Genomic DNA, 144179 nt, shown 5'->3' on the forward strand with positions numbered 1-144179 from the left:
AGCGAGAGCGAGAGAGCGAGAGACCGAGCGAGAGCGAGAGAGCGAGAGACCGAGCGAGAGCGAGAGAGCGAGAGAGCGAGCGAGAGCGAGAGAGCGAGAGACCGAGCGAGAGCGAGAGAGCGAGAGAGCGAGCGAGAGCGAGAGAGCGAGAGAGCGAGAGAGCGAGAGAGCGAGCGAGAGCGAGAGAGCGAGCGAGAGCGAGAGAGCGAGAGACCGAGCGAGAGCGAGAGAGCGAGAGAGCGAGCGAGAGCGAGAGAGCGAGAGACCGAGCGAGAGCGAGAGAGCGAGAGCGAGAGAGCGAGAGCGAGAGAGCGAGAGCGAGAGCGAGAAAGTGCGTGTGAGAGAGAAAGACAGAGACAGAGATAGAGAGAGTTTATCACAGATACATCCCGTCACATCAATGTGTGTGTGTGTGTGGGGTCGGGTCAGTGTGTGTGTGTGTGTGTGTGTGTGTGTGGGGTCGGGTCAGTGTGTGTGTGTGTGTGTGTGTGGGGTCGGGTCAGTGTGTGTGTGTGTGTGTGTGTGTGTGGGGTCGGGTCAGTGTGTGTGTGTGTGTGTGTGTGTGGTCGGGTCAGTGTGTGTGTGTGTGTGTGTGTGTGGTCGGGTCAGTGTGTGTGTGTGTGTGTGTGTGTGTGTGTGTGGGGTCGGGTCAGTGTGTGTGTGTGTGTGTGTGTGGGGTCGGGTCAGTGTGTGTGTGTGTGTGTGTGTGGGGTCGGGTCAGTGTGTGTGTGTGTGTGTGTGTGTGTGTGTGTGAGGTCGGGTCAGTGTGTGTGTGTGTGTGTGTGTGTGTGTGTGTGTGAGGTCGGGTCAGTGTGTGTGTGTGTGTGTGTGTGTGTGTGTGTGTGTGGGGTCGGGTCAGTGTGTGTGTGTGTGTGTGTGGGGTCGGGTCAGTGTGTGTGTGTGTGTGTGTGTGTGTGTGTGTGGGGTCGGGTCAGTGTGTGTGTGTGTGTGTGTGTGGGGTCGGGTCAGTGTGTGTGTGTGTGTGTGTGTGTGTGTGGGGTCGGGTCAGTGTGTGTGTGTGTGTGTGTGTGGGGTCGGGTCAGTGTGTGTGTGATCACTGCCTCTGTCGTGTCCTGTCTGTAGTACAGAGCTGTGCTGCGAGTACCATGTCTCAGGCTGATGTCTTGTACCTGCTTGACTTTGTACTTCTTCTGAAATCTGAAGGAGACGAGTGATTTGGTGTTGATGTCCTCTGCGTTGGTGTCCGAGGTGACCTGAGAGCTGGGGTTGGCGTTCTGTAACCTGAGGAAGGAGAGGATATTCTGGACCTCGCTGGAGTACGAACTGTCAGCCATTGTTTTATTCCTTGCCGCTAACCGACAGGCAGCCATCCACTTGGCGTACTGATCCTCCTGGCAACAGGCAAGAGAAACTGGGCATCAGCTACTCTGCTTCAAAATAAACTACAAAGTCAGATCCCAATTTCTCCCCACCCTCAAACCGCACCCCCACCCCCCGCCACCCCCTAGCCCTCCTGTCCACTGGTAACTCACTCAGGAGTAGAACATTAACCCTGCAATACCTCCCCCCAGATCACAGGGCATATCCGCCTGGCTATTTGACTGCCGAAGCCATCGCTGCGTAAGCCGAGTTGGTTTCCCGACAGCCACAGGCTTACCAGCAGGAGCCGGTGATCAGGAACATGGCCCCCTGCTGCTTTATAGAGTCGCCGCAGCAGAGAAGGAGGCCATTCAGCCCGGGCGTCCGTGCTTTACCCCCCACCTTCAGCCCAGGGTACCACCGTCAATCGCAGCTCCGACTGCCACTGGGACAGACACTGCTGTTTCGCCTGTCTCAGCATCACACCAGGGGGAGGAGGGAGGCCCTGTGCTGTTCCCCGTCCTGCCCCCACCGCGCCCCCCACAACCCCATTTCCCCACCCCACCCCCATTTTCTCCCATCTCTCTCTCTCTCTCTCTGTGCTGTGCACAGCTCAGTGTGGACCTGCTGTTCCATCGACGGCCAGGAGAGGGATGCACTGAGACGGGGCTCTTGGTGGGGGGGGGGGCTCCTCTCTGCCCCCTGGTGGCGTTCGCAAGCAATTGTCAAAACCCCAACCCACACGCCTGGATGTCACAGAGTCAGAGCTTGGTGACAGCACAGACCGAGGCCAGTCAGCCCATCGAGTTGACACCAGCTCTCCCAATGAACAATCCCACCTGGTGCCGCTCCCCCGTAACTCTGCACGTTCTCCCCCTTTCGGATAACAATCTAATTCCCCTGCGAGTGGCTCGATCGAGGCTGGTTCCAGCGCACTCAGGCTGAGCGTTCCAGATTCTAACCACTCGCTGCCTGAATAGAAATGTTCCCCGTGTCGCTTTTGCTTCTTTTGCTAATGACTTTAAATCCGTCCCCTCCGCTTCTCGATCCCTTCGGGAGCGGGAGCAGTTTCTCTCCCTATCTGCTCCGTCCAGGCCCCTCGTGATTTCGAATATTACTAATCAAATCTCCTCCCAGCCTTCTCTTCTCCGAGGAAAACAGTCCCGGCTTCTCCGATCTATCTCCGTAACCGAGGTTCCTCATCCCTGGAGCCATTCTCGTGAATCTTCACTGCACTCCCTCCAACGCCTTCACATCCTTCCTAAAAAGTGCGGCGCCCAGACCCGGACACAATACTCCAGCTGAGGCTGAACTAGTGACTGATACAAGTTCTCCGACACGTGGGTAGATCCTCAGTTCAGGCTGCTATTCCCTTGTTGTGTCAGGGCCTTGAGAGGATTTATTCTTGTTTTCAAACCCTTCCTTGCCCTCCTCCCTATCTCTGTAACCTCCTCCAGACCCTACAACTCTCCCTATCTCTGTTACCTCCTCCAGCCCCTACAACCCTCCCTATCTCTGTAAACTCCTCCAGCCCCTACACCCCTCCCTATCTCTGTAACCTCCTCCAGCCCCTACAACCCTCCCTATCTCTGTAACCTCCTCCAGCCCCTACACCACTCCCAATCTCTGTAACCTCCTCCAGCCCCTACAACCCTCCCTATCTCTGTAACCTCCTCCAATCCCTACAATCCTTCCCTATCTCTGTAACCTCCTCCAGCCCCTACAACCCCTCCCTATCTCTGTAACCTCCTCCAGCCCCTACAACCCTCCCTATCTCTGTAACCTCCTCCAGTCCCTACAATCCTTCCCTATCTCTGTAACCTCCTCCTGCCCCAACAACCCTTCCCTATCTCTGTAGCCTCCTCCAGCCCCTACAACCCCTCCTATCTCTGTAACCTCCTCCAGCCCCTACAACCCCTCCCTATCTCTGTAACCTCCTCTAGCCCCTACAACCCTCCCTATCTCTGTAACCTCCTCCAGTCCCTACACCCCCTCCCTATCTCTGTAACCTCCTCCAGTCCCGACAACCCTCCCTATCTCTGTAACCTCCTCCAGCCCCTACAACCCCTCCTATCTCTGTAACCTCCTCCAGCCCCTACAACCCTCCCTATCTCTGTAACCTCCTCCAGCCCCTACAACCCTCCCTATCTCTGTAACCTCCTCCAGCCCCTACAACCCTCCCTATCTCTGTAACCTCCTCCAGCCCCTACAACCCTCCCTATCCCTGTAACCTCCTCCAGACCCTACAACCCTCCCTATCTCTGTAACCTCCTCCAGCCCCTACAACCCTCCGAGATCTCTGCGCTCCTCCAATTCCGGCCTCTTGAGCATCCCCCGATTCCCATCGCTCCACCATTGGCGGCCGTGCCTTCAGCTGCCTGGGGCACTGAGCTCTGGAATTCCCTCCCTAAACCTCTCCACCTCCCTTTCTCTCCTCTTTTAAGACGCTCCTTAAAACCCATCACTTTGTCCAAGCTTTTGGTCCTCTGTCCCTAATATCTCCGTATGAGGCTCGGGGTCAGATTCTGTCTGATTGACCTTCCTGTGAAGCACCTCGGGGATGTTTCACTGGGTTAAAGGCGCTAGATAAATGCAGAGCTACTGGCTCTCAGTCTCACTATACACTCTCTGTCTCAGCCACTGTACGGACCAGATAAAATTCCCCCTCCCACTCCCAACCTTTCCCACCCCTCTCCCCTGTTTGATCCCAGCCTGTGCGACATTCCCACTCACGTTCTCACAGCGCAGGACGACCTCGTTCATCCCCTCCGGAGCTGGGATCAGGAGCTTGATGCAGAACTTCTGAGCAGCAATGTTGACGTCGGGAGCAACCTCACAGCCTGTGGAGAAAAGGCAGGGTTAACACTCGGTGCAAGGGGGAGCGGGTCGAGATGGAGCAACACGACCTCCCTCCCGCGAACAGCGAACGACACACTGACCGGCGGAGTAACTGCAGGAGGGAGGTTAGATTATTGATAATCCAGAGGGAACGATTAATAATCCCTCAGCACAACCTTCACCAAATCCGGTATTTCAACCACCTGGTCTCAGTATCAGTGACCGTGAACCTGTCGCGTTGACCATCTGGTCCACTCACGCCCCTTAGGGCCCTTGCTCACTCTGGCCTACACGTGACTCCAAACCATTAGCTCTGGAATGACCGCAGCGAGTCCCTCAGACACAAGGTGGCCCCATCACCGCCCTCTCAAGGGGCTAGTGCTGGACAGGGGGTCGACAGGGGGCCGACAGGGGTCAGCTTCACCAGTCGCTGCCGACTCGCCCAACAACAGGAGAAAAGTGAGACCAGGTAAAGCTCGGAAGCTGGTACTGAGTTCGAGGGAGGAGGCGGGGGGCTGGGGTGGGGTGGGGGGGAGAGAGGCGGGGGGAGGCGGGGCCGGGGGGAGGTGGGGGAGGGGATCTGCCTCCTCTTCCTCCGCCAACTCTCGCTGGAGCCACCTCCCTTTTGCCTGAGGCCCTCCCTCCATTTCACCATCTCCCCTGGAGTCGAGGCCGACAATTCCGGCTTGGGCCGGGAGATATTCCTGTTCCTCGGAGGCTGGGATTCCCTCCCTCAGCCTCTCCGGACTCTCTCCCTCCTCCTTTAAAGAGGCTCCTTAAAACCAGCCCCTGTGACTGAGCTGATACCCACCCCTCCCTAAATATCCCCGGATGTGGCCCGGGAATGTCCTGTCCCTCAGCAATTCCCAATTTCCAATTCCCCCTTGGCGACTGACCCACCCACTGCCCCCTGCCCCCCGGCGCTGTGCCCCCTCCCTCCCCCCACTCTACCACCCGCTCCAGGGCAGACAGTCTAACCCCCGTCCACCCTCCCCCACCCCCACCGTGTGAAGTTTGCCGAATTCCTCACCCTTCAGGTTCATCTGCTGGATGGGCTCCCCGAACGCCTCCTGGTTCTTGTAACAGGAGATGGTCATTTCCTTGAAAATGAACCAATATTGTTTGTAGGCTTTCAGCGTCAGCTTCTTGGGCCTGCAGGAAGGGGGGGGAAAGAATTAGATCGACCGCAACAGAGTCCTTGGGGGCTCCATCTCAAAACCCCCACCCCCCAACACCCCAACCCCCTGCACCCCGATCCCAATCCAGACCCTGCCCCATTCAGCCAGCTGACCGGGAGCTTCAGTCCATCCAGTCTGATCGATGGGAGGGGGCCGGGAGTGGGCCGGTTGGGGGGGGGGTGTGGGAGACACAGAATCAAAACGCTTGCAGCTCAAGAGGGGAGGCCGCTCGGCCCGTCGACATCATGTAGGCGGTGGCGTAGTGGTATCGTCACTGGGCTACATTCCAGAGACCCAGGGTTCGAATCCCACCACAGCCAATATTGGAATGTGTTATTCAATTTAAAAACAATTCTGGAATTAAAAGTCTAATGACGACCATGAAACCATTGCCGACTGTCGTAAAAACCCCATCTGGGTCACTAATGCCCCTTTAGGGAGGGAAATCTGCCCTCCTTACCCGGTCTGGCCTACATGTGACTCCAGACCCCACAGCCACATGTGGTTGACTCTTAAATGCCCTCTGAACAAGGACAATTAGGGATGGGCAATAAATACCGGCCTAGCCACACCCTGTGAATGAATTATAAAAAACTCCCCCTGTGCCTCTCCCCCACCTTCTCCCCGTAACCCTGCACATCCTTCCTTTCCAGATAATAATCCAAGTCCTGCCTCGATTGAACCTGCCTCCACCCACACTCTCGAGCAGCACGTTCCAGACCCGAACTAATGATCCCCCCCGTGTCTCCATCGCTTCTTTTACCCATCGCCTCCAATCTGTGCCCTCTGGTTCTCGATCCTTCCGCCAGTGGGAACAGTTTCTCCCTGTCCACTCTGTCCCGATCCCTCATGATTTTCAACACCTCGATCAAGTCTCCTCTCGGCCATCTCTTCTCCAAGGAGAAAGGTCCCAACTCCTCCAACCTACCGACCTTCGTAACTGGAGTTCCTCACTGCTGGAGCCATTCTCACTAATCTTTTCCGCCCTCTCTAAATCTCTTCACATCCCTCCCACAGAACTGGACACAGGACTTCAGTTGAGGTCAAACTGGTGTTTTATGCAAGTTCAAGATAACCTCCTCGCTCTTGTACTCTGTGCTTCCATTAATAAGGATGGTGTAAGCTATATTGGTGTAAGCTAAGACCGAGATAGATAGGTTCTTGATTGGTAAGGGGATCAAAGGTTACGGGGAGAAGGCGGGAGAATGGGGTTGAGTAACTTATCAGCCACGATTGAATGGCAGAGCAGACTCGATGGGCCGAATGGCCTAATTTCTGCTCCTATCGTCTTATTAACCACACTCTCAACCTATCCTGCCAGATTCAGTGACTTATGCACATCTACCCCCAGGTCCCTCTGTTCCTGCACCCCCTTTAGAATTATACCTTTTATTTTATACTGTCTCTTGGCGTTTTTCCGGCCAAAGTGAATCACTTCACACGTCTCTTTCACCTGCCGCCTGTCCACCAACCTGCAGAAACTACACAGAAGGGGGAGTTGAGAGGACTCTGTGTGGTTCCTCATATCCCAGGCAGCAGGGATCCTGAGGAATGCGTTCCTGCTGGTTGGGTAGGAGCAGGCTTTCTGCATTGGGATTACGCAGGAGCGGAGAGTTTGGGGTCAGAATGTTCTGTCCGTCACGTGTGTGGGAGAGGCGTGAGGGAGCAGGTGGAGGGGGGTGAGGAGAGCGGGTGGGGAAAGGCAGATTGTTACACGCATACAACTTCATCCATTTATCTAGCGCCCTTTACCCAGTGAAACCTCCCCCAGGCTCTTCACAGGAAGGTCAATCAGACAGAATCTGACCCCGAGCCACATACGGGGATATTAGGGACAGGTGACCAAAAGCTCGGACACAGAGGTCGGTTTTAAGGAGCGTCTTAAAAGGAGGAGAGAGAGAGAGAGGGAGAGAGGGAGAGGTTTAGGGTGGGAATTCCAGAGCTTAGGGTCCCAGGCAGCTGAAGGCACGGCCACCAATGGTGGAGCGATGGGAATCGGGGGATGGTCAAGAGGCCGGAATTGGAGGAGCCCAGAGATCTCGGAGGGTTGTAGGGGCTGGAGGAGGTTACAGAGATAGGGAGGGTTGTAGGGGCTGGAGGAGGTTACAGAGATAGGGAGGGTTGGAGGGGCTGGAGGAGGTTACAGAGATAGGGAGGGTTGTAGGGGCTGGAGGAGGTTACAGAGATAGGGAGGGGTGTAGGGGCTGGAGGAGGTTACAGAGATAGGGAGAGTTGTAGGGGCTGGAGGAGGTTACAGAGATAGGGAGGGTTGTAGGGGCTGGAGGAGGTTACAGAGATAGGGAGGGGTGTAGGGGCTGGAGGAGGTTACAGAGATAGGGAGGGTTGTAAGGGCTGGAGGAGGTTACAGAGATAGGGAGGGTTGTAGGGGCTGGAGGAGGTTACAGAGATAGGGAGGGTTGTAGGGGCTGGAGGAGGTTACAGAGATAGGGAGGGTTGTAGGGGCTGGAGGAGGTTACAGAGATAGGGAGGGTTGGAGGGGCTGGAGGAGGTTACAGAGATAGGGAGGGTTGGAGGGGGGAGCACGGGGAGGGAGGAGAGTGCTGTTTCTTACCTGAAGAGCTTGAGGTTGTCTCTGAGCTCTGGAATCGAGGTTATGCTGTCCTAGAAAAGAGGCGGAGTGAGAGTTAATGTTTGTCTGCGGTGTTGGACAACACCTTCCCTCATCAATCCCAAATACTAGGGGGGGTGGGGGGGAGGAATCCAAATTCCTTCTTCTCCCCTGCTCTCCCAAACATTCTGCCTTAGGGATGGATTTCAGTTGGTACGTGACATGTTCTGTGTAGCCTGGTCAGCAGGATATTCAACCTGGATAGGCATCACAGTCAAGCCCAACACTCGAATTCTCCACCAGCTGTCAGGAGAAGTTACTCTGGCTGAAACTCATGGTTAAAGTCACACACAACAAAAACAACCTGCATTTATCTAGCGCCTTTCACACAGTAAAATGTCCCTAAGGCACTTCACAGGAACGTCAGTCAGTCAGTCAGAATTTGACCCCGAGCCACAAATTAGGGACAGGTGCTGAAAAGCTCGGGTCAAAGGGATAAAAGCAAAATACTGCGTTTGCTGGAAATCGGAAACTAAAACAAAAATTGCTGTAAAAACTCAGCGGGTCTGACAGACTTGAACACAAGGATGTGAATTTTAAAATCGAGGTGTTTCCGGACCGGGAGCCAGTGTGGGTCAGTGCGAGCACAGGGGGTGATGGGTGAAGGGGACTCGGTGCGAGTTCGGACACGGGGGCAGCAGAGTTTTGGATGAGCTGAGGTTTACGGAGGGTGGAATGTGGGGAGAGCAGCCGGGAGAGCGTTGGGATAGTCGAGTGGTGGGGGTGGCGAAGGCGTGGGTGAGGGTTTCGGTAGCCGATGAGCTGAGACGGGGTGAAGTCAGGTGAGGCTATGGAGGTAACAGACACAGACACAGCTACACAATGACATATTCATGCACATAAAAGAGACAGAAAGCTGGATCAGACACACACCCACCAGGACAGGGGGAGATGGAGACAGTCACTCCTTACCAATACATCATTTGGGTTTGATCCCTCCAGTTTAACCTCCAGTGTAGACAGCGCTGCTTCTACCTCATCCAGCTCCGAGTCCTTGTGAACTTCCTCCGTTTCCCCCGACTGTGAACGTTTGTTTATGTGATACTGGAATTGAAAAACAAGAAACCTTTAACTGCATTTCCTGACAGAGACACATCAGGAATAAATGATGATGGGGGCAGTGTGGGGGGAGCTTTACTCTGTATCTAACCCCGTGTTGTACCTGCCCTGGGAGTGTTTGATGGGGACGGTGTAGAGGGAGCTTTACTCTGTATCTAACCCCGTGCTGTACCTGTCCTGGGAGTGTTTGATGGGGACAGTGTAGAGGGAGCTTTACTCTGTATCTAACCCCGTGCTGTACCTGTCCTGGGAGTGTTTGATGGGGACGGTGTAGAGGGAGCTTTACTCTGTATCTACCCTGTGCTGTACCTGTCCTGGGAGTGTTTGATGGGGACAGTGTGGGGGGAGCTTTACTCTGTATCTAACCCCGTGCTGTACCTGCCCTGGGAGTGTTTGATGGGGACGGTGTAAAGGGAGCTTTACTCTATCTAACCCCGTGCTGTACCTGTCCTGGGAGTGTTTGATGGGGACGGTGTAGAGGGAGCTTTACTCTGTATCTAACCCCGTGCTGTACCTGTCCTGGGAGTGTTTGATGGGGACAGTGTAGAGGGAGCTTTACTCTGTATCTAACCCCGTGCTGTACCTGTCCTGGGAGTGTTTGATGGGGACGGTGTAGAGGGAGCTTTACTCTGTATCTAACCCCGTGCTGTACCTGTCCTGGGAGTGTTTGATGGGGACGGTGTAGAGGGAGCTTTACTCTGTATCTAACCCCGTGCTGAATAGTTAGTACCTGCAGAGCTGCGAACATCATCATCTCCTCTTCTGTACTCTCGATCTCCTCGAGGAGGACAGCCCATCGAGCCTGTTCATACAGCTGGTTTATCCGTACCACATCGTACTGAGGGGGAGGAGACAGCAGCCGGTCAAGGGTCATACGTGATGAATATAACATTGGTCAATCTGGAGGGTCCTCTATTGAACAGGAACACAGTACGAACGTGGCCAGGGGACTGACCTTGCCAACTCCGAGCGGTGACGCTCTCTCATGTCACTTGCCTTTTGGTCAGTTACAGACAAGCCACTGATATTCTTAAAGAAACTCGCTATTCATTGCAGAGCCGGGAGTGAGGGAGAGATGGGAGAGGGGGCGAACGAGAGGGAGAGATGGGAGAGGGGGCGAGCAAGAGGGAGAGATGGGAGAAGGGGCGAGCGAGAGGGAGAGATGGGAGAGGGGGCGAACGAGAGGGAGAGATGGGAGAGGGGGCGAGCAAGAGGGAGAGATGGGAGAAGGGGCGAGCGAGAGGGAGAGATGGGAGAAGGGGCGAACGAGAGGGAGAGATGGGAGAAGGGGTGAGCGAGAGGGAGAGATGGGAGAAGGGGCGAACGAGAGGGAGAGATGGGAGAGGGGGCGACCGAGAGGGAGAGATGGGAGAGGGGGCGAACGAGAGGGAGAGATGGGAGAAGGGGCGAGCGAGAGGGAGAGATGGGAGAGGGGGCGAACGAGAGGGAGAGATGGGAGAAGGGGCGAGCGAGAGGGAGAGATGGGAGAGGGGGCGAACGAGAGGGAGAGATGGGAGAAGGGGCGAGCGAGAGGGAGAGATGGGAGAGGGGGCGAACGAGAGGGAGAGATGGGAGAAGGGGCGAGCGAGAGGGAGAGATGGGAGAAGGGGCGAGCGAGAGGGAGAGATGGGAGAAGGGGCGAGCGAGAGAGAGAGAGAGGCTCTCGCAAAGAGAAGACGGTTGTCAGGGTTACAGAAATATCTGATGTGGTCAGAGTGGCATTTACTTAAGGATTGATGTGGGGGTGGGGGTGGGGAGGATGTGGGGTCCTGGGGAGTGAGGCAGGGAGCAGGGGGTGGGGAGGATGTGGGGTCCTGGGGAGTGAGGCAGGGAGCAGGGGGTGGGGAGGATGTGGGGTCCTGGGGAGTGAGGCAGGGAGCGAGGGCTGTCGGAGGGAGTTTGGGGTAGGGGGTCAGGTTGAATGGGCCAGGGAGGGAGGGCTGGGGTGGAGGGAGGCCAGGGGAGTGAGGCAGGGCATCCTACAGCAGTTTGCTGTTGCTGTTACAGTGTCGCTTGCTGCCTGGAAATGGAGGTAACATCGATCCTCACTCACTCCTTACCTTGGGATCCAGGTCAAAGAAGCTGAAATACTTGAAACGAATCAATAACTTGTCATTCTCTTTAATATCCTGTGACATCAGCGAGCGAGAGGAGTCTAGCCACCTGTTACCATCAAACCGGAGAGTGAGGCTGGGACTCAGGAACATCACAAACAATCACACACTTAAACTGTTAACCGGAGCGAGAGGGAGAGAGGGAGAGGGAGTAAGGCAACTGGCCGGAGAGATACAATAATGTAGAGGGAGCGAGAGAGGGAGAACGAGCGAGAGGGAGCGAGAGAGGGAGAACGAGCGAGAGGGAGCGAGAGAGGGAGAACGAGCGAGAGGGAGCGAGAGAGGGAGAACGAGCGAGAGGGAGCGAGAGAGGGAGAACGAGCGAGAGGGAGCGAGAGAGGGAGAACGAGCGAGAGGGAGCGAGAGAGGGAGAACGAGCGAGAGGGAGCGAGAGAGGGAGAACGAGCGAGAGGGAGCGAGAGAGGGAGAACGAGCGAGAGGGAGCGAGAGAGGGAGAACGAGCGAGAGGGAGCGAGAGAGGGAGAACGAGCGAGAGGGAGCGAGAGAGGGAGAACGAGCGAGAGGGAGCGAGAGAGGGAGAACGAGCGAGAGGGAGCGAGAGAGGGAGAACGAGCGAGAGGGAGCGAGAGAGGGAGAACGAGCGAGAGGGAGCGAGAGAGGGAGAACGAGCGAGAGGGAGGGAGAGCGAGAGGGAGCGAGAGGGAGAGCGAGAGGGCGAGAGGGCGAGAGGGCGAGAGAGGGAGAGGGAGGGAGAGGGAGGGAGAGGGAGGGAGAGGGAGGGAGAGGGAGGGAGAGGGAGGGAGAGGGAGGGAGAGGGAGGGAGAGGGAGGGAGAGGGAGGGAGAGGGAGGGAGAGGGAGGGAGAGGGAGGGAGAGGGAGGGAGAGGGAGGGAGAGGGAGGGAGAGGGAGGGAGAGGGAGGGAGAGGGAGGGAGAAAGAGAGACTCCCTCTCTCACTGAGGGAGAGCGGGAGGGAGAGCGGGAGGGAGAGCGGGAGGGAGAGCGGGAGGGAGAGCGGGAGGGAGAGCGGGAGGGAGAGCGGGAGGGAGAGCGGGAGGGAGGGGGGGGGGAGAGGGGGAGGGCAGCAAGAGCAAGAAGGAGAGAGACTGTGAGAGGGATAGGGGAAGGCAGCGAGAGTGAGAGGGATAGGGAGGACGTCAAGGGGGAGGGAGAGGGAAGGCAGGGAGGCAGAGGGCAGTGAGGGGGGAGAGGGAAGGTGGTGAGAGCAATGATAGAGAGTGTGATGGACTGAAGGTTCAGACTGACAATAGAAAAAGCCACAGCAACATGTTATCAACTCTACATGGCTGGATCTGAGCATACCCCATTTTTACACTCAACACTTCTCCGTCACAAAGATAATCTCCGGGGATTATCAACACTTCGTCAATATTCACCTTCATTACAAACCAAACATTCCTCATCGCAGGTTAACACCGACTCCTGCCCATCCCTCCTCTCTCCTGGAGGAAGCAGCCCGGCCTTAATTTGCAAATAAATCTCATGACTGACTGGTGGTGATCCAGAAGGGGATGTGGAGGGAATGGTCCCTTTTCTCCCTCGCCCCCCCCACCCACACACCGCCTCTTGTTTCTCAGAGCCTGTGGTGAATTTTCCCAAGGCAGAATGCTGCAGCCCTTTACAGCGCCGCATGGCTCACCTGCTGTGGACCTGAGCCTTGTCGATCAGCGTGCTTGGCCGGGGCATCTTCGCAATGAGTTCTGGGGACATACTGGGCTGAGTGATGGCCAGGATCCGATAGCCAGCCTCTCCCTCGGGGGTATCCCGCATGTAATGGGCTCCAATCAGCTGGTTATAACTCTGATCTGGACAGAGGAACGAAGAGGAATATTGCATCAGCTCCCACATCACAAAGGATCGCGCCTTAAAACAGACAGGTCACCTGCATAAACCTTTCACTCCTGTGACAGCGACGGAGGGCACGATGAGTGAGGGAGGAGGGCAGAGAGGGCACATTGCAGAGGTGAGGGAGGGCAGGAGGAAGGAGGGGTGGGGGGTTGGGGTGGGGGGGGGGGTGGTGGGGGAGGAGGATGGAAAGTCCAAGGGAGGGGAGCAGTGTGAGGGAGGGAAGGGAGAGCAAGGGTGAGGGAGGGAAGGAAGTGCGAAGGTTGAGGGAGAAAGAGAGGTCGGGGGAAAGGCAGTGTGGTGTTACATTGCGAATGCCGGTGGGTTATTGGCCTCTGGTTGGGATGGGAAAGGGGAGTAAGGGAGCACACATGCACGTGCACACTCACACGCATGCACGCACGCTCACTCACGCACACACGCTCATTCACGTGCACATGTGCGCTCACGTGTGTGTGTGTGTGTGTTTGCTTGTGTACAGAGTGCCAGAATCCACCCTGTCAAATCCCCTCCAGATCTGATATCTTTCAATAAGATCGTCTCTCATTCTTCCAAACTCCAATGGATACAGGGCCCAACCTGCTCAACCTTCCCTTGTAAGATAACCCTATCATCCCAGGTGTCAGTCCAGTGAACCTCCTAATGCAATTACATCCTTTCTTAAATAAGGAGCCCAAAACTGTACACAGTCCTCCAGAGGTGATCTCACCACCTGTACAGCTGCAGCAAGACTTCCCTTCTTTTATGTCCCATTCTTCTTAGAATAAAGGAAAACCTTCCATTTGCCTTCCTGATCACTTGCTGTGCCTGCATTGTAACTCTTCCTGATTGATGTACCAGGACACCCAGATCCCTCTGTACCCCAGAGCTCTGCAATCTCTCTCTGCCTTTAAATAATTTGCTGCTTTTCTATTCTTCCTGCCAAAGTGGACCAGTTCACATTTTCCCCACATTATACTCCACCTGCCAAATTTTTGCCCACTCGCTTCACCTGTCTCTGTCCCTTTGCAGACCCCTTATTTGCTCTTCACAACTTACTTTCCCACCGATCTTCGTGTCATCGGAAAATTTAGCAACCATACGTTTGGTCCTTTCATCAGAGTCACTGGTTTAGATTGTAAACAGTTGAGGCCCCAACACTGATCTCTGCGGCACTCCACTAGTTACAGTTTGGCAACCCAAAAAGACCCATTTATGCCTACTCTCTGCTTCCTGTTAGCTAACCAGTCCTCCGTCCATGCTAATAAGTTACCACCGACACCATGAGCTCTCATTTTGTGTGGAATATCCCTCCAGTCACATAGACTGCCACATTTAACAACCTTCTGGTGAGCTGCTCGGACCTGTGAACGATCAGAGATTATAAAATGTGCAGCGAGTTTGTTAATCAGGTCTTCCAAGGTGAAAGTGACAGACTAAGACTGTCATACCTGCCAGAGTCTGCAGGTGGCAATGCTGAGTAGAGTCGGCTGCCCAAGCAGGACACTGCCACCTGCAGGTCAGCAGAGACACTGCCCGAGTTAAACTGCACCTGAGAATTTGGGTAACATTTTCTGCCAATGAGGTGGGGGTGTAGCGAGATTTAGGGAAACCCAAAATCATGCATGTTCATCCAATTATAGACTAATGCAGCAAAGGAGGAGGCCATTCAGCCCATCGTGCCTGCACTGGCCCTTTGAAAGATTTATCCACTCCCCCCTCCCCCCGCTCTCTCTCCCCCACAGTCCTGCAAATTTCCCCTTTTCGAGTATTTATCCAATTGCCCCCCTTTTGAAAGTTCCTATTGAATCTGCTTCCACCGCCCTTTCAGGCAGCGCCTTCCAGATCACAACAACTCGCTGTGTCAAAAAAACATTCCCCTCATCTCCCCCTCTGGCTCTTTTCCCGATTCTCTTCAATCTGTGTCCCCTCTGGTTACCGACCCTCCTGCCACTGGGAACAGTTTCTCCTTATTCACTCCCGGTGTTGGAGTTGGGTGGGGGTGGGGTTGTGGTTTCTCATTGACCAGAAACTGAACTGGACCAGCCACATAAACACTGTGGCTACAAGAGCAGGTCAGAGGCTGGGAATCCTGCAGTGAGTAACTCACCTCCTGACTCCCCAAAGCCTGTCCACCATCTACAAGGCACAAGTCAGGAGTGTGATGGAATACTCCCCACTTGCCTGGATGAGTGCAGCTCCCACAACACTCAAGAAACTCAACACCATCCAGGACAAAGCAGCCCCGCTTGATTGGCACCCCATCCACAAACATTCACTTTCTCCACCACCGACGCACAGTAGCAGCAGTGTGTGTACCATCTACAAGATGCACTGCAGGAATTCACCAAGGCTCCTTCGACAGCACCTTCCAAACCCACAACCTCTACCATCTAGAAGGACAAGGGCAGCAGATAGATGGGAACACCAGCACCTGGAAGTTCCCCTCCAAGCCCACTCACCATCCTGACTTGGAAACATATCGGCCGTTCCTTCACTGTCACTGGGTCAAAATCCTGGAACTCCCTCCCTAACAGCACGGTGGGTGTACCTACACCACAGGGACTGCAGCGGCTCAAGAAGGCAGCTCACCACCACCTTCTCAAGGGGCAATTAGGGATGGGCACTAAATGCTGGGCCCAGCCAGTGAAGCCCACATCCTGTGAAAGAATTAAAAACAAATCCTTCCTGATTTTGAACGCCTTGATTAAATTTTCCCCCCTAACCTTCTCTGCTCTGAGGAGGACAGTCCCGGTTAGTTTGTGTCTCGGGGATATTGCTTTGAAACGTTACAACTGAAGGTTGGAAAATTTAAGATCATTACTCTGTAGCCCTCGAGGTATCGCGAGACTTTCCAAATCCACCACCTCCTCCTCCGGCTCATTGTCCTTCTCCTTCTTCTTCCTCTTCTGGTTAGGATCGTCCAGCTGTTTCAGAAGTGACAGCTCCTCGGGATGTCGGATATCTGATAAAACAATTCAAAATAAAAATAAGGGTGAGTGGAGCGGTCGAAGGGCCCTCGAGTCCACAGCTCCGGCCTGGACTGGAACCTGCCCACACTGCTGCCTCTGACAGCCAACTGTGCTAACGCTGCTCGATGCATCGCCTGGGACCGTCGCTTCATGTCTTGCAGCTGCCTCAACACTTGTCAGACTTTGCAAACAGGTCAAACCAGCTGCTCCACAAGTACCGGAGAGCAGAGGCTAAAAATAATCCGCCCACAGTAACTGGTGTCGATTTGTGGCTAATGGGGCTTTAGGGGTGAGCTGAGGCTCCAGAGTCAGATGGTCAAGACTTGGGTCCATAATCACTCCCAGAGGGTCAGTGCCGAGGGAGCACCGCACTGTCGGAGGGTCAGTGCTGAGGGAGTGCCGCACTGTCGGAGGGTCAGTGCTGAGGGAGTGCCGCACTGTCGGAGGGTCGGTGCTGAGGGAGCGCCGCACTGTCAGAGGGTCGGTGCTGAGGGAGCGCCGCACTGTCAGAGGGTCGGTACTGAGGGAGCGCCGCACTGTCGGAGGGTCAGTACTGAGGGAGTGCCGCACTGTCGGAGGGTCAGTGCCGAGGGAGCGCCCGCACTGTCAGAGGGTCAGTGCTGAGGGAGCCGCACTGTCGGAGGTGCCGTCTTTCAGGATGAGACATTAAACCGAGGCCCCGTCTGCCCTCTCGGGTGGGTGTAAAAGATCCCACGGCCACTATTGGAAGAAGAGCAGGGGGGAGTTCTCCCCGGTGTCCTGGGGCCAATATTTATCCCTCAACCAACATCACTAAAAACAGATGATCTGGGTCATTATCACATTGCTGTTTGTGGGATCTTGCTGTGCCTAAATTGGCTGCTGAGTTTCCTTTCCAGAGGAACGCTGGCAAAAAATAAAAGAACTCATGAAAGCTGCTGGATGAATGTAAATCATTTCCCCAGCTTTACTCCGAAAATAAACATATCCTCTTATGGTCCTGGCGTTGGTCTGGCACGTTCCAAACAACTTCCTTATCTCAGCAACTGCTCAGTGTTGCAAGCTCGAGGGCTCAGTAAACACTCACTGGAGGCTACGTTCTTGCCTTTTCCCCCAGCCTCGAGTGAACTGGCCCTCCAGCCAGACACCCTCTGGGTAAGGGAAGGGTTAGGGGAGGAGAGCAAGAAGAGGGGGGTAAGAGGCGGAGGAGGAGGTGAAGTGGAATCGAGGGAAAGGAGGGGGGGGGGAATAGGGCAGGAAGAGGAGGAGAAGAGGAGAAGAAAGCTGGGCAAGGGGAAGAAACGACGCAGACCGCGAAGCAGAGGGGGAAGAGGACCTACTGAGTATTTTGCAGATGCCAATGATGGACCTGAAGACAGGGCTGGAGAAACTCGCTTTCAGCTTCACTGTCTTCAGGTTGGGTAGCTGGAGTCGTATCGATTTGTGTTGAGGGGTGAAGATGAGCTTGGCGTCGGCCTGGATGCCGCACTTGTCCAGTGTCCAGTTGGTTTTCAGGACCCAGCGTCTTTTCTGTTCCCACCATAGCCCGTGGTCCGACCAGTTCTTCTTAATCTCTGACAGGACGAGAGAGAGAGAAAAACAAATCAAGGTCCTCATTCGATTGGACACTCCTTAAATAAACGGAGCGGTCAAAACCCAACAACTCAATCCCTCGGTCAGCCAGACGGACGGCCTCAACTGGACAGTCGCCATGGGGATCAGCCTGGACTCAAACTCTGCCACGAAACTGTGCTGCCCATGTCCTAACTAGCACTGAGTCACAGCCTGTACTCACTGACCCTGACCCTGTCCAAAACACCTTTACTTAAAAATTCTCATTTTCAAATCCCTCCATGGTCCCCTTTTCCCCCTCCCTATCTCCAGGATTTTCTCCAGCCCCTACAACCCTCCCTATCTCTGTAACCTTCTCCAGCCCCTACAACCCTCCCTATCTCTGTAACCTCCTCCAGCCCCTACAACCCTCCCTATCTCTGTAACCTCCTCCAGCCCCTACAACCCTCCCTATCTCTGTAACCTCCTCCAGCCCTACAGCCCTCCAAGATCTCTGTAACCTCCTCCAGCACCTACAACCCTCCCTATCTCTGTAACTTCCTCCAGCACCTACAACCCTCCCTATCTCTGTAACCTCCTCCAGCACCTACAACCCTCCCTATCTCTGTAACCCCCTCCAGCCCCTACAACCCTCCCTATCTCTGTAACCTCCTCCAACCCCTACAACCCTCCGAGATCTCTGCGCTCCTCCAATCCCGGCCTCTTGAGCATCCCCCGATTCCTATCGCTCCACCATTGGCGGCCGTGCCTTCAGCTGCCTGGGGCCCTGAGCTCTGGAATTCCCTCCCCAAACCTCTCCGCCTCCGTCTCTCTCTATCCTCCTTTAAGACACTCCTTAAAACTGACCTCTGATCAATCTTGGTCACCTGTCCCCAATATCCATTGACTGCCTTGCGATACATAGCTACGTGGTTTTGAGCTGACTGATCTTAGACAAGACGGGTGTAAGATTCACTAAATCAAATTTCAAAGCCTTTGCGCTAGGAAAGTAAAATAAAATCAGGCAATAGAACCAAATCTCAACTGAGTCACACAGTTCTGGGTTCAAATCCAACCTCTTCAACAAAGAAATCAAGTCAGACACTCCACTGCAGTGCTGAGGGAACGCCGCACTGTCGGAGGGTCAGTGCTGAGGGAGCGCCGCACCGTCGGAGGGTCAGTACTGAGGGAGCGCCGCACCGTCGGAGGGTCAGTACTGAGGGAGCGCCGCACCGTCGGAGGGTCAGTGCTGAGGGAGCGCCTCACCGTCAGAAGGTCAGTGCTGAGGGAGCGCCGCACTGTCAGAGGGTCAGCGCTGAGGGAGCGCCACACTGTCGGAGGGTCAGTGCTGAGGGAGTGCCGCACTGTCGGAGGTGCCGTCTTTCAGGATGAGACATTAAACCGAGGCTCTGACTGCCCTTTCGGGTGGGGGTAAAAGATCCCACGGCCACTATTGGAAGAAGAGCAGGGGGGAGTTCTCCCCGGTGTCCTGGGGCCAATATTTATCCCTCAACCAACATCACCAAAAAAAATAAATAAATCTGGGTCATTATCACATTGCTGTTTGTGGGATCTTGCTGTGTGCAAATTGGCCACTGCTTTGCTTACTTTACAAAAGTGACCGCACTTCAGAGAGAACTTCAGTGACTGTGAAAGGCTTTGGGATGTTCGGTGGTCATGAAAGGTGCTACATAAATGCAAGTCTTTCCTTTTCCCAGTGGCTCCGGTTGGGAGTGTATTGTGGGGCGATGACTGGACATGTGGTGACCCCCAAGGCCCAACAGCTTCCTGTCGTTCGCGCCCGCGCCTCAGCGCACGGCGAACGGTCAGTTACCCAGGGGCCCGTGTGGACACTCACTACAGCTCCATCGGGAGTGGACCGATGTGTGGTTCTGGAGGCTGCTCACACAGCGAGTCCACGTCACCCCTTTATCTCGGTTTAAACATGGAAAAGGTTGGGAGGCTGGGTGTGGGTGGGGGGGTGGGGGGGGAAATGCCATCAATAGTAATGAAACTGGCTGCAAAAAGTGCGATAAGTTAGCAATATCTTTTACTCTGTTTGGAGAGCAGGAATGGAGCTGGGAGAATTCCAGTCAACCAGCTGCTGCCTGATATCCCATCGTCCAAAACCCACAATAATCTCCAGGCCCAGCCACACAGCAAGAGGAACAGCGCGACTGTTTAAAGAGGTTATCACACCCGTCAGCAACCAACCCCCCAGGAGTCTTGCAGCGCCCCTCGGAAACCCAAAACTAATCTTGCTCCTATGCCCTCCAGCCTCAACTCTAACAAGCTCCCACACCCTTCTGAGATCTCCACGTTTTCCAACTCCAGCCTCTCGCTCAACCCCAATTTCCATTCTCCACCATTTGGGGGTGTTGAGGGGTCGGGGGGGGTGGTGGGGGGGCAAGTGCCTTCAACCACCTGGAGCCTAAGCTCCAGAATTCCCTCCATACACCTCTCCGTCTCTCCCTCTCTCCCTCCTCCTTAAAACCGACCTCTCTGACCGAGCTTGTGGTCCCCCTGTCCCTAAATATCTCCGCATGTGGCTCGGGGGGTCAGGTTCGGTCTGATTGACCTTCCTGTCAAGCGCCTCGGGGGACCGTTTTACCGGGCTAAAGGCGCTAGATAAATGCAGGTTGTTTGGTTGACATTGGTGATAAAGTGGTGATGGGGAGAATGGCTCGGTATCAGGTGTCCACTCCTGCCGATGGGGGTTGGAAAGGGTGGCGGAACGGGGTTGGGGGAAAGAGGGGTAAGGTTGATCCCCGGTGTATTGCTGATCTGTGGGTGTATGTGTACGTGCTCGGGATGTTTATATATAAAGGTGTGCGTGTCACGCAGGTCGGTGCGCTATTGTAGGCTGGGGCTAACATAGGCCGAGACAGTTCCTGTTTAAAGTAACTGTTTGCGATGTTTCAAACCCACGACGCTGAATATCATCCCACAGCAGGCTTCCGTATGCAGTCTGTTCATTGCTGCTGTTTCACTTCCTCTTCACCCCCCACTAACTACACAAACTTCTGCCTTAGGCTCAAGCAGCCCAGGGGGAGGCCGTTCATCCCATCGTGCCTGTGCTGGCCCTTTGAAAGATCTACCCAATCAGTGCCCACTCCCCCCTCCCCCTCTCTCTCTCTCCCCCACAGTCCTGCAAATTTCTCCTTTTCGAGTATTTATCCGATTCCCCCCTTTTGAAAGTTCCTATTGAATCTACTTCCACCGCCCTTTCAGGCAGCGCCTTCCAGATCACAACAACTCGCTGTGTCAAAAAAAAAACATTCTCCTCATCTCCCCCTCTGGCTCTTTTCCCGATTCTCTTCAATCTGTGTCCCTCTGGTTACCGACCCTCCTGCCACTGGGAACAGTTTCTCCTTATTCACTCGATCCAAACCCTTCCTGATTTTGAACGCTTCGATTCAATCTCCCCCTTAACCTTCTCTGCTCTAAGGAGATGGTTTAGAAGGTTTCACAGTTAATTCTGATGAGCCTCAGTTCAGATGGTAAGGTTTAAAACCTCAGTCAGAAAGAAACAAGAGAGTAATTTTCAGTTCCCCCCAGGGCGTTTCATTACCTCGGGACGTCCCAGAGAGTTTCACAGACAGTGAAGGACTTTTCTTTTTGAAGTGTGGTCACTGTTGTAATGTGGGAAACTCAGCAGCCAATTTATGCACAGCAAGATCCCACAAACAGCAATGTGATAATGACCCAGATCATCTGTTTTTAGTGATGTTGGTTGGGGGATAAATATTGGCCCCAGGACACCGGGGAGAACTCCCCCCTGCTCTTCTTCCAATAGTGGCCGTAGGATCTTTTACCCCCACCCGAGAGGGCAGACGGGGCCTCAGTTTAATGTCTAACCCTGAAAGACGGCACCTCCGACAGTGCGGCGCTCCCTCAGCACTGACCCTCCGACAGTGCGGCACTCCCTCAGTACTGACCCTCCGACAGTGCGGCGCTCCCTCAGCACTGACCCTCCGACAGTGCGGCGCTCCCTCAGCACTGACCCTCCGACAGTGCGGCGCTCCCTCAGCACTGACCCTCCGACAGTGCGGCGCTCCCTCAGCACTGACCCTCCGGCAGCACGGCGCTCCCTCAGCACTGACCCTCCGACAGTGCGGCGCTCCCTCGGCACTGACCCTCCGACAGTGCGGCTCTCCCTCAGCGCTGACCCTCCGACAGTGCGGTGCTCCCTCAGCACTGACCCTCCGACAGTGCGGCGCTCCCTCAGCACTGACCCCCCGACCGCGTGGCGCTTCCTCGGTACTGACCCTGAAAGTGTTGGCCTGGATTTTGTGGCTGAAGTCTCTGGGATGGGAGCTTGAATCTGGGACTGTCAGGCTCAAGGAGGCACTCGGCCAGGGTTCACTCCCAGGGAGGTTTGGCTGCATGGACTATTTCTCCTCAAAACTGCCTGTAGAGCGGGCGCAATGACAGAGGCTCATTCCCTGCATCACAGGTCACCCACGGTGTGCTGGAGGTGGGTAGGGTGACGTACAACACAACATACCCACTAACCATAGGCAAAACACCAGCCTGGTACAATCTGGGAAACCCACCTCCTATTCATCTCCTCCCAGGGATTTTCCTGGGGCCAGGTTCTCCTAGCGTGTTTCAAACCCTGAACATCAGAGTCAAATGGGGGCCAGAAGGCCACAGTGTTTGGGAGGGGGGGGTGGGTGGGGAAAGAGCAGTCTCCCGGCTCTGGTTAACCCCAATCCGGCGGACAGGCTTTCAAAGGTGCAGGGCCAAGAGGAGGATCACGAGTGGTGTATCGAGCTTGTTAAAGGCCGATATGGTCAGAGGCTGACTGCAATTTTTTTTTACTCATTTGTTGACGGTGTGTGGGCGGCGCTGGCTTGGCCAGCATTTATTCCCCGTCCCTAATTGCCCCTTGATGTTGATAGGGGGTTACCATTGAGCAGAAACTGAACTGGACCAACCATGTAAATACTGTGGCTACAAGAGCAGGTCAGAGGCTGGAATCCTGCAGAGAGTAACTCACCTCCTGACTCCCCAAAGCCTGTCCACCATCTACAAGCAGTGAGGTGCCCTTACAGGTGAGGGTGAGGGAGAGAGAGAGAAAGAAAAAGAGGGAGAGAGAGAGAGAGAAAAGGAGAGAGAGAGAAAAGGAGAGAGAGAGAAAAGGAGAGAGAGAAAAACGGAGAGAGAGAGAAAAACGGAGAGAGAGAGAAAAACGGAGAGAGAGAGAAAAGAGTGAGAGAAAAGAGTGAGAGAGAAAAGAGAGAGAGAGAAAAGAGAGAGAAAAGAGTGAGAAAAGAGAGAGAAAAGAGTGAGAGAGAAAAGAGTGAGAGAAAAGAGAGCATGAAAGAGAGAAAAAAAGAGAGTAAGAGAGTAAGAGAAAGAAAGAGAAAGAAAGAGAAAGAAAGAAAGAGAGAGAAAGAGAGAGAATAAGAGAAAGAAAAAAGAAAGAAAGAGAAAGAAAGAAAGAGAAAGAAAGAGAGAGAAAGAAAGAGAGAGAAAGAAAGAGAGAGAAAGAAAGAGAGAGAAAGAAAGAGAGAGAAAGAAAGAGAGAGAAAGAAAGAGAGAGAAAGAAAGAGAGAGAAAGAAAGAGAGTAAGAGAAAGAAAAAAGGAAGAGAAAGAAAGAGAGAGAAAGAAAGAGAGTAAGAGAAAGAAAAAAGGAAGAGAAAGAAAGAGAAAGAAAGAGAGAGAAAGAAAGAGAGAAAGAGAGAGAGAGAGAGAAGTGAGAGGACACCCCAAGATGGAGGGACCCTTTCCCCAACTTTTAAATTTTAATATAATTTTTAAAAATGCCCTTAGTAACCGGACTGTAATTGTGGGAATGTGGGAGCCCCAGATCAGCCTGTGAGTATAGCTAGTCAGACAGGCAAGGGGCTCACAAAACCTGCCTGGTGCACTGACCGCGCCCCCCACCCCTGCCCCCCACCCCCCAAAACACCCACATGTGGGAGGCCTCCTCCAGGCAGCTGACACCTCGGGGTGGCGGGGGGAGGGGGTGGGGGTGGCGGGGGGAGGGGGTGGGGGTGGGGGGGGCGTGGAATAATGGCACAGGGCACCAGGAAAATTCCAGTCAGCCTCTGACGATATCGGCCTTGAACAGGCTCAATTGGCCGCTCGTGGGGAAACGGCTTGGGACGGGGTGATGACAGGAGAGCAGCAGGCTGGCTGGCTGTCTGTCTGGCTGGGTGGCTGAGTGGCTGGCTAGGCCTGTCCACTTCCATCCCCCCCCCGCCCCAGGGTGTCCCTGACAAAGTGTCGTTGTCCGGAGTGGAGGCCAGCCTGTGGGAGTAACTGAGCCTGACGGTAGTAGGCCCGGCCCTGTGCTGATGCTCCCCCTCAATGGGCTGGAGTTGGAAGATCACTTTAACTGCAAAGTGTAGCTGCAGGGTGCAAATTCCTCAGCCTGTTTGCTAATGACAGGAGGCTGGGTTTGGAGACGAGACGAGACAAAACAACCACCCTCAACTCCCACGTCTGATCGACTCACCAACTCGAAGGATCTCAGATCATCTTTTGATTTCTTCTCTCTCCTCTCCCCAAGCTGGGCTTTTGGACTCCAACCCCCACCCCCGACAACCCCACACACCAGCACCTTACATAACGGCTACTGCACTGATGAGTCAGTGAGTTGGGGGTCCTGTAATGGACATGTCAGGACACGTGCACTTGCCACTAAGCAATCCATCTAAAATTCTTATTTGTGTCCACCCCACATTCCCCCCACACCCTCCTTGTTAAAGGCGCCGCCCAGTGAGCTACACAGACCAGGAAAGATCCTTGTGGTCAAATCCCTCCACAGCCTCACCCCATCCCTATCTCTTCCAGCCCCGAAACAACCTAACCTCCTCCAGCTCTTACACCCTCTGCCTATCTCTATAATCTCCTCCAGCCCCTACAACCCTCCCTATCTCTGTAACCTCCTCCAGCCCCTACAACCCTCCCTATCTCTGTAACCTCCTCCAGCCCCTACAACCCTCCCTATCTCTGTAACCTCCTCCAGCCCCTACAACCCTCCCTATCTCTGTAACCTCCTCCAGCCCCTACAACCCTCTCTATCTCTGTAACCTCCTCCAGCCCCTACAACCCTCCCTATCTCTGTAACCTCCTCTAGCCCCTACAACCCTCTGCCTATCTCTGTAACCTCCTCCAGCCCCTACAACCCTCCCTATCTCTGTAACCTCCTCCAGCCCCTACAACCCTCCCTATCTCTATAATCTCCTCCAGCCCCTACAACCTGCCCTATCTCTGTAACCTCCTCCAGCCCCTACAACCCTCTGCCTATCTCTATAATCTCCTCCAGCCCCTACAACCTGCCCTATCTCTGTAACCTCCTCCAGCCCTTACACCCTCTGCCTATCTCTATAACCCTCCGAGATCTCTGCACTCCTCCAATTCCGGCCTCTTGAGCATCCCGATTTCCATCACTCCACCATTGGCGGCCGTGCCTTCAGCTGCCTGGGGCCCTGAGCTCTGGAATTCCCTCCCTAAACCTCTGCGCCTCTCTCTGTCTTTAAGACGCTCCTTAAAACCTACCTCTCTGGCTGAGCTTTTGTCCCTAATATCTCCTCGTGTGTCTCAGGGTCAGATTGCGTCTGATTGACGTTCCTGTGAAGCGCCTCGGGGAGGTTTTACTGGATTAAGGGTGCTATACTGGTCTGTGGTTGTTTGGAGCGACAGGTTTGGGGGGGGTCACAAATTGACCTCGCTCCAAAGCAGGCAAGGGGGGAGAAAGAAGAAACGGTCCTGTTACTGATACCTCTCCGGTCGCCCCTCGCTGGAGTGCGTGTGCTGGGAGAACGCAACCGGGCTCCTCTCCGAGTCTGTCGGCCGACAGAATTCCCCGTCTTGGCCTCTTTGAGTAAGGCACTGGAGTGGGGTCAGGGGTTAGGGGAGATCCATGGGGGGGCCACGGAGAGGCAGCAGGAGGGAGGGGAGGGAATCGGAGTCCACGGGCGACAAGGTGGGCTGGAATGTTCGAGCAAAGAGCGATTATTGACTGTTCCAGATTGTCAAATGCCAAGGACCTAAGCTGACTGCCACTGTTGAGAAACTATGCCACCAATGCACAGTATTGTCAAACCTCCTTTCCTGGTAACTGGGCAGGCCCGATGAATCATGTAATTTCCCCTCCTACAGGTATTTTTTCTGGAACTCAAACCTGGTTGTCACCACTTCCTGAATGAGCTCACCTCACTCATGGAATCATAGGAGGGCCACAGCGTAGAAGGGAGACCATTCTGCCCATCGTCTCTGTGCTGGGTCTCCGAATGAGCAATTCATCTCGTGCCACTACCCCCCCGCCTTCTCCCTCTAACCCTGCACTTTCCTCCTCTTCAAGGAACGATCCAATTTCCTCTTGAATGCCTCGATTGAACCTGCCTCCACTACTCTGTCAGGCAGTGCATTCCAGATCCTGACCACTCGCTGTGTGAAAATCGTTTCCCCTCCTGTCTCCATTGCTTCTTTTGCCAATTACCTTAAACCTGTGCCCTCTCGTTCTCGATCCTTCCGCCAATGGGAACAGTTTCTCCCTACCTACTGTGTCCTGACCCCTCGTGATTTTGAGTACCTCTACCAAACCTCCTCTCAACCTCCTCTTCCCCAAGGAGAACAGTCCCAACTTCTCCAATAGATCCTCACCACTGACTTTCCTCATCCCCAGAACCATTCTCGTGAGTGTCTCAAAAGGATTTCGTAAAGGTGTTCATTAAACAGAGAGAGGGGGGGAAATAATCACCCTTTCAACACATTAGACCTACTAATTCAAGAATCCTAGCAATTGAATCAAATTAACCAGCCCCTACTATATACCCCAAGCTCCTCTTCCCGTCTCAGGCTCTGTCCCAAATGAAGGCCCATTCCAGCCGCAAAATGGCCGAGGTCTCTTCTGTGAGAGAAGATGGCTCCCAGTTTGGAAAAGCAGGGTGTGCTAGCTTCCTCCGCCCCGTTTAGCTCAGTTTCTGCTGCAAGTCTGGAGGCCTGCCCTCCCCCCACCCACCCCCCCACCAACCCCCTCCCACTCCCCCGACTGCTGTGCGCTCAGTTACCGAGTTTCCCCACGTGACTGCCAACAAAAGGCGCTGTCACTTCCTGCTCTGGTTTGCATCTCACTCATCTGCTATGTCAGAGGCTGACCCAACCACATCCTTCCGCATCAGCGAAAAGTGCAAGAGAAGAGAGCGTGGCCAATTTCCGTTAGCGGGGCCCAAGGGAGCTTCGAAACGAAAGACTTAGAAGCACCGGCCCCGGACTAAAATAGACCTCGCACCGCACCACATAAACAGTTGCACTGCTGAACTCCCAACTCAACAGCGGTGACCTCACTGCCCTCTCACACATGTTTCCTGAAGCCAGGGTTGTCTGCTTTCCCGTGCACTCTACCCCCCCCAACCCCAGCAACGTAGGAGACCATTCAGCCCCTCCAGTCTGTCCCACCATTCAGTGAGGTCATGCTTGATCCGTGACTTAACTTCATACACCCTTTGCCTCAAATCCCTTAATACCTCTGGGTTAACCAAAGTCTCTCCATCACGACACATTTAGAAGCAGCAACTGACCAATCGCCATTTCTGGCAGAGAGTCCCAAATTCCTCCCCACCCTTTGCGTGTGGAAGTGTTTCCTAATCTCGCTCCTGAAAAGGCCTGGCTCTCATCTTTAGATTCTGCCCCCTTCGTCTGAGGCTCCCCCAACCAGCGGGAGTAGTTTCTCTATATCTACCCTAGTCAGTTCCCCTTAATATATCTCTTTGGAGTGTCTTGGATCAAATCACCCCTCCACCTTCGAAACTCCCAGGAGTACAACCCAAGTTGGTCTCATCTCATTTGAACCCACCCCTCCCCCATTTGAAAATGTGCAAACTTCAAGAAATCCCGGGAAGGCCGCACTATCTTGTGCATCTGGAAGAGTTCGGTCGCCCACCTCTACTCATCTGTCCCCTCCACAACCCCCAAGACATCGCAAAACCTTCTACAGCTAATGACCCTGATTCCATTTGGCGCTTGGCAATGGGCTGAAATTAATGTCCGGGCCAAAGGGTTGCTAACTTACAGGCTGACCTCACGAACTACAGTGGTTCTGACTCATACTATAGCACACACACCGAGAGCACAGTCAATGCTTGCATTTTCTTCCGACATGGGTTAGAATCATACAAGGGAGGCCAGTTGGTCCTTCATGACTGTGCTGGCCCTCTGAAAGAGCTATCCAATTAGTCCCACTTCCCAGCATTAGGTAGTCAGCAGCAATGGAACCCTTTCAGATGGTCCTCTCCCTGTTCCAGAGGCAACTAGAGCAACAGAGGCTGAGGCTAACCAACTTGGGGCAGACCAGGATCAACGGTTGGGATCTTCACCGTCTTAATGGTGGGGAGGCGTTGGCGGAGTGGTATTATCACTGGACTAATCTTCCAGAGACCCAGGGTAATGCTCTGGGAACTTGGGTTCGAATCCCACCATGGATTCAATAAAAATCTAGAATTAAATGTCTAATGATGACCATGAAACCATTGTTAATTGTTGTAAAAACCCATCTGGTTCACTAATGTCCCTTTAGGGAAGGAAATCTGCTGTCCTTACCTGGTCTGGCCTACATGTGACTCCAGACCAACAGCAATGTGGTTGACTCTTAAAATGCCCCTTAAAAGCAATTAGGGATAGGCAATAAACAGCCAGCGATGCCCACATCCCATGAATTAAAAAAAAAGAATCAACTTGGGCATCAGTGGGCTTCTCCTTAGTGTCCTTCCTGAGTTGGTTCATGGGCTAAGATCATAGCGAGTGACTTCACCCCCCCGCCCCCCCCCAATCAGTGTCAAACTTTGTTGAATCACAGCTCAGTACTTACTGACTGAACTCTGGCGAGGATGAAAGAGTGTAGCTAACACTCAAGGACGCGACATCACGCAGGTTGACCGGGCAGCTAAAGTGGCAAATGAAGTTTGACAGGAGGATTATTTGAGCTCACCAATTTTTTCCACCAGTTGCAGGATGACGCCACCGATGTGCATGTCCCCCGTCACCCTCAGTGTGATCGGATCCGCTTCGGGACCCAGTTCTTCCACCTCAATCTTCAGCTCCCATGACGCGTCGATGCCAGCCAGTGCCATCTTTCAACATTCCTGTCGACAACAAGGGGCAGCCAGTGAGTCAAACGCACTTTGCAGGTAGACATTGGAATTGATACAGTGAGAGGTGAGGGAGGGAGGGAGGGAGGGAGGGTGGGAAAGGCTGCATAAAACACTAGTTAGGCCGCAGCTGGAGTACTGCACGCAGTTCTGGTCGCCACACTATATAGGAAGGATGTGATTGCGCTGGAGAGGAGATTCACCAGGATGGGAGCATTTCAGCTATGAAGAGAGACTGGATAGGCTAGGGTTGTTTCCCTCAGAGCGGAGAAGACTGAGTTGCAGGGGGGGGACCTGATAGAGGGATACAAAATTATGAGGGGCATAGATAGGAAGAAACTTTTCCCCTGAGCAGAGGTGTCAATAACCGGGGAGGGGGGCGGGGGGGGGGGGGGGGGGCATCAATTTAAGGTAGGGGGCAGGAGGTTTAGAGGGGATTTGAGGAATATGTTTTTCACCCAGAGGGTGGTTGGAATCTAGAACACACTGCCTGAGGGGGTGGTAGAGACAGGAACCCTGACAGCATTTAGAGGAGCACTTGAAAAGGCTATGCATACAGGGCTAAGTGCTAGAAAATAGGATTAGAATTGATAGGTGCTTGATGGCCGGCACGGACACGATGGGCCAAAGGGCCTGTTTCTGTGCTGTATTATCAGCCATGATTGAATGGCGGAGCAGACTCGATGGGCCGATTAGCCTAATTTCTGCTCCTATGTCTTATAACGATGACGAAGAGTTGCTGATTCCTGGGAGGAAGGTGTTTGTCTTATGAGGAAAGGTTGAGCGGGTTGGGCCTGTACCCATTGGCGTTTAGAACAACGAGAGGTGGTCTTACTGAAACGTACAAGATCCTGCAAGGGGGCGGGGGTGGGGGGGTTTGACAGGGTGGATGCTGAGAGGATGTCTCTCCTCATGGGGGGAATCTAAAACGAGGGGGGCACAGTTTCACAATAAGGGGTCTTCCATTGAAGATGAGGGGAAGAGGAGGAATTTCTTCTCTCAGAGGGCTGGGTTTGACTCTGTGCCTCTGCTCCTGGTAGGTGCCAGAGTGCCCCACGCTACTATCAGCTTCCGAGAGGAGAGGGCAGAAATTTACAGGGCGGGAAACTAAGGGGAGAGCGACACAGTGGAACATAGAGAATGCAGATCCACGCCCTCAATTCCTCCAGGTTCCTGACTTCCTAATCCTCGTTGCTTTGCTGAGCTGGAGGACGGAACAGAGGCGAGATGCAGAGCATCCTACAGCCCGGGGGGAGGCCATTCAGCCCATTGTGCCTGTGCCAGCTCTTTGAAAGAGCTGTCCATTTCGTCGCACTCCCCCACAACCCCTGCTCTTCTCCCTCGACCTTGCAAATTTTTCCCCTTGGGAGTATTTATCTGATTCTCAATTCCTATCGAAACTTCCATTACCCTTTCATGCAGCGTGTTCTATCGCACGTCTCCAACGTTCCTTGGGATGATCCAAGGTTGTAAGGAGGCGCCAGGTAAATGCGAATCTTTCCTTCTTTCACCAGGGGTTGGGACCATCCCTGCCCTTTCCCCACTGGGCACACATGCACACACAACAACAAATTAGTCCATGCTCCTCCAACCTATACCCATTGGTTCTGCTCCCCTGTCTGCCTGTCACATTGTGTACTGGTGATCTGACCAAGGGCAGGTCTTCAGCTCATTCCTCCACGCCTCGCGGTCTTGCGTCTTCCTCTTCAGCTGCGTGCAGGTTCCCCCTCATTTTTCAACTTCATTGTGCTATCATACAGGGGGAAGGATACACGAGGGGGTTTTCCCCTCACCTCCCTCACGCGCGCTGAAAGGAAACACAAGCCCTCTTCGCGAAGGATCCTCCCTCCGCCTGTTTGCGCTGTTGTCCCTCGGGGGAATCCAGCTCTTCTGCCATCACCACCGAAATTTCGCTGGTTCCACTGTTGACCGTGGCTTGCAACCCTGAGCGTGTTGGCCTTTATTCCAAAGGGGGTTGGAGTAGAGGAATAAGGAAGTCTAGCCACAGTTGTACAGGGTTTTGGTGAGACCACGCCTGGAATAGTGCGTGCAGTTTTGGCTTCCATATCTAAGGGAGGACACGTTTGCATTGGAGGCAGCTCAGTGATGGTTCACTAGATTGGTCCCTGGACTGAGGGGGGATGTCCTGTGATGACAGGCTGAGCAAATTGGGTCCATTTTCTCTGGAGTTTAGCAGAACCAGAGGAGATCTCATTGCAACCTACAAGACCCTGGAGGGGGCTTGGAAGGGTGGACGCGAAAAGATTGTTCCCGCTGGTCGGGGGACCTAAAACACAGCCTGGGGATAAGCGGCCGATCATTTAGGACTGAGGTGAGGGGCAATTTCTTCACTCAAAGGGTTATGAATCTTTGGAATTCTCTACCCAAGGGAGCTATGGATGCTCCATCGTTGAATATATTTAAGGCCAAGATAGATTTTTGGTCTCATAGGGAACTATGGGGAGAGGGTGGGAAAGTGCAGCTGAAGTCCGAGATCAGTCATGATTGTACTGAATGGTGGGGTAGGCTCAATGGGCTGAATGGTCCACTCCTGCTCCTAGTTCTTGTATGTATGGGGTTCTTACCTGAGCTTGGGGGCAAGAGGGCGGAGAGGGCCACGCCAAGCGGCCCTGCTCTTTTAGTTACTTCAATTAAAATCGCTAGTATTAAAAGTCCGTCTGGAGATCCCGGGATAGCTCAAACATCGCAGCCTGTGCGGCTTTTCCTCCTGTGAACCCTCAGCAGGAGGTCAGGGACACCCTCAGATCCAGTGTAAACTGTGCAGCTGAATTACATCCGCTTCTGTTTATGATCTTGATAAAGAGTAAACACTGGGATTTAATTGTTTTCTGTATTTTATTATCCAGGCGTGACTTTGATTGCCAATGGCGTGTCACACATCAAACACAAAAGCGACAGCGACAGAAGCCAATAGAGTTCCACACAAACACTGGTGTGAAGTGTTCCGCACTGGGCATATTTGTAGTTCGGACTTCACCCTGTCGTTAATCACCTCTCCCCTGTAGAATCCACTCCTTTTCAAAGAGCGGCTTGCGTTACAAAAGGTGCCCTTCACAACAGGAGAACAAGGAGAGCGTTGGTCATAGACAGGAAGTAACGATGAGTGATGAGACTGGGCTGGGGGCAGTCACGGTAAAAGAGGCAGAAGCAGAGACAGTGAGCAAAGGTCAGGAAGGAAGAAGAACGAGCTTTCACTTTCTCGCACTTTTCACATCCTCAGGATGCCCCCAAAGTGCTTCACACTCAACGAAGTACCTTTTGAAGTACAGTCACTGTTGTAATATAGGAATTGCAGCAGCCAATTTGCGCACAGCAAGCTCCCACAAACAGCAATGTGACGATGACCCAGATCATCTGTTTTTTCAGTGATGTTGGGTGAGGGATAAATATTGGCCCCAGGACACCGGGGAGAACTCCCCCCTGCTCTTCTTCCAATAGTGGCCGTGGGATCTTTAACACCCACTCAGGAGGGCAGACGGGGCCTTGGTTTAATGTCTCATCCTGAAAGACAGCATCTCTGACAGTGTGGTACTCCCTCAGCGCTGACCCTCCGACAGCGCAGCGCTCCCTCAGCACCCGAATTGGGACCGTCAGTCTGCATTTTATGGTGAACCCTCCAGAGCAGAGGGGGTGGGTTGACCTCACATCTTTATGATCAAAGGGAGATGGGGGGGACGATGATGAAGTTTAGATAGAGATGCACAGGGGAACCAGGGATCAGATGGGATAGGCTAGTGAGCGGCCGGGGGGGTGGGGAAGAGCTGATGGTTCACCTAGGTCTAATGGGATAGCCCTTCAAAAAAACATGATGGGCTGAGTGGCCTCCTTCTATCCTCTGTGACTCTAAGATGCAAGCTGTCCCGATGATGCAGTGAATGTGAAATTGGAGGCTCAGCTCAGTATGGAGTATTGTTAACTAGTGAAACGCCGCAGCGAATCAGTGCTGGGGCTCAACTACTTACAATCTATATTAGTGACTTGGATGAAGGCACAGGCTGTATTGTAGCCAAACTTGCTGATGATACAAACATAGGAAGGAGATCAAGCGGTGAGGAAGATATAGAGTCTGCACAGGGATGTAGGTAAGTGAGTGGGTAAGAAATTGTCAGATGGAGTTTAACGTGGGAAAATGTGAGGTTGTCCACTTTGGCAGGAAGAATAGGAGAGCAGATTATTATTTAAACGGAGGGAGACGGCAGAATGTTGTGGTGCAGAGGGATCTGGGTGTCCTGGTACACGAATCACAAAATAGCAGCAAGCCTGCACAGCAAGTAGTGAGGAAGGTAAGTGGCCTTCATTGCTAGGGGAATGGAATATAAAAGTGGGGAAGTCTTGCTACAAGTGTTGGTGAGACTGCACCTGGAGCACTGTGCACAGTTTTGGTGTCCTTGTTTAAGGAGGGATAGACTCGCTCTGGAGGCCATTCAGAGAAGGTTCACTCGGCTGATTCCCGGGATGAAGGGGGTTTGTCTTGTGAAGAAAGGTTGAGCAGGTTGGGCCCTGTACCCATTGGAGTTTAGAAGAATGAGAGGTGATCTTATTGAAACATATAAATGTCCTGAGGGGAGGGGGCTTAACAGGGTGGATGCTGGGAGGATGTGGGGGAAATCTAGAACTAGGGGCACAGGTTCAGAACAAGGGGTCTCCCATTTAAGATGGAAGTGAAGAGGAACGTCTTCTCTCAGAGTCTTTAATCTGTGGAATTCTGTTCCCCAGGCAGCAGGGAGGCTAGGTTATTGCATGTATTCAAGACGGAGTTAGACAGACTCTTCATCAAGACAGTCAAGGATTATAGAAAACAGGCTGGAAAGTGGAGTAAAGGCCGCATTATTCAGATCAGCTGTGATAAGATTGAATGGTAGTATAAGCTTGAGGGGCCTATTTCTGCTCTTAATTCTCATTATCTTATGATAATTGTATATTATTTGTATGTAATTGTATACAGGCTGTTGGCATTAACTGATGATTAATTGAATACCTCTCGCATAACTCTGTAAATAAAGAGTCTGTAAACATTGGCTCCAGTTCCATCCTTCAGCAACTGGCTTTCTGGAATGTCCACCATTAACAAGGCACAAGTCAGGAGTGTGATGGAATACTCCCCACTTGCCTGGATGAGTGCAGCTCCCACAACACTCGAGAAGCTCAACACCATCCAGGACAAAGCAGCCCCGCTTGATTGGCACCAGATCCACAAACATTCACTCCCTCCACCACCGACGCACAGTAGCAGCAGTGTGTGTACCATCTACAAGATGCAATGCAGCAACTCACCAAGGCTCCTTAGACAGCACCTTCCAAACCTACGACCACTACCACCTAGAAGGACAAGGGCAGCAGACGCATGGAAACACCAGCGCCTGGAAGTTCCCCCTCCGAGTCACTCACCATCCTGACTTGGAAATATATCGGCCGTTCCTTCACTGTCGCTGGGTCAAAATCCTGGAACTCCCTCCCTAACAGCACTGTGGGTGTACCTACACCACAGGGACTGCAGCGGTTCAGTAAGACAGCTCACCCCCACCTTCTCAAGGGGCAATTAGGGATGGGCAATAAATGCTGGGCCCAGCCAGCGAAGCCCACATCCCATGAATGAATTAAAAATAAATAGAACACAGGCCACTAGGAAGGCACGCTGTTGAGTTCGATCGTGGCAGTAGCCAGGAAGAGAGATGGAATTCACAACTGGACACCTTCCATCTGCATTGGAGATGCTCCTGATTCATCCAGATCTTTCAGGCGAGTGAGACAATCCAAGGGTGACGGTGAAGTGTGACCGGTGGTGGGAAGTTAAAAGGCTAGTATTGTCAGTGTCAACAGCTTATGGAGTGAAGATGGGCAGAGGAATCAGGAACGGGCTGCTGAAGGTATTCCCACGGTGCAATGAGCTCAGGTGTTCCAGGATTCCAGTGGCAAGGAAGAAATTTGCCAATGCACATCCAAAGCAGGATGGTATGCGAGTGTGCCTTGGAGGTGACCGTCATCCTGTTCACCCGCTGCCCTCGTCCTTCTGGGTGGTGCTGGAGGTCACAGGAGGGCCTGGCGAAGATTGATCTTGGCTGTGAAGCCCCCCACAGTCAAACAGTCCTCCGCTTCCCGGGCTCGTGCACCAAGAACGGACTCTTGGATGGGTAGCCGGAGGGTGTACGGGATGGTGAGATTCAACACATTGAGAAAAGGAGGGAGGGATGGGGATGGGGTGGAGAAAAACGGCCAAACCTCCCCCACCCCCACCCCCATCTCTCAAAGGCAAAGGAAACTAAGATGCTCTCTATAAATGCCACGCAGTAAAACAACGGCCTCCCATCACAAACACTGCCTTCACTTTATCTGGCTGACAGGCCACAATATCCTGTTCACGCCCAGGATCAGTGTGCATGTAACAAAGGATAGAGATTGGGACAGGAGGACTGTAGTGTCTCTGAACTACGGGAGACAATTCGGGACCGTTTAGCTTCTGTGGCTATTTATAATCAACCAACCAGGCAACACATATTCTGCAACTTGGTTCAAGTGAGACAATTGCCTGCCACTTGTAATCTCAAATACTCCGCTTTGGGCTGATTAACGGGATTAGGAGGCCCTTCTATCAAGCTGGATGTGTCTCTACCATTTTGTACCTGCTTCCCCTCTGAGTTTAATGGAGTTTGCGCCTTTAGTTCATCTAATGAGGGCCCCTGTTAAGTTCCACCCCTCCACTTGCCTCCTACTTCCTGCTTGCACCCTCTTGACCTTTCAGGATGAGACATTGAACCAAGGCCCCGCCTGCCCCCTCGGGTGGGTGTAAAAGATCCCACGGCCGCTGTTGGCAGAAGAGCTGGCGGGGTGGTGGTGGTGGTGGTGGTGGTGGTGGTAGTGGTGGTGGGGGGGGGGGGGGGGGGTTGTGTGGGGAGTGGTGTTTGTGGTGGTTTTGTGGAGTTCTCCCCGGTGTCCTGGGGCCAATATTTATCCCTGGTCATTACTGCATTGTGGGAACTTGCTGTGCATCAATTCTATTGTGGCAAATGGAACATGTAACAATGACAACACTTCAAAAATACCGGACTGGCCGTAAGGTGCACTGGGCCATTCCGAGATTGTACAAATGCAGCATTTTCTTTCGAATGTTTTTGGAAGTAAAAGGGATGCTGTATAACTGTATGCTGGGATAAATAAACTATGGGTTTTTTGCTTACAGGATATATGTTACTTGGCAATTTATAGCTATTGATATATCCCTCGACTCCTTGTTTCAGCTTCTCCCATTTTACTTGGGGGTTGCCGCTGTGCTGGGTTGATAGCCCTTCTCCAACTCCTGTCAGTCACCCTTTCCTCTCCCAGTCCTGCTGCATTTAAGGCTCTCGTCACTGCATCTTTCCACCTGGCCTTAGGCCTTTCTCCTCTTCTTCTCCCTGGCAGTCCCATCTCCATCGCTCACCTCACCACTTTTCCTCTCTCTCTCTCTCCCCCCAACTGATGGCCGTACCATTTCAATCCCTTCTCGACTACTTTCTTCGACACTCCCGCAATCGTCACTGACCCCCTGATGTGCTGGTGCTGATTTTGTCCTTTCTCAGGACTCAACACATCCATCTCAGCATCAGCATCTCATCAGCGTCCAGTCGTTGTTCCTCTCTTCTTGATGTGGCCCAAGTTTCTGCACCATGTAGCAAAGCCAACCTCACAACTGTCTTGTGGAGTCCTCCTTTTAGCTTCAGCGATAGTTTCCTGCCCCTCGACTAACTTGCACTAAATGTACTTCAACCACTCATCCATGGTGCCTGGACGCAGACATTCATAAACATGGCTGTTCCTATCAGAGCAAATTCCCTCCCACATGAGTTTCCCTTATAAAATGAAGGGTTTGGACAGAGTAAATAAGAAGAATCTGTTTCCAGTGGCAGGAGGGTCGGTAACCAGAGGGACACAGATTGAAGAGAATCGGGAAAAGAGCCAGAGGGGGAGATGAGGAGAATGTTTTTTTTTTTGACACAGCGAGTTGTTGTGTTCTGGAAGGCGCTGCCTGAAAGGGCGGTGGAAGCAGATTCAATAGGGACTTTCAAAAGGGGAATTGGATAAATACTTGAAGAGGAACTGGCATTGGTATGATGGGCCCAATGGCCTGCTTCGCTGCTGTATGATGCAGATTCTAAAGCCGTTTCAAGCTTTTAATTTCTGTTTTTTTGAACCACAAGACTTGATATCCATCTGACTATTACAACATGATTGGTTTTGCCTTCTTCCAGCCTTTTCCACTGGAGGTGTCTTGCACCATAAGTTGATCTATGACTGAATATCTTAATGAAAATAATCACATGAATTGGAACCTTAAGACAGTGGTTACCAACTGCTCTGGATTAAACTCTTGCCTCATCACTACTCAATGGTCCCAACAGTTTCCACACAGACCATGTTGCACTCTGGGATCAATTGTCACATCACTGCACAATTTCTGGTTCCCTAAATGTTACTCCAGCATCAAACACATTCGGAGGTTGTCTTTAACAACAACTTGCACTTATACAGCGCAAAACATCCCAAGGCACCTCACAAAAGCATAGTCAGGCAAAACATTGTCGCTCAGTCAAAGAGATTGGTTTTAAGAAATGCCTTAAGAGGAGAGAGAGAAAAAGAGAGAGAGATAGAGATAGATTTAGGGAAGCAAGTTCAGAGCTCAGGGCCCCAGGCAGCTGAAGGCTTGACCGCCAATGGTGGAGCGATGGGAATTGGGGGTGTTCAAGGGGCCGGAATTGGAGAAGTGCAGAGACCTTCGAGGGTTGTAGGGTCTGGAGGAGGTTACAGAGGTAGGGAGGGTTGTAGGGTCTGAAGGAGGTTACAGAGATAGGGAGGGTTGTAGGGGCTGGAGGAGGTTACAGAGATAGGGAGGGTTGTTGGGGCTGGAGGAGGTTACAGAGATAGGGAGGGGTGTAGGGGCTGGTGGAGGTTACAGAGGTAGGGAGGGTTGTAGGGTCTGGAGGAGGTTACAGAGAAAGGGAGGGTTGTAGGGTCTGGAGGAGGTTACAGAGGTAGGGAGGGTTGTAGGGTCTGGAGGAGGTTACAGAGATAGGGAGGGGTGAGACGGGATTTGAAAACAAGGATGATATTTTTAAAATCGAGGTGTTGCTGCACGAGGAGCCTGTGTAGATTAGCAAGCACAGGGGATGATGGGTGAACGGGACTTGATGCAAGTTGGGATATGGGCAGCAGAATTTGGGATAAGTTTGAGCGATTAGAACAGCACTGAAATCAACTCTTCGAGCTGTGTGTTCTACACTGACTCCTTTCTGAAAAGCACAGATCTATGGAACCTGTCATCACACTCAACCTCCTCGACATCGACAGACTTTGAAAGATCCAAGTTGAATGTCCCTGCCTAACTTTGCCAACATCCGTTTCTGTACTGGTGTTCATTTGGGCCTAGGGGAAGTTACACAGTGAAATTAATTGACAGTATCTGCAAAGTCTGCCAATCATGACCCCAGAGGAAGATCCTCAAAAGCGGAAGATCGCAGTGGAAACTATGGTATAGTTGAAGCAGAAGCCCTGTCCCCACAGTGAAGCAGGACACATTCAGAATATACCTACTGGTTCCATCATTGTTGACCTTTTGGTCTCTGTTTTTGAACTCTCCAAGGTGAAGCAGTTAAAACAACCAACAAAGCAAATCATGTCCTCATAAAGAAAAATGAGGCAGGTGGCCATGGACTAAATGGCTTACTTATTCCTAGCCCTATGTAACCCAAGTACTTTCTGTCTTCTAAGCATGTAAATGCGCATTTTAAAATGAAACAAACCATTACAAATGCTCAAAGTTAAAATAGCGGCCAATGGAGTTTCAATTTGCATTTTTCAAAAGAAGTTAGCATTTTATGTGGAGAGACGGGAGAAGCTGGGATTGTTCTCCTTTAGAGCAGAGAAGGTTAAGGGGGAGATTGAATCGAGGCGTTCAAAATCAGGAAGGGGTTTGGATCGAGTGAATAAGGAGAAACTGTTTCCAGTGGCAGGAGGGTCGGTAACCAGAGGGGACACAGATGGAAGAGAATCGGTAAAAGAGCCAGAGGGGGGAAGATGAGGAGAATGTTTTTTTTTTAAACACAGTGAGTTGTTATGATCTGGAAGGCGCTGCCTGAAAGGGCGGTGGAAGCAGATTCAATAGGAACTTTCAAAAGGGGGGGAATGGGATAAATACTCGAAAAGGAAAGAAAAAAAAAACTTGCAGGGGCTTTGGAGGAAAGGGCGAGAGGGGACTGATTGTATAGCTCTTTCAAAGAGCTAGCACAGGCACGATGGGCCGAATGGCCTCTTGTGTGCTGTATTAGTCTATGGATTTACACACTCATTTGTTCTAATGTTACATATGCAGTGTCTGAAGGAAATCAACCAGAAACCACTCCAATAAATAGCAAGTTAATAAACCTCTCCCCAATACAGGGGGGCAAAGTTTCCTCACCAGAATCCAGCGGTCCTGATTCCAATTGTTAGAAGTTCAGGTAGCAAGCGTCCTTCCCTCGGAGCATGTGCCGGCTAATAAGACTTTTAGCTCCTCGCTTCTATCCCTACTCGCTGCTTGCTTGCTTGTTCTCTTTCTCTCTCTCTCTCTCTCTCTCTGTGCAGGGCGTTACCGAACAATTTCAAACTCTCAAGCAGTTTCCGCTGACTGAGAACTTCGAGTCACACTTTAACGCTGCTGGACAAAAGAAGCACCTAACCCATGTCCGACTGGGTCCTTATAAAATAACTGCACTCCGCATCACGCTGAAACCCACAACAATGCGTCCATTCACCTTTGTGGAGCTCCAAGCTTTAATTTATATCCATACTCCCTCACTGGCAATTCCTGGTTCAAAGCATGTGCAAACCTTGAGTCATGGGTGTGTAACAATGCAGAGAAGGCGTGCTGTGGCAATGCACTTACCTTCATACATGCGAGGCTTGTCTTATTTTGCTTCTTAAAGAGAGTTCCTGTCCCCCTGCCTCAAGAACCTGTCACGTTGCCCTCTTCCCCTCCCTAGTTGCTTCAAATTTAAAGTTTGAGGTTTTCTGTTTTGGATGGAGTGTGGCACTGAAGGTTGGGATTTGTTTGAGAAAAACAAAACAAAACTGCCCTGTCTGGACATGTGAGGGGTAATTAACAAATCTCTCACTGTTATTATTGCCCTGGTGTGAGTGTGTGTGTGATGTGTGGAGGCCGTGCCATGCACAGCTGGAAAAAAACTCCCAACTTTTGAAATCCCCCCCCCCCCACCCCCACCCCCACCCAAACAGGAGCTGACTTGGCCTTTGGGCTTTGACATTCCTGTTGAGGAAGTGAAGCTAGTGAATGAAGCACTTGTACCTCCCAACTTTTTTTTTGTGTACGTAACAACATACCGTAGAGTGTTTTCAAAGGTGGGTGACTGACCCACCAGAGTTGGGAGCCAGTGCGCTCGATGAGTTTCAGATGAAGTCATCGACACATCATGCATGCACTGACTCTCACCACGCTTTCGCAATGCAAAACATTGCATCATTGGGCTTGGTGACTTGCGCAACATTCCTGCAAGCAGATCATAAGCCCTCTGCGGCACATCGGGTCCCGCTGGCATTCCCAGCACAGGTGGTCGCAGAGCTCCAGACGCAAGTTACGTTCGCCGGCAGTCGTGGTTTCTGCCCATTTTTTTTTGGCGTCAGCTTAAAAAGGCATCACTGTCTCGCCCGGGAATCTGCCTGTGCCATCAGATCGAGTCAATCGCCAGGGTGAGGTTCTGTTAACTCTGTTTGCAGCCCCGCGAGGAGGCCCGATACAACCCTTGTCCATCGAGTCATTATGGCATAGGATCCCATTCGGCCCATTGGGTCCATGACAGCTCTCTGTAGAGCCATCCAGCCAGTTCCAATCCCCCGCTCTCGCCCCGTAGTTCTACAATTTTATTTCCCTCAAGTGTCCATCCAATTTCCTTTTGAAATCATTGATTGTCCCCACTTCCATCATTCTCATGGGCAGTGAACTCCAGGTCATTACCATTCATGGCGTTAAAAAAAGGTCTTCCTCACATCCATCTCTTTGGGCATCTATTGCCCAAAACCTTAAATCTGTATCCCCTCATCCTTGTCCCATCAGCCAATGGGAACAGCTTTTCTTTGATTACCTTTTCCAAATGATTACCTGTCATCATCTTGTCCACCTCTAACAAATCTCCCCCTCAATCTCCTTTGCTCCAAGGAGAACCCCAGCTTCTCCAACCCCTAACTCTGTCGCTAAAATCCCCCCCATCCCTGGGACCATTCTGGTCAATCTCCTCCGCACCCTCTCAAGGACCCTTCACATTCTTCCTAAAGTGTGGCGACCAGAACTGGACCCAATGTCTCCATTTTAATATAATAATCTTACTTTTCAAATCCGTCCATGGCCTCACCTTCCCCAATCTCCTGTAATATCCTCCAGCCCTACAATCTTCAGGCATCTCTGGGTTTCTCCATCATTAGCGGCCGTGCCTTGAGCTTCTGAGGGCCTAAGCTCTGGAATTCCCTCCTGAAATCTCTCTCCCTTGCTCTCTCCTCCTCTTTAGGACTTCTAAAAACTTAAAAGTCTTTGACCAAGCTTTTGGTCACCTATCCTGGTATCTTCTTGTGAGGCTGTGTCAATTTTAGTTTATTATGCCTTGGGTTGTTTTCTATGTTAAAAGTACGATAAAAATGCTAGTTGTTATGCAACCTTTTAGAAACAAAATTTTGCCTTATAATCTTTCCAAAAAGGCCAGGCTTGCACTGAGTTTCCTCCAGTTTGTGTGGGGTAGGCTTACTTTCCACGTGCAGCTGATTGCACGGACAATACAGATGCAAACACACATCCACCAATGCAGTGGTTTTCTAAGATAAAAGCAAAATACTGCGGATGCTGGAAATCTGAAGAACAAGAAACACTGGAAAAACTCAGCAGGTCTGGCAGCTTCTGTGGAGAGAGAAACAGGGTTAATGTTTTGACTCCGTATGACTCCTCTTTAAATCAATGGTATTCGATGTTCTCATACTCATGTTTTTTAAAAAAATTACTGTCAATGGTGACACTGAGGCCTATTTTCTGGGCACTGAACACACAGCAAATTCTTAGTTACTTATTTGTGACCAGTTGGCTGTGGCTTTGAACTTTGGTGCCTGTTCCCTGGCTGGGGTGGGGAGAGCAGGGGGGGATGGGGGGGGGGGGTTCCCCACCCAGTGGTCATTCTGATGATGCACCATTTCTCTGCCCCCTGGCATGTTAGAAAAGGGGGTTTCCCCAACATCTGCAACGTATCCCACTGTTACCGCATCAATGCAGTTTGGCTCTTAATGGGAGGGCCAACAGCACCATGGTGGTGCCTGCTGTGGCTGAGTGGGTAGCACTCTTCCTCGAGTCAGAAAGCTCCAGGTTCAACTAACACTCCACAGAGGTAATCCGGGTCAACACTCCCACTGTTGGGGATGCTGTCTTTTGGGTTAGACACTGAGACCCATCTGTCTTCCCAAGTGGATACAAATGATCCTGTAACACCATTTAAAGAGAAACAGAGTAATGTCCTAGCCAATGTTTAACCCTAAAGTCAATGTTACCGAAACAGATTATCTGGTCACATAAATATATCTGATGTGCGAGTCAGGATGCTGGGCCAACTGGAGACATGCACCTGCTGCTGTTGTCCTTATAGGGTGCAGTACCACAAGGAAGCCTTGCCATGTTGCTGCAGTGCAGCCACATTATGCCAGCGGCAACAATGGAGTGCGTCAATCAAGTAGTCTGCTTTATCCGGGATAGTATTGAGCTTTTCAGGGGTAGTTAGAGCTGCACTTATCCCAGCAAGTGGAGATTATTGGGTCACATTCCTGACTTTTGCATTGTTGGTGGCAGATAGGGTCTGGTGAGTTAGGTGGTGAGTCTTTACCACAAAATAAACAGCCACTGACCTACGCTTGCAGACGTAGTACTTAGGTAGCTGGTCGTTAAATTTCTGGTCAATGGTGACCCCTCATGGATGCTGTTGGTATTTATTGCAAAAGCCTAAAAAGCCTTGTAAAATATATTTAAGTGTGGGTGCATTTTTCAGGTAGGAGGGTGGGGTGGGGCTTGGAGAAATGTTCTGGAAGACAGAATCTAGAACTTGCTTCAAATATGGTATCCACCACCGTAAAAACTGGACAGTGGTCCCATTGACCAGAGTTATTGGTGCCGGTCTTTCAAGATCTCGCTACCTCTGGTGGATTCAGTTTCCAGCTAAGAGTTTTAAAAAAAAACAGGAACAAGAGAAACCAGGAAACCAACTGCCATGTAGTTAACTCTCTCAAACTATACTTAGGAAAGGTGCAAAAATAATTCAGATGGGGTTCCCCTTATAATACAGAAAGTATGAACACTTTAAATTATTCTATTACCCATGAAAGCTCTACAATCAAATGCCACAACTCAAATTCACCCCCTGCACCCCACCCACTTGACAGGGGAAGGAAGCGGCCAGTCACTGTTGCATGTCTTGATGGCACTTTAAGGCTCACAAAGAATGGCCATAGGGAAGGTATCCCAGGCAAGTTAGCATCTTTGGGAGAAGGAAGAATTTGGGAGTAAAGAATGAACATTTCAAAGCTAGAACATGAAGATTAGAGTGTCAGCCGAGCTCCCATTTTAGGTAGACGGAGGCAAGAGGTGATGACAAGATGGAATCAGAAAATGGTATCTGAATACAATAAGGATTTGCTAGTTTTACAGGTAAGCTATTCACAAGAGAAGTTCTGTTAAATTACAGACACGACTAAAATCTCCAATGTTGACAGAGATGGGTGAAAAGAGCCAAAAAAGACCTTGAAGGGAATCTGCACAACATATGCAGCACTGTATGTATATGCACACATTGTAACTGTGAATTGAAAGTTTAGAGCAACAGCAAACAGAACTGGACTAGAAATGTACAGTTGGTTGGATACAACACTTTAATGCAACTCTTTGCATGCAATAAACTGCAAAATATCTGAAAACCCCAACATCTCTACAGTTACTGTAAGGTGACTACAGCAGCAGAGATGCACATTTCACATTGTCATCTTAAAAATGAAAAAAATTAAACTTACAGAAAGTGCACAGGTTATAGTTTTGCGCTATATATCAGATCACAAAATAATCAGGTGTTACAAATAAAAACTAAGATGAGATGCTGTACACTGTTTATTTTGGCTGTTTTAATTTTTTTCTCCTGTTTCCCTCCCTCCCTTCCCTAAATCTTCAGAGGGTACATTCCTGAAGGACTGTCCTAGTTTCATCTCTGCTGAGTCTTGTGATGGTCATCACCGAATTGCAATGAGGCCGACATCAATGAGTTTTTGAATCTTCTGGGCTATGACGGGATTCTTTAAGTGTCTGGGGAGAAAAGGATGGAGAGCAAGCGTTAGTAGCATGGATATGGTAGGTCAGCAATAAAGCAAAGTAAAAATTGTCTTCCCTCCTCCCCCTTTTAAGTCCACAACAATGGGGTCGTACAATGCCATACAAAACTAAATGGAATTATTTCAGTTTTAACTCTAACATAATGATGATTCCGTGTGCTTCATAAAGAGGGGCTTAGAATTCACGCAAGAGTTATGAAGACAATATAACCAAAATTTCTGATAGGTTAACAATTGTACTCACTCGCTTAGCGCCTGTGGATCTTTCTGCATCTGCTCCAAGATCAACCTCATGGCAGGGTCACTCATGATCTGCTGCACCTCTGGATCACCCATGGCACGGCGCTTTACTTCCTCTGGAGTATCGTTTCGATTATACTGCATCATAAGGCAGCGCTGGTAACCTTCAGAAGCTTCCTAAAGGATTTTTGAGAGAGGGTTGATTGATCTAGTTACTAAATTTTGCCCAAGAGTGTCTGCAGCTGATGCCATTTGAACTGCCCTTAGTGCCCGTGATCCACATTTCCCACGGTGCACTTCAGAATTTGTTTTATCACTTGTGTTTTTGTCAGAGAGCAGTGTTTATGCAGACAGGACCTGGAATCAGCTCTTAACCAATCAATCCAAAAGAATAAACAGGGACATCTGTTCAGCATATCCTCACAAACTCCCAAAAGCTGCTCACTTTTCATTCCAGGCTCTGATATAGATATAGACAAGTGTCCTGGATTGCACAAGTGACTAAGGCTACCCCTTTCTTCTTACTCACACCAACCCCCCTCTACCTCCTACACCATAAGCAGACAATCTGAGAGATAATCTTTCCACCATGGCAAAGCAAGACATTTCCCAGGGGAAAAACTTGCAAGAAAACAAGTCTTACACCACCCTCTCAGATTGGTCTGGTGTTTATCAACAGTAGATTCACCCACAGATTTTCATTAGGATTTCTTTCAGGGAATAAGAAAAAAAAAAAATGGAGGTCACAAAGAAAGTAACCCAGTCTGGTCAATACATAACTCCTTGATCAAATCCGTCTGTTGTACATATCCAAAATAATGCATGGCCATAAATGTCTCCCTGGTTTACCCTCTTTGTTTTTTCTTTTTAAATGGAGTGATTGCACTTGCATGGCAAATGGAAAGTTCCAACCTTTAAGCAGCTCAGTCCCATTTACCTTCATATTTTTCTTTCATCAGCCTGACTGTTATACATTCTATTTTTATCTTATATTCTCTTGCACTCTGAATTGTCTTTGCGACTGGAGCTTAAGGTCTCATCTTTCAGAACTGTGTCCAGCATCTTCCCTGCAACTCTCAGAATCACAAAATTGTTCCAGCACAGAACAAGGCCATTCTGCCCATCATGTCTGCACTGGCTCTCCAAGTGAGTACTTCACCTAGTGCCATTCCCCTGCTTCTCCCTGTAACCTTGCACATTCTTCCTGTTCATATAACAATTTAATTCCCTTATGAACGCTTCGATCCTCCCTCTACCACACTCTGGCAGGGCACTCCAGACCTTAACCATTCGCTGCGTGAAAAGTTTCTCGTCACTTTTGCTTCTTTTGCCAATTGCTTTAAATCTGTGCCCTCTTGTTCTCAATCCTTTCATGAGTGGGAACGGTTTCTCTCTCTAATCAGTCCAGACCCCTTATTTTGAATGCCTCTACTAAATCTCCTCTCAGCTTTCTCTTCTCCAAGGAAACAGTCCCAACTTCTCCAATCTATCTTCATAACTGAGCTTCCTAATTCCTGGAACTATTGTCCTGAATATTTTCTGCTCTCCCTCCTATGCCTTTGTATCTTTCCTAAAAAGTGCAGCACCCAGAACTGGACACATTACTCAAACTGAGGCTGAACACTTGTCTTATACAAGCTCAACATAACCTCCTTGCTTGTACTTTATGCCACTATTAATAAAGCCTAGGATAATGTATGCTTTATTAACTGTTCTCTCAACCTGTCCTGCCACCTTCAATGACTTATGCACATATTCACCCAGGTCCCTCTGCTCCGGCACCTCCTTTAGAGTCATATCCTTTATTTTATACTGTCAATCCATGTTCTTCCATCCAAAATGAATCACTTCACATTTCTCCACACTGAACTTCACTGCTACCTGTCTGCCCATTCCATCAACTTGTCTGTCTTTTGAAGGTCTGCATTACCCTCCTTGCAGTTCACAACACTTCTAACTAGTGTATCATTCATAAATTTTGAAATTGTGCCCTGTTCACCAAGGTCTAGGTCATTAGTATGTAGCAGGAAGAGCAAAGGTTAACACTGACTCCTAGGAACTCCACTACAAACCTTCCTCCAGCCCAAAAAGTATCAATTTTAACCAATACTGTTTCCTGTCACTCGGCCAATTTCATATCCATGTTGCTCCTGTCTCTTTTATCCCATGAGTTACAACTCTGCTCACAAGTCTGTTGGGTAGCACTGTATCAAATGCCTTTTGGAAATCCATGTACACCACATCAACAGCATTCTCATCAACCCTCCGTCACCTCTTCAAAAGACTCGAGTTAAATACATTTTTCCTTAAATTCGTGGTTTTCCTTAATTAACTTGCATTTGTCCATGTGACTATTAATTTTGTCCCCAATTATTGTTTCTAAAACAGTTTCCCTACCACGATAGATAAACCGCTACACTGACAGGCCTGTAGTTACTGAGCTTATCTTCACACCTTTTTTGTTTGAACATTTGCAATTCTCTAGTCTTCTGGCACCACCCGAGTCTAAGAAAGGCATGCAAATTATGGCCAACGCCTCTGCAATTTCTATTCTCACTTTCTCAATATCCTTGGATGCATCTCATCTGGTCCTGATGACCTATCAACTTTAGAAAGCCTCTCTAATATCTCTCCCCCACCCCCCCCATCAATTTTAAATTCTCCTAGTATATTAATTACCTCCTCTATCACTGTGGCCTGGGTAGCATTAGTTTATTTGGTAAAGAAAGATGCAAAGTATTCATTTAATACCTCAGCAATTCCCTCTGCTTGCATGTTTAAAATCCCCTTCTCTAGGAGGCCCTACTTCTCCTTTTACCACCTTTTTACTATTTATATGCCGAGAGAAGACTTTAGAATTCCCTTTTAGGTTAGCTGCTAGTCTCTTTTCATACTCCCTCTTTATTTCTCTTAATTGCCTTTTCACTTCCGCTCTCAACCTTCCACATTCAGCCTGGCTCTCCATTGTATTATCCACCTGACAACTATCACAACCACACTTTTTCTTGTTCATCTTAATCTCTATTGCTTTTGTCATCCAGGGAGCTCCGAATTTGTTTGCCCTACCTTTCCCCTTCGAGGAAATATCTGATATCAAACAGATTGATGACTTCTGCAGTTAGATTTTTATCTCTTTTTAAATATTGGAACTTTTCTGAAGCTCACAAGCAATCGGCTCACATAATATATCTTCCATGGAGAGAAAAGCAGCCTATGCCATGTCACTGCTGCAATGCACTGTTGAACACCAAACACACTGTGGTGCCTAAAACTGCATGACCAGAGACTTCAGTTTGCAATGCTCTCTCCTCAGGTTCACATCATAACCTACATGAACAGAACAAGAGCTGAAATGAATGAAGATCCAGTCTTACCTTGGAATTAGAGTCCAGCTCAAGTGCTTTCTGATAAACATCCATGGCTTTGGAGAAATCCTTCAAGGCCTCAAGGGCTGCTCCTTTTCTTGTGTAACCCTTAACTAATCAAAATAAAATTAATAATCAACAATGAATCAGGTAGTGCATTTGAATTAAGATTAGTTTGCAACTTTCAGTGTCTATTAACAGCAGATCACCTCCATATCAGAGACAAAAGATATTTAAAACAACTGGATTTTCTCAAAGGAATTTAGGGCCCATATTTTGATTCACTGTCTGCCAGGCTAACTCTCTCCATTGTGCTCTACTAATCTTGCTTCTAGGGCGATCCAGTCACTCTTTAGATTTTTTTTGTTGCTTACTATGCAATACTGGTCTCAAATGTACTGAATATTCAGTATTTTCCCATCCCTAGTGATAACCCAAGGATAACACTCAGCAAGAGGTGTCTGAACCAGCCACTTAGCTGGCATGTGTTCAACCCTGGATGAATTACTTATTGTTTTACAAGTTACAAGTATACTCTGCTTATGAGTGCCTTGGTGAGGCACCACAAACTTACCATTGCTAATGGAACCATTTTCTAGTAGAGGAAGGAATTGCCCACCAGAACAATGTTCCAAATGAAGTTTCATGAGGCACATTTTTTGACAGTCAAATTGTTAACAAAGCAAGTTAGACTTTCATGTTTAAAATAGACGTTATGATCTACTAATACAACTTCTATCCACCATTCCCTACTAACAAAAATAAGTATGAATTTAAGCAAGCAGAGTTTCAAAGTCAGCACAACACAGACTGACGATCTCATAAAAATCAGAGCTACTTACGGAATGTGGGATCAAGGTGGATACAGTCCTCACAGTCCTGTAAACAGAGAAAAGGCATCTTAAATTATTGCCAGTTACAAATTGAAATTACTATTCATGTAAGATTCACAAATCAAGACGTATGGGAGATTAAAATGCCATAGTTTGATGTAAAAGGAGGGGAGTGGGAATGGAAAGAATAAGATTCATCCAGTCCATCAAATTAAACTGAAAATAAGTAAAAGAAGTGATAAATCTGTTTTATAATCATACTGGCTTGTGGTTAAAATTTAAAACAGTGGATATTCTACACTTTCTTACAAGGACTGGTGTCTTCAAGACCTATAAATACTTTTCTAACAAGGGCAGTCACAGCCTCAGGTACGATGGCAGCACCTGGAATTTATCCCCACGACTGAATCCCACTTCAAAAAATAGCACCACAAACGCCCACAGTTCAGATTTAGATTCTGAATCTACTTGAATAACAATTCAAAACCAATCCTCTTACTTATCCCTTGGTCTCCACTATATTGTGTTCAATACTGAGAGATTCAGCACCCTCCATTCAACACTCCTTCCAAGAGGAAGTTAGAAAATTCATTTTCATTTCCATCCTACTAACGACAACATCACAGCTGCGTTATTGTAGCCAGCAGCATGCAAATGAAAATGGTTGTTCCCAATCCTAAGCAGTGGTCCAGTTGAGGCAGATTTTCATTGGGTACAGATGAATAATAATCAACCTTTCTAAACAAAAATCCCTGCTTTTTTCTGTTTTACTCTAGCTAGCGAGTGTCAAAGACAGTTATCTGAAACTCATCCATTAGCTGGAATGGAAGATTGCCAAACTGAAACTTGCATTCTGCCTTCTAAAACCAGTTCGGCTGGCATGTGGGGCCAGTGACTTTCCAGTACAGTGTATGTATGCCTCCCAATTGGTCAGTGATTCAGCCACAGCAGCATACTTAAGATTTGTGACCTTCATTTGCACATGGCTAGTTCTGGAATATGAGGGAGAAAAAAAAACCACAACCAGAATTCCTACTCCTGCATGGTATCCAGTAAGCAACGATAGAAAACGTACATGTGTTGATGTTGCTTGAAGATGCAAGTGGGTTCCGTTATGTACATTCTTTCCCTGACCTATAGTTGAATAACAGCACAGAGAGTGAGAATTCAACTCGGGAAGGTGCGAGAGCAGCGGGTCTTCAAAAGGTGGAGCAAGGAGTGAGCGCTCACCTCAGGAAGGATTGAGGACAACAGGCCTTCAGTCAGGCAGAGTTAACATGGTTTTGTGAAAGGGAATTCATGTTTGACGAATTTATTAAGTTCTTTGAGGAAGTAACAAGCAACCTGGATAAAAGGGAACCTGCGGATATGGTGTACTCCAGAAGGCAAAGGTGCCACATTAAAGGTTACTACACAAAATAAGAACTCGGTGTAGGGTATTACATATTAGCATGGATAGAGCTAACAGGAAACAATAGGCATAAATGGGTAATTTTTGGATTGGCAAGACGTGATGAGTGGAGTGCCAAAGGTATCAGTGCTGGGCCTCAACTATTTACAATCTATATCAATAACTTGGATGATGGGACCAAGTGTTTTTTTATTCATTGACAGGATGTGGGCACTGCTGGCTAGGCCAGCATTTATTGCCCATCCCTAATTACCCTTGAGAAGGCAGTGGTGAGCTGCCTTCTTGAACTGCTGCAGAACCTGTGGTGTGGGTAAAGCCAGTGCTGTTAGGGAGGGAGCTCCATGATTTTGACCCAGCAACACTGAAGGAACAGCGATATATTTCTAAGTCAGGATGGTGAGTGGCTTGGAGGGGAGCTTTCAGGCAGTGGTGTTCCCATGTATCTGCTGCCCTTGTGCCAGATGGTAATGGTCAAGGTTTTGGAAGGTGCTGTCTAAGGAGGCATGGTGAATTCCTGCAGTGCATCTTGTAGATGGTACACACTGCTGCTACTGTGCGTCGGTAGTAGAGGGAGTGAATGTTTGTGGAAGGGGGTCCTGAATGGTGTCAAGCTTCTTGTGTTATTGGAGCTGCACTCATCCAGGCAAGTGGGGAGTATTCAATCACACTCCTGACTTGTGCCTTGTAGATAGTGGAGAGGCTTTGGGGAATCAGGGAGTGAGTTGCTCACTGCAGAATTCCTATCTTCTGAACTGCTCTTGTAGCCACAGTATTTATATGGCTAGTCCAATTCCGTTTCTGGTCAATGGTAACCCCCAGAATGTTGATAGTGGGGATTCAGTGATGGTAATGCCATTGAATGCCAAGGGGTAATGGTTAGATTCTCCCTTGTTGGAGAGTCATTGCCTGTAGGGCTTTGAAATTTGCTGATGACACAAAGATGGGTAGTAAAGTAAGTTGTGAAGAGAACATAAGGAGTCTGCAAAGGGTTCACTGAGTGGGCAAAAAATTGGCAGATGGAGTATAATGTGAGAAAATGTGAACTTGTCCACTTCAGCAAGAAAAAGAGAAAAGCAGCATATTATTTAAATAGAGAGAGATTGCAGAATTTGGTGGTACAGAGGGATCTGAGTGTCATCGTATATGAATAAGGAAAAGTATGCTGGTTTTTTTTTCATTCGCTCATGGGATGTGGGTGTCGCTGGCTAGGCCAGCATTTACTGCCCATCTCTAATTGCTCTCGAGGTGGTGGTAGTGAGCTGCCTTCTTGAACCACTGCAGTCTACGTGGTGTAAGTACACCCACAGTGCTGTTAGGGAAGGAAGGACCCAGCAACTGTGAAGGAACGGCAATATATTTCTAATTCAGGGTGGTGAGTGGCTTGGAGGGGGAACTTGCAAGCGGTGGTACAGCAAGTGATTAGGAAGGCAAATGGAATGTTGACGTTTATTGCAAAGGGAATAGAATATAAAAGTAGGGATGTTTTGCTACAGTCGTATAGGGTATTGCTGAGGTCACATCTGGAGTACTGTGTACAGTTTTGGTCTCTTTATTTAAGAAAGGACATAACTGCATTAGATGCAGTTCAGAGAAGGTTCATTCATTTTATTCCTGGGATGAGGGGGTTATCTTATAAGGAAGGTTAGGCTTGCATCCATTGAAGTTTAGAATAACACGAAGTGATTTTATTGGAACGTATAAGATCCTAAGGGGACTTGACAGGGTGGATGCTGAGAGGATGTTTTCCCTTCTGGGAGAATCTAGAACTAGGCAACCGTTTAAAAATAAGGAGTCTCCCATTTATGATGGGGATGAGAATTTTTTTCTCAGAGGGTTGAGAATCTCTAAAACTCTTTTCCCCCAGAGAGCGGTAGAAGCAGGGTCAGTGAAAATTTTTAAGGCAGAGGTAAGCTGACTCCCTTGTTAGTCAAGAATCTAAGGATATCAGGAAAGTGAAGTTGAGGCCACAATTAGATCAGCCATGATCTTACTGAATGGCAGAGCAGGTGCCAGGGGCCAAAAGACCGACTCCTAATTCATATTAATATCTTGTCACAGTTAAGACTCAAGTTCCAAAATGGATTCTGGAAACCATATCCCACCAAGGGTCTGCAACTTTTAGAAAACATGTCTATCTTGTCCAAAATTCTCTTATCCGTACCGAAATGTGCTGGTGCTTACTTCCCTCCAGCACTTATATCCAAGTCAGGATAAAAGCATGAGCCTTGATGCAAAATCTGTCTAGGCATTATCCAATCTAGGCTGGAAGTGGAAAGGTCAGTTGGGCCAATCCTGCCACCCAGAATTCACAACTATACCTATCCTACAAAGGCCAATGGATAATGCAAAAACTGATATTCCCCCCTCCCTGCCTGTAGCCAAAAGGTGTCTACTGAATGACTGTTTTCCCTCTCCCCTAACTAGCCAATATGAGTTAATCACGTATGATTACATCACAAAAAAGAGTGTTATTTGGTCCAACTCGAACTTCTACTCCATGAGCCTTCTTCCACTTGAATTAACTCCTCTTAGTTGCCACTGTATCCCACTCGTCACTTTTTCATCAAACATTAATCCTCCACTTAAATGTATCACTATCTATTACAATCGCTCCATGTGATAATAGGGTCCACACTCTCACCATTGTGTGTAAAGAAAATCCTCCTAAATTATGCATTATTGGCTAACTTGTATTTCTGCCCCTTGATCTGAACTCATTCACAAGTGGAAACAGTTTCTCCACATCAACCCCATCAAACCCCTTTGTAACTGAGCAGTGAAGAGAGTTAACCAGACATCCTCCTGTTTCAGCTCTACTCCTCTCCAAATTTAGCAACCGTACAAGCTGGGGGAAATGCAAGGGTAACAGTCGTAAAAATACTTTACAAAATATTACCTTCAAAGCTAATGGGAATTCTAAGAGCTTGGTATAGCAGGCAGCTCGGTTACTGTAGAGTTTAGCATCAGTAGGATTGCGTCTAATAGCTTCTGAGTAATGCTTCATAGCCTGTGGGTAATCACCTGTGATTAAAATGAGAGGGTCACCCATACATTACATACCATAAATCATACAGAGGCAAGTTTGCATCATGCAGGATCTATGCAGACATGTTATAACTTGCAGTCCTCAAATTATAGAAGGTGTACATGATACTCATGGGATTTTGCTGATTATAAATGTGGCTCAATGACTTAAAAAAAAACTTGCTTAGAATATGCCCATAATTCTCTTCACACACAGCATCCAGTCTACGTGTAACGAAAGTAAAACTAATAACTTCCCAGTGCTTAATTAAAATACAAAGATAGCAAGTGACTCAATGCTAAATATAAGCGATTTGCCCCACAAAAGCACCCCCACCGAAGTCAACCAACAATTAAATCAAACCATTTATTCAATACTGTAAGAATGCAAATTCCCCATTTTCTCATTGCCCAACTCGTCAAATCACAGTTTCTGAAGTACTCAACTCCAATAATTACAACAATGCGAGCTACTGCAATAAAGATAAATTTCTATTCTGTTTCTGTGGGTTTGCTGTTCATTTTGCTCTGCTATGGCCCATTTCCAGATGTCAGGAACTGGAAAGATAGTGAGTGGGAACCAGGCCACTGGTCCCTCATGCCACTGCTGAGATTATCTGACTAAGTAATAACACTTATTGAATCTGCCCCTATTTGGGTGAGCATATTCAAATAACTTAATGAGCGATGAATATATTAGCAGAAGTATTTCTTATTAATATCTCAGCAAAGCTAAATGTCAGAGTCTCCTGAGGTTTAGCATTTCTGTGGCGAAGGTTTGGTTCTAAAGCAAACATTGATACACCTCTATCAGTGAAATCATTCGAGGGTATTTGGGTATTCACAACCTTGGGGTTCACTGAGCAAGCTGAACCACAGTAGGTCCTGTAGCCATTTCCCTCTCCATTCACCTAATGTACAGGAGCACGGTGTTCCAAATAATGAGGGACTTTGATAGAGTAGAATGGGAGGAAACAGTTCTACTGACAGGAGGGTCAGTAACCAGAGGACACAGATTTAAGTGGCAAAGAAAACACTAGCAAGGAGACGAGAATTTTTTTTTTACTTAGCAAGTTATGATCTGGGATGAGGATGGTGGAAACAGATTAGCAGTAACTTTTGTAAAGGAATTACATCTCAAATTAGAAGGAAAATGTGCAGGATCATGGGAAAGAGCAAAAGGAGTGGGACTAATTGGATAGCTCTTTCAAAAGCAAATAGGTGGATCTGGGCCAAACGGCCTCCTTCTGCACTGTAAGATTCTATGATTTTATAACCTGGTGTGGGTAATGTCACCAAGAGACTGCCAAATAAAAATTCAGGTGGGTCTGACCCTGGAACTCCTGCCATTAGAAACCAGAGGCTATATAGCTGTGAGGCTCTAACCAAACCTCAGTTTGAACGTGGATTGGAATTCCATCTTTGCTGCTGGGAGTTGTACCGGAAACTCCTAAACCAATGGAAGTTTGGATAGTTTTGATGATATCCCAACTTAAATTGTCAAACGCAAGTTGAAACAGGTTAAAATACATTCTAGGGTTGGGCGGTGGGGGGTGGGGAGAAAGGAAGAGTGTGCGGTGGGGGTGGGGCGGGGCAGGCACATACTTTCAGGATGGGGGGGGGGGGCGGCGGGGGGGGGGAGTGAGCAGCTTTGATGCATTCTGCTGTTAAAAATAAACAGGGGAATGGTTGAATACAAAAGCACAGATGGCATCATGGTGGGTCACCATGAGAAGCACAAAGCAATGAATCGCCGCAACAGGACTAGTATTCAAAAAAAACCCCCAGTAAAATCTGATTGGGGTTCATTCTAAAACACAGGGTAAATGTGACTTGTTTTCTAGATACTGATGGCAGTATCAGGTTCTATGGTGGCATCTTCAGATGTCAGAATCTTGCTGCTACAGGGTTACTCCAATTTGCTTAAAAAAAATTTGAACAAAGGCATGTCAATCATATCCCAACATTGGTTACACTCGCTTCCTCCTGCATTTTAATATCTGCGGAACCTAATCTTAATGTGGCATCACCTTTCTGGAAGAACTCATTGCCTTTATTCTTTTCCTCTAAGGCAAGCTCAGGATTGATGTAAGCTGCCCGCTCCTCGTCCTTTAGGATCTTTTCAGCCTACAAAACAGTGGAGTTATTTGAGAAAATAAAGCCCCGAGTAAAACTGGACAAAATACATGAACACAGACATTCAGATCAGTCTTTCATGACAGGAATTCCCCACACACAGAAGCAAACACGACCCCATTGCAACAGAAGGCAGGCATTTTCCCACCATAGCAAAGAAAGAGGTTTAAAACAGCTGTAAACATCCGCTCTTTTGACCATTTCCACCCCCCATTTTGCAGCCATAAGGACTAGATGCACAGGGTGCTGTGGGGAGGGAAATCGGTGATATTCCCTGGCCAGGATCATGGGGCATTAAAACTAACTGTCTGCTCAAGCATCATTTAAAAAAAAAAAAATCCATTCCAAGACCAAAGAAAACTCACCTGTTGACATTTCTTTATGACCTCGGGAGTCCTATGCTCTGCGAGAGACTTGTTGTAGAAGTGAACAGCATCTTTGTACTTCTCTTCCTTGAAGTAGGAGTTTCCAATTCGTGCATATGCCCTGAGAGGACAAGGATGTTAAGTTGTCAACTAAATGTAATTACATGGGAAATGCTGAGGAGTTGGCATCATTTGCATTGGGGAATGTGCCAGCTTTGCTCTCCTCTCCTTTAATTAATCATCGTTTTCCAATAAGATATTGTAGATTACCATTACCTCTTGACTTATCTCAAGTTTGAACAGGAGCAATTAGCTTTAAAAAAATTTCTTCTCCCTTGAGCCCATTAAGCTTCTGGCGATCCAATTTTCCTGTGTGGGTCCCATGCAAATAGTCATCTTAAATGGTTCCCTCTCCTTAGGCATTGTCCCTCTCATTCCTCAAATAAAACAATCCCCATCAACTCCTCCCTCCCCGATTGTGTTGGTCGCCTCCCAAGTCTTCCTGCCATCTCTGCTTGAATTTCACCAATCGGGGTATCCATCCAATCATGTATTGCAGCAAAATAGCCTGAATCAAGCTTCTAATCCATTGGATGATTGGAGTATAAAGAGGGGTGGTTTATGTACACAGAATTTTCAACAACGGTTTCAATATGCTGTTTCTTGGAGACTTCCATGTGAAAGCTGACTTGATTTTTCCAGTGATGCTGATACTTGTGCAAAAGTAGAGTTTGAGACCAAATTTTCAGCCAAACAAGTAATATTTCTGAGGGGTTGAAATCCAATCTGTCCCACTGTCTCAATATCTAATCGTTTTTGGCATTGTATCAGCAGATCATAGAGTTGCCAGGACAGAGGCTGTTCCTGCCACCCCCAAAACTAGAGCAAAAGAAGCCAAAAAATATTATTATTCTGCTCAGACATGAGAAGTGACAGCTGCCTCCAAGTCGGTTTGCACCAGGGTGAGTTTGACTTCAGCAGTGAAGTGGGTGATAAATAGAAAGAGTTTGGATGTTTTGACCAAAGGTCAGGGGTTGACTTTTACACACAATCAACGATTACTCAAGTATATACAGTACTTGCCTGAAAACCAGTCTTGGATCAGCCATAATTTCCTCCAGCTAAACTTTGGGCAGACCACAGCTGTAGCCTTCAGTCCCTGTCATAATCTGTAACTTTATCATGGTAATAATAAAGCCTGTGTTTGCTTCAGTCCTAGTACTGCTCCACCACATTTACTGTTTTACAGACTCTCACCCTGACTACGAACAAGGAAACTAACACAAACTTTGACTGCACCCAGACACATCCCCAGTTCCGAAGAGACAGGGACATCCCTCTGTTTTACTGCAGAGAGTAGGAGAGGGGCTGTGTGGAGCACAGGTCTGGATTTGTGGGGAAAAAAAAATTCTATCTGAAATCTGCTTCCAGTACTGGAACAGAGATCAGCTCTTTGCTAAGAGACATGGGGGTCCCCAAGTAGAGGCTTTGGCGCTGCTTTCTTAGCCTTTGCTGCTTTCACTTTGGGCTTGGCTTGCAATTTAAAAAAGCTTTCTGGCAGGCTGGGCACAGCAGTGACACCTGCACAGGCCAGTAAAACCCTTATCCACACCTCTGTCACTTCCAGACTTGCTATACTCCCCTTACTGCCTCCCACCCACTACCCTCTACAAACTTCACCTCGCTCAACACTCTGCTGCCTGTCTCTTAACCTGCACCAATATCTCAACCTGCACCAAGTCTAACTATTCCATCATCCCTCTTTACTTACCCAGTTGCCTTCCAGTTATTTAAAATCACTTCATGGCTTTACCTCTTCCCTTCCGATCTCACAAAGCCCATACCCCAAGCTCTCCATTCCCGATTCTTGCACATCTTTCTGCATGACCATTAGTGGCCATTCCTACAGCTGCCTAGGCTCAATAGTTTCCTCCCTAGTCCCTTAACCCCTCTCTGCCTTTAAACACCTTCCTCACAACCCACCACTTTTAGCTGAGATTTTGGTTATCCTTCCCAATGTCTCCTCCTACAGTTTGAGGTATGATTTTTGATCAAGTCTCTGAAGTACTTTTTATGTAAGGTTTTATATAATGTGAGCTATGAAAAATAGTGCATCTCAGGCACTAAAAAGGTAATTTGAACCTTTATCAAGGAACAAAGAAGCATGCTTCAGGTAGACACCTCACTAAAGTCTATCTAAAGACCTTTAAAACCTTGATATGTGTATTGTACAAAACTTGTCTGCATAAAGTTTGAAGTTTTAAGTGTGAAGTTGTATTTCAGAATTGGAAGGAACAGTTATGGTACGCAACTCCAGTACAGTAGACTGAAAACTACCAGTGTTTAAACCCTGCCCTTCCAAACATATTTAAAATATTATAAACAGGGTATAAAAAGTGATACTAATCTACCACACTTGGACCAGTGAATGACCGGTAAAGCACATTATGTGCTGGGTTCAGTAAATCCGATAATATTTTTTGATTAGACAAATTCTGTTGACCACACACATGGGTTACTTACTTTGCAATTTGCCTGTAATCTTCACGGTTTTCCCTTCCGACTTCAATGGCTTTTTCACAGATTTCACGGCATTTGTCAAATTCATTTTGCTCAAAGTGCACAGCTGCAAGAATAGAACGATATTTTAGGAGATAACCCTAGCCAAAGCTCATTAAAGACAGCAAGTGGTTAGGATCCAGAATGCTTTGTCCAAGAGTGTGGTGGAGACAGAATCAATCTTGACTTTCAAAGAGAATTGGATCATTACTCTCAACGAAAGATTTGCTGGGCTATGGAGAAAAGGCGGGTGGTATAACACCAGCCAGCAGAGACAGGATGGCCCAAATGGCCTTTGTGCTGTAACCACTCTGATTCTAAGGCAAATGTTTATTTACAAAAAAAAAAGGGAGAATCATTTTTTCCCCATGTTTGAATCTTTTCACACCATGCACCAACTCAAGTGAGAAGGACAGATAGGCATCCAGCTCTCTGGCTCTGCAATAATTTCAAAAATAATTTCAAAAAAAAAGAAGATAGCTAGGCTAAAATCAATGCAATTCCCACCCCGCCATACCCGCGTGTGGTGTCTGGCTTCCTAGAAGATGAAATTTTGGGAAGGGAAGGAGGGAACAGAAATTCAATGCACGAAGGGTTATGTACACCTCTTCTCCAAGGTACAGTGAAACTGCAAATTTAGTACCCATCATTGTTTAAGCAATTAAAACCCTTCATGACTGGTTGGACGTCTTTCTCCCCTCTTCTCTTTTAAAGCCCCAACATCAAACAATTCCCTAGACAGCAGACAGAAGCAACCTTAACCCAGAGCCTCAACGCAGACTGCTGTCATTTCCTTGATAGTTCAGCAAGTTAGGCAAGGAAAGATCCAGATTCAATCCATAGTATTTGCTGGGTCATGACCTCCAATGGGCCTTCTGATGACCAAGAGGGCAAGAATGCATTACCTGCAGTAACCTAAGTGCCCTTCAGAATTCATCAGGACTTTCCAACTCCCAACTTGAATAAATTGCAATACAATGACTTCTTGGGGCCATTTAAAATGTAGAGAAATACAAGCTCATAAAAATTTAATGAAACTAATGCATTAAGGGTAAGAAAGTAAAACACCACTACACACTTGTAGCCCACCACACTCCATGGTTCAGCTGCACTCAAAAAAAAAAGTTTAAAAATAATTCACTGCAATTCTTACCTGCTTTGTTAGTTAAATAGGTCATACTTGTAGGGTCAAGTTCTGCTGCCTGTTCATAATGTTTTAACGCTGTTTCAAAGTCCTTCTTCTTGTAGGCATTATTACCCAACTCCTTCTCTTTCAATGCCTAAAGATTAATGCAAAGATACATAATTAGGACAACAATGGGAAGGAACGAGGGGCAAATTAATCAAGATATTTGTTAACAGAATCCAAGCCAGTTGGTGAAGCTGAAACCAAGATATAGAGCTTTTCTTTATTGCAAGTTTATTGACTTGTTCAGTCTTACAGCTCCCCTCCTACACAATCTAGTGTCCCAGCTATCCCCTATTTCTAATTATTTAGACACTTCCTGGTTAGGGAATTGAACCCTGGGCTCCTAAATGACAGGCTGGGATACTAACCGCTAGACTAACAAGGCGCTACCTAAATAGTTAATCTCTGACCAACACCCAACCAGGTAGACAAGGCCTCAGTTGAGCACCATATCCAAAGAACAGCACCTCCAACCTCAATACGACACTGGAGTGTCAGCCACAATATTTGTGCAAGTCCTAAGGTGGGACGTGAATCCAAACCCTTGCAACTCAGAGGCAAGTGCATGACCAACTGAGCCACAGTTAACAGCTTATCCCCTATTTATATGTGCTCAAAGTACTTAATTAAACAATGCTTTTTGCCCGTATAGCTTAACAATATAATTAACATACTACTAACAACATTGAGTTCCAAGGTGTTCTTCTCAATTACCGTACCTTTCTTTTATTTTCAGGGAGGTCCTCCTCCATTGGCTCTGGTTTAGTTTCCTTCTTCCGCTGAGGTGGGGGTGGAACTGGAGTCTCATCATCATCATCCTCTGCGCCTTGTAGATCAATTCCAAGCAAAACACTTAGAGTTGTCATAACTCTGGGATCTTGTAGTCTCCTGAGAAAGTAGAAGACACCAGCTCCATTCAACAACATACTGTTCCCAATTGGAAAGATAGCCAGAAATTTCTTGTCTATCTTTGTATATTTTGTAGTGTTTTTAACAAGTCTGAAATTCTTCAGGCTATTCCAGTCACAACTTCATGCATTCACTTAAGCAGTATCCATTTATCAGGTAGATTGGTTGTTTTTAAAATTATTTGTTCATGGGATGTGGGTGCCGCTGGCAAGGCCAGCATTTATTGCCCATGTAGGCCAGGCCAGGTGATGTAAAGAACATATCTTTTTATTTCTGTCGAACCATTGTAAAGAACATATCTTTTTATTTTCTGTTGGGCAGTGGATAAGGCTGCAGGTTGAAAGACACATCCACCATAGCAGGTGTGTATTTGAAATACACTTACACTTAAAATACAATTTAAATGTGTATTTAAGACCGAGATAGATAGGTTCTTGATTGGTGAGGGGATCAAAGGTTACAGGGAGAAGGCAGGAGAACGGGGTTGAGAAACTTATCAGCCATGATTGAATGGCGGAGCAGACTCAATGGGCTGAATGGCCTAATTTCTGCTCCTATGTCTTATAGCAGGATAAGATATATATGCAATGTTGCAGTCCTGGGACAGAGTGAGAGTGTGCAATGAAAGACAGGATGGTGCCAGAAAGGAGTCCTGGACCAAAGGAGCTGCCTGACAACAGCATTTTAATTGGCTCCTGACCAGATGACCAGTTTGAGTGAGAACAGTGCAGCTGAATAGCTCCTAGACTGAAAGGAAAAGACTTAAAACCACCTCCTCCAGTGTGTGGAGGATTCCAGTAATTCCACAATAATATCTAGCTTTTTTTTCCCCCTCCTCATATCTCGATAACCTGCTCTCTCTCGGAAAATCCCAGTCAAGAGGCAAAGGGGAAAATCTCTGTTAGCTCAGCCAGTAAACTAAATACTGAAAGTGCTGGAAAACCACCTTGTGTTATCAAGAACTAAAAGGAATTTGGCAGACAGCGATCAAAATCAACCCATCGAATCCTGTACTCTGGAATTGGAGCTATTGAACTGTTTTATCCCACCCCTTAAAATCTATGTTTTTGTGTGTCTTTTATGTGTGCTTTAAGGGATTTAAGAAGAGGACAGGGTTTAAGTTATAGTGTTAGAAGTTAGCAGTTCATATATCTTTCTTTTGCCACTAGTTAAAGACAATTTGTTCAATAAACAGTCTACAAACCTGGTGCTTGTATTCTGTTAACCTAGATTAAACAGTTAGGCAGAATTGGGACAATCTGGTGGTTTGGTCAAACTTTTCACATTTGTCGCAGCTTGGGGGACAGTGGGGCTTGACATTACAGCGCATTATCCCCAGTGAGTTGTGACAAAAGGACAGCAGATTTCCTTCCTTATAGGACATTAGTGAACCAGATGGGTTTTTATGACAATCAGCAGATGTTTAATTCCAGATTTTTATCGAATTCAAAATTTCACCATCTGCTGTGGTCCCCAGAGCATTACCCTGGGTGTCTGGAGTATGAGCCCAGTGACAATACCACGATGCCATTGTCTCCCCCAGTTTAGTATAGCTTTAGCTAGAACAGATTCATGATTTTACAAAGGTCAGGTCTACAGTTTTTAAATAATAAACCTTGTAATATGCTCAGTTTTCTTCTATAAAATGGATGGATTTAGAATAACATTCTACATTCTGCTTAGAAAGAGACACAGTCACATTAACTCTGCACTTCTCTCAAACATCACAAAAAATTGAGAGTTATTTCCTTGATGGTTCAGCCATTTAGACAAAAAGGGAAAAAAAAAAATCTAGATTCAACCTATAGCCAGGAAAGTAATACAGATGCTACTTGGGTTAGGGAAGCAAAGGAACAAAGGGTTTCCCTTCCCAACTGCGAATGAATGATCCCTTATGGGAGCGCACGTGAACTTTGGGCCCAGGGCTGAAAACGAATGGTTTGTCTGCCAACATCAATTCCTTACGTTTTCACACGAAGCACTACCGGAGCATAGCTAATGTGTCGAATTGTATTGCTGAAAGCACCTTCAGAAAAGGGCAACAGAGAAGACTGGTAAAGAAATTAAAACCTGCCGCATGGGCTTAAATAAATGGCACAAACTGGGATTATTTCATTCAATGTCCACTGCACAGTACTCCCTTCACCAGATCTGAAATCCATGTTCCAAAACTATGGATTTAGACTTGGAGTAGGAATTAAGTATTCAATGTGGCCAGAATAGCAGTAAAAACGCTGTATAAAATGAGATATGAGCCAGCATTCTAGGTGACTTCAAGATCGATCTTGTATCTAACTTAAAAACTCCTCCAAATAGTAAAGGTAAACTCTGAAAAAGGACTGTACGCACGTGGCTAAATCAGCTGGTTTGTTTTTCAACTGTTCAATCATTTCTCTGTAGCTAGGGTCGCTCAGCAGTGCCTTTGTCCTGGGGTCACTCTCCAGCTTCTGGTACAGGTCTGGGGAAGCGAACGGGTTCATGAACTTCTTTTCTGCAAAGAAATCATACAGCTATAATGTCCAACAACAGGAATTACCCTGCATTTTAGTGCACTTCTGCACTGAAAATATCATTCAGTAAATGTGAATACAGCAACACAGCACAGGGAGGCTTTTGAACAGCAAAAGAAAACTTTGAATCATCCACTAATTCTAAACAAGCAGACAGAATGATCAGGGATGGATTGCAAACAGCGACATGCCAAACTGTTATAAGACCATAAGACATAGGAGCAGAAATTAGGCCATTCGGCCCATCAAGTCTGCTCCGCCATTCAATCATGGCTGATAAGTTTCTCAACCCCATTCTCCCCGTAACCTTTGATCCCCTTACCAATCAAGAACCTATCTATCTCCGTCTTAAATACACTCAATGACCTGGCCTCCACAGCCTTCTGTGGCAATGAATTCCATAGATTCACCACTCTCTGGCTAAAGAAGTTTCTCCTCATCTCTCTTCCAAAAAGGTCTTCCCTTTACTCTGAGGCTGTGCCCTCGGGTCCTAGTCTCTCCTACTAATGGAAACATCTTCCCCACGTCCACCCTATCCAGGCCTTTCAGTATTCTGTAAGTTTCAATCCGACCTTCCCTCATCCTTCTAAACTCCATCGAGTATAGACCCAGAGTCCTCAAACGTTCCTCAAAGGCATATGTTAAGCCTTTCATTCCTGGGATCATCCTCCTCTGGACCCTCTCCAGGGCCAGCACATCCTTCCTGAGATACGGGGCCCAAAATTGCTCACAATATTCTAAAATGTGGTCTGACCAGAGCCTTATAAAGCCTCAGCAGCACATCCCTGCTTTTATATTCTAGTCCTCTCGAAATAAATGCCAACATTGCATTTGCCTTCCTAACTACCGACTCAACCTGCAAGTTAACCTTAAGAGAATCCTGGACTAGGACTCCCAAGTCCCTTTGCACTCCAGCTTTCTGAATTCTCTCCCCATTTAGAAAATAGTCTATGCCTCTATTCTTCCTACCAAAGTGCATGACCTCATACTTCCCCACGTTGTATTCCATCTGCCACTTCTTTGCCCATTCTCCTAACCTGTCCAAATCCTTCTGCAGCCTCCCCGCCTCCTCAATACTACCTGTCCCTCCACCTATCTTTGTATCATCTGTAAACTTAGCCAGAATGCCCTCAGTTCCTTCATCTAGATGAAGATGAAGATCTGGTTCCTTCATCTTTATCTTCATTTCATGGCAGCAATGCGCTGAAGGGGATTATCCACCTGATGTTCATCCCACTGATAACAATGGATGAAAATCAAGCAGTTCTATAAAAGTTGGCTCTGCTAGGTTACTGCCCAAACATCGAAGAGACAAAACTACCTTGTTATGTCAAAAACATCTCAAAAGTACTTATAAGTTTGCTCCAATCCGTTCCCTTGCCTCACCTGCTTCAAATCCCCTAATGAAACGATAGGCACGTGAACTGTTCCAAGGCACTCGAGAGCAACTCAGGTTTTCTTCACAAGGAAGATGTGGCTGTTACTCAGTGTTGCCTTTCCTCCCTGATCATCAGATGGGTCACCAAACTAAGACTGACACTTCAGAAACTGCACACACAAATCTTGTCCAGTCTGTGCAGTGATTAAATAATTCACTTCATTTTTGTGACAGCTAGGTTGTTACAATAGTGCCATATTGTACTCTGAACTGAAAGACAAACTGCCAACTCCACCCGACATTAAGTAGTTTGTATCTGCTAGCTAGCTTCTTACCTGCTAGCCTGGCATCCACATTCTGCATTCCATCCTTCAGCTGTTGGTTTCCAGGTTCATGCTTCAGTCCCTCCTCATAGGTTTTCTTTGCTTCTTCAAAGCGGTTGAGGAATTCCAAAGCCGCAGCCTTCCTCGAGTAACCCTAAACGTGGCACAATTATTGAAACAAATAGTTTCAGGCAGCGTTAGTTGATGAATGGAGGATGGCCAGGACAACAGGAGAACTTCCTGAGCTTCTTTTACATCCATCTGAACAAGCAGCTAAGGCCTGGAGACAACATCTCATCCGAAACACAATAACTCTAACAATGGTCCTTTGGTAACCTAGGCCAATATTTAGTGGAGTCAGTGCTCAAGCTTGGGCAGTCTTACTCATAACTAGAGGCCATCAATATAAGACAGTCACTAATAAATCCAATCAGGAATTCAGCAGGAACTTCTTTTGCAAGAGGGGGGGGGGGGGAGAAATGTGAAACTCGCTCCCATAGGGAGTGGTTAAGGTGAATAGTATAGATACGTTTAAGGGGATTCTAGACAAGCATTTGAGGGAGAAAAATAGACAGTTATGATAGATTTAGATGAGGAAAGGCTGGAGGAGGCTTGAGAGGAGCAAAAACACTGGCATGGACTAGTTGGTCTGAATGGCCTGTTTCTGTGCTGTATACCTATGTAATCCAATCAGCTAATGCAGCAGACTCAGGAATGTTAACTTTGCCCAGTTAGCAGCACCCACTGGAGTTGGAAAGTTGTGGGTTCAAGCCCCCACTTCCAGACCAGAGATCATAATCCAGGTTAATCAACAGTGCAGCACCTGGTCAGAACTGCACTGACCGAGACTGTCAGAGAAAATTCCTCTTGCTGAAAAGTTCAACTGTCTGCCTGGCCTGGTGGGCCAGGAAAATGTCAAAGATCCTGTAGCATTATTTATAAAAGGAGCAGGGAGTTTTAGTGCCTAGCTGACAATCCTTCCTTAACTAACTGAAGGCATTAAAAACACACCAACTTGCATTTATACAGCACCTTATCACATCTCCAAAGTGCTTCATGTACAACAAATTATTCCTATGGTGCATTGACTGACTGTGACAATTATTTTGTGCAGATATTAACTGCTTTTCCCCCCCACCGAGTGGTAGCCTACATACCTTGCCCCAGTCCGGTTTAATTTCAACAGTTTTGCAGCCATCCTCGTAGGCTTTCTGATATTCCCCCTTTTTGGCATAGGCAGCAGACCTGTTACTGTAAAGTACATGGTTCTTGGGGTCTAGCTTAATGGCTTCACTGTAACATATGATGGCATCAGCTATCTTCCCAGCACTGAGGGCTTGATTGCCCTTCTCTTTAAGTTCATTCACCTTAAAAGAAGAGAAAAAAAAAAGGTTACTATACTCGAAGATCCTCATCTCATCTTGTTCGGCTGCACAAGTCGACAATCTATTACTATTCAACCATACTGATCAATTCCTTAGACATTGAAAGCTCTGGACCAGGATCTACACAGAGCTGTTATAACCATTTTTTTGTATTACCAGTTCTTCCTTTCATGAGAGATATTCTATCACGACTTTAATCAGTAAACTATTTGGAAAATGCGAGTGCAGCTTACCGAAACCTGGTTCTGGGACCCCATGCTGTGTTATATGTATGACCCACAGCTGAACAGCAGTAAACAAAGTGCAACCACTGACAGGTTCTGAACCCATTCTAAACTACATCGCAGCAACTCCTCTGTTCAACATTCCCCAAACACCATGGAGGAGTCAGGGAGTAAACTTCAAATGCAAACATTTTCCTGTCCCTATAACCTTGCTCACAGGCTGAGATTACAGAACTATTGAATGTGCTGTTTTGAAGTCAACTCCTCTTCTGCCCAGGGGTAAACAAGTTCTCTTAGCAACTGCACTGTTACTGCTGAGTGGGAGATTTAATGCAGGCAATTCAAATGTAGCTTCTGTACTCAGAACCATGACAACAAAGCCAAACTTTTCAAAAGGCACAAAATTTGTTACACTTATCTTAATCTACTGCGTGTCCACTGTGTGCAATTTTGGTCTCCTTATTTAAAAAAAGACATAATTGCTTTAGAAGCAATTCAGAGAAGGTTCGGTGGACTCATTCCTGGGATGGAGCGGTTGTTTTATGAAGGAAAATTGAGCAAGTTGGGCCTACGCCTATTGGAATTTAGAAGAATGAGAGCTGATCTTGTCAAAACATAAGATCCTGAGGGGACTGGATAGGGTGGATACCTGGAAGATGTTTCCTTCTGTGGGGAGACTAAAACTAGGGGACACAGTTTAAAAATAAGAGGTCTGTTTGTGACAGAGATTAGGAGAATTTTTTTCTCCCAAAGGGTTGTTGGTGTGTGGAATTCTCTTCCCCTGAAAGAAGTGGAGGTTAGACAGATTTTTGTTAGGCAAGGGAGTCAAGGGTTATTTGAGGGGGGGGCAGGAAAATGGAGCTGAGACCACAACCAGATCAGCCATGATCTTAATGAATGGTACTGGCTCGAAGGGCCAAATGGCCTTACTCCCACTCCTATGCCAGGCTGCACTGCTTTTCTACGGTAGTCTAAACTTGTCTTTATTCCTGGCATTAGCAGGATAAACCATGCACCCAGTAGATTCAATCATCTAATTGATCGCTAGGATCAGCATTAGAACCCACCACTACTTATCAATACTCAGTTCGGACAGACCCTCGGATATCTGGCTCTGAATATGCATCTCGGTAAGGTCAATTGGATCATCAACAGATGAGCCAAAAACCTTTTGAACCTTTAAGAAAGTACTTCCCACTGACACTTTGAATTTGGTTCTGTGTAGTGCCTTCAATTAACTATTAAAGATTGACAAAGTGTTTTTAATTGTCATTTAATTAGATTTAGGTTTGGGAAAAAGTCTCTCAACAGTTTTCTATAAAAGTAACTGTCTTGTTGGAGTCCAGTTAAATCCATCAGGTTATCAAGTGCAGACACTTCTGTCTGATATCCATTATTATATGCAGCACTCAGTCACCAGGCCACACCATCCTTCAGTATTGTAAAGACATCACAAAGCTGGAACTTTTCTTTAGCTATCTACGATGTCAACAAACGACTGCTTTTTAACAATTGCACTTTGTGGCACAATTCTGTACTCACCTCCAGGTACATAATGCTTTACTCTGACTGACTCTTGTTATCACACTTGATGAATTAATACTGATCAACGAGTAACAACAGCGACAAATCTACATGACTTTTTAAAAGTAACTTTTGATAATCCCAGTGATCTTGAACAGCAAATGTGCCCCCCGGGTCACATTAACCTGTAGTGATGCTCAAAACTGTCCATGGTGAGAGAAACACATTCAGTAAAACATACAGCTGAAATGATCTGGGGAGTTGGCAAATGCATGCTTCTTGTCCTGTCCTGTCCTGTCCAAATACATGCAGGAAGACACTTTCTGCACAGAATTTGGAGGAAATCTGGGTGGCATGAAAACCTTTCTATGGAACAGGGGGTGGGGTCGGTAGAGGAAGGGAAGTAACTAGGGCTGTTTAGAGTAAAATCATCACCCAATTGAAGTGAACAGAAACACAGTAAAAGTTTGTTCCAGTATGGTCTGGAGTGCTTGTAATGAATGAATTTGGAATTTCTTCCCTGTCAAAGTTCTCCCACTTCACCATCAGACACTGTCCCCTGACTGCGAAGGCAAGATGGTGTGGTTTGTGGAATGATCAGTAAGAGAGAGCTGTTCACCAACACACTTGCCCAATGTGAACTATGCAGCAACAAAGTACCAGAGATGGCCAAAAGCTGGAGTTGGAATACAATCCCACTTCAACTAGCAAAGACGGTTCTCCCGTCCCCACTAACAGATGAAAGATAAGGATCCCTCTACTCTCCAAACAATCCAACCTCAAAGCACCATTCAGTACACATCTGAATATTCTAATATCCATGTCATGAACCCTGAAAACAGTTTTAATGCCAATTTTGCAGCGCCAATCTGCAACAGTACATTTGCCTGTGGAGAGAAATTTGGACCCGAAGTCTCCCAAAGTTTAAAGATCGTGGGCTGATTTTAACCCAATCCAACTGAGGTGGATGGGTTATTAAATTACCCAGGTTACTTACAAGCTTTGAAAGCACAAGAGCTGAATGCTTCTGATTTTAAGCTGCTGAACTGAACAGTGGCATGGACACCTGCCCAAGACACACAGTTCACAGTGGCTCTGACATCATCATCATCATCAAGGCTCAACTACAATTTCAACACAGTGGTCTGAGCAGAAAGCTGCAGTGGATTTCCCATAATGTGAAGACAGCGAGGAAGAGAATCGGAGGTCAGAAGACCAATGTTACTTTGTAGAAACAAAATTCCTGGTCAACGTGCAGCTTCTGGCCAACACGATTTTCTGCTCCTTCCTCCCTAGGACAGGTGGGAAATTGCCAGTCGAATTTAAACCCGGCCTGGAAGTTAAAGTACTTATATCTGGAGCAGTGGCTAAGTTTCAAATTCACCTGCACAAAACTGGCCCACAGTTAAAAATCAGGCCATGTGTTTTATCTGAGCTGCTTTCTTGGCCACAGTTTAATTAATACTGAGTGCAGGTAGCCCACAATGGAGGCTTCCTGGAAAAGAGCTGTTTTAACATACCGTGCTATCCAATAAAAATCTGGACTGTACATTAGGAAAGGAAACACACACTGCTCTGTGATAAAATCCTTGCAGTTCACATTGTAGTTAGGTTACAATTTCTGTCCCAGAGGTCAGTTTAGGAAGTTCCCAAACAAAACAGTTGGCAAATCCAGAAAAAATACTTCATCCCTGTTTAACTAACTGTGAAATTGGTCAAAAAAAGGGAATGATGAGTGGGGCCCAGAAAAGTTACAGGAAATGTACTCATAACAAAATGAATCAGATGACTCAGGTTCCAACAGAGTTTCAGCTGCAGCAACGCACCATTCCAGCAGGACATCGACACATGGTAGACACACTCTCTCCTCTCCTGTAGGGGCACACGAGTCAAGGTTCCATAACAACTGTCATATTTTACTATCTGCACGTACAGAATGAGGGAAATGTTGGGAAACTAGACACCCAGAGCTAGTTCTAAATCAGAAGCGGACCAAGTGACAGACACGAGAAATGCTCAGCTGGTCAGCAGCATTCTTGGAGAGAGAATCAGAGTTAACGTTTCAGGTCGATGATCTTTCATTCGTTCTGATGAAAGCTCGTTGACCTGAAGCATTAACTCTGTTTCTCTCTCCACAGATGCTGCCTGACCTGCTGAGCATTTGTAGCGTTTTCTTTATTTCAGATTTCCAGCATCTGCAGTATTTTGCTTTTACACAAAACAATACGCGTCAGATGCATAAAATAATCGTGAAACACACTACCCATTAACAACATGATGATTCTAAGGTGTTACTTCAGGAAATAAGTTATACTTAGAAGTTTGAATATGTATAATGGTGCAGAACACTAGGATAACAATTTGTATAGTGTCTTTAACGTAATTAAACTTCCCAAGGCAATTTACAGGAGCATTATAAAGTAAAGCAGGACACCGAGACACACATGATTTTAAGGACAGGGACCAAAAGATGGTTCAAAGAGGTCGATTTTAAGGAGTGTCTTAAAGGAGGAAAGCGAGATAGAGGCAGAAGGGTGTGGGGAGCTAATTCCAGAGCTTGGGGCCTAGGTAGCAGAAGACAGGAGCACGGGTGGAGCAATTAAAGTTGGGGTGCACAAGAGGCCGCTATAAGGGGAGTGCAGAGATCTCAGAGGATTGTGAAGCTGGAGGAGATTACAGAGATAGCGAGGGATTTGAAAAAAGGATGAGGACTTTAAAAATCAAGGCGTTACTTGACGTGACACTGGTCAGTGAGCACAGGGAACGGGACTTGCAAGTTAAGACACAGGCAGCAGAGCTTTACTTGGCCTCAAGTTTGCACCGTATAGAATGTGGGAGAGCAATCAAGAGACGATTGGAACAGACATGTCTATTAGAGGTCACAAAGGCATGAATTAGGGTTGCAGCAGATGATGAGCTGAGACAGGGATGCAGTGGTGAAAGGTGTTGAGGTGGGATTAGGCTTGTTCTTTCACAACTGAAAACACGCACACACACACAGATTTCCCAGGTATCATTAAGGCAGGTTGAGAGCAAAAGCAAGAGAGGGCAGCCCCACTCAGCTGGTAAGAGTCCTCTGCGTTTCAGCTTCTGCTGCTTTAAATAAAGTTATCCTGGAAAGCACTTGGCGGCTTGGGAGCCTCGACAGTGAGAAATTTTGATTTGTGAGGTTCTGTTACACTCAAAAATGGACAGCTTTGCAGTTACAACTTTACAAAAAAGTGGGGGAGGGGGGCTGGTGAAGTAAAGCTTTCCAGAGCAAAAACACTCCCCCGAGACTTGCTTTCCCAGTAACACATACTATAAATAGACTCGGTGATGATTGTTGGGACTAATGATGAAGGAATTCCATCTAAAACACCAGCCTATCTTTCTGCAGTTGGATAATTTTTCACTTCTAATGAACACACACTAGATTCAATTTTAAAAACAGGCACCCACTTTAAAAGCTGTCAAGATTTAAAAACTACCAGAGGGGGAAGGGAGAAGACTACTTTTTAAAAATATAATTCAATTCACACCCACAGAAACAGTCCAAATAATGGAAGCTGACAAAAGGAGAGAAAGAGCAGGATTTAAAGTCCCATTTTCCATTATGCACAACTCAAAAGCTGTCAAATAGCTGATAACAAGTGCAAAATCCAGGCCAATATTTGAAATCAAAAATTAAGAAGAAATATACATTCTATTTTAAATGAAAAAAGTTTGTAAATCCATACTCAATATTTAAAATTAGAAAAAAAAACTACACATTTAAAAATAAGTTTATAAATCAGTGCCAAGTATTTGAAAGAAACAAAATTAAGAAAATATACATTTTATTTTAATAAAATGTATGTAAACCCATACCGACAATTTAAAACGAGAGAAAATAAACATTTTAGGAATAAGTTTGTAAACCGATGGACCACAATGGTTCAAGAAGGCAGCTCACCACCACCACCACCTTCTCAAGAGCAATTAGGGATGGGCAATAAATGCTGGGCCCAGCCACATCCTCTGAAAGAATAAAAAAAAAAGCCCAATATTTAAAATTAGAGCAGATACATTTTTTTTCCCCCCAAACGAAGAATTTAAAAATGCATACCAAACATTTAAAGAGATATATATATATATATGAAGTGAAAAGAGATCATGTAAATTTTGTTTTAAGACCAAGCTTTAAAAAATTTAGCACAGAGGGGTTCACCTAAAGGAGGCTACTGAAGGGATGATATAGATTTTATTAAAAGCAGGCAAGCCTATGTCCCCCAAATATTTAAGATTGAAGAAAAAAAGATGCAACATGTATGTATATATTACACACGTATATAATACATACGCGCACACGTATATAATACATACGCGCACACGTATATAATACATACGCGCACACGTATATAATACATACGCGCACACGTATATAATACATACGCGCACACGTATATAATACATACGCGCACACGTATATAATACATACGCGCACACGTATATAATACATATGCACATACATTACACACATGTACAAAAATGATACATATTATATAAAATATATACACAGGTATTATAAATATACAAAAATGAATATATATATATATATAGACATATATACACAAATTACAAATAAATATACCAAGTGATATTTATACACACAAAAAAAAAGTTTGCAAACCCCATTGCAAATAAGGAGGGAAAGACACGTTTCATTTTGAAGGGAGATTATAAATATTGGGCATGGGACAGAATTAAAGGTTCTCGGATTTTTCCCTTGGTAAATGGGAATGTGAGGAGTTGGAATGGAAGACGTTCAATGAAGGTTAGTTTTCATTTTGAAAGATTATTTTATCTCCTTAAACGTGATTGAGCTCCACCCCATTGGCCTGTGCAACATCAACCGCAGCTCACCCTGGCCTCATGCTGCCCTGGGTTATGATGGGGGGGGGGGGGGGCGGTTGATCCCCGTCTTATGTTGGACCAGGGACTGTTTTTTTTGGGTGTTTTCAGCTCTCTTACCTTCGCCTGCTCCATCACCAGTTCACCATGCGCCTTCTCGAACTTACCAGAACTCACGCCGGAAATCCCACCCCCGCCTCCCGTTCCCATTGGCCCGCTGGCCCATCGCTCACCGTTCGGAAATCCCGCCCCATCCGCTCCCACTGGCCGACGACCCCGGCTTCCCTCCGTTCCGATAGGTCCACCCGATGATCAATCGTTGTGCGGAAATCCCCGCCCCCCCCACCGCCGCCTCAGGCACACCCTATTGGTCGCGGCGCCACGGCTTTTCCACTCCCATTGGTCTTCTTGATAATCAATCACCATCCTCTGTGGCGGGGGGGGGGGGGTGTGTGAACTTCGCCAACTGTCCGTTCCCATTGGCCGCCGCTCCAGGTTTATTCAGTTTCGATTGGTCCGTCTGATAATCAATCATTCCCCGGAGATCCCGCCTCACCAGCTCGGTCCCATTGGCCGCCCGCCGTTCCCGAGAGCTTCCAGTTCCGACTGGTCCATTCGTTAATCAATCACAGTCCAGCGGCCGGATAGGAAATCCCGCCTATCAATCGCCGCTCATTGGCCAAAGCGGCGTGGAGGGTGGGGGGGGTGGGCGGGTTGCTCTGTCAATCAGGAAGCGGCGAATCAGAGGCTCCAGCCGCCTCGGCACGCAGAGTCCGACCCGCCTCCGCCAAAGGAGGCCTGTGATTGGTTAATATCCTCCGTCGCTACCTTTCGACTGGCTCCGCCGGCCGTCAATCATGTCAGTGACTGACAGGTTTTTCAACCTGGGGGAACATTCTGGAGCTTTGCTGAAGGAGTCAATTCACTTTTAGAGTCGTTATAAATAAATTGCAACGCCCAATTGCAATTCCAATTATGTACCTGGCTGGGCGTGCAGCTTCAGAAATGCAAAAATATGCAAAAATAAATAAATATGCAAATGTGTGCAAAAAATAAAATCAGAATTTTGGACCTTTTTTATGGTTTTAATTCACTTCAGGCTTTCTTTCCTCCCCACCTTTGCTTCCCTCCCCAAGCCTTTGGCAATTTACTTTCATATGGCTGCCACGTCGAGTAAAGAATTTGTATTTTCCAATTCTCACAGCCCAGCAAGTGCTGAATGAAGTGCAGCCACTGTTGTTGAGTAGGCGCACAGCAAGATCCCACAAGCAACAATGTACAAAATCATGTGTGGAGTCATATACTTCTGTGGCAAAATGTACAACCTCAACTCACTTAAATTGCATCATTTACAACCACAGACACGCAAGAAATACCAAGTCAAATAACATGCAACAATGCTTTTTCAGTGTAATTGTTATCACCAGCTCAATTTCTTTTGCAAGGATAAGCTATTGATTTTTCTATGCAGTGAGTTATTGTCTGAAATACATTGCCTGAAAGGGTGGAAAAAGATTCAATAATAACTTTCAAAAGGGAATTAGATAAATACTTGGGGGGAGGCGGAATTTACAGGGCAGTGGCGGGAAGCACAAGGGAGTGAGACTATTGAAATAACTCTTTTTAAAAAGCTGGTAGAGGCGCAATGGGCTGAATGGCCTCCTGTGTGCTGCTGATTGCAAAAGAGAAAAATAAACACAGAATTAAGCTACTCGGCCTAACCAGTCTGTGCAACTGTTGATATTCCAAGTGAGTTTTCTCCCAGCCTACCTAACTTATCTCAGTTTTATTTTCTATTCCCTTTTCTCTCCTGTACTCGTCCAATTTCCTTTTGAAAGCATCTAAGCATTCACCTCAACCACTTTCTGTGGTAGCGAGTCCCACATTTTAGCCAGTCTAAGTAAATAAATTTTTCCTGATTTCCCCTTTGGATTTATTTATGGCACCTAGTTTTGGATTCTCCCACATTCTCCCTATTCCCTCTACTGCCACATTATGAGTACTAACAGATCTCCTCTTCTCTTTTCTTAACATCTCAATTTAAAAATTTTAATCCATGAATTCAGAGACCTCCCTATCTCTGTAATCTCCTCCAACCCTACCTATCTCTGTAACCTCCTCCAGTCCCTACAACCCTCCCTATCTCTGTAACCTCCTCCAGCCCCTACAACCCTCCCTATCTCTGTAACCTCCTCCAGCCCCTACACCCCTCCCTATCTCTGTAACCTCCTCCAGCCCCTACAAACCTCCCTATCTCTGTAACCTCCTCCAGCCCCTACAACCTTCCCTATCTCTGTAACCTCCTCCAGCCCCTCCAATACCCCCTATCTCTGTAACCTCCTCCAAACCTCCCTATCTCTGTAACCTCCTCCAGCCCCACAACCCTCCCTATCTCTGTAACCTCCTCTCGCCCCTCCAATACTCCCTATCTCTGTAACCTCCTCCAGCCCCACAACCCTCCCTATCTCTGTAACCTCCTCCCGCCCCTCCAATACTCCCTATCTCTGTAACCTCCTCCAACGCTACAATACTCCTTATCCCTGTAATCTCCTCCAGCCTCTACAAACCCCCCCCATCTCTGTAACCTCCTTCAGCTCCTACAACCCTCCGTGGATCTTTGCACTCCTCCAATTCCGGCCTCTAGACCATCCCCTGATTTCCATCACTCCACCGTTGGTGGCCGTGCCTTCAGCTGCCTGGGCCCTCAGCTCTGTGAATTCCCTCCCTATATCTCTCCATCTCTCTCCTCCTTTAGGACACTCCTTAAAACCAATCTCTTTAACTTAGTCTTTGGTCAACTGCCTGATATATCCTTAGGTGGCTCATGGTCAAATTTTTTTGTCTGAATTAGGCTCCTGTGAAGCAGCTTGGGGGATGTTTTACTACATTTAGTAGTGCTATATGAATGTCAGCTGTTGTTTGTTTTCTTTATTCTTTCATGGGATGTGGGCGACACTGGCAAGGGCAAAATTTGTTACCCATCCCTAATTACCCTTGAGCTGAGTGGCTTGCTAGGCCATTTCAGAGGGCAGTTAAGAGTCAACCATATTTCTGTGGGCCTGGAGTCACATGTAGGCCAGACTGGGTAAGGATTCCCTTCCCAGGAATCAGCCGAGTGAACCTTCTCTGTTCTGATTGGTTGAAGTATCGCCATGGAGAAAGAAACAGGGAACCATAGGTTCCCTAAGCTCCTGGGTAACTCACAAAAGGCATAAGGTTTGAGTACCTTTTGCAAAGAATGGGCCTGGCATTTGAATGCATGTTGCTTCTAGCAAGTGTGAATGAACCATGTTACAAGTTTATAAAAACAAAAAACTGCGGATGCTGGAAATCCAAAACAAAAACAGAATTACCTGGAAAAACTCAACAGGTCTGGCAGCGTCGGCGGAGAAGAAAAGAGTTGACGTTTCGAGTCCTCATGACTCGAAACGTCAACTCTTTTCTTCTCCGCCGATGCTGCCAGACCTGCTGATGTTACAAGTTTGACTGATTAACTTAAATTGGTTGGTTGTTGGTGTAGCTATTGGTTACGGTAGCTGTTGGCTATATATTTAGAGAGTAAAATACCACTCGGAAGGATCACTGGCTAACTCTGACCTCTAGCAAAGGGTATTTACTGCAGGTTTAGAAATTACTTAAAAGTTCAGAAGTACATCAATAAAGTGAATCTGCTTGGACAAGATTTCACCTGTAAGATATGTTTTGCCCCATATCGTACTTAGCCCTGCTAGAACCGACAGAATAAATTTTACTAATTAAGTGGAAATAAGTTTGCACCTTGTTGTAGCAACAGTGTTGTTATGACAGTTTTCACAATTTGGTTTTAACATGCTGCAATATATATATTTAAAAAAAAAAGAAATATTTAGACGAGCACTTGAAACATCAAAGCACGCAGGGCTACAGGCCAAGTGCTGGGAAGTTAGATTAGAATAGATAAGTGCTTGATGGCCAGCATGGACACAATGGGCCGAAGGGCCTGTTTCTGTGCTGTATGACTCTATGACTCTAAGCGCATTAGTGAACCAGATGGGTTTTAACAACAACTGATGATAGTTTCATGGTCACCATTAATGAGACTAGCTTTAAATTCCGGATTTATTAATTTGAATTTAAATTCCACCAGCCGTTGTGGGATTTGAACCCGTGTCCCCCAGAGAATTAGCCTGACCTTCTAGATTACTAGCCCAGTGACATTGTTTAAAAATACCATGACCGTACTATGATCCTACAAACTCTCTCAAACACTGAATCTGGTGGTATTTTAATTTTGAGAGTGTGGGAAGGGCACCCATAGAAATGGGGCAGAGAACTACAAATCCCATAAACCCTCGCTCCGGGTCACCGCCCCCACTGCTCCCTGATTGGTCCGCCTTTGGGGGTGGCGGTCATGTGCCCCGGAAGAACTAGCCTCGTCAGTGAGGATTAAGCGAGAGAGAGAAAAAAAAAATCAAAATATTGCAACGGGTTCGACGGTGCAGCCACCTGCTCGTAGGTGCAAAACAAAAAAAAGGCGATAACGGTGTTTCGGGAGCGGAGCGATGGAGAAACTCGTCGTCGGGGTCGGCCGGAGCCGACTTCATTGGAACGGGCGGCCGTTGGTGTGGGCGCGCGGCGCGGCTTCGAACGCGTTCCGAGTCCAACGGTCGCCACGGCCGGCGGCCGGCGGCGGCTTGGCGCCTGCGCGCTGGCTGTTGCCCGCCGGCCGCGGGCCCCGCCGCCCTCACTCGCTGCCGTCGAGCGCAGCGGCCGCTGGCGTCTCCACGTCGCTCGGCCGCATGTCCGCCAAAGGGTTTACCCCCGCTCACCTTGACGCCGACTGGAAAGTGGCGAAAAGTAAGTATTTCACCGCCACTCCACACAAAGCTCCAAGTTTACCAAAATATATTTCACTCATGTTGCTGGAAATAAAAGTTGGGTCAAAGGGGCGGGTTTTAAGGAGTGTCTTAAAGGAGAAGAGCAGCTGAGGGAGGGAATTCCACAGATTAAGGTTTAGACACCTGAAGGCAATGGTGAGGCCTCGGGCATCAAGTGATGTGCAAGAGGTGACTATTATTGGTCATCATTTCCGATCAATATTTGTTAATCAGTTTTACTATAAACACTAGCACCATCTGGTCACAGGCTTTTAAACTCTGTGGAATGAACCTTTGCCCATGACCACCTTTTGCATATTTACAAACCACTTGCATTCATCAAGTCAACATGGGCATTATTATTTACTACTTTACCATAAAACAGCAAAACCCGAGAGGAACTGTTAAAACGAAGGCACGTTGTAGCAGAGGTAGGCCATTCAGCCCCTTCGAGCCTGCTCTCCCATTCAGTAAGATCATGGCTGCTTTGATTGGCGTCTCAACACCCACTTTCCTGTCTGCCCCCCCCCCAAAACCCTTGAGTCCCATGCTTTATTTAGATAGTCAAGCCTAACTCTGCTTTGAATAAATTCAATGACCTTGCCTCCAATGCTTTTGGGGGAAAGGAATTCCATATACTGATGACTCAGAGAAAAAAAAATCCTCATCTCCTTAAATCTCCCTCTTCTTCTCAATCTCCTTCTTAATCTCCCTCTTATTCTTAAACTGTGTCCCCCTAGTCCTAGTCCATCCCCTACAAATGGAACCATCCTCCCTATCTACCCTATCAAGCCCCCTCTCAGTATCTTACATGTTTCAATAAGATCATTTCTCATTCTTCTAAACTCCAATGGTTATCGACTCAACCTGTTCAACCTTTCTTCATAAATTAAGCCCTCATCCCAGGAATGAGTTGAGTCGACCTTCTCCGAACTCCTCTGAACCAAATTATATCTTTTTTTTCAAATAAGGGGACCAAAACTGTACACAATATTCCAGATGTGGAATATAAAATAAAATAAGAGTTAAAATTACTGTACACTCCTTAATCTCTTGACCTCCTCCCTGTCTTATTCAGGGACTTTTTATAGTTTATGGAATTCAAAATAAAATCGACAACAGGCAGGTAAGCAGAACACTCACTTTGCCTCACCTCCTCTCCTCACACATGCAGTTTTTGAGTTTAAAAAGAAACAATAAATTTCATCTAAATAAAGCTTTAGAAATCCACCATATTCTCCAAAATTATTGGAACAAAAGTTACTGAATATCCACGGCTAGAAGCTAAAGAAAAATATTTCACCACTACAGTTGTCTGGTACTTCGCCATCATGGGAATTTATGTACACTGCAAACGCTCAGGACGTAACATTCAAAACATTGTAAGGTCACAGCTATGGGTAAAAAGTATCAAGTCCAATTGCAGGGATTTGGAAGAGTTTTTCAAGTGAAAACTTTAATGAAAGTATAAAAATACAGTAATTTATCAACTTATTGTGCGACATGTCATTTGTTTTGGTCCCCATTTGCACTTTAAGTTAACTAAGTTTGTGGGGAGAGGGGGCTGCAAGAGACTCAGGTGCTGTGACTCGGGGAAGAAAAATTTGTCCAGGGTTCCTGGGACTGACTGCTGACTGTACATGTGTGTGGGCATGAGGGGTGTCGACTCTGCCTTAACATTCAGGAGTGCAGTAACAGAGAGGCCACTGGACTAATGATCTGTGAGTTCAAATCCCATCATGGCAGTTGGGGATGGAATTTAAATTTAGTCTTGGAATAAATTCTGGAATAAAGCTAGTATCATCAATGGTAACCGTAAAACTACTGGATTGTCTTAAACACCTATCTAGTTCACTAATGTCCTTTAGAGAAGAAAATCTGACATCCTTGAGCCAACATGCCTCTGCAGAAAGAGGTACCGTAAATATTGGTCAAGACTTGCAATAGGCTGTTTATGGTTGGGTCCAGGAGGAAATTCAGGGCCATAAATACAGAACCTTTTTTGTTTTTGTTTTTTTTTCCAAAAAGAGCACTTGGAGAAAATTGATCGCACAGAAAGACGAAGTTACTACAAAGCTGAAAGATTTGTTATCCTCGATGAGATTCAAACATGGAAAGACTTTGCTGAAGGTGAGTCAGAGATTGTTATACGTAAAAGGACAAACTAAGCTCGAAGGAGATAGGTCCATCAAGAAGTTAGTACTCTGAAGGATGAAACGTTTCCTATGTTCCCTTTCAGCCAGGAGAAGAGTGGAGGGAGGGTGTGGTCTACAATTCTACTGAAGATTTACAAGGATGTTGCCAGCAATGTGTGGGTGTACATATCAGGAAAGGATGGACAGGCTGGGTCTTCTCTCTAAAGAAAAGAAGGCTGAGGGTGACCTAATAGAGGTCTTTAAAATTCTGAAAGATTTTGATAGAGTGGATACAGAGAGAATGTATCCTCTTGTGATGAAGAGCAGAACTAGAGGCCACCAATATAAAATAGTTACTGAGAAATCCAACAGAGAATTCAGGAGAAACTCCTTTACACAGAATGCTGAGAATGTGGAACTCCTACTACAGTTGCTGAGGCAAATGGTATAGATGTATTTAAGGGGCTAGACAAGTATATGAGGGAGAAGGGAATAGAGGGTTACGACAATATATTTAGATGAGGAAAGATTGGAGGAGACTGGACTCGAGCATAAACACTGGCAAGGACTGAATGGCCCGTTTCTGTGCTATATATCTTATGTAATCTGATGTACAATTCCTCTCAGTGTCCCTGAATCAGGAAACAGTCAAATAAAAACAGAAATGCTGGAAATACTCAACAGGTCAGTGTTTAGAGAAACAGAGTTAACATTTCCAATGACCTTCCTGGAAGAAGTTAAGAGATTTAACAGTCTGTAAACAAGTACAGTCATGGAAAGAAGATGTTAGGGGGGGCAGGGGGGAGGCAGTGTTAGGGGTGCTGGGTATGGTGGGAACAATCAGCCAAGGTTTCCAATCTCAATTATTAGCTGGTGATCTTTGCTGGAAGTCTGCATGTGTGAAAGTTTGATGAACAGAAGATTGGACCCGGCTCTGGCAGTGTCTAGATCGCCGGATACATTTTTTCCCTCCTCGGTGCACAAAAGAAGAGTGGCCATTTCATTGAGGTACTGTAACCTTTTCCCAGTGCCGTTCTGAATCCTCACAAGAGATGCAAAAAAGTTAGTGGAGCGGATAGAATAAAACTAATTGTAATCAATGAACTTCACAATTCAGAGCCCATCTAAGCCTTACAAAATGCATGTGTTTGAGAAGAAATGTGTATAGATATGATTAAATTATTGCAAAACATCAACTTATCCAGTTCTGACAGCTCAGTAGGAAATTAGTCCCACTTCCTTCAAATACATGTTATAGACACACGAGGGATGACAGAATAATAAATGTACTTAATCTCTGCCAAAGGCAGTATAAATATTTTACACCAATATTATTCCTACAAGAGCTTGAAAGCTGCAGAACCAGTAACCGACAAAACTCAGCGAGTCATATATTTCTCAAAAAACAACCTGTCCCGTCAGTATACAAAACATTGTGTGCTCTATATTATCCATCCATTAGCCAGAGGCACTCTGTAAAGATTGTATTTTTCAGCATGTGGGAATGCGATGAAAAGACCACTGAATGCCATTGAAATGAAGTACCAGTCCCTGACACACATTCTCCGTTGTAGGCTAATCATAGTACATGGCTCGTATTGATTTCAAGGTGTTCCAGTTTATCATTGTGATGTGAAGTCACCCGAAGCAGTTTTAGGTCAGTGATATGAGCCCATTTCCAGGAAATGATTATACGTTGCCTCGGTTGACGCATTTACTGTGTCAACCAAGGCTCAGTCGTCGCACCTTCAGCTCACAAGGCTGTAAAAGGTCCCATGGCACTATTTTGAAGAAGAATGGGAATTTTCTCCAGTGTTCGGGCCAATATTTATTCCGTGATCGGCATCATATAAACCGATTATCCAGGTCATTATCACATTGCTGTCGTTTGAAACTGTGTGTGAACTAACTGCCCCATTTCCTGCATTACAATGGTGACTACACTTCAGAAAGTACTGAATTGGCTGTAAAATGCTTTGGTGTTCGTGAAAGGCACTATATAAATGCAAGTCTTTCAATTCTTTTTTTGGCTTCACACCAGCTACAGTATAACTACAATTGGCATTAAAATAAAGTTTAAAAACTCTCCAGGTGGTTTGAATTTTCACACACATATTGCATGTTCACTCAGATTGCTTTGCCTGCTTCTCATCACTGCAGGGCAGGAACCTGTCTCAGACTCATATGTATAATAAAACCAGGTCAGTACAGTTATTGCTCCATAGCTAAGTCTGATCGTCTTATTCTGGGAAATCTATTAATTTTAACTCCTACTTTATAAACTCTGCTTTATTAAGGAATTGCTTTTTATGCAAGCTCATGTAGAGAATAAATGCCAAAATGGACTGTTTGGGCTGAATGACCCATTTCTGTGTTATAACTTCTATGTAATTTTAAGCAATACTTTCAGGGATAGCAATGGTTTATCATCGAGTTTTTTTAAAAATTCATTTACAGGATGTGGGTATTGCTGGCCTGCCTGGCATTTACTGCCCCAGAGAAGTTGGTGGTCAGCTGCCTTCTTGAAAACAACTGAATGATTTGCTAGGGCAGTTAAGAGTCAATCTTTTCCTTCGGCAACACCTTCCAAACCCACGACCTCTACCACTTAGAAGGACAAGGGCAGCAGACACATAGGAACACTGCCACTTGCAAGTTCCCCTCCAAGCCACACACCATCCTGACTTGGAAATATATCGGCCGTTCCTTCACCGCCACAGGGTCAAAATCCTGGAACTCCCTTCCTAACAGCACTGTGGGTGCACCTGTACCACATGGACTGCAGCGGCTCAAGAAGGCAGCTCACCACCACCTTCAAGGGGCAATTATGGATGGACAATAAAAGCTGGCCTAGCCAGCGACACCCACATCCCATAAATGATAAAAAAACACATTGCTGTGGGTCTGGAGTCACATATAGGCCAGAGCGGATTAAGGACAGCAGATTTGCTTCTCCAAAGGGCATTAGTGAGCTAGATAGGTTTTTAAAACTACCCATCAGTTCCACAATCACCATTACTAATACTAGCTTTTTATTCCAGATTTATTAAATTTCCCAGCTGTTGTGATGGGATTTGAACTCAAGTCTCTGAATTATTAGTTCAGGCCTCTGGATTACTAGGGCAGTAACTTGAACAATATACTACCACTATCATTAAGTAAAAGTGGCTACTTAGAAACTAAATCTACTTTAATTTCTTTTTCCAGTCCCGTTATTGCTGCTCTGGTTAGAAAAACAAACACAGCTCATTATTTTACACGTAGCAAAGTCAATTTTTTTGGTTTGTGTAGAAAGTAAACTTGGAAAATTCCTGTGTCAATACATTATAGAATTGTTCCAGAGTACCTTCATTCTGATTAACAAAACAATGAGTAAATGCCCAAAAATCCTTTTGAAGATCTGTTTCCCTGGAGCTTAAGGATTTTTTCTGTGTTTAATAGAAAACAGCTTTTTAACCATAGTTTTTTCACTTCCGTGGTTTGCACTCGACACATCCTTCTCTAGGCTTTGAGCTTGTTGAGTGGAGATTAATCCGCTTTTGTAACATTCCAGTTCTTCCTGTGCAACAAGCAACTGAGCCTTCAGTTTGTTGCGTTCTTGCAATACATCCCTCAGTTCCTGGAGTGTGAAACGTGGTCGATTTGGGTCGTTAACATCCACCACTAGTTTGTCCGGCCCAGTGTTCTGCTGCTTCTCTGAATCGCTTCTCGCCTCTTGGAGTTCTCTCCGAAGTCTTTCTGTTTCCGTCCTCAGGTTGTCGCGTTCAATTTTCAGCGTATCTGCTGTAAGGTTCTGCTTGTCCACCAGAGACTCAAATATTTCTAGAACTCTGATTATCTTGTACTGCAGCTCAGAGACTGTGTGGTTGTCTTCCAAGCTGCTGAGTTTGAATAAATCACGGCCAATGATGTAAGACATATCGTAGACATCTTCAGCTGTGAGCTCGAATGGATCTTTGTCAAATGCTGATGTAGGATTCAATTCCTCCATCGATTTTCCTTCCAGTGTCTCCTCACTCTCCTGCCAGACTAAAACTGAAAATAAAACCAGCTGATCATCTAAAATGAAGAACTGTTGTTTTACAAATGGCTTACTTCAGAAAAGCTTCACTCCATAATATTCATTATAACATAGGCAGATTTCCGTTGGAGTACTATAACCGTTTTCCACACTTCCTCTTTGTGTACCCAAGTTTCACATGACAGGAAGCAGGAGGGTTGTTTGATTGACAGTTTTTTTAAACCAACCCAGGGTTTTGTTTGGCAATCCCCAGTTGCTTAGCAACACCCACAGAGATGTAGAATTTGTGCTTGTGTTTTTGTTCTGCTTGCAAAAGAACTTTTCTGATTCTCTAATAGGCTGCCTGAAGTCCTAGAATCAGCATTTTTCCTCATTTTCTTTCAAATTTTATTTTAATTTTCTTTTCATAAACGCTGCAATCCAATAATGCTGAATTAGAGCCATAGAGTCATTTACAGCTCAGAAGGAGGCCATTTGTTCCATTGGCAACTTATGTTGGGCACCAGTTTCAAGAGTGCCAACTGCATGCCAGCATCTCAGCCAAGCCATCCTGGTCCTGATAGGCTATTTCACCATTGGGGTCATCACCCAGTATATATGTACACTTTCCAGCAGAGACTCCTGGATAGAGATTGAAAGTGGGAGATCTGGGTGATTCACTCCACTTCCTGATTGCTGAGGGCAAGTGTCATGCTCCTGCTGACATCCTGGCTGAGGGCAACTAAGTCAGCACAGAACAGTGATTGAATATGTAGCTTGCTGGTTCTGTGTGACTCAGTGCAATGCCATGGACTGCATTTACCCATGAGGTTATTGAGGGGGAAGAGTTTGGTTTTTCAACTTTATTTTTAAACATTCATGTTTTTTCTCTTATTTCTTTTTTAAAGATATTCTGTCCCATATCAAAGCTGTTTTAATTTTTGAAATAAGCTGTTTCATGCTACCCATTCCTCTTGAGACTGCTGCTTTAGTGGGAGAATTGAGGCAGTTATAACTATTGGCAAGACAGCCTCACCCTACATTATTTCATTTAAATACATGTGCCAGAGCCTCAGCTTTGCTCCTTTCCTAGCTGGGAGCCATTCCATTATCTGCAGCCTTACTGCGCACACATCCTGCATGTCACAATCTCTGTAATCGCATGATTGTTACATGCAGGATATGGTCCATGCAATGGACATTTCTTCTCAGCTATACCCAACATCTTCCTAGCAGATTGCCTCCCTAATGCATTAACTTAGTATATTTATCATTAAGTATCATTGGAAATGTGTATTTTTAAAGTTGGGGAATTGATTTCTAAACCTAGTCAGCCTCTCCAGCCTGAGTCAGACTCAGCTAAATTGACAAGCAACAAACCTTGAAATGAGCAGGCAAGGGAATGCTGTAAACCTGACTGGAGCCTATTTCAATTGACAATTTTGTTCAAAATATTATCACAGGAAGTTACCCTGAAATGCTTTAAAAAATGGGTCTGCGGATAAATACATCAGTGTGTTATGCGCTGGACTGATGTGTATAGGTTTGAGTGCTTACTTTTTCATAACCAGCTCTAGGATCTTGGCTATACCATTGGAGGAGGTGAAGAGCAAGGTTCAATTAAAAAAAGGAAGTATTTTGCCATAGAATATGACGTCGAATATATCGGACAGAAACAGGCCATTCAGCTCAACAGGTCAATGCCAGTGTTTATGCTGCACATTAGTCTTCTCCCACCATACTTTATCTCGCCCTATCATCATACTGCCCTATTTCATTTCCCTTGTGTAATTATTTAGATTCCTCTTAACTACATCTATGCTATTAATTTCAACCACTCCTTGTGGTAGCGAGTTCCATATTCTCATCGTTCCCTATAAAAAGAAGTCTCTTCTGAATTCGCTATTGGATTTATTAGTGATTGTCTTATATTTATGGCCCCTAGTTTTGGTCTCCCACACAAATGGAAACATCTTCTCCATGGTTGCTAAGCATTGACCCCTGCTAAGAAGCTCCTTGACTTTGTGGCCACCACCTAAGTCCATTGATCCGACGACATTAGGCACTGCTGTACCTTGTTTTGAAGTCTAATCTCAGTTTGATTGTTGGGCTCACAATGCACGGGTAAAATAGAATCTGACCCTGTTTGTACCCTTGAATCACAGACAGAGCGAGAGAGGACCCATGCTCCAATTATCACCTCTTTAGTATTGCATTTCTGTAGCACCTAGCACAACCTCAGGATGCTCCAAAATGCTTCACAGCCAATCAAGTCCTTTTGAAGTGTAGGCACTGTTGTAAAGTAGGAGGAAACATCCTCTGGCAAAATAAGGCAAAGATAGCAGTTGCCAATTCACCCATCACACTTCCAAGTTGTCATCTGCCCACATCTTTCATTGAATAGCTGAAGACTGATGGTGTGAGGTCAGAGAGTTTTAATTCCTTTGTCATATCAGTTCTGCCATTTTTGCATTGAGCAACCAGAGCAAAGTGCGAAGGCCCATCATGTAGGACGAATCAAATTTGACAGAATTAGAAGACTATGCAAATGAGTAAAATAAAAAGGGAAAACTGCAAATGCTGGAAATATGCAGTGGGTCAGTCAGCACCTGTAAAGACTAAAAACAGTGTCTGGTATTTTAGATTTGATTGTAGAAGGAAGTAAAGAGTCATGCAATTTTAAGATTCTAGGGAAGAAACAAACAACAGACTTTTGAGTTTTGGTTTCAACACTGTAAGGATGCAGAGTGGAGAAGACAATCTGCCGATGCTGGTTTAAAAATAGGTCAGAGAAAATGCCCAAGTTTCTGTTCCCTGTGGTAGTTCACTCCCATGCAAGGGGTTAAGAAGGACCAAGCCACTTCCCAGATGAGTGGCAAGAGGCGAATCCCATCGGACACAGATGACAAAGGGAGGACGAGGCAACCATGGCTGACAAGGGAAGTCAGGGACAGCATAAAAGCTAAAGAGAAAACATACAATGCGGTGAAGAGCTGTGGGAAACCAGGGGATTGGGAAGCCTACAAAGACCAACAGAGGACAACTAAAAAAGAAGTAAGGAGGGAGAAGATTAAATATGAGGGTAAACTAGCCAGTAATATAAAAGAAGATTGCAAGAGTTTTTTTTAGATATATAAAGGGTAAGAGAGAGGCAAAAGTGGACATTGGGCCGCTGGAAAATGATGCTGGAGAAGTAGTAGTGGGGAACAAAGAAATGGCGGAGGAACTGAATCTGTACTTTGCGTCAGTCTTCAAAGTGGAAGACACGAGTGACATCCCCAAAGTTCAAGAGAGTCGGGGGGCAGAGGTGAGTACGGTGGCCATTACCAAGGAGAAGGTGCTAGGAAAACTGAAAGGTCTGAAGGTGGATAAATCACCTGGACCAGATAGATTACACCCCAGAGTTCTGAAGGAGATAGCTGAAGAGATAGTGGAGGCGTTAGTGGTGACCTTTCAGGAATCACTCGTGTCAGGGAGGGTCCCAGAGGACTGGAAAATCGCTAATGTAACCCCCCTGTTTAAGAAGGAAGTGAGGCAAAAGACGGGAAATTACAGGCCGATTAGCCTGACGTCGGTCGTTGGTAAGATTTTAGAGTCCATTATTAAGGATGAGATTTCAGAATACTTGGAAGTGCATGGTAAAATCGGGCAAAGTCAGCATGGTTTCATCAAGGGGAGGTCATGCCTGATAAATCTGTTAGAATTCTTTGAGGAGGTAACGAGTAGGTTAGACAAAGGAGAGCCAATGGATGTTATCTACTTGGACTTCCAGAAGGCCTTTGACAAGGTGCCACACAGGAGGCTGCTCAGTAAGATAAGAGCCCATGGTGTTAGAAGCAAGGTACTAGCATGGATAGAAGATTGGCTGTCTGGCAGGAGGCAGAGAGTGGGGATAAGGGGGTCCTTCTCAGGATGGAGGCCGGTGACTAGTGGAGTTCCGCAGGGGTCAGTGTTGGGACCACAACTTTTCACTTTATACATTAATGATCTAGATGAAGGAACTGAGGGCATCCTGGCTAAGTTTGCAGATGATACAAAGATAGGTGGAGGTACAGGTAGTATTGAGGAGGCGGGGAGGCTGCAGAAGGATTTGGACAGGTTAGGAGAAAGGGCAAAGAAGTGGCAGATGGAATACAACGTGGGGAAGTGTGAGGTCATGCACTTTGGTAGGAAGAATAGAGGCATAGACTATTTTCTAAATGGGGAGAGAATTCAGAAATCTGGAGTGCAAAGGGACTTGGGAGTCCTAGTCCAGGATTCTCTTAAGGCTAACTTGCAGGTTGAGTCAGTAGTTAGTAAGGCAAATGCAATGTTGGCATTTATTTCGAGAGGACTAGAATATAAAAGCAGGGATGTGCTGCTGAGGCTTTATAAGGCTCTGGTCAGACCACATTTAGAATATTGTGAGCAATTTTGGGCCCCCATATCTCAGGAAGGATGTGCTGGCCCTGGAGAGGGTCCAGAGGAGGTTCACGAGAACGATCCCAGGAATGAAAGGCTTAACATATGAGGAACGTTTGAGGACTCTGGGTCTATACTCGATGGAGTTTAGAAGGATGAGGGAAGGTCGGATTGAAACTTACAGAATACTGAAAGGCCTGGATAGAGTGGACGTGGGGAAGATGTTTCCATTAGTAGGAGAGACTAGGACCCGAGGGCACAGCCTCAGAGTAAAGGGAAGACCTTTTTGGAAGAGAGATGAGGAGAAACTTCTTTAGCCAGAGAGTGGTGAATCTATGGAATTCATTGGCCAGGTCATTGAGTGTATTTAAGACGGAGATAGATAGGTTCTTGATTGGTAAGGGGATCAAAGGTTACGGGGAGAAGGCGAGAGAATGGGGTTGAGAAACTTATCAGCCATGATTGAATGGCGGAGCAGATTTGATGGGCCGATTGGCCTAATTTCTGCTCCTATGTCTTATGGTCTTATGACAAGGGCTGCTGCTCTTCAGACAAAAAAGGGCAAGGGCGGCACCTACAGAAGAAGTGGCAAAGCTCTAGGGAACTGGAGGAGGAGACACCCTAGCTCCAGAACATTGGAGACAATGAAGAGACCAGTGCCCCCCAACTTTGCCCTCAACTTCATGAGGCCTGCGCACCCAACTCCGGGAAGCCGAGAGCAGCAATGCCCTGGAGGGGGAATGGATTGGACAGACTTCTCCAACAGAGAATAATTCAAACTTCGCCCCTTGCACAAACCCCCCCCCCGATGCCACCTGAGCAGAACATTTCTAATGGGGCGGTTCAGGAAGGTTTCCCCAGCCCATCCAAAGTGAGACAATTTGCAAACACCAAGGGTATGCAGGAGCAGACCAAAGGACTGGAACTGTCAAAGACAAAAGGTCTGGTAAGCAACAAAATGCTTTAAAAATGGGGATAAAGATTGTATCCATTAACACGCATAGTGTTAAATCTACTACGCGATGTGTTGCGACCTTGGATTACCTTGCCAAGCTCAAAGCTGACCTGTTTCTGCAGGAGTGTGCGATACCGCACCTCAACTCCTACAGGCAATGGTCATGATGGTGGTCCCATGGGCCATCAATCTGGTCGGGAGGAAACGGCTCACCTTCCTCTGGCCTGGGTATCCTGCTGCGGGGAGGAGACTTCGCCATCTCCGAGGTTAAGGAGGTGGTGGGCAGGCGCCTCCTCGTAGCAGACGTATTGTACAACACTGCTCCACTTTGGTTAATTGATGTGTGTGCCCCGGCTCAAAACAGTGAGTGGCTGGCAGTCCTTCAGTAGCTCCCACTGCTGCTTCAACTTCCAGTCCGGTTATTCTTGGCGGTAACTTCAACTGCATCATCGATGCAGCTGGACGATCCAGCAGGGCCGAGAGCAGACTGGACGCCACGTTCAGATTTCTGATGGAAACAATAAAGAATGCCAAGCTGAACGATGTCCTCAGCAACCCTGCAGATGGAGTGCAGCATAGATACACCTGATCGTGGCCAGACGGGTCCAGCCATTCCAGGATAGACTTCCTGTTTGAGTCCCGAGCGTTCACAGTCAGATCCACCAACATCAAGCCAGTGTTCTTCTCTGACCACTGCCTCCTACTGGCCGCCTGTCACTTACAGGAAGACCAGAGGGCTGGCAGGGGGACATGGAATCTGAACATGCAACCCTGACCCCAGAGAACATTGAGGAACTCAAGAGGGATTACAAAGGTTGGAGAATCTTGAAGCCCCTCTTTGAGTCCCTGACATACTGGTGGGAAGCGATCAAGGAGAACATCAAGAAATTTTTCATTCTCAAAGGTGTTCAGAAAGCTAGAAAGGGACAGAGGGAAACGTCCCAAATCCAGAAAAACATGGGGAAGAATTTTCGGGTCAGTGAGCAGGGGCATGGCGGGTGTCCCGACGTCACCACGCGCCATTTAGATTTTCAGTTCGGTGGGCGCACAGCCGAGTCGGTTGCATGCCTGCCGAACTGTCAAAGGCCTATTAAGCCCATTTAAATAGTCATTAAAACAATTAACGGAGCTGCTCATCCAACCTTAAGGTTGGCGGGCAGGCGAAGAGCCCAGGCGGCCTTCGCATTTCTCATGGAACCTCATCCATGGGCGGGATGAGGCTTCATGAAGATTTCATTAATTAAATAAAATTTTTAATCAAAATTCATGAACATGTCCCAGCTCATGTATCACTGTCACATGAGGGGACATGTCTCAAAACATTTTCTATTCTTTATTTACATTTTTAAACCTTAAACTAATCTCCCTGAGGCACAGAGGTGCCTCGGAGATTTCTGTGCTCTTTCGCGCGCATGCGAAAGAGCGCAGGCCCCGACTCGGAATTCGGCGGCGCGGCTCCGATCGGGGGTGCCAATCGGGTTCGCGCATGTCCCCGCACAACCCCCACCGATGGGGGGAAATTTCTGCCCATGAAGAACCTGCTCTGGCTGCGGTCGATGGGGGTCGATGTCAAGGAGAACTCCAAGAGGTGAAGAGCCAGCAAGCCTCAATCTTTGCCTCGGAGGCCTCCAAGATCAGCTTCTAGCCCAGAGCCTGCTCCATGGAGCAGGATGAGACATGTTCATGTTTCTTCTTCAAGAGGTACACAGAGAGAGCTCTGATCAGCAGCCTGAAGGAAGAAAACGACTCAGTAAAGTCATTGCAGTCCGACATTTTGAGGATCAGCAAATCTTTTTATGCCAGATTATATGACATGAAGCCCACAGGCGGCACAGTCTCCCAGTCCTCCCCGTCCTCTATCATGGAGGCCTTAGACGACTGTTCACAGGAGAGTCTGGACAAACCGCTAATTCCTGACGAACTGACTAAGTCCCTTGAGTCGTTCGAGAAGAGTAAAACTCCTGGAAGCAGCGACTTACCGGCTGAGTTTTATTCGGCTCTGTGGGACTGGATCGGCCCAGACCTGCTGGAAGTGTACAAGAGTATGCTCCTGTCCAGCAGCATGTCAGAATCCATGAGGAAAGGTATCATCACCCTCATCTACAAGCGGAAGTGGGAAAAGGAGGAAATTAGAAATTGGTGACCCATATCACTGTTGAATGTTGACTATAAGATTCCGCCCAACGTCATCGCCAATCAGGTCAGGCCTGCTCTGGAGTTAGTGATCCACCCTGACCAGACCTGCGCTATACCCAGCAGGAAGATCTCTGACAGTCTTGTGCTACTCAGGGATACGATTGCCTATGTGGACACCTGCCTCTTCAGCCTGGACCAGGAGAAGGCCTTTGACAGAGTATCGCACACCTACATGGTGGATGTGCTCCCCAAAATGGGATTTGGGCAGGGAATCCGCACTGGATCCAAATGCTCTACACAAACATAAGCAACGCAGTTTCAATCAATGGGTGGGAATCGGAAAGCTTTCCAATTAAATCTGGAGTCAGGCAGGGCTGCCCTCTCTCCCCTGTCCTGTTTGTGTGTTGCATAGAACCCTTTGCTGAGTCCATCAGGAAGGACTAGGCATAAGAGGAGTGACGATCCCACGCAGTGGAGGCACTCAGGCCAAAGCCTCACTGCACACGGACGATGTCACCGTCTTCTGCTGGGATCTGCTGTTGGTGCGCGGACTGATCAACATCTGCAACCAGTTCGAACTGGACTCGGGAGCCAAGGTAAATCATGGCAAGAATGAGGCCATGTTCTTTGGGAACTGGGCCGACCGATCCTTCATCCCCTTCACCATCAGGTCACACTACCTGAAGATGCTGGGGATATGGTTTGGAGGGACCAGGGCATGTGTTAGGAACTGGAAGGAGCGAGTGGCTATGTGAAAAGAAAACTGAGCGTGTGTGAGTGATGCTCCCTCTCCATTGCGGGTAAGAACCTGGTCATCAGGTGTAAGGTACTCTTGGTGTTGCTGTACGTGATGCAGGTCTGGCCCATTTCCCCTGCACTGTGGCAATCACCTGAGCCATCTTTTGCTTTATGTGGAGGTCTAAAATGGATCATGTTCGCAGTGACACGATGTACAAACCTCAAGATAAAGGAGGAAAAAACGTGCCCAACATTGCCCTCATCCTGATGGCCACCTTTGTGTGTGGTTGTATCAAGCTGTGCATAGACCCTCGGTACACAAACACCAAGTATCACTACTTGCTGAGGTTCTACCTGTTTCTGGTGTTGCGAACGATGGGTCTGGTCAAGCTGCCGCGGAACGCTCCAAGTAGTTGGACCGTGCCATACCACCTGTCCCTCGTGGAAAAACTTTTGCAGACCTTTGACCACAAGTCCATCAGGCAATGGTCGGCACGTAACGTCCTAGAGGCCCTGCAGGAAAAGGAGATGGTGGATCCTATCGGATGGTTCCCCAAGCAGACTGTCAAAGCCATTTGGCAGAATGCCTCATTGCCAGAACTTTCCAACAAGCACCATGACGTGGTTTGGTTGGTGGTGAGAAAGGCCCTCCCCATCAGATCCTTCCTACACACCAGGAGTCTCACCCCCTCCACACGCTGCTCTCATGGTGGCTGTGGTGAGGAAGAGACCGTTGTTCATCTCCTTGTAGATTGTGCCTTTGCAAAGAAGGTCTGGAGAGAAATGCAGTGGTTTTTGTCAAGGTTCATCCTGAGCAGTTCTGTGACACAGGACTCTGTACTCTATGGGCTGTTCCCAGGGGGACACACTGAGACGAACATCAACTGCAGCTGGAGGATCATCAACTTGGTGAAAGACGCTCTTTGGTCTGCCTGAAACGTGTTGGTCTTCCAGTGCAAAGAGTTGTCCCCGACCAAGTGTTGCGACTGGCACTTTCCAAGGTCCAGGACTATGTGCTGAGGGATGCACTAAAGTTTGGGGCAGCTGCCGCAAAGGCGCAATGGGGAAAAATTGCTGTCTAAGACTTTTCTGCCATAGTGCCCTGAGGAGCTGAGAATTGTATAGACCCCTTGGGCTGTATGACTCACATTGAATATATGCAGTGAAAACTACATGTATCAGAATTGTATTGAAACACCTCAGAGTGCAACATGATCTATTTTGATAACTTGAATACCATTGCACTGCCTGACTGACTATAATGACCATGTTGAAATGTCTGTAATGTTCATTGATTGTATTGAAGCACCTCATGATCTATGTGGAAAACTGAAATATTATTGCACTTTTTGTGATGGCCATTTTGAAATGTTTGTAATGTTCTTTCAGATATTTTATGAATAAATATATTTTTCAAAAAAAAAGTTCACTCCCTTCCTGTAGTGAAGCTTTCTGCTCATTTGTGCCCATGAGGGGGGACATGATTCAGAACAGAAATTCTGTGGAAAATTGAGCTAGAAGCTGGTGTCTTGCCACTCTAGTGCAATGCATTGGAGATCCACTTTGCTGGATCATCTTTCTTCCCCACTCACTATGTCTTTGTGGTATGAAGGAGCAATGTTCTCTTTTCTACTGTAGGGAAAAGCAAGGTGGAAATCAAAGTAATGCCTTCATCCTGTCCCATTCCCTGAAAGTGGAGCAACTCAGATGGAGTTTTGCTGATTCCTGATGATTTTTATCATCTCTGTCCCACTCCAAAGTACTGATGAATTCTTTTATGTCAATAACTGAACAAAGATGCTTTGTGCATCTTGTGATTACCTTGTGCTAAGGTAATAATTTGCTTCTGAGGACTATGTCAGTACATTTTATCATAGGAAAAGTACAGATTGAAAAATGGCGATTTGGCAAATCAAAGCTGATCCTTCTTGTATCCTAGCTTCAACATACCATCCAGCCTCAATGTTTTCTGCTGTATTACAATACCTGACAAAAGATTCTAACTATTTCTTATTGAGTAAAGACAATCTTCTGATTATCTGTTGTAAATTTAGCCTCCTCTCATTTCCTTTTATGTCCTCTTGTGTTACTGCTTTTGTGCACTTTAAAACCTGAGCTAGTTTACCATATGCATTGATAACATTTAATGTTTAAATATTAAAGACAGCCCTGTAATTACCTTGCCACGACTTTTATTCACAGAGAACACGTGCCTCTTGTATCTGATTTTTAAAACCTATTTTAAAACTGTTCTTTAGATCCAATATTTTACCGATTTCAAGAGGTCAGTACCTTAATGACGTAATCGCTAATATCACCACAGATGTTGCAAAGGGTATCACACAGGAGCAGAGGAAAATGAGACCTGCACCTTCCTGAAGGAACCACCCTCACACCGAATTTATCATGGGTTTAAATGGCTCTTCTACTCTTGTGGTCCCTCCAGCAATTCATTTGGTGATGCTCCAAGTTGGAGAGGAACTAGGCGGGGGCGGAATGGGGTAAATTGGACTCGACCTACCCCAAGACTGCTTAGCTTCCCAACTGGTGATATACCTGAAAAGAGATCATGGTGCCTGCCTGCAGAAGTAGAGAGGAAATTGGATGAAGTTGTTCACAAGCCTCTTTATGGTTGGTCTAAGAGGACATTGATGGAGGTCCGGATGCTGGCTACCAGCCAATCCTTCCAACTCACTTGCAGAAACTCTGGTGGAAAATTGGACGCGTTAGGCTGTTTCAAAAACAAATGCATAACTGTGGGGCTAATTGTAAATCCTGCTGGCCAAAAGAAGCCGTGTTTGATAAGTAGCTTAATATATTTAACCCAAATTGGTCCAGTAATCTGACATGATTGCAACACAACGGGAATTAATGAAGATTGGTTAGAAATAGTTGAGTAGGCTAAAAGAAAGAAAAGCTGTGGTTGAGGAAGATTGAAGAACAATTCTCATTATTCTCAAACACACACAGACACACCTGATGATTCTAACCCAATCAGCTGCCTAAAATTTTGTATGGAAGGTACTGCTATTGAGCAGTTTCGCAGCTTCGGTAGCAGAGACCTCTGGTTTGCTGGGCCAAGCACAATTGGGATACATCCAGATCACCAAGGTGTGATGATGGCTGGCTGCAGACGGTTTAAGAACAGACAGAGAAACATGAGTGAAAGATTTATTTTCAAAAAATATATTTTATTCATGTGTATAGCTACATTACATAACAGTCAAATTTAACATTACATAAAATGCAAAACAGATCAGTTTCTTTCCACACACTCTGAGGTGCCTCACTACACTTAGAATTATAGGTTAAATCTGCAGTATTCATTTCATATTAAACATGCAACCCACAAGGTTTTACACAGTTTTCAGCCCCTTGGTGCTCCATGGCAGGAGCACCATAGACTGTGGCATTTCCAACTGCGCCTTTGCGGTGGCTTCCCTGAGCTTTAGTGCCTCCCTCAGCATGTTGTCCTGGACCTTGGAACATGCAGTCTGCAACAGTCTGGGACACGGACAACTCTTTGCACTAGAAAACCAGCAAGCTCTAGACCAAGTCCATGTGGTGTCGGTACACTCACAGTTCTGTAAGGGAGGAAAAAAAAATAATTCTGCTCTCAACTGAACATAAGCTATGACTTTATTTGAATTTATATATTAACTTGCTTGTTGGAATAGATGATTAAAATTATTCATTCTTGGGCTGTGGGTGACTCTAACAAGACAGTATGAATTGTCTATAGTCAGGTGTCATGAAGACATTGGGCTGAATTTTGCCGTTGGCGAGCAGGAGGCGGGGCCCGCTTGCCAACGCACAAAATGTCGCGGGATGATGTCGGGGGGAACCCCCAATGTCATCCCACCCCATTTAAATCTTCAGGAAGCTGGGCCTGCAGCAAAATCAGCTGCGGGCCCGCCGACCTGTCAATGGCCAATTGAGGCCATTGACAGGATCATTAAAACAATTAAAGGACCTGCCCGTCCAACCTTAAGGTTGGCGGGCAGGCCAGGAGCCCCTGAATAGAAAAAACATGAAACCTCATCCACTGGCGGAATGAGGTTTCATGTAGGGATTTAAAAAGTTAATAAAGTTTTAATGAAATTTATTAACATGTCCCATCTCGTGTGACATCGTGCTTTTGTTTTATGACAATCCAACAGTTTTCATGATTTTTCTTTTCCCCTGGTGCAAGCCTACATTCCAGCTTCACTGAATTCAGTTTGACAATTTTGCAGTGGTGGGATTTGAAGCCACAATCTCTTGGTTATCACTAAACTAGCGGATGTAACTCTCCTGTCACTCTTCACTCTCCTACTAATGCAGTTGCTCTGGAACTCTTTGAATAGGCTGATTCATTCAAGCACAGAGTAGAAATTAATATGGCATTTATAATGTTTTATGCATGTATTTAACAAGGTAATGAGAGATCACATATGAGGAAATAGAACATTTTATTCGATTGCTTTTGTTGAACCATGATGTTCCGTACAAGTATCATTTATGTGTGAAGTGGCTTTTAAAAATCATCTCAACACTTCAAACTGATCAGCAGTATGGTGTACTCATCAGTGCTGTCAAGGAGCAGAGGTGTGCTGAGAATATGCACTGACAATATGATAGTCTATTGTTTACATTGATTTTAATTCCACTGGTTCAAATCTTCAACCTCTTTTCCAATCATTTATTCACTGCTCTCACATTGTTTGTTCTGGGGATTGTAAAAATTATAATAACTGCTCTTGGATTGAGATTAGCTTCACCACTCTGTCTCCTAATAACACTTTTGCTCCAGAGCATGAGGGGAAAAGTAAACTCCATGCAGGAGGCAATACTGTTACAAGTTAGCATGGATCAGAGTAAAATTAAATTAATTGCACATTTTTTAATATCACTTTTTAAACTACTCATAATTAAACTCAGGCACCAGCTTTACCACTTATACAACTTTAATTTTACTTGGTAATAAAGGTAGGATTTTACACAAATACTTGTAAATAGATTTAGAATTTTATTAAACCACTTAATGGAATGCAAAATGGACACCATCTTTACCACTTACCGACTTATTTGTATCACTTGGTAATAATCGAGAGGTATTCGCAGTTTAAGAAGTGTCACATAAATGCAAAGACATTAATAATTTGGTCAAATTACTTATGGAAGGCTTAACAGAAGCTATTAGAGAGTTGGTCTAATGTGAAGTTTTATTTAATGATCTCACCAAAGAGGTTTCAAAGTTCAAGAGTTTTTTCTAAAAATTAAATGCCCCTTCAGCAATTAAAGCTCTTTGCTGCGGTAAACCCACAAACTCGGCATAGTTTCATTTGAAAATGGCAGTGTTTTTGATTTCGGGGGAGCAGAGCTTTTATATGGGTAGCACAATAGGTTGGTATTCTAGTGCACCAAGTCACAAGTAGTAGATTGGATGTATTGGCCCAGGGACAGTTTTTCATGTCTTTGCACTTGTTTGACATCAAAGTAAAATGAATTTCAATATCAGATTTAGATGCAGCATGTAAATTGTAAGTGGTAGGGGTGTGCTGACCAGAGGTCAACTGCATTTGTTTTCTTCACTGATTGTCCTGTAAACTTACTTGTAACTTGGCTCACTTGTGAGTTATCTGGTCAGCTAAACTTTTAAAGACATTTTATGAATGGTTGCAACTTTTTGACACTGCAAGGATAGCTTAGTGAAATGTTGATCAGAGGTAGTCAGTTTAAAAAAAATGCATTAAATATTTTTTGAAAAAGATTCCCTGCTAGCTTAGCTAATTGAAGCTGTGAGTATTTGAGCCACACTAGATAAGGAAAGAGCAGGTGCAATTGCTGGCTGATGTGGTTAGCTTCCCTTAGCTGGAACAGAGGTGGGAGCGTAGCTACTTAAGTGGAGTTAGACAGGAAAAAAAATCAGCTGAGGTTCCTAACACTGACCACATGCAGTGAGCCCTGATGCAAAGTACAAACTTGTAGAATGGGGTGGGGTCAGCAGGGGTATCATTTGGTTTACCAGAATTGACAGTGGAATATTTCAGTTACTGCTGTGTAGTGCAGTTCCATGATACGCCAACAGATGTCATCATCTAGCACTGTGAACATCAACTCATTTTGCAATCATTCAACAGAGAGTACCTGGATGTGTTGACTGTAAGGTTAAAGTCAAATTTGACTCCATTTTAAATGTATCATCGGAGAAACCATCTTTCAAAGCCCCGTCCGCCCTTTGGTAAAAAATCTCACGTCAGTATTTGAGGAGGAGCAGGGGAGTCCACTTGATGACTTGGGATAATGTTTATCCCTCAACCAGTGTCGCTAAAACAGATTAGCCCAGAAATTGGATCTAGTGCAACATATGCTGCGTGTGTCTAATGAGGCTGGTGGAGGGCCAAAGAAAATTGGTCCTCTGGCCTCAATTTTATATTATCAGCTAACTATAAACACTGTTCACGGCCTCTGCAGCAGCAGCTCTAGTCCCAGGAAGGAGCAGAGTAATTAAGGAAAGCTTGGGAGAGGGGAGGCATTTGAGAGTGGGGTGAATGGTAGCCAGCAGTTGTCCCTGGATTTAATAAAGTAAGGAAAACAGCTGAAACATAACTTTCTGGTGGCAGCCTCAAGAGGTTCTTTAAGGATTCTCTGGTTTAGCTGCCAAATACTTGAAAACACTGACAGAAACATGCATAGAGCATGAAAATCAAATTTTGCAAAGAGAGCTTTAAACAGGTGTGGGACCACTCTGCATATGGAGAGGCCCTAACTCATCTTTCAGGTGTGCGTCATGGTTGTTCATGGAGGAGCTGTTACCAATATGGCAGGTGGCTCACTTCCGATGTGGAATGAGCACAGGCACAACACCTGCCATGTTGGACCTGTTATACACCTGTAAGACTGATGCAGCATGATTCCATTGTCTGGCCATTTATCTCATTGCTGATTGTGGGAGCTTGCTGTATGCAAACTGGCTTTGTAATGTTTTGGGACACGCTGAATGCATGAAGTTCAAAAGTAAAGTTTTCTTTCTTCTCGTAAGACAATTCAAATTTTCATACAGGTACCGTTTGGCTATTTTGTTAGAAGGTGTAGGTTGCTAATTTTCTATTAAGCTGTTCTGATAGAGAGTGGCGCCTGTGTCCACTGTTTGTACCTAGAGTCTTTTACTCAAAAATCAGTTCTGATATAGCTTTGTGATGGTTGTTCTGTAATGCAATTATTTAATTTTGTCTACTATTTATTTTTGCAGAAGAGAAGTTTAAACAACCGTTAACTCACTATGAGAAGGACGACGTTATGAATCAAAAGCTTTCACTCTTGCAGGAGGACATCACCAAGCTGGAAATTGATGCAATCGTCAATGCAGGTTGGTACATTGGTACATGACATGCGGGCAAATGTAATCAATACTGTACCACAACTGGATTCAATCCTGACCCATCCAATCGATGGTGCAATCCACAGTCCTACAAAAGCACCCACCTGGTTAAAGGCAGAAAGAAAGGAGGGAAAAACCTTTCCCAATTTCAGGAAAACATTGGTAACTTGCTGTCATCCTAGACTTGGCACTTAGTCTCTGGCAGTCTGGACCTCAAAGTTAAGGCAATTCACTCCTTTTTTCACTTATGTTTCTTCGAGCTGTTTGTGCCGTGTTCTTAGTTTTGTGGGAAGGATCATTTTTAATGCTGTGTTTCATTGTTGGATTATAATATTTCCGAAACCACCACACCATGACCTGTTAGCATCATCAACTTGAGTTAGATGCCAAATTAATGGGAGTATAGATTTCAACATTATATTTGGCCAACAAAAACTATATTTATGAATCTGTTTGATGTGTGGAGAGGAAAGTTTCCCCAGCCTAAAATAACCAAACGATTTACAGAAGAATGTCGGTGCTCATGATTCATGACAGTCTCTGCTAACAAACAATTTACCCCTCCAGCTGAAGAGGAAATAATTAGAATCAGCCAAGACGGATTTCAGAAAAGAAGACTGTGCTCAAAACCTGAATCGTTGGACAAAAGGATTTCTTGCAGAGGTGACAGATATGATGGATGTAGTGTACCTGGACTTTTGGAAAGCCTTTGATACCACACAGCAGAACAATGGAGAAAGGGTTGAATGAATCAAAGGGTTTGAAATGAGGGGGAGAGTAGTAAATTGGATTAAAAATGGAGAGTAGAAGATAAGGACAATTTCTCAGAGCTGTTGGAAGTGTGCAGTGGTGTCCTACAGGCTTTGGTTTGTGACCTCCTCCATTGACTGTGTATGTAGGGCTAGAGGCAGCGCTGCACAAATTTACACACAATAGTAAAATAGAAGGCATGGCAAATAATTCTGAGGATGAAAGGAAGCTACAAGAATGGAATGGACGAAGAAGTGGAAGATGGAATTTAATATCAGTAAATATGAGGTGGTTAAACAGGGGGAAAAGCTGGGTGATTATACCGGGAGAAAGTTAGGTGATGTGGAACAGTGGAGGGATTTGGGGTTTCCGGTTCACGAGACCTTACAAGCAGCAGCACGAGTAGATAAGGCTATAAGATGCTCGGGGTATAAAGGGTTTATGGTGAGAGGCATTGGATATATATATTGTCATGAAACTCGAATACGTACCTCAGAGGTCGGAAACTCCAGCTCCAGTGGGCCTCGGGCCTTCTGCACATGCGCCGGCCGAGAAATAGCTGCACATGCGCAGTTCGTGTCCCGTACTGTCTTTAGGCAGGAGCTGGCCTGCGAACCTACACAAAAGCAAAAAAGCAAACAAGAGAAACGGCGCGAAACTGCAGGCCAGGTGACCTGAACCGGACCGCCATTCTAGAGAAGGTGTGCCGAGGAGCAGAACACAGGAGGGGGATAGGGAAAGGTCTCAGAAGAAAGTCCCAAGCAGGGCCAAAGACAGGGATCAGAAAGAGGTCCGGGAAGTCAAGATAAAAGAAAGGAACTAAACAATCGGCTCCGAGTTAAAGAGAGAGCCACAAGGATTAGACTTGAAGCAAAGTGGGCTCGACAGAAGCCCTGAAGGTTGGTGACTCCTTACTGCGGGCCTTTTGGAGCAGTGGTGTTTTGCTTGGCACAGCCGAAGATCTGAAATTGTGCTTGGAAGGTGAAGCTTGAGTGTACTATGAGATTCAGGGGAAAGGATTCTTAGAAGGCAAGATTGAAACCCTGGAGGTGGATCCTTGTGGAAGCCATCGGAGTGGGAGTGACGTTTGAAGAGAATTCTAAGGCGAGATCTTTAAATGTGGAGATTGAAATCCCTTGTGAGAAAGACAAAGTTTCAGTGAGACTGGTTGGCTCACAGTGTGACAGATGTCTGGGTGGGTTGTTGAGAAATCCGTGGAATCTGCTTTTTCGCATCTGTCATTACGTTGTGTGTCTGACCACAGTTGACCTATAAATTCACATGTATCTCAGACTTACCTGTAACATTAGAGTATAAGATAGATATTGTAAATTATTTTATCTTTCTGAATTTGTTTAGGTCTGTAAAGATATTGCTGGGGTAAAAAGAATAGTGTGAGTTTAAATCATTTTCTTGTGATGGTATTGAGATCTTTCCAACCTTTTTGTCTGGTGTAATATTGTTCATTTTTCTTGTTTAATAAGTGCTTTATTCTTTGTGTTAGAAGTTTACCAGCAGACTCCTGTGAATTTGTTCAGTAGTTTTTCTCCGCTGTTTCTAAAAAAAACAAAAGTTAGGATTTAACAAGCCAGGTTTCACTCTGGGATCTTATTTGTCCAGTATTACCAAGCTGGGATCGTAACTATATATATACATTTTTTAAAAAGATGTCATGGTGAATCTATGTAAAAACCTTAGTAAGACAAGATTTGGGGTACTGTTTGCAGTTTAGGCTCCACACTGTAGGAAGGATGTTGAGGTAACATAGAGTGTATAGTGCAGATTCCCAAGAATGCTGCCGAGTACAGCATGTGGAAACACATAGAAAGATTTTGAAAAATTGGGACTGATTTTGTTTGGAGAATTGAAATTATGGGGTGATTTTAATAGAGATGTTTTAAATTATGAAAGGATGGGGCATAATTGGTAGAAGTATTCACATGATTGAAGTCTAGAATGGGGGTCATAGCTATAAGGTTAAATGTATTTTTTTATGAATAGGGGACAGGGGCAACCTTACTACACAGAGCTGTGAGGCTTTGGATTGCAGCATCAGAGTTAGCAACTGAGGCAGAGACCATGTCAACTGTTAGAAGTAGGTTAGAAAGAAAGGTGGTTGAAGTAAAGCGGATTTGGGAACAGAGAGGGCACAAGGGATTAGAACTACTGCTCCGGTGGAGGATTAGCACCAACTGAATTATATTGTAATATCTGTGTAATTCTTTGTAACTGGAATTGTCTTCTTAGGTGCTTGTCAAGTTGCTTTTAAAGGACTGAAAGAACTTCATATGCACCTACTGTTGGCACTTCATTTCAGATGGCGATGATTGGTATCTAAGCTAATTCTTTTTCATACACATGACTGCTACTCCTACCATTCCTATCCATTTCAAATAATCTGTCTAACTCGAGTGTATCCAATCCCCAAATCGTTTTTAAAAATTCAATCTCATTCCCCCAAAGCTGGATTTTAATTGGAAAGCAAACACCTGTCTGGTACCTTGGACAGCTCTGATCAAATTTGTTCTGGAGCACTGTGTTAACAATCCATTCACATTAGGGGCACAGTCAAGCTAGAAGGGTGATATCTGCATTGCATAACACTCTGTGCATTAAAATATCTGGATAATAGTTTAACTTCTGGGATGGTGATGGTAATGCGGCTTTGCCAGCCATGCAGTTTTGTAGCAGGCAGTCTGATTTTTCTGATCAACCCTTTCTGGAACTTCTAAAATGTGGACCAGTTACAAAGTCTGATCTTTAAAATAAATATAAATTTTTCCATGAAATCTGTGTCTCTCAATACAGAGGCATGAATGAGTGATTATGATTTTCACTAAGTTCTTATCACCTGCAAAGAAAATATGTTTTAAATGGTTTTCAACCCTATATCGCACAAGAGAGTTCAAACTGCTGCTGCCCTCCACCATGTTAGATGTAAAGTGTCATTTGCCACCTTTGAGATTTTGACACCATGGGCAAGTGGGTGGCAGGGTGGGTGGGGAGGAGTGATGTGCTCACTAGATGTGGTGTGAACAGAGGTCCTCACCAGCCCTGCATAATTCTCCTTGCCCGAAAGAATTTCTCATGATGTTTAGCAATCTGATGCAATGTATCCCTCTACTGCACTATTGTCATCTTGATCACAGCATTAGCCTCTGTTCCTTTTAACGCCAAAATGTCTTAAAAAGTTTCATATCTGTGTTTATCAGCTGTAGTGCAGTTGGTAGTGCACTCACCTCTGTGTCGTAAGGTTTCAGGTTCAAGTCCCACTCCAGGGCTGGAGCACAAAGATCAAAATTGATGTGCTAGTGAGCAGTGAGGGAGTGCCACACTGTTGGAGATTCCATTTTTTGGATGAGATGTTAAAACCAAACCAGGCCCTATCTGCCTGCTTGGATGAATATGAAAGATTCCACTACACTTATAAGAAGAGCAGGGGAGTTCTCCCCGGTGTCTTTGGACCAATATTTATCTCTCAATCCACGTCATTAAAACAGATGATTTGGTCATTATCACATTGCTGCTTGTGGGAGCTTACTGTGCACAACTTGGCTGCCGCAGTTCCTACATTACAAGTGACTACACTTCATAAGTGCTTTAATTGACTGCAAACCGCTTTGACACGTCTGGTGGTTGTGAAAAACCCAAGCCTTTCTTTTGCTTTTGCATTCTCACAAAGCCTCCCTCACACTTGCATCCCACATGCTGTATATCCTATGTAATCCTAATGTAATCTGCTGTACACCTTGTAACAACGGCAGCTGGTGGAATTTAAATTCAATAAATAAGTTGGGAATATAAGGAAAAGCTGGTCTCAGCAATAGTGACCATGAAGTTATCATCGATTGTTATAAAAACCCATCTGGTTCACTAATGTCCTTACACGGTCTGGCCTACATGTGACTCCAGACCCACAGAAATGTGGTTGACTCTTAACTGCCCTCTGAAATGGCCTAGCAAGCCATTCAGCTCAAGGTCAATTAGGGATGGGCAACAAATGCTGGTATTGCCAGTGACACCCACACCCCGTGAAAGAATTTTTAAAAAGTGATCTCTTGGTCCTAGAGCAGCAATTTTAGCAATTGAGAGTCAATAGGTAATGTCACTATACAAAATTTCAAATTGAAACAATTAATTAAAACTCTGATATAAAATCACTATAAAATAATAAATGTAATACAATTTAACACATCCTTCCAAATTAAATTTAAAAAAATATATATTTAGTTTTCAGTTCTCAAGGACTGGTTCATTTTTAATTCTGATCTTGTTTTAAGATTAAGGAGCAGAAAATTGCAATTTATTTTCAGGAGGTTAGCTCTGCATGTAGATGAAGGGTTATGATCTCTTGCCTCTGAGCTTCCCTTTGTCACCTGTTACTTGAAGGTTTTCACTGGCTATGTTTGCTGGAGAAAGATCGCAAAATCACAATTACTGAATTACTGGTTACCCTGAGTCATGAACTCTAAATAATTAAGCAGGTTTGGAAGATCACATCTGTCTCTTTAAGCTCAACTCCAATCCTCCAAAAAATATATTTTACTTTGAAGAAGTCTAGAATTTTTAAAAAATCTGAGCTGCAAGATTGTGTGAAATTTGTGGACTTAATAGATTTCTTCAAATAATGTGTCTGTTATATATCAAATGAATTCAGATTAATACCTTGAAACTTGTCCATTAAGTATAAAGCACTTTTTAAAAAATTAACGAATAGAACATTTTCAGTTCAGGCTATGTGCTGTAGTTCATTAGTTGTGACCTCAGATGAACTGATAGTTAATAAGTTATATTTGTCATTCAGTCTGCTCACCTTTTTCCACACCTATTCCTACTTTCCTGAAGCCACTGACTCCTGCAGATGCATAGCTTGCTGGACATAGCTCTCTGTTCCCATAACTCAAGACGCTATTCTTCACGTGTGAATTTAGCTGGTAAGGCTATTTGACAATTGGGGGCATTGCAACTGAACTCAACTGCATTTATGTGTGTGCATATCTGAGCAGGTGCCACAGAATAGCAATGGGAATCCTGGCTATTTTTTTTCCCTGTCCTTGGCTGACAGTCAGGTGAATTGTGGCACCACCTCTACCACCCAAGCTGTGATCAGCATTGATTTAATTCAAGATGGTGGTAGGTATGTGATAACTGGCCTGAGTGTCCCCGGGTTAGGAAAGGGAAAATTCAGGCATGGTCCCCAATCCTGAAGGCTATATGGAGGCCTTCTTCCCCAAACTGAGGCACTGAGATCAATCAGGTCAGCAGCACGGACCAGAGGTTGAACTTTCGACCTTCCACATCGACATTACTGCTGAACAGTTGAGAACTTAGCCACCATTTTTAAAAATCATCTGTAAATTGCAGATTGTAGATTGAAAATCAAAGGCCTATTTAAGTTAATCACAATGGTTCTGAAAAGAACTGTGGAAACAAGGCGATCCCTTCATTCGAAAGGGAAAGCAACAAGAACATGAGATGGGTGAGGAAGATAATGGAGAGAACAGACCCTGAAATGGACCGTGAATGGGATAGAAATGCAGAAGGCATGCTGTAACAGGGTGAAAGGATACCTTGAGGAGAGGAGAAAGGCAGAGTGCATGCTGGATCATATAAGTTGGGAAAAGGTGAAAAACCACAAATGCAGGAAAACTGTGCTCAAAACATCAAAGGCTGCAAATGGAAAGCATTTCAATCTGTCCACAACTGGTTTCCATCTGAAACATTGATATCTCTCTCTCTCTCTTTCAGGAACTGGCTGACTTATTCATTCCAAAACCTCCTGTTGGATAAGTTTGAAACTGATAAATAGAGTTGAAATACATGTGTATTTCCATGGAATTAATAGAATTGAAATACATGAGTGTTTCTGTGGAATTCTGCTCACCTCACCAGAAATAATATCATAATTGCAATTGGCACTGTCACTGAAAAGAGAAATTGAGAGCAGTAATGAATACAAATGACAGTATTTCATTAATTTTACTATCACTCACAGCATTCATCATTGTTTTCCTCAACCCAACACCATTTGTCAGATTTGGAATCTCACTTCTCTCTCGGCTGTACCAAATTATTATTCCGGGCTGAATATTGAATTCAACAACTTTAGATCTTAAACTCCCCCTCCCCCCATCCCCACCCCGTTTCTCTCCCCCCCTTTTTTTTTCAATAATTTATATAGATTCTTCTTTCCCTACCTATTTCCATTATTTTTAAATCTAAAACTAAAACCTTGTTAGTCTGTCCACCCCACCCCAACTAGAGCTGTACTTTGAATATCCTGTCTTCCATTCTTAATTAGCACTTTTCTTAGACAAATATCACCACCTTCAACACCTCTTTGACCCTTTTGTCTGTGACATCTTTTGATTATCTGTTCCTATCACTGCTTATCTCCACAGTCACCACACCCTCAACGTCTCTCTTTCCACACCCCCCCCCCCCCCCCCCCCCCCCACCTTAAACCAGTTTATATTTCTCCCTTCTCCTAACTATGCTTCAGTTCTGCCGAAGGGCCATGAAGGCTCGAAACGTTAACTGATTTCTTCTCCGCCGATGCTGCCAGACCTGCTGAGTTTTTCCAGGTAATTCTGTTTTTGTTCCAAATTATTACTGTTTGTCGAGGCTGCAGATTTTCTGAGAGGGGGTAACTCAATCATTTTTTTATCATCCTTTTTAATTGTGAGGATGACATTTTTTTCTCTCTCAGATGCATGGGCAAGAGACTGATCGGGGCTCCTCCTACAGTGTTCGAGGACTGGTCACATGGAGGTCCACAGAAACATCGCTTGGGATGATTATGCCTTGAATTTTATAGGGAAGCACCAAGTCTCTCCTAGGCACTTCAACTGAGGCATTCTGTAGTGCTCTAGAATCCGCACAACTCCGGGCTGCTAACTAATTAATTTGAAATGAAACTTTAATTTAAAAACCTACCTGACTGTGAAAAGCAAATAATGACCAGATGAACCTGCTTTCCGTTTCCAGCATTATAATTTTTATTTCATATTTTCAGCATTTACGAGATTCTCCTTATTCCAGTTCTGCTGGATATTGCCCAGCATCCTTTACACATTTCTGTCCTCTGAATACCCTTTCTCACAAACCATTTTTCCAGTTTGCCTTCTATGTTTCTGCCCATGGAACTAGGCCGTTTAGCAGGGAAATCATGAAGCACTTTTTTACCAACAAATGGTAGCAGAAATCTCTTCCCAAGTGGGGATATGAATCAAAGGCAGGTAAATAGAATTGAGGTATAGATCAATCGTGTTCTAATAAAACGGTGCACTGGGTTTGAAGGGTGAAATGGCTTCTTCCTGTTCCTATCTCATTTGCAGTCACTTTAGTTTTCGATTTCCTTTATCCTTTGCATCCATCTCATCTTGTTGCTTCCTCATTCGAATTTACCATGCTTTCATATCTTCCAAAATAAATTTGTACATTAGTTTCAATATACCATGCATTCCCTAATTTTATTATTTAATCTAAACTATGCTCGACAGAACAGTTTACTGTTCCGAACTTAATCTCTGGTTATACCAAAAATCTTTCTTTGCTTTCTGTTCTGTTTATTACTATCTCAGGCATCAATTCACTTTTGTTCAGCCTTCCTGTGCTTCTCATTTGGCTTCTATCTTGAAACCTTTTTTGCTTTATTTTGAATGCATTAATTTCAGAAATGTTTTGAATATTGTTACAAATTGTGGAAATACTGCCAAATGCCTGCTGATGGTGCTGTTGAGCTGGCAAAAAAAAAAAAATCTGTTTTCCTTAGCTGGCTCTGTATTACCCTTTCCAAATTCTAAATCATCTTGTTCTCGAGACCAGTGATTTTAGATGCACAAAATGTCAAGACACAAAATGTATCAAGGTCTGCTATAAATCATCAACTGTGCAAATGTAGAGTAAGGTGGTTGCATTGTAATTGACATCCAAAGTCCCTCTCCATTTGGGAAAATTAAAGGCCGGTTCAAAAAAATGGATTCTTTCACGAGCGTTTCATTTTTATTAACCTGATTTAAGTATTCTTTGCACAGTAGCCCAGATCAGTTACTCTGTAAGCAGAGCAACTCTGTAACAGCCCAAAAATACACAGAAAGAATAGAAACTTCTTATGCTCTGTGCAGACAACATACAGGGTGAGCAATGCACATTCCTTTTGTCCTTGTAATAAGTATGTGCGCGTGCACCACACATGCACAAACACACACACACAAACAAATGTGTACACACGCACAAACACACACATAAATGCGTACACACACACACAAATGCGCACGCGCACACATACACACACACACATCTTGCCGAAGGCATTTCTGATGGCGGGGAGATGGAGAAGGGAGAAATGCATAATGTGATGTATCAGGATGTGGAATGTAATGATAAAAGCATAAAGGTGTCAGCTGTACCTCAGTTGGTAACACACTCTTGAGTCAGAATGTTGTGAGTTAAAATCCCATTCCAGAGAATTGGGCACAATAGCTAGGCTAATACTTTCAGTATTGTACAGAGGGACTGCTGCCCTGCCAGTAGTTGCCATCCTTCAGATGATGTGTTAAACTGAGGCCCTGTCTACTTTCTAAGGTGAATGTAAAACATCCCATGGCCACTATTTCAAAGAAGAACAAGTGAGTTCTCCCTGGTGTCCTGGCACAAATATTTATTTCTCAATTAACATCTCAAAAACAGATGATCTGCTCATTATCACGTTGCTGTTTGTGGGAGCTTGCTCTATGCAAATTGGCTGCCACATTCCCTACATCACAACAGTGGCTACACTTCAGAAAGTACTTCATTAGCTAGAAAGCGCTTTGGGATGCCCTGAAGTCATGAAAGGTGCTATAAAAATGCAAGTCTTTCTTTATGATAATCGAACTAATACTTCTATGTTGTTACAGGAATAGCTGTTGTTTAAATTGTGAGTATTAGTGATCTCACCATATTGGGATCATTTGTTGAGCAAGAAGGAATTAAATTAACATTGAGAATGGAAAACATGGAAGGAGTTTCTTTAGCTTCAATAATTCGCACGTTAGTAATTTCCTTGTTTGAGTCTCTTATTTAACACTCTTTAACCCCACTATTCCACTATGCCCCCCCACCATCACTATGTTGGTTTAAGGTTACAGTAGAATTACAGTTTTTGGTAATTTTCTTTCAAAATGGATTTCTGTTGGGAATTGGATTAAAGGGATCTTTGTTTTCATCTGCTGCTTTGTGTCTGTGCTCCCAAATTGACTCCCGCGCTGGCTCAGTCCAGATGCTCTTTTTTATATCAAAAACAAAACAAAAACAGAATTACCTGGAAAAACTCAGCAAGTCTGGCAGCATCGGCGGAGAAGAAATCAGTCAACGTTTCGAGCCTCCATGGCCCTTCGGCCATGGAGGCTCGAAACGTTGACTGATTTCTTCTCTGCCGATGCTGCCAGACTTGCTGAGTTTTTCCAGGTAATTCTGTTTTTGTTTTGTTTTGGATTTCCAGCATCCGCAGTAGCTTTTAGCTTTTTGTTTTTAGCTCTTTTTTATATGTTTTGTGCTCATCAAGTTGAGGGATGTTCGTGCTGAAAGTCTGGAAGGAAAATACATAGTTCTTGAAATCCACAGTATCATAGTGTCATAGAATCTTGCAGCTTGGAAGGAGGCTGTTTGGCCCATGTATCTGTGCTAGCTCTTTGAAAGAACTCTTCAGTTAGTCCCACTCCCCTGTTCTTTTGAATCAATTGAATCTGCTTCCACCCACCCTTCCAGGCAATGCTTTACAAATCAGAACAACTCACTGTGTAAAAATGTTTCTCCTTATCTTCCCCTTGATCAACATAGAAAAGTAAGGCCAGTCCGAGGACTTTTTAGTACACTTTCATGATTTTCTTTTTTTATTTCTTGACTACAGATGTATGTCTCAAAAGTTATCATTTCAAAATGATTATTCTATCTCAAAACTCACTTTCTCTCAACTGGCTTGTTTTGCCTGCGGCTGCTAGACTTTATGCTGATGAATATATGTGAGTCTGCTTGGATAGCTTCGGGACTATTTACCATACCTTTTGTCATGTATTTTTTCCATTTGATCTGTTAAGTCTTTTCACTGAATCCCTGAGACCCAATTCTCCTCTCTGCAATATGTCTGTAAATAGGATTTGACATTTGTATTAAGGCTACAATGTGCCAGATGTATGTGTCAAGCTCCCCTGATGGCTCAGCTGTTTAAGGTAGAGTGAGTGGTTTGCGTTATCCAGACTGGGAATGGCCCAGATATGAAAAACGGATTGTGCGGGATTAGCTGATCTCAATTGGGGTGATATCAAGGACATTGCAATTGCCCTCTGCATTACTGGGCTAGTGAGAAATTCATCTAGGTTCCCTGCTTCTGGTCTATTATACTTCAGTGCGTGCTAGAAGCCATGTGAGACCTGATCCTGCAGGTGCACATTGTCTAAACGTAAAAGTGAAAAATGATTGCTCGATGCCAGAAACTGGATCATTCCATGGAGCCCTAACCTAGAACAGAGGGTGAAAATTAACAGGAGGAGGATTTTAAAAAAACACTGAAGGTTATTCTTTATCAGGTTCTTTTAAAATGCTGCGGTACCTTAAGGCCAGTTCCTGTGACAGCACAACCAAGTTCTGCAGATAAAGAGCATGGATTTTGTCGTGGGTTGATCCAATTTCTGAGGACTGTAACAGTGTGGTCTACACGTTTATATCTTAAAGAAATTGTAACAGTGAAGAGTGGCACGAAAATAACACAGAAGCTGCTAACAACCTCCAGGCACCATATAATTACAATTGAGAAATAATAACATGCAGGATACTGAAGTAGTAGCATTTTACAGCAAAAAAACAAGCAAAAAGCTTGTCAATTTTAATAGGTATCCTCTTATTACACCCACAAATTGCGAACACAATTCTCATAAAAGAAGAAACATGTTCATTTAGAGATCACTTTCTTTCCAACCGTAGCCAGAGCATCTCCAACAGTGGCTTCTTTCCCTACCCCCGCAATGTTATAGCTGGAGTTTGGCCAAGAATTGCTACTTGACTCCTTCCTCTTCCTCAGCTACGCACTGTCCCTTGGCAACTTCATCCAAACCTATGAACGAGATGACCTCCTGATCCCCTCCACCCCTGTATCCTCTTTGTTCTGCAGACCGTCCACTTCCACCTTGGTACCATTGCCCACTTTAGCCCTGCCTCAGCCCATCAGTGCTGAAATTATTACCCCTGCCCTTTTTACCTCCAGTCTCGACTATTCCTGTGCTCTCCTTGATGGCCTCCCATCCTCCATACTATAAACTAAGACTCTGCTATCCCCTTCCTGTTCGACACTAAATCCTACTCATTCTTCATTCCATACAGACCTATATTGATATCCTGCCCCCAATGTCTTGAATTTAAAATTCACAGCTCCGTGTTTAAATTCCTTTATGGCCTTGCTTCTCTCTATCTCTACAAACTTCTCCTGCAGCTGTAAAATTCCCCTCGAAATCTCCATTTTCCTGACTTTGGTTCTTGGGCATGGCTCTTCTCTTTGCCTCACAATTGCTGTCTATGTCATCAGCCATCCGGTCCCCATTGTCTGAAACAGCCTCCCTTAATCAACCCACATCTCTGCCATTTAAGAGCCTCCTGAAAACTCACCTCTTCGATAAAGCTATTCAACACACCTCCCAATACCTCGTCCTCTGCCTCAGTGCCCATTTTTGACTGATCATGAAGCACCTTGGAGCCTAATTCCTATAATACAATTGTACTTTTTTAGACCACGATACAAGAAAAAAAATACACTTAATGATATACAGTATATTAAATCACATAAAAGTTGAACATATAGTTCTGTAAGAAATTGAACTAAAAGCTTGCATTTGTATAGCCTTTAACAAAGTAAACAATTTAGAAATTTAGAAACTTAATTTACAAAGATGTCCCATTAGCAGTAGAACAATACTATTGTTCAAACATGGTTACTGTTTTAAGCCCTGCAAAGCAGCAATAGACCAGTATCTGAGAACTGGTCTTTTATAAGCTGTCCAAAGCTTGTGAAGGCCTTTGTTATTTTCCCACTGTTTGCTGTAAATATCAAATGCTGTTTTGAAATATGGACACGCAATTGACAGCCATTTTTTGTTCTTTAATGTGTTTTTAAAAAATATATTTTTTAAGATCGAGTTTGCCAATGTGGGGGAGAAACTCTGTTTGGCAAGTGATACCAAACTGGAGAGCTGGAGAACACTACAGGGGCTGTAGTGTTACCTTGTCTAATTTTACCACTGACGAACACATCAGCTTGAGATGGAAAACACTGAACAAAAGAGGCTTTAAATATCTTTCTCCACAGATGTTGTCTGACCTGCTGAGAATTACCAGTGTTTTCTGTTTATAATTTAGATTTCCAGTATCCGCAGAGAATTGCTTTTGTGTCCGGCTATAAAATCAATAACTATTGCACAGCTTCTTACCTTAACTCATTCTTTCCCGCAACTTCAAAACTATGAACCTCCTTACTTCCCCCAGTCAATTCTTCATCCGGCACTTCATTTCATGTCCAACTTTGCAGAAGACAGTAAAGTTGGAGGCGTAGGAAATAATTTTGAGGACCTAAGAAAACTCCAAGCAGATAATATGATGGTGGAGTGGGCAGAAAAGTAAAAGATGTAATTTAATATCAGTAAATGTGAAGTGGTTTAAAAAATGTGCTATACTTTGAAAGGGAAAAAGCTGGATTATGTGAAGGAGCAGATGAATTTGGTTTTTCTATGGATAAAGCCATAAAAAAGTCAAGATATAGAATATTAAAATCAGGATGTAAAGCTGAATCTGTATAAAACTTCAGTGAAATGAGCATTTTTGGGCTCCATACTGGAGGAAGAAAGAGGAGGTGCGGTGAGGTGAGTGATGGGGATGGGACTGCCAGGAAGAAGAGGAAAGCCTAAGCCCAGATGGAAGGATGCAGTGACAAGAGACCAAAACACAGCAGGATTGGAAGAAGAATGGGTGACTGACAGGAGGAGAGGGAGAAGGGTGTTCAACCAAAATGTGGCCACCCTAAGTAAAATGGGAAAATCTGAAAGAAGAGGAAGACTGTGGGAAGAATGTTAAGATAATAGGAAACACTACAGACTCACTAGGATGCTGCCTAGTCTTGAGGAAGTACAAATATGCATAACTCAGGGTTGTTTCCTTTAGAACAGTGAAGATTATTGGGTGGAAGTGAAGCCAAATAGAACAGAACAGATAGAAACTGACCATTTCCAGCAATCAAGGAATCTACAACGAGGCAGGTGAAACATTTTTTTATGTACACAGGGGTTCTGAGGCTGTGGAATGTTAGTGATTGAAGCAGAGACTGATCTCAACATTTCCTAATAGATTAGTTGAAAAACGCTGGACACACTTGCCTGAAGGATGCTGCAAGCAGCAGCCTGATCTTGCACTCCTATTAGCTGACTGCATTGAAATGATGTCCAATGTCCAATATTGGTGGAGGTGTTGGGCATCACCATTCAGGCACAGGAAATGTTCTCTGCATCCCAAATTTCTCGGCCATAAGATTAAGTGTGTGGAAAAGGAAAATCTGGAATAAATTGTGATGGTAGGGCAAGGCTCATCTTTCATGTATGCTCTGCCCGAAGGCAGGTCCTTAGCTCTTTGTCTGCTGATCCTTCATCCTGAGCCATTTTTCTTTGCAGTTTTCTGTCAGTGCTGGTTTGCCATTGCCTTCCACTCTCAGGCGCAGGGTGAGGAGGCAGGTCTCAAGTCTACCTCGGTTGGAACAGGAATTGAACCTGCGCTGTTGATGCTAATCTTAACCATATGGCTAGTCATCTAAGCTAACTGGCCCCCAGGGCAAAGGAGCAGAGGTTTAAATTAGTAAAAGGCGGTTGGCGGATATCAAGAAATTATTCTTCAAACAAGAAATAGACGCCGAAGTAGAATAGTGGTTGGAAGCCTTGGAATTGTTTAAGAAACTCTTGGATATTGTAACTGGGTGACCTTAGGATTTTTCTACCCGAATGAATTAAGGTGATCCAAAGGGCCCTCCTCATGTGTTATCATCTTGTAATTCACTGTGAACTTTTCCCTAAGTGAAAGAAAGAGAAAGACACAGGGTTTAGAAGGAAAAAGAAGTAGAAACAGAATTGTTTGGCTGAGAGGCAGGCAGGCAAGAGGTTTCTGTTAATGTGGCTCTCATTCCCTCCCTGGCTATGTAAAAGAAAACGATGTAGATTGATGTCCTTAGATTTTGTTTTCTCTGCCATTCTGTGGAGAAATGCCCAATTTTTCCAGTGTTTTGGCTGCAATCGAGAATTGGTCTGCATGAGAGACCAAGATTGTCTGAATCAATATGTAAATTTGCTATTTGTTTTAAAAATACAATTGCATTCGGTCACAATTTACCTGATGATTTATCTATTAATAAATATGTGTTTAATCATCAGCGTCAAAGTTTATTTTATCTGAATGAATCATCAGCACTTAAAAGAACACAAAGCATGTTATGCTGATGGCGTGTTGAATGTGCTTATTTCACATTGTAACTTGAAATTTAATCTCTGATTTGTCATGCTTCATCAGTCCCCTAACCCTATATTCCTGTCCCTGATTTCCAAGGCAGTGTGATCCCTTTATCTAAAGTGTAAAGAAGGTACTAATGAACTGGATTGTGTTTCTAATTGAACAGAAACTACAATTTCTAGTTCATTTAGACTAAAGGATAAAGTTAAGTGAGTGATTGCTGCATTCCCATGCGGAGGGAAGTTATTGTGCATTGTAGGGGGAATTAGGAATTAATTCTTGTGCAGCTCCGGTTCTTGGGGCCGTTCCTGCTCTGAAAATTCAATTGGGAGTTGGCTAAAACCATTGAAAGAAAGATAAAAATCAGATCAAAGGAACATTAATTTATTTCTCAGCTCTGGTGGCATTTTATCTGACTAATACCACTATCACAGCAGTCTATAAATAAGTAGTTTCTTCTTCAAACTCATGAAATAAAAGACAGGTCCTGAGCAAATAAAAATTCCCTCTTTCGTTGCTGAGCTGGGCATGTTAAAAAAAACTGCTGATGGCAAACGGTGAAGGATTAAAAGTTCAGGAGACCTTGGACCTATAGTCCTATGAGCTGGGTTCAATTGGTTGATTTTGAGAAAAGGGTTGTAGCAAGATAATGAGCATGACAGGGCTAATGCTATACAGATGGTTAACGATGTGATGGCTATTGAAGAGCCAGAAAGACTAAGTGCAGATGTCACTGCATTTAAAGCCCTTTTAATTAAAAAAAGAGAGATGCAGTGGGTTAAACACAAAGAACTGAGGGTACGTTCAGCTTCAGCACATCACAACAAAGTTCCCTCTTCCGGTGTCACTCAGGATTTATTGGACCCCCTACTCTTTAACAATGTGTGCGGCTGACTTTAACAGGCATGTATCTGTAGTTATACTAGCAGGCCTTTGTAAGAAGACAAAGTAACTGTTTTGCCCATTACCATCCATTTAGAAAGTGTCTCGTTTTTTAAAGAGGTAGCTATACTTTTTTCCTCTAGAATTTGTTGAACTTTTCAATTATAATGAAAACATATTTATGTTTCTTTGTATTGGAAATTAGGGAAAAAATAACTTTTTGAAAAAATGTGGATAATATTTAAAAGCTTTTATTAGTTTGTGGAACATTTGACATGAAAAATCATTCGGCGCCTATTTTTCATTATCACCATTTTGTTGGTGAGGAGGGATTTTGTATAAGAGATGTGGAGATACCTGAAAGATGAAGGATAAGTACTAAAATATAGGAACATATGAACAGATGAGGCCATTCAGCCTCTGAGGTCTGTTTCGTCATTCAGTGAAATCATGGCTGATCTACAACATAACTCCAATTCCTCACCTTTGCCCCATATCCTTCAATACCTTGGTTAACAAAAATCTATCAATCTCAGATTTAAAATTAACAGTTGATTTAGCATCAAGTATCGCTTGTGGAAGAGAGTTCCAAATTCCTACCACCCTTTGTGTGTAGAGTGTTTCCCTGAAAGATCTGGCTCTAATTTTTAAACTATGGCCTTTCGCTTTAGACTCCCCAGCCAGCAAAAATAGTTTCTCTCTATCTGTTCCCTTTAATATGTTAAACTTGGACCAAATCACCCCCTAACTTTCTAAATTTCAGGGACTACAAGCCTAGATTGTATAGCCTCTCCTTGTCAATCCATGTGCAATCCTTCAGTGCAAGCAGCGAGTTATTTTCTACTTTGGTTAAAATTGTTTCTGACAGTGGTGAGTTACTCTTTGAACTGTGTTTAAAGGAGATAAGTGGGCAGACATGAGTCACATTGTTTGGTGTGAGGAATAATTCATACTGTTGAGTCATAGAGAAAACTTAATAGCATGTCTGAGAAACAACAAAAGGAGTGGATGACTATCAGTCCACATAGTTGTTTTTCTTAGAAAGGTGTTTGGCTGATTTTGAAATGTAGTAGCTATAAGGGGGACAAAATCATTTGAAATTATTTCAACCTAAGAGAATGGATTAAGGAACAGCAATTAGATTTTTATAGCTATGTCTTTAGGTATCTCCATCAAGTTTTAGATGTTGCACACTGTATTAAAATGACAAGTCACAGTTGGACAGACTTGTGCATGCAGATACAAAATGGAACAAGCCATGAATAGATATAGTTAGAAAGAAAGGTGGAAACTGTGTGAGGCAAAGTCAAGGAGAGGGTTATCCAGAGGGAAAAAGCCAGAAACAAACCCAGCTTTAATTGGCAGCATGTTTTTAAATGCCCATGATCTGTTTCTCAGTCTGCCTGATACTAAATATTAAAGTGGTAGCTGTTGGAGAATGCACTGCAATGCTCCCAAACCTCTTCCCCAGTCATTCTCTAATGGTCAAACCGTCTCTTCAGGCCATACCGTCCCATTCCCAGATTGTAGAATGGTTTCCAGACCTTGAGACCCTTACTCTCCATTCTGTCGATCGGATCGTAAGATTCATCACTCAGTAATCCCATTACTAGCCTCAATAATAATCGAACCCCACTCCCTCCATCCCAGTGCCCTAGACCCTAGGAATGCAAAAATGTCACCATTAGCACACTAACTTTGAAGGTGCCTGGAATCTTTTTTACAAGTGGCCACAATACAGTTGAAAGACATAGAAGGTTCTAACCTTAGATTGGCCATCTGATGGACCAAGATTCACAGGTACAGTAAGAGGGAAGAATATTGCTCAGATTGTGGCTTTCTGTTTAAGCAGTGGCCTTCCTGGAACTAATGTAAACAATGCAGAAATGTTGTGACTGCTGAGAGCTGTGCAAAATGCCTTAGGTGATGTGTCTCCGATTCTTAGTTTTGTATGATGAACATGTAGCTTTTGGTTTCACTTCAGATGGTTGATATTTGAAAAATCAAGGTTACAAATCCTCTATGTTTATACAAAGCAGATTCAGCAACACTGGTGCAACTCGTGCATGCATGCACTAAATTATGTTTGCAACTTTTTATTGTTCTGACCACAGTGTTGAAGCATTGTCTTTACAAGCCAGCAATGTCAAACATGTAACCTGTCCAGGAGCAGAGCCAAAAGATCAATCCAGGAGCAAGTGCCACCACAGACAAAAATTCACTTGTGCCACCACAAGCACTTTCACCCCACTTCAGAGTAAAATAATCTCCCGCAGAGGGTCTTGGATGGCACTGTTGCAGCATAGTTTATGCTGTAAGATAAATGGGGTATAAAATGAATGACAGAGCAGCCTATTGCTGAGGGGTTATTAACATTAGTGAATTATCTTCTTCCTTTTTGCACAGGTAAGAAATAATCCCTGAAAAGCCTTTCATACCACTTTATATTTAGCAGTTTCTCAGAAATCCTCCTGTGTGTTAATGCAATTTCAAACTGTGTGCAGTCCAGGAAGCACGTCCCTGTTGCCTGTATATATTATTTGTGGAGCTTTGCTCTATGTGCTTAGAACCAGCGGTTGATGTGCATGCCTTAAGCACTCCTCGTCAGTAATGTAGGCTTAAGATGAAATGAAAGGTTTCATTTCAGTTTCCACGTCTAATCCGTTGGAGAGGGTGGGAACTTCAGCAACAGCCTAATTGAAGTGTTCCATTTCTTTAGGTATTTCTTTGAAGTGAGAGTTGTACTCGCTGATCTCTGGGGAATTGGAACTCTGAATAAATCCTTCTTCGTTTTTAAAAGTAATGAACAGTAGTGTTGACGGGGACTTGAGTTTGAGAGATTCTTTAGTAATGAACTTGGGTTCTGATGAAGTAAAGAAGCACGTTATTTTTCTTTGATTGTATACGTTAGGGCAGAAACTAAGAGGCTTCGCTGCTGGTACATTGCTTTAAGAATTGGCTGCAGAATTGGGGTTAAAATGCTGTAGCCTTATTTTCGATGTAATGAAGCTCTGCCAGTCACAGAGCTTTGCATTTTCTGCCTTTATAATCTATTATTCGGTACCTAAGCAAATGTATCATAAATGTTTTTATAATTAGATACCCTGAGTGAAGGACCCTATAGCGTGGGGCACTACCAAAGTTGAAAGATAATACAAGTTAGAAGAAAAAGGTAATCAGACAATGGTGATTAGATGAAACCAAGATTGTGGGGTGGAATTGGATTGAACAGTCTGCTGCTATCATGCATTGTGTCAAAGAATGGTAGATTGTTGCTTATTTTTCCCAATGGTGAATTACTGAAGTAATCACAATTGAAGGGATGAGATACTTACTAATAAGAGGTTAGGTTACTTTCCCCACGGGAAAGGAGAAAAGAAGGTTCAAGGGATTGAGTTAGTCTTGGCCATTCTTGTGAAGTATTAAACACGACGGTGATACTGAGCTGTACACTAGGTATTTGAAAGAGGAAAAGACAGATTAACGTTTTGGGTGAGACCCTTTTTCAGTGCTGGATTCTGATCTCACCTGGAACATTAAACTGCCCTTCAGATGCTGATAGAGCTGTGCATTTTCAGAATTCTATGCTTTTTATTTCAGATATTTAGCCAGCATTCATGGGTTTTTATTGTTTTCTCGCTTAAGACTGTGGCTGGATCAAAATCATTGGGAGCAGGTAATATCCCACCCTCCCTTCTGGGTCATGGGGCATTCCACAGAGAGTCTCTTAAAGAATTTTCAGTGTTTATTCAAGGTTTTAATTCTTAACTATTTGTCCAGATATAGGTCAAAGATAAATGAGCTAAACCTGTGGCTTCCCCCGATAGATCAGAAAATATTGACTGATTTATCTTCTGTAGAGCTCCCCACCCCTTCTGCCCCAACTGCCTTTCTCTAGTAATGCATCCTAATGATTATAGAGTGTTAGCGCAGTCTGATATACTCCACTTTAATTCTTTTTGGTTTGCAGTTTGTGATATACTGTGCTTTTAATGATTTTTGTGTTAAATGGCTAGTCAAACTATGTACTTAATAAAACAGTATTTTAAAAGTTGTCTGTGACATAATTAGTGCGGATTTATGGAATAATTATTAGCAGCTGAGCATGAAGAAATTGCATGTTAAGAATATGTTATATTACTTTGGAGTTGTGAAATTAACGTGGATAGAGCCATGCGTTGTAATTTGCATGCCATTATGATTTATTGATATATTCGCTTCTGAAATATTGCCAGCTACTTTCAAATTCTAAAACTGCAACCAATGGAATTCCATGGTCCTCTTGCCATCAACTGCACTTAGAAACCTGACTGTTAGGGCAGCGGCAAATGCTCAATTTCTCGGCGGGCCTTGTAAACTGCTGCCAGATTCCTTGATGTCGGTCTGGCTATAGAGACAGGCTCTGGGTGAAAATGCAAACTGGGGAATGCCACTGTTCTTTCAATGCCTTTGTGGATAAAGGCGTGGCCTAGTAAGAGGCCAAGCTGTGCAGACCAGCAAGATCCTAGGTTTAATCCCCAGTCTGAGTTGACAGCATCTGAGCCATAGATGGATCAGTGCAGTTGGCCTCTGTCCCTGGTCTAAGGAGAGAAAAAGTGAACTGGGCTCCAGCTCTTGATTAACATCAGTGACCTTTCCTAGAAGTGTGTGCGTGAACATGAGGTTGGGTGAGATATTGATACTCTACTAGTATCTCCGGAACTGTAATGCAGGAAGAGGCTGAATTTCCCCACTTCAATTGCAATTGGTTCTGGCGTTGATGGAGGCCTCAAAGTGCAGGTCAATTGATTGTTCTAGTTTAAACTTTTGTTTGACAGCAAGTGGTGAGGCAGAAAGTCCAAACTAAGGGAAAGAGGAGGCCTAAAGAGTCATTTTTTATCAAGCTTACAACTAACCAAAGGAGTACTGGACAATGTTGGAGCTGCACTGTACATCACTACAGAGTGGTAGGCAGTAGGTTTCTGCCTACAATTCCTATTGCGAGAAGTTAATTAGCCTCAGCAATATAAGAACAACAATTTGCATTTATATAGTGCCTTTAATGCAGAAAAACATCCCAAGGCACTTCACTGAAATGTTATCAGACAAAATTTTTCATCAAGCCATGGAAGGAGATATTAGGAAAATTTGATCAAAGAGATGTTTTAAGGAGAGGGGTGAGGAGAGAGACGGAGAGTTTTTGGACCTAGCTAGTTGAAAGCATGGCTGCCAGTTGAGGGATGAAAGAAGCCAGAAGTGGACTAGAGGACAGAATTGAAGGACCACTCATACCACAGATCTTGGAAGGTTGTAGAGCTGGAGGAGATTACAGAGCTGGAGAGAGGGGCAAGGTAATGGGGGTATTTGGACATGAGGATGAGAATTTTAAAGTTGAGGCTGGACCTGGAGCAAACATAGGTCAATGAATACAGGTGTGATGGGTGAACTGGATTGGTGTGAGTTAGAATAATGCAGAGTTAGAATACATGCAACAGAGCTTTGGATGAGCTGAAGTTTATGTAGGGTGGAAGATTAGAGGCCAGCCAGGAGAGCATTGTAATTTTGGAGTCTGGAGGTAGCAAAAGCATGGATGATGGTTTTAGCAGTAGACAGGCTGAGACAGCAGGGTGGTGGATGATAGTTTGCAGCTGAAAATAAGCTGTCTTAATGATGGAGAGGATATGTGGTCAGAAACTTAGGATCAGCTAGGATGCTGAGGTTGTGAACAGTCTGGTTCAGTCTCAGACTTTGTACAGGAAAGGGCATGGAATCAGTGGCTAAGGAATGAAGTTTGTGCCCGGGGCTAAAGGCAATGGCTTTGGTCTTCTCAGTATTTAATTTGAGGAAATTTCTACTCATCCACTGCTGGATGTCAGACAAGCAGCATGACAAATTATGAGACAATTGAGGGGTCGAGAGAGTTGATGGTGAGGCAGAGCTGAGTGTTAACGGTGTGCATGTGGAAAATGATATTGTGTTTTCAGACGGTATCGCCAAATAAATAGATGAGAAAAAAGAGGGGAGCAATGTTGATCCTTGGGGGACCCAGAGGCAACAGTGCGAGAGCAGGAAGAAAAGCTATTGCAGGAGATTCTCTGGATATGACTGGATAGATAAGGAATTAGGCAAGGGTAGCTGTATATTAGAGGAGAAGGAGGATGGTGTGTTCAACTGTGTCAAAAGCTGCAGACAGATTGAGAAGAATAAAAAGGGATAATGCACCACTGTCGCAAAGGATGTCATTTTAGACTTTGATGAGGCCTGTTTTAGTGTTGTGACGGAGGCAGAAACCTGATTGGAAAGTTTTAAGCAGAGTTGTGGGAGAGATGGGCACAGGTTTGGGAAGCGACAACATATTCAAGGAATTTGTAGAGGAAAGGGAGGTAGATTGCAAGGACGGAGGAGTCAAGAGCAGGTATTTTGAGGAGGGGGGTTCTACGTTAGATTTGAAAGTGGAAATGCAGTTGTAGGGAGGTGCTTGGCGGTAAGTAAATGTAGTAAAACATCCCAGGTCGTTTAATTTCAATAGACAAGACACTGCACTTCATTCTTAGACACTTCATAAACCCTGAGTGTTGTAGGCAGAGTGTGGATCAGATCCAAAATATCCTTGTCAAATGGAGGTTGTATGAATTGGGGAGACTTTGGAGAAAAATGTAAAAGTTAAGTTACTAGTGAAGGCAGGAAGCACCAAGTCTTTATTTTTTAAATTTTATTTTGAAGAGAACAAGGAAATGTTCACATATATATGTACAAGAAAAAAAGTCAGCGTCTTAGTCTGAACACACACTTAACATTGAAATTTCAAGGCACCTACAAAAAGAGGCCAAAGGGCTTCACAATGCACTTTGGTTTTATCTTCTGAATATCCTTGTTTCTGTGGACTAATTCTCATGGTTAAAAACACAGCAAGCCAATCCTAAACAATACAATACCTAGAAAATTAAAAAGGAATGACTATCTTTTTTATTATAATGGCTATTGAGCTTAACTAATTAACCTGCTCCCCTTGATTTATTGTGTTGTGTAATTATTCACATTTTGCAACAGGTGCCAGTGCTGATATTAATAATTCACATTTTGAAAGCTAGACCTTTGTAGGAAAAGAGTGTGGTATATAGAAAATTGTGCATTTCTGCAGATCCAGTATTTACGTCCTTGATCTCTGAAGTTCATTTTCTATGTATTCACTCCTTGCCCCTCAAACTCCATTCTAGATTTGTACAGGACATTTAGAATGATGGGGACAGGCAACATTCATACCGATGTTTTGGGCATCTGTGATATTTAGCGTACAGCACCTTTTAACTAGCTTTAGAAAAACATTACTGGGTCAGTTCTCTGCCAAGGTGTATATTTGCCCAGTACAGCCCAAGAATGGTAAATAACGTTATGCAATGGCATGGCCTGGATTTTGTGATTGTAATAATGGCAAAACTGTCAACATTCACTGCCATTACAACTATGAAACTGACAGCAACTTCTGGCATTAGCACATGTGCAATTAAACACAAAAATCCAGAACCCCTGCTCCTAGGATGTGCCATTGAAAATTCTTGTAGGTGGTCATCCTCTGAAAACACTTGAATTAATGTGAATTTCCACTTTTACATTATTAGACTCACTGTAAAAACCCTTGAAAATATTACACTTTGTTGAAGGAGTTGTAACTGGGTTTTTAACAATGTGCTAAGTTTATAATTACTGATCAATAATCTCTCTGGCCCTGAAAAACTGATTTTATATTTGTGGAATGTCAAATTTCTCCATTCTGATAAATTCCCAGAGGTTTTTAGAGTAATAAAATGTATATTCTCTTAAATTTGTTTGATATTTCAGTTTCTACCTTAATCCGATATATATGTCCCAATTTTATTTCACTTTCTGTGAAATAATTAAAATGTGAAGGATAATCAGGTGGTTTTTAACGACCTGGTGCGCTGTCTGTGAGAATTCTGCAATGTGATTGACTGTTTAACCAGCTGGTCGACATTCCTGTTGCTGAGAGCCAGAGATTCCCTTGAATTGATGTCAGAATCAAAGCAATGCTGGGGAAAGGGGAAACCAGACCACAGAGATTACTAAATCTTCTGTGGGCAGCCTTCTTCGAGGTCAGCAGTGAGTGCTGTCATTTTGCGGCTGACTACGAAATCTATATTGTTTCTGCACTGAGCTGTACTTCTCAGTAATGGCCAGGGTTCTTTGTATTCTCATTGGACCATTCTGCCAGCTATGTCAGAGATATATCAGTCTGTGCAGTTCATGACACCAACTGAGAGAATATTTTATTTGGTAAGCAGGTTACCATATGCATTTTCCACAGCACAAGTGTGTACCATAGCCAACAATTTGATCTAATTTAAATGGTTGCTTCAGGATTCCTTAGTAATTGCTTAGTCTGGGATTTATATTGAGGAGAGAATGTAACCATTCTTTTCACTGCAATTAAGGAACTATTAGGGCAAAGAATCCTTTGCACGTTGGGAAAAAAATTAATTTTGATGAGCAACGAACAATTCTAAATGCTATATGGTGTGAACCTGAAAAGCGTTTAAGTGCAGTCATTTTAAATTTGCAACAGCTGAGGCCTCTGAGAATGTAGCAAATTTTATTTGTCAGCGAAAATTTCCTGATTTACAATAGTCTCTTGGATGCTGTTCTGAAGATGTTGTTATCTGTATAAATGTGGCAGACTGTCAGTAAGCATTATTGTCCTAAAAAGATGAGAAGTGAATTATGGTAATCTTTGGCTTCTCCTAGGGTTGCCTTGTTTTGCCAAGTGAAAACCAGATCAGAAGTAAAGCTGGGGCAGATTCGAGGTTTGAGTTCTGTGATTTGCTTTACTGGTGGTAAAACAAAATGAATCAAAACTTTAATTTGTAGAACGTCATCATGAGGATGTGGGCTTCTCTAGCAAGGCCATGTTTTATTGCCCTGAGAAGGTGGGTGTGGACTGCCTATTCGCTAGGCCAGAGGGCAGTAAGGGTCAACCATGTTGAAGTAAGACTGGAGTCACATCAAGGCCAGGGCAGCAGGTTTCCTTCCCTAAAGGGCAACAGTGAACAAGTTTGGTTTTTACAATGATCTGACAGCTTCATAGTCACTTTTACTGATACCAGTTTTTAATTGCAGAAAATTTTAATTCTAATTCTCAAAACTCTCATGGTGGGATTTGAACTCCTGCCTGGATTATTAGTTCAGCTACTTAACCACTACACTACCGTACCATTAGGGCCCCAATTATTAATAGTTCTGCATCATGGAAACATATGGAAAAATTAACTTTTATCTTTTGTGGTTATCAGATGTGCAATATACCTTTAAGAAGAATGTTCTAATAGAAGATCACATGATCTTATTATCCAATAACAGTGTAGTGTGGGCTACCTTAGTCGTCTGTAGTCAGCAGTTAGTAGTTTAGAACAAGAGTCTGTAATGTAGAGACAGGGTTTTAGTTGTAAGTACCCAAGTGTAGCTGCTGAGTTCCTTCGTAAATAAATAGAATGTGTTCTACGTAAGAACCGTCTGCTGATTTGCTATGTGTACGGTACCAACTCGGTCATCCTGAAACAAGTGTGCAACCCGGATCTATTAGTCCAGCTAAACTAGTGACAAGGATCCAACATCTCCAAAGTAAAATTTTTGGTGTCTGATTTACCTCCCAGAAATGCCTAGATAATCTTCTCAGAAAGTGAACTTTCCTCAGTAAAATTGGTCAACAGCAGCCCTGGATTCCCGTGGCACTTTTTGGTAAATGCACTGGAATGCGAAATGACATTTAATTATTCTTCATGTTTTGAAGTGAGTGACTGCAAAAGAAAAATATTATTGGAAAGGGAAAGAGGTGTTTCTTCGTATGTTGCAAAAGATTGGACACATTTTGGGCAACATCAGTTCAGCTGAACTGCACACTGCTGTTTTTGCAATAGAGTTTACACACAAATGATATTGCCATTTTAGCCCCCCAAAAAAAGGCTAACCATGGACATGTTTCAAGTAATGTAGGAAGACAAAAAAGTAATTATTCACAAAACATAAGGATTGTTATTTTTATTTGAATTATTTCTTTGTTTTATGCCACCTCTGAGTTGACGGTCCTGAGTTCGTGTGCAGTAGGTGTTATTCATTTGAAAGCAAGACAACATTATTGTTAGTAGGTAAACTACAAGATGGTGGTATGACTGACTTAATGGGCAATGTGTTTGCTCTCCAATTCTTTCCTGATACTTTATTGTTGACCACAACAGTCTTTTTACAGCTGAGAAGACGGGATTCAATCCATTGTTGACAAAATATCTTCATTGTTGTTTGCAGGTTGGCAATGCAGCACTGTTTCAAAATGCACAAGTACATTGCCCATCACCTCTAGTCAAAGAGTGAATGCTGCATTGCTTTAGGAACACATTAAAGAAACAACATTAGATCTATCTTGTAAAGGTCTAACCAGAGCTTAAGTAGATTTATAAATTAATAAATACATGCTATTTTTGGGAGTGGGGGAGGAGCAGTTGGATGACAGGGGATGAGTAAAGGTTGCATTGTGCATTCCTTTAAACTCAACAATCAGTAGAAGTGAAGGAAACACTTTTGAGAATGCCAAAATTGTTATCATGATTTCAGTAAAACGTATGTGAGTAAATGTTTGTACTGCATGTGAAATACATCCCAGTATACACTTTAAAGATTTTGCCCTTTCAAACATAGGTTGTTCTCTTAATGTGTATAATTTTAAGGTGATGACAGAGGGACGGAGATGATCATAAATCTCTCACTGCTGGTGGTGGAAGTAATTTGAGGTGATGAACTGAGGATAAGTACATTTATTTGTCTGTAACTGTTATAATGCTTTTAGTACTATTGTAAGAAAATTGAAAAGAATATATTTTGGACAGGGTGGCCACTTTGTTGCATATGGTTACTTCTCAAGGGCAGTTAGGAATGCAGCAAATGATGCCCACATGCCATGAAAGAATATATAAAAAAGGTAGGTATTGAGTCGACAGGTCAAAAACACGAATGTGCTGTGCTGGAGAGTGCTGAGGAACACTTTAAAGCTTCAATTCCTGACCTTGGTTGTGCTGCCAGGTGGGTGCCAAATAGATAGTCTGCATCACCTTGTCAGATGGAAGGAAGATTGGAGTTGAGAATCATCGTACTGTGCAGTGCACTTCCTGGCTGGAGGACCTGCTGAGAAACAAATTATCTGCCAAGCTTTGTGAGTGCAGAATGATGCGCTGCATTGTTGGGACGTAAGAGGAGAGGAGTAAATGTCAAGTTGACCAAATCAAGTACATGTGTAAGTTAGTCTAGTCCCAGCCTGCTTTGAGACCTGTTGTTTTCAAGTTAAGAATTCCTTATATGAGTAGAAATTTAATCTCCTTTTATGATGGGAGTCCGTTTTGCTGAGCTAGATGATGTTGCAGCTATGCCAAGTCCCCTTAATTAGCTTCTCCAAGTGTCCATGTGCCAACCTGGAGAGGAAGTGCCAGTCGGTAACTTGCCTGTGAGGCACATCGCCTGTGTGCCTCATTTCATACTTTCTGTCTGTAATAGACCAGCTTGGGATCTCCTTAACTTGTACTGTTCATTTAACTCACTGGGACATTGAGGGGGTAATATTTATTTTCCATTTATTTAACTGATGTTGCACCAAATGCTGTTCATGGCATGTGAGATTTTCAAAATGAGTAAGTTAAAACATGAACCGAAGGCTGGCAGACATTATAACAGTGGATGCTGCTTACAGTCCTTGCACTAAAAGTGCCTTTGTTTGTCAGCCAGCAGCATAGTATTTTAAGAAATTGCCTTTGTGACCAATCTTAGTGCACACATAAAGTCTGGGATGCTGGCACTTAGGTATGCTAGTAATATTGGTACAGGTTATCATTTGCACTTGACTGCTAGGTACGGTTTGTAAATCAGACCAGTGGAAGCATCTGGCGGGTTTCCTGTTTGGTGTTAGGATTATTCACAGCTCATTTTCACTCTTGCTTTTCCCGTTTTTGAAAATACACCACACCACAATGAGGTGTGCTACCACTTTAAAGCTGTAAATTCACATCTCTCTCAAATAATGGTGCTGAGAATCGGAATCAATATTTTATTTCGTGTACTATTTGTGACTGTGTTGGTACTGTGCACAGTATTTTAATTATATTCTGGATGGCTGAGACAAATGTTTTGCATAATATTCTACTTGATTGTCTCTTTATGTGATGCACTTTAAAAAAAATCTTTTAATTTAAGGGTTTATTACCCTTTCCTCTCTTCTGAGGATACTTCAATAAAATGTGTGCGTATATATAATATATATATATATATGCTAAAATTATTGTAATATGCCTCTAACTCGGGCGGTTCCGTCGGGACCAAATGACAGATACAATGGTCTCGACCGATCATGTATATCATTGCCCGAATAGTCAAGCAGCAGAACATTCAGCCTCTGTAGAATGTAAATGCATATCCTGACACTCCCTCTCAGCAATATTCTGCTACATGACAGTCAGCCTTTTTAATTGCAATTTTGAAAGTAATTTAAAGGTAATTTGTGTGGTGGGGTCGGGAGGCAGGGAAGTTGCCATTTTTCTCATTAAAATGCTCTGATTAAAAAAAAATCAATACTTCATAGTTATTTAAAAACAAATTAAGGCTGGGAAATGGTAGTGTAAGGTTAGCTAACATAACTGCAATAACATGATCATTAGTGTAGAAATATTATTTCTCATTTCCATTATTTAGGGGTCATACAAGCGTTAGAACGTTTCACATCTTAAGAATGATTTATTTAAAAGATCAGTTGTAACTTAATAATCACAATTTTAAAGAATATTTACAGGAAAGTCATTATCAGAGCTTCAAATGATTTCTCAGTTATTCTCCAACCCAGGTTACTGGTGTGTCAGGTAGGCAAAAGTGACGACGGGCTTGAGGCTTTTGGCTCAAATATTCAGTAAAGCCGCATCAATGATATTCAGCAATCAAGTGAAAGCCTGTTGGAAGGGAGGATGGGGAACTTTCAATGAAGACTGTGCAAATGTCTCTGAAGGAAATTTCTGTTTGGAAGAACTCCACTTCTGGATGGTCTCCAGTTCCATCTTTGCACCCTCTCATCTTATGTAAAGATGTCAAAAGACTGACCTTAAAACAAAGAGCATGGGACTTGAGGTCTTAGGTTATCAGAAGCTGAGACACTCGTGCACCCTTAGTAACTTGAGAGATACTTTCCATTGAAAGTGTAACCCTTTAGCGCCCATCCCGTACTGAGGTTGCTCTTTGCACAAGGTTCAATGAAACTTCTTATTCGGGGAGACTATTTCATTCTTGGTTAACCCTTTGAGCACTTGATTTTCCTAGTCACTTTTGAAATTGTGTTGTTTTCTTCAGAACAAATATTCTGCGATTTTTTTTTGTGTTTGAACTACATATTGTAAAATAGACAGCAGAGGGTTCCACTTATAACCAATGCAGTTTTAACGAAATCTTGTCCAAATCAAATGCAGCACTGTAAAATTTTTTCTAACATTGTGTAATGGGAAAGTTTGAAAGCCCAGAACAACTCAGGTTCACAGTGTTGTTCAAATAAAACTTTTGGTCCTCAAAGGGTTAATTTGAGGATTAAAATTAACAATGTTGCTGGCCAGATAACTACAAGACATCCATTTTGGCCTGACATTTAGAGACTTGAAATTTGTGGTTTAGATATACACTGTTTTTAACTAGAGGCAAAAGTCTAACTCGATTTAAAAAAAACATTTTCAGCAAAGTTGTCTTTAAAAATAACTATGAAAGTCCATCTCTTCTTCCAATTAAGATAAAGTCCTAAAACAACACAGAAAGAACTAAATATTTATAACTATTTTTCTCTTTTTTAAAAATATCATAGAAGAATAAAAAAATAAACAAAACATCAACAAATAGTTCTGATAGAAGTGGGGTTGGGGGGCTGGGGGGGGGGGGGGGGCGGAAACGGGACGGTGGTGGTAGGGGGGATGGTGGTAAAGCCTTAAATTGTGCACAAGGAAACAGGACTGTGTGTGTGTTGAGCTTTTTGCTTAACTGCATAATGTAAATCTCCAAGGTGGGGGAAAAATATCATTGCTTGTGAATTCTTCACCAAGATGTTTACCTGTGTGACACTATAAAGGATTGTGTCTTTAGATTGCCTTAGGACTGTATTTCCAAAACAGGTTGTTCATCCTTTATCCCACTTCTAACTCAAAATGCGAAAAGAAAAACTGGCTTGTACACAATTAGGTAGCTGTGTTTTCTTTCTAAGTGTCCAGCTGTTTTTTTTAAATCTTTAAGCATATTAAATATAAATTATGTGACAAATGTACAAAATATGTGCCAGGCATTTTCTGCTGGACTTTGTGTGTTTTATTCCTAACATTTTTTATGTTTTTTGTTTAATATCTTCTGTTTGCAGTGCAGCAGAGATGATCACAATATGAGGCATCACTGCAATCACGTGTAAGAATATTCAGCATCTGGTATCCCACCGTCTCTGTAACCTCGGTTACTGCTGAGGGCTGTACTGTGAGTGTTCTTGTAAAGACTTGTCCCATTGGATGGAAATATGGTGTGAATCACATATTCCTCCTTTGGTCGCTGTTGGTTATTGAGTGGAATCATTTGAAAGCCACTCCCTCTGATTTCTAAAATGGAATTATCTTTCTTTGTCCCAGCTTCGGCATAATCATCCTTTTTCCTGCAACCTCTGTTGTACACCTGATCATGTGAAAAAACATTCCTGTTGTTGTTGATGTAACAGCATATTGCAGCAAGGGCAACGACAATGAATACTAAGGCTGTTGCGCCTCCAATAATACCAGCTAAGGGAAGGCCTACTTGGTCCGATTCTTCTTGCTCTCTGTTTAACGTTGTGGTGGGACTATATAAGTCTGCAGTCTCTGCCTTAGCACATACTGGTGTTTCATCCCTTACATAGAAGTTACTGGCCTCCATTGTAACCATGCATATGATGTAGGTTGACTTGGGTTCAAGGGCTGTGAGAAGATACTCGGTCTTGTCTCCTTGTACCAAGGTTTCAGTGATGGAACCCACAGATGGATTATGGTCTAGTCTGAGCCAGCTGAGCCTGAAGGATGTGACTGGTAGCGATGCCCTCCATGTGATACGAATGCTGTCCGCAGTTAAAGGCATCACGTTAATGATTATCGGCTTTGTTCCTGGCCCCCTTGACAAAGGATAGTCCACAGCTGTATCTGGTGGCTTCAGATTTGGTTGTCTCGGTTTGTACGTGAATTGCAGTCCTTGAGTGGCAGTAGCTGTACGAACAATTGGGGTTGTTTTCACAGCTGTGTTGCTGCCATGCAAGCTGATCTCAAAACACTCATCCATTTCTGTATTGATGTCTTTGACTGCCATTCCTCGAACTTTATCAGGCCCTTGGCACATAAGCCCTCGCACATTGATGTGAAATGCAGTTGTTTGTAACCAGTCTCTGAGCCACATCATTTTGCAACCACAATACCAAGGGTTGTTGCGCAAGAGTAGTTGACTCAAGTTCGCCAGGTCATCAAAGACTCCTTTGGGTAAAGTTGTTAAGTTGTTGTTGGATATGTCCAACCGTTGTATCTGTCTCATTTTAGAAAAAGCATTGGCTGGAATGTAGCTAATGAGGTTATCCTGAAGATACAGCTTTTGTAAATTGGAAGCAGGTAGATTTGGCGGTGGAAAAATTAGAGAGTTCCTAATCAATGAAAGTTCAGTCAGATTTTGAAGTCTGCTGAAAGTTTCATCTGCTATTCTTTGATTAGCTAAAAGATTACCATCCAGTACCAGGCGCCTTAAGCTGACCAAGCCTTTGAAAGCATAGTGTGGGATGGTTGCAATCCGGTTGTCATCCAGCCTCAGTTCCTCCAGTGTTTTAGGAAGACCAGTGGGGATGCTGCTTAAATGGTTCCTGGACAAAAATAGCAATTTGAGGTGTTTACTGTCAGCAAAAGCATCTTCCTCAATGCTGACCGTTGACACTGAGTTATCATCCAAATGTAACTTTTCCAACAAGGGAATCCTTGAAAGTGCATCGTGTGTAATGGCCCTAATGTTATTGTCTTGAAGATGCAGCTCTTTCAGAGATCTAGGAAGGTTTATAGGGAACTCATCCAAAGCATTTTCATAAAGGTAAATCACTTTTATATTCAGAAGGTATTTCAGTTGGTTGGGGATCCCAGCATTGTTAATCTGGTTGTTTTGAAGGAAGAGAGTCGTCGAGTCTTCTGGTATTTTGGCAGGAATGGATGTCAAACTTCGGTCGTTGCAGTAGACAAATCCATTGTCACATCGACACATAGTAGGACATGTAGACATGACACATGGCATCAAAAGTGCTGGTATGGTAACCCAGAGCAACAAACTTTTTTTCATACCCATTGCTTGTAGTAGCATTTGGAGGTAAAATTACTTGTAGTTTTATCTTTTTGTCCACTTACTATGATCTGTCAGGGGAGAGAAAGTACAAGATATACATTAGATAATGTACATTTTCTTGCCTCCCCTCCCCATTCCGCCCCTTCCTGTTCCATGCACCATTCCCCAAACAAGAGAGCAGGTCATTTCACTGGCCACTTCCACTAGCTTGGGTCATGATGGCCATTTTATGCATGAGATCCAAATTGCCCCGCCTACATTAATGAATCATCTCGTAAAGTTTATGTTTATAAAAGGGCAGCTGACTACATACTTGAGTCTTCCTAGTCATCAGTTGCACTCAGAAATGTGAAAAGGCCAAGTCACTGGTTGTGGTGGCAACGGAGACCCATTTCCCCTTGATCTTTTGAACTATCATGGGATTTGCTCCTGCATGATGGCTGACAGAGAACAGCACAAGTGGCAGTGTAAACCAGAAGGAGCGTTGCTGGTATAGTATTACTCTTCTGAAACTTGAGTAGTAACATAAAAATGTTGTAAAAGTGACATTAAAAATGATACATCCCTGCATTCACATCCAAAAGCTAACATGCCAATAAGAGTAATGATAAAACCAGTTTTATCTGGCAATAGCTTAACTCTATAAAATTTGATATATAATTAGAAGAATGCTGAAAGCAAATTAGGATTTCTGAGTCCTCCTTTGTGTCTTATTGTTCTGAGAAAATAGGAAAGTTTTGAAAATATTGTTACACAGAGTAAATAAGGCCAAATGCTATTTTGGATGACAAAATGGACAACAATCAAGCTTGGGCTGATAAGTGGCAAGTCACTTTCGTGCTACACAAGTGCCAAGCAAATGTCAAATAAGAGCCTAACCACTATTCCTTGGCATTCAACTGCAGTACCATTGCTGAATCTCACACCATCAACATCCTGGGGTTATCATTGACCAGAAACTTAAGTAGATCAACCACATAAATTCTGTGACTACAAGAGCAGGTCAGGGACTGGAAATTCTGCTGTGAGTAACTTATCTCCTGACTCTCCAAAACTTGACCACCATCTACAAGGCACAAGTCAGGAGTGGTATACACTTCACTTGCCTGGATGAGTACAGCTCCAACAACACTCTACAACATCCAAGGCAAAACCTGCTTGACTGGCACCGCATATACCTCATTAAATTTCTGCTTCCTCCCACCATCAGTACCAGTGGCAGCAATGTATACCATCTTCAAGACGCACTGCAGCAACTCACCAAAGCTCCTTCGACAGCATCATCCAAACCTGTGATCTCTACCACCTGGAGGAACAAGGGCAGCAGGTGCATTTTTTTTTTCTTTATTCTTTCATGGGATGTGGGCATCACTGGCAAGGCCAGCATTTGTTGCCCATTCCTAATTGCCCTTGAACTGGGTGACTTATTAGGTCATTTCAGAGGGCAGCTAAGAGTCAACCACATTGCTGTGGGTCTGGAGTCACATGTAGGTCAGATTTCCTTCCCTAAAAAGGCATTAGGCACTTAAGGGCTTTTACAACAATCAATGATAGTTTCATGGTCACCAGTACTGAGACTAGCTTTCAATTACAGATTGATTAATTGAATTTAAATTCAATGGGATTTGAACCCGTGTCCCCAGTGCATTAGCCTGGACCTCTAGATTACTTGTCCAGTGACATTACCACTACATCTCTCCCCTTTAAGCTCCCCTCCAAATCACATACAATTCTGACTTGGCAATATACCTTTCACATTGCTGGGTCAGAATCCTGGATCTCCCTCCCTAACAGCACTGTGCATGTACCTACTCCGCAAGGAGTGCAGCAGTTCAAGAAGGCAGCTCAGCACCACCTTCTCAAGGGTAGTTTTGGACGGGCAATAAATGCTGGCCTAGCCAGCGACACCACATGCTATGAATAAGTAAAAAAAATTGGAGCAATTCCATGAGTATGTCATGTATAGCTGTATAAAATAGAATTTACTATACTTCATCATTTATACACTTGCAATTATTTAATTTTGTTATTTCCCAGTTCCTTTGAGAAACCATTGACAAAACCTTCTGTGAACATAGGAATGAGAGTAGGCCATTCAGCTCCTAGAAGACCCTAATCTACCAATCAGTTATATTCTGGTTGATCTGTACTTTGATTCTGTTTTCACTCCTTTGGCCCATTTTCCTTATTACCCCTACCCAACAAAAATCTATCTATCTCAGTCACAACAAGTGCAATTAACCCCCAGCGTCCAGAGGGTTTTGGGGGAGGGCAATCAAGATTAAAAAGTGCCTCTCAATTTTACTCTTGAATGACTAGCCCCAAGTTTAAGATTATATCCCCTTATTCTGGATTCCCACACCAGAATAACTAGTTTCTCTGTATTTACTCTATCATCTTAAACACCTCAATCAGATCATCCTGTATTCAAGAGAAATCAAGTCAAATTTTGCAACCTTTCCTTCATAATCAATCCTTTAAAACTCAGTATCATGTTCAAGACGCTTCCCCATTGAATTTGAATAGCCGAAACTCATTTATGTAAACAAAGGTGACAGCAGGCAATTTTCTCACTGTTGGCAGTTGGTACAATGATAGTGTGACAAGAGCAGCACCATACCAAAGAAAAAGTTTTTTTTTAATTTGTTACATCACCACCCTGCAATGACCACAAGGTATTGCAAACTTTTTTCTGTGGTTGCTCGGTTGTATGTCAATGGGGTGAAGCGTAAAGAAAGCTTAAATTGCTTATTCTCATCTCCTAAAGGTAGCTCTGTTGGGTGGCCACGTGTATGAGGGCCAAGTGCCAGGAGGAACACTGGCTATCGCGCAGTGACTGACAAAGATTACTTAACCGCAGTCAAAGAAAAAAACAACTTCCATTTATATAGCATCCTTAATGTAAATCAAATAGTCTCTTGGTAGTACAAAACTTGAGTATTGCTGAAAAAAGAGACATGCTACTGAAACTTTTTGTCTTGCATTCATCTGGACAGACACAAGAATGCCAAATTTCAAAAGCAGCAACAATTTATACTACGTGAGAAAAGAGTCGATAGGTTGGCAAGATGACTCTGGTCAAGGCATTGCCGTGGATATTGTTCTAACGCGGCAGATGATGTGTGCCAGGTAGATCAAATCCATGAGGGAAACTTGATCGCGCTATCACAACGGTTTTATAATTTGTATTTATTTCGAAATGCGTGCACTGAATTCAGAAATAATAAGTCCACCAAGACTTATAGAAATTTTTTAAAAACTATATTAAAATATTTATTAACAAAATAAAAGATTTCAAATATATACATAGGACTACAAATTACTACTATAATAATTCCTAAAATTCCTAATTAACCTAACTCCCAGTTGCACCCCCTTTAAGACAACGGTCCAAAAATAGATTTTAGATTCAGATCCAGCAAATTAACACAACATCCTGGTGAGTGGAACTTGAAATGACTTTTCTTCAGGTCCGGTTTCTGTAGACAGCAGGCTTATGCACAAATTCTGGAGGCTTCCTTAAGGCTACTTCACACATTTCTATTAGATCTCACAGTGCCCTGACATGGCCTCGTTCTCCTTTATAGATGTTTCTCCCTTTTTAATATCTAAATTCCATTGTTTCCATATGTCTTTGGAACTTTACCTTACTCATAATATAAACCTTTTCATGTTGCCAATATTCTCTTTAACCTCTTTGAAATTCAAACCTCCCTTCATCTATCTAAAAATGCAAATCCCTGTCACACCTTACATGCTAAGACCCCAACCATGTTTTACCTACTTAGCATTTCAAAGACACTTCTGCACCTTCTTTTGATAACTTCAACTTGTTACAAAATGTAACTAAATCACACACACATAGAAAAACACAACCCTCCCCCCATAAACATACTTTACAATAAACCAGAAAAATGTTATGAAAGTTATTATACATTCATGACAATTTGGCACCAGGGAGCAATTGTCTCCCACATCTTTTTATTTAATTCAAAAAGGTGCAATGCCTGGACGTGTTTTTTTGGCCTGCAGAGGACGGGTCCTGCATATGAATATATGTAGCTTCTAGCTTTGATAGCATGTCTCTCTTTTCAGCAACACTCGAGTAATGTAAATAATTCCAAAGTGCTTCACCAAAAAAATTATCAACCAAAATTTGACGGTGACCCATGTAAGATATTAAGTCAGGTCAAAACTTGGTCAAAGAATCTTAAGGAGTGCGTTCAAGGTGGAGAGAGAGGTGAAGAGGTTAAGGAAGGGAATTCTAGAGTTTAGGGCTCAGGCAGCTGTGATGGAAATCAGGAGGTCAAAATTAGAGGAGAGATTAATGTTCCAGAACATATAATATTGTACACAAATACAAGGCTTTAATGAGCACAGTTTCTACAAAACCTGAACCAGAAGTCTGAAGTCACAGGATGGATCCGTCCCAGATTTACACAAAGTGTGATAGCAGGTGGGAAAAAGGTCATTTTACCTGCCGGTTGCAATGGCGGGTTTTCACACCGTATTGTCCCTCCTCATTAAAAATGTATTCATGGGAAACAAGCCGGATTACTGATGGGTGGGCTTGGATTTGCCTGCCCCGCCGTGACCTCTGCACTTCCTCACTCCGGGTGCCATATTTAAAGCGCACCAGAGCACATGCCTACTTCATGTCTACAGACCAGGACTGCTCCAGATGACAGATGGCCCCAAAACAAAGAAGTTGGCAGCCCCCAAATTTAATGACGCCTCTCTGGGGCACCTGCTGAATGCTGTGGAAGGCTGCCACGATGTTCTCTACCCCTGCTGTGGCTGCAAGAGGTCCACCAGAGTCACCAATCTGGCCTGGGAGGCGACGGCAGTGGCAGCCAGTGCCACCAGAACACAGAGGAGGTCAGCCATTCAGCGCAGGAAGAGGTTGAGTGCTCTCATCCGTTCCGCCAGGGTAAGTCAGCCACCTCACCACTCCCAACTCTCACCCTCACAAACCCATTGCACATCCACAGGGACCTCACACCTCAATTGACAAACTACTAACTCTCACACACACCCTCACACCTCCATCAGGCTCATATCCTCTGGAGCTTGTGTCCTCATCCCATCCGTGGCTCCGCTCACCACACAAACATTCCACGCAGGGCCATGTGTCCTGCTCACACTCTTTCCATCTGTTTTCATGCAGGAGAAGCTGGCTGACAACATCAGGGAGAGGTCCCAAACTGGGGTGGAGTGGCCCACATTAGGTCCCTCACCCACTTTGAGGAGTGCGCCATCGTGCTGACTGGTGAGGACATGGGCTGTGCCTGTGGCGACAGTGAGATTGGCGGTGCACACCCTCGTGATGATCCTGACCACATTATCCCTTTCTCAACGTAACTGTTTTTAACTCTGCTGCCATGCACTAATAATCTCTACTTTGGTTCACAGGGAGCTCTGCCAAGCGACCAACGCCCTCAGCCAGCCAGTCCCTCAGCCCCATCTAGTTCTTGCCTCCAGCCAAGAAGACACCTCCCCTATCGAAGAGCTGAAATAAGCAGCCTGGAAGACCCGTCACAACACAGAGACACACACCTCGGTGGGACCTAGATCTAGAGCAGGCCCGGGTTCACAATCTGGTGGTCACCACACGGACACATGTCCGCACCAGGAGGAGGCAGGTTCAGCCGAGCTCCCTGGCACTTGGAGGACTGCTGGGGAAGAGGCATCTGTGAGGCCCGAGTCAGATGACAAGTCTCTGGATTTGGCGAGTGGCGAGTCAGCAGAAGGCGGGGGATCATCACGCATAGCTGTTGGAAGCCCTCAACAGAGTGGCACGCAAGTTGGAGTGCGCCTGCCTGCTCTCTGATGAAGCGGTGCCCACATGTGCACGTATGGAGGTCTCCATGGGAAGGATGGAAGATACCGTGGAGACCATTGCCCAGCAGAATGTGTAGATGTCTCATCAGGTGCTCCTTCCCCTCAAGGAGTCAGGCTGGGGCCCTCAGGCATCCATAGGGAGGAGGAGCAGTAGCTGGACACCCCTGGGTCATCCACTCAGGTATCTCAGAGGCTGTCCGCTCCCTCCGAGTCCACTTTACCTGTGACCCCCTCAAACACGTCCTCTGTCACTGCAGAGGAAGCAACTGGTCCACAGTGGGACAGCCAAAGCAAGCCGGGACCCTCAGGGCCTTGGCTCTCCAGCGAACACACGGTGAAGTCATCAGAGGCAACAGGGCCAACCATTGCATAGGCTATCTCCTGCTGTGGATGTCAGGGCAGCGCCTAGAAAAATTAAGAAATTCTGATCACAAGTGATTGCACAGGTGAACACGTTTTGTCTCATTATAATCTGATATATTCACTTTCACTGAATAATGTGTTAGGTTGTCTTTCAGCTTCATTGACAGGCTTCGCGAGTCCTTCCTCCGCACTCCCCCACAAGGACCGCGAGTGATGCTGGAGGGAAAAGTGTGTGCGCGCGGCAGGGCCTTTCTGAGCCTCATGCAAGCACTCTCCCGCGCACGCAGAGCCTTCATTAATCACATTCCTTTCACTGTCCTGAGCATTTTCAATGCTGCCTGCTTTCAGTTGTCCACCTCCGCCTATGCACTGCAGCACACTCCCATGCAGCAACTGTGCCTGTCCAACACGAGGTTCTGCTCACTTTCGATTTCAGCAACAATGGTCGTAGTCAGATTTTTGCTCAACTCCCCTGTCCTTTCCCCATTCCCAGTCATCCATGTTCTTTGCCCAATCACTGTTGACTCCCTAGCATCACCTTCCAACTCCTCACCATCACCTACCAACCCAATCCCTTGTCTTTCCAGGATGTCCAGGTGAACATGCACATTCCCAACCTTACTGAGAATCCCACTCCCATCCACATTGACCTCCCTGACCTCCTCCTTCCCACCCTGAGGGTCCATATCTACTTCCGAGTCTTCACCAACCACCCTTGCCATCCCTTCTACCATGACTGACGCACCCCCACCCTCTCCCTTCCAGCTCCCTCTGCCCCCCTCTACTCACCATTCCCTCCGACCACGCCCACCCTCATTTCACTCTCCAGGAGGCAGTCATTGACTCCACACATTGACATTGCACATTCATCTGGACATCCTCCACCCCTGACTCCCTCCTCCACTCTTACTCCCTCACCGTACTCACTCCTCCTTACCAACCTCACCTCCCCACCGACACTTTCTTTCCCCCCCACGATACCTTCAACCCCCTCCCTGCCCCTCCCGGTACACCTTCCTCTCCCACTCACAGCTGGACCTTCCTCGCCAATCATCCGTAGCAGCCATGGCCAAGACTTATGTTCTGAAGCAGACCCGAGACATGATGGAGACCTCCCACCTTCCATGATCTGTTTGGCGGCAGAGCCATATCTGTGAGAATCCACCCAGCATGTGATGCACGTGTTCCTCCAGGGTCCGGTAGCTGTGGGGCTCCAGCATCTTCTGCCCCTAAGATGTTTGCGATCTGAGCAAGGCCCTAATGCCAAGACCCGACCTCTGCAAGTCACACTTGCCCAGATAGAGGGAGGCGGTGGCATAGTGGTATTGTCACTTACTAGTAATCCAGAGACCCAGGGTAATGCTCTGGGGACCTGGGTTCGAATCCCACAGATGGTGGAATTTGAATTCAATAAAAAACTTGGAATTCAAAGTCATGAAACCATTGCTGATTGTCATAAAAACCCACCTGGTTCACTAATTTCCTCTTGGGAAATTTCCTTTAAGGAAATCTGCCTTCCTTACCTGGTCTGACCTACTTGTGACTCCAGACACACAGCAATGGTTGACTCTTAAATGCCCTCTGAACAAGGGCAGTTAGGGAGGGCAACAGACCTTGGCCACATCTCATGAATGAATTTTAAAAAAGTGTTCTGGGCCAGAGTAACGGTAAATGTGGCTGGGGTGGTGGTTTGGCGCATGATTCTGGTTGGGCCTTACTTTACATCCAGGATGCAATGTGGGTTCACGCCAGCCTCCAGCGGGATTGGAGTTCCACCATGGCAGATACCATCGGATGATCCCGGTGTGCTTTCACACTGGCATACAACTGATTTTTGGCCTTTTCGCTATATTGTTGTCGTCCCCCACCCCCACATTTGCCATGTTGCCCACAGGGCTGGAAAACGTATTTGATCATTTTCATATTCATTCTTGTGCGCTCTGCAGGACTGCAGGCAGGTCCTTGGCTCATTGTCTGCTGACGCTTCATCCTGAGCAGTTTTATCAGCAGTTTTTGTCAGTGGTGATTTGCCATTGCCTTTCCATTCTCAGGAGTAGGGCGAGGAGACAGGTCTTAAGGGTACCTCAGCCAGAACAGGAATAGAACTCTCACTGTTGCTGTCATTCCAAACCACACGCTAGCCATCTGCCCAATTGAACTAACCTTCATTGACATATATTCACTAATTATCTGAACTAAATGCAATCTCATGGACCACTTAAGGACTTTGATTTAACTTTGGAATGTGGACGTTGGTGTCAAGGCTGCATTTATTGCCCATCTCTATGACAATGTTAGAAACGCAGATCCCTTTAGGAGTAAACCAGGACAAGAGTGAATTGAGAGCAGGTGATGCTCATTGAAGCCTGCACTTAAGAGCTGGGTTTTCCCTACTAAGTTTGAGGTGTCAGCTGTGGCTCAGTTCATAGCACCCTCGCCTTTGAATCAGAGGGTTGTGGGTTCATGTCCCACTCCCGGAAACCAAGAACTGTGATTGTACTCGAAAGAGTTGCAATCTGTGACTGTTGATGACTCGAAAGAGTTTCCCTACTAAGTGGGCTTTTGTTTCTGGACAGGGAAAGGATCCGGGAGGAAAGAGAGGCAACTGGTATTTGTACTGAACTGTAGTTTAACAATAAAACAGTTGTGAATCACTGAATGCCTTCGGCCTGATTTGGTTAATGGATATCCACCTATTAAACACCCGAGTCACACTGAGAGGGTGAGCCCTCCTGAATTACTGAAGGTGATGATGCTGTACCATTTTTTTTTAATTGCAGGATAGTTTATCCTTTTGTGTTTCCCCTTGGCCTTATTTTAAATGTTTGGATATGTGGTTGTGTTCATGGCACAGGAAACGGGGCAGCTTTAACAGAAACAAATTGGACTGGGAAAGTTTGGGGTTATGGGCAAATATGCTAGATGGCAATAGGGAGTCCTTGTATTACTACAATAGCCCGTCAGACGTAAGTTGCACATGTCAAGGGAAAACTTTTATTGTCCCACATTTACACAGACCACTCTGGAGTCAAACAAAGAAAGTCCTCCAGGGGAAAATTAGCAGGGACGTCCTTTATCCTGGTTTGAATGCTGTCTTCACAGTGTACTTGGCTGAGTGCAGATACAAGCTCATCCAAATTTGAGCTTTTGTTTTCCAAACAGGAATCAGCTTGTAAATTTGGATAACATTTATTCCGAGCAAAATTGTTAAAAACTATGCCCTGCTATTCTGCTTTACAGCACGATTGAATGCCCAGGTATATTAAACTGTTTTCTGTAGTTTCATGTGTATGACGCCATTTCAAAGCTGCCTGTGCATGGGATCTGCCCTGATCGATTTTCATGGTTGAGGTCATGAGTGGGATAAATTACACATTACAACTGTTTGTACCAAGTATTGTGGGGTGAGGGGAAAGAATTTGCTACTACCTTGTGAATAATAGTGCTATAATTTCAGCCTTTTTGAATTTGTGTGTGATCATGGAGGGGTGATTTAAAATTTCATCAGAACCTTGGCCAGGATTTTACGGCCCCTCCTGCCCGGCGGGATATTACGGTCTCGCCAAACTGAATGGAGATTTAAATGGCTCACCGCATCCGCTGGGGAGAGACACACTGCAGCAGGGCTGTAAAATCCTGGCCCTTGTGATTAAGTTACAAGTTTGTAATTTGCTCCGTGGGATATTAAATACTAGCCTGTAAAATACCGAAGTACTCTATATCAGAATTCATCTGTACATCATACCATATTATTTCTAATTAACAAGCACTGATTCAGCAGGGTGTTGTGAATGGAATTTTCTTCTGGAAATTCTTAATTGATTCCACGAATAAAAAGAATTCAACAACAAAGAATGTCTTAGTCTAAGCCTACACTCTGCCCTCTGTTATACTTGGGTTAGATTCTTCTGTTGTGATTAATTCTTGGAGTAATTTATTCTGAGTGGTGTGCCTGCTATGTCAGAACTACTCCTGGGCCAAGCTCTCTGGTCCAGCTTCCACTGCTCAATGAAGTAGCTGGTGATTGCTGCATCAGGTACCCATCTGTATAATGAACAATCTTCCATGCAGCTTACTTCTCAAAACACTGCTAATAGAAGCCAATTTTGCTCTTCCTTTGTGTCATCAACCCCCTTTGTGATGGGAGATAAGAATTCACTTTTTATATAAATTGAACCTGTGCAAATGTGCTCATAAAATCATAAGATCTTCAACAAGCACTTGCTCTGGTCCAGTTAGACATAAGACATAGGACAGAAATTAGGCCATTCGGCCCATCGAGTCAACCCCATTCTCCCGCCTTCTCCCCGTAACCTTTGATCCCCATACCAATCAAGAACCTATCTATCTCCGTCTTAAATACACTCAATGACCTGGCCTCCACAGCCTTCTGTGGCAATGAATTCCATAGATTCACCACTCTCTGGCTAAAGAAGTTTCTCCTCATCTCTGTTCTAAAAGGTCTTCCCTTTACTCTGAGGCTGTGCCCTCGGGTCCTAGTCTCTCCTACTAATGGAAACATCTTCCCCACATCCACTCTATCCAGGCCTTTCAGTATTCTGTAAGTTTCAATCAGATCCCCCCCTCATCCTTCTAAACTCCATCGAGTATAGACCCAGAGTCCTCAAACGTTCCTCATATGTTAAGCCTTTCATTCCTGGGATCGTTCTCGTGAACCTCCTCTGGACCCTCTCCAGGGCCAGCACATCCTTCCTGAGATACGGGGCCCAAAATTGCTCACAATATTCTAAATGTGGTCTGACCAGAGCCTTATAAAGCCTCAGCAGCACATCCCTGCTTTTATATTCCAGTCCTCTCGAAATAAAAATGCCAACATTGCATTTGCCTTCCTAACTACTGACTCAACCTGCAAGTTAACCTTAAGAGAATCCTGGACTAGGACTCCCAAGTCCCTTTGCACTCCAGATTTCTGAATTCTCTCCCAATTTAGAAAATAGTCTATGCCTCTATTCTTCCTACCAAAGTGCATGACCTCACACGTTGTATCCATCTGCCACTTCTTTGCCCATTCTCCTAACCTGTCCAAACCCTTCTGCAGCCTCCCCGCCTCCTCAATACTACCTGTCCCTCCACCTATCTTTATGTCATCTGCAAACTTAGCCAGGATGCCCTCAGTTCCTTCATCTAGATCATTAATTTATAAAGTGAAAAGTTGTGGTCCCAACACTGACCCCTGTGGAACTCCACTAGTCACCGGCCACCCTCCTGAGAAGGACCCCCTTATCCCCACTCTCTGCCTCCTGCCAGACAGCCAATCTTCTATCCATGCTAGTACCTTGCCTCTAACACCATAGGCTGTTATCTTACTGAGCAGCCTCCTGTGCGGCACCTTGTCAAAGGCCTTCTGGAAGTCCAAGTAGATAACATCCATTGTCTCTCCTTTGTCTAACCTACTCGTTACCTCCTCAAAGAATTCTAACAGATTTGTCAGGCATGACCTCCCCTTGATGAAACCATGCTGACTTTGCCCTATTTTATCATGCATTTCCAAGTATTCTGAAATCTCATCCTTAATAATGGACTCTAAAATCTTACCACCGACTGAGGTCTGGGTAATCGGCCTGTAATTTCCTGTATTTTGCCTCACTCCCTTCTTAAACAGGGGGTTTACATTAGCGATTTTCCAGTCCTCTGGGACCCTCCCTGACTCCAGTGATTCCTGAAGGATCACCACTAACGCCTCCACTATCTCTTCAGCTATCTCCTTCAGAACTCTGGGATGTAATCTATCTGGCCCAGGTGATTTATCCACCTTCAGACCTTTCAGTTTTCCTAGCACCTTCTCCTTGGTAATGGCCACCATACTCGCCTCTGCCCCCCGACTCTCTTGAACTTTGGGGATGTTACTTGTGTCTTCCACTGTGAAGACTGACGCAAAGTACCTATTCAGTTCCTCTGCCATTTCTTTGTTCCCCACTACTACTTCTCCAGCGTCATTTTCCAGCGGCCCAATGTCTAGAATTTGATAACAGCCGTGAAGGCTAACGTGAAGGACCTATTTTCAAAGACAGCTTGAAAGCTGCACTGCCCTGGAGTGTGTCTCACTGTCTGTGCAGTGAAGCAAGCTGGCACTGCCTTGTAGGTATTTGACATCCCAGCTCTGGGCATCTCAGCCTCTGAAATTTGAAACATGCCAAACTCTGGGCATAAAGCCAGGTTCCAATAACCACATTTTCTGATGAAGCTCCACAAGACATTAACCTGTTCTTCTCTTTCAGATCCTGACTGAGCTGCAGTGCAGAGCTAGCAATTTTTTTCCACAAAGCATTGAATTTGAAGTTGCTCCTGTGAAGTCAGGATCTACTACTTTTCTAAATCATTCCCTTGAGGAAAGATGTCTGTTCCAGCACATTTTGAGACTCAAAGGATGGCTCCATGGAGGGGTGTATTTTATACGAGTACTAAAATCTTAAAAGAGGAGTGTAACTAATGCATTTTTATTACAAGATTTTCAACTGAAAATGGCCTTTACGGTAGGTTAAATTATGTAGCATTTTACTGTGATCCTCCCCCCACTATCTTAAAGCCGCCTGACAAGGTCAAGATTTATTTTGAGCTCTATGACCTTACAGCTGTTGGACATCTTTGTTCCCACACACCAGCTTTGCCTCTCTTTTAAAAAAATTATACATGACTTTGCAAAGCACCAGTTTAGCACTAATTTTACTT

The 144179-nt window shown here is 45.1% G+C and overlaps 5 protein-coding genes across 9 annotated transcripts in view; 1 reads left to right on the forward strand and 4 right to left on the reverse strand.

Moving 5' to 3' along the window:
- Nucleotides 1-1105: 1105 nt before the first annotated feature.
- On the reverse strand, nt 1106-39374 carry LOC144670248 (fermitin family homolog 2-like; the record flags this gene model as incomplete). Its single annotated transcript, XM_078532735.1, has 12 exons — nt 38998-39374; nt 28388-28541; nt 17234-17467; nt 15767-15907; nt 12758-12923; nt 11085-11187; nt 9755-9862; nt 8878-9009; nt 7909-7958; nt 5189-5310; nt 4054-4160; nt 1106-1352 (listed from the first exon to the last, which is right to left on the reverse strand). Coding segments are annotated over exons 2-12 (1552 nt in total), but the record flags the coding sequence as incomplete, so codon positions are not given.
- A 4087-nt stretch (nt 39375-43461) lies between these two features.
- Nucleotides 43462-72408, reverse strand: stip1 (stress-induced phosphoprotein 1). The gene is made up of 14 exons (XM_078532961.1): nt 72302-72408; nt 65334-65543; nt 64189-64330; nt 62315-62456; nt 59776-59944; nt 59021-59147; nt 57832-57934; nt 55309-55429; nt 54838-54934; nt 52680-52804; nt 48382-48418; nt 47549-47652; nt 44179-44351; nt 43462-43908 (listed from the first exon to the last, which is right to left on the reverse strand). The coding sequence occupies exons 1-14, from the start codon at nt 72389-72391 to the stop codon at nt 43836-43838; spliced, it is 1713 nt and encodes a 570-aa protein (XP_078389087.1). The 5' UTR covers nt 72392-72408; the 3' UTR covers nt 43462-43835.
- Nucleotides 72409-76571: 4163 nt separating this feature from the next.
- LOC144670180 (ADP-ribose glycohydrolase MACROD1-like) overlaps nt 76572-144179 on the forward strand; it is an 886999-nt gene continuing 819391 nt past the window's right edge. For all 3 annotated transcript variants that reach the window (XR_013573837.1, XM_078532655.1, XM_078532656.1), the window contains exons 1-3: nt 76572-77017; nt 79066-79167; nt 98637-98753. Coding sequence is in view for 2 of the 3 variants with exons in the window: in XM_078532655.1 (XP_078388781.1) it covers nt 76723-77017; nt 79066-79167; nt 98637-98753 (514 nt within the window). In the remaining variant the exon portion in view is untranslated. The remainder of the gene's footprint in view (nt 77018-79065; nt 79168-98636; nt 98754-144179) is intronic.
- On the reverse strand, nt 78467-83283 carry rilpl2 (Rab interacting lysosomal protein-like 2). Its single transcript, XM_078532658.1, has one exon. The coding sequence runs from the start codon at nt 83161-83163 to the stop codon at nt 82588-82590; it is 576 nt and encodes a 191-aa protein (XP_078388784.1). The 5' UTR covers nt 83164-83283; the 3' UTR covers nt 78467-82587.
- Nucleotides 123033-144179, reverse strand: part of LOC144670178 (leucine-rich repeat transmembrane protein FLRT1-like) — a 274775-nt gene continuing 253628 nt past the window's right edge. For all 3 annotated transcript variants that reach the window (XM_078532654.1, XM_078532652.1, XM_078532653.1), the window contains exon 2: nt 123033-131353. In XM_078532654.1, the coding sequence (XP_078388780.1) occupies nt 129357-131303 (1947 nt within the window). In that variant the 5' untranslated portion in view covers nt 131304-131353 and the 3' untranslated portion in view covers nt 123033-129356. The remainder of the gene's footprint in view (nt 131354-144179) is intronic.

This window comes from Cetorhinus maximus, chromosome 31, assembly GCF_964194155.1.
Source record: "Cetorhinus maximus chromosome 31, sCetMax3.hap1.1, whole genome shotgun sequence".
Classification (NCBI taxonomy): Eukaryota; Metazoa; Chordata; class Chondrichthyes; order Lamniformes; family Cetorhinidae; genus Cetorhinus; species Cetorhinus maximus.

What these genes read in the sequence shown, in the direction of transcription:
- rilpl2 (XM_078532658.1), bottom strand. Translation starts at nt 83,163, where the DNA reads ATGGAGGAATTGAATCCTACATCAGCATTTGACAAAGATCCATTCGAG.
- stip1 (XM_078532961.1), bottom strand. Translation starts at nt 72,391, where the DNA reads ATGGGAACGGGAGGCGGGGGTGGGATTTCCGGCGTGAGTTCTGGTAAG. An exon ending in CTATTTAACTAACAAAGCAG is followed by an intron (nt 57,935 to 59,020) that starts GTAAGAATTGCA and finishes CTATTCTTGCAG; the next exon opens with CTGTGCACTTTGAGCAAAAT. An exon ending in GATTACAGGCAAATTGCAAA is followed by an intron (nt 55,430 to 57,831) that starts GTAAGTAACCCA and finishes TTGTCCTCTCAG; the next exon opens with GGCATATGCACGAATTGGAA.